Here is a 144,179-nt window from a genome sequence, read left to right on the forward strand (position 1 = left end):
TTCCTACCCTTTAATTCTTTATTGAATCATTCCTCAGCTTTTCCATTATTTTGTCTGGGACTGATGTCAGACTAAGTGGCCGATAGTTACCTGTACCTATGCATTGCATCAGAAGAACTGTGCTCGCTACATCCACATGTAAATGCTATTACAGCTAACTTAGCTCTAGCATAGTTATTATGAATAGTGTGGACAGAAATAAGAACAAGAGTAGCCCAGCTGTGCTAGAGACTAATCCTCCCTTGATAGCTGACGTACATTTTTACAAAATGGCCCAGATACTAGTATTATGGATCACAACTGGGAGGCTGCATGTCTGTATAATGTGAAGTCTCTGGATGGGTTGTCAACTGTAGGGCCTGAACCCAAAACCCTATGGATCAAAAAGTATAAATCTCTACTGCCTGAACAAAAAGACTGAGTTCTTAGCTTAAAGCCAGTAGCACAGTCCACCATTAGTCCGCCATTAGAAGAGACAAAGAGGCAGCATGGGTTACACTCACACTGAAACAGCCTTACAGCAGAATATTTAAGCACAGATACTGATTGACCCAAGAGCTGCATACAAGTTCTTATTTCATTCACTACCAAACAATGGTTTGAAATTGAAAGTTCATGTGGAAAATGTTCACATAAAAGAAACTGAACTCCACTATACGTTCAGTTCCCAAATCCCTGGATGGCAGTTTAGATATGCACCATCATTAAAATCCACAGTCTATTTTTAAGTACTCCCCTTTAATATAGATATTAAAAGTCAGAAGCCTCCAGAGTTTCTTATTCCACATCAAGAACTAGAGACCAATCCTGAAGTTTGCTTGTAGTTGAAGGAAAATCTAAGGATGAAGCAAAGTCAACATAGATGTATAAATTCTTACAGGTGTGTTTGTCTCACAAATTAGACCAAAATTTTAAGCCTTTTTTAAAATCACACACATTTTAGAAAGACTTAATAGTAATAGGTATTTCCTGATTTTCTTTTTTCAATTTTTTATGTGGATTGAAATATTCTACTGCAGCCTTGAATCAAAAGATTTCAGTATTGAGCCAGTCTGAGTGCCTGAAACTCTTTAGAAAATGACTGCAATCAAAGGGAAACTAATTTACAGGGAAAGGGAGTGAAAGCTGTAGGGTTTGTCCATTAAGCAAGGGTTTGATTGGGGTTTGCCATTCTTACAGATGGTTACATTCTGGGAATCTGTGTCCCAGAAATACCATTCCAGAGTATGGATTCTTTTCACTGGGAGGCGGACATCGCCTGCCCACCTACTCCTCTCCAGAAGGTCCATTTAGTCACAAGAGTCTCACCATCTCTGAAGAGACTGGGAAAATGAGGAAGCCCAGTCTCTGCTTCTAGTGACCAAAGGAGATGAACAAAGGAGATTTGGGGTATGTCTAAACTGCAAAAAAAAGACCTGCAGCATCAAGTCTCAGAGTCTGGGTCAACTGACTTGGCTCGCACTACAGAGCTAAAAATAGTAGTGTAGATATTTGGGTTCTGGCTGGAGCCCATGGTCTGAAACCTGGTGAGGGGGGTGGATCTCAGAGCCCAGGCTCCAGCCCAACGCTGAATGTCTACACTATGATTTTTAGCCCCATAGTATGAGCCCCTCAAGATGAAGTCTGATGACCTCAGCTCTGAAACTCACTGCCATTGGTCTTTTTTCACAGTGTAGACGTTCCATTTTGGTCTACTACCATAACAGGTAGAGATAAATGAGTGAGTCCACAAGAACCCACCTAGCCACTCCCACCTCCCAGGGAGTAGCCATAGATCTCTAAGGTAATGAAGGTCAGAGGCTAGGAGTAAAACCAAACCAAATTATTGTTCCAACGGATCGCATCTTTGGACTCTCACTTTCCGGAAAGCAAGAATCAATTCCCATAATCAACCCCCATCCCATTCATCCCCATGGCCTTTCAACATTTTGGGAGGAAGAATTAGCATCCCTAACAGTCAGAAACGGGTAGACAAACTTGATCCTAGATGAGGAAAAAACTGGATGAAGTCCCTTATGTTTTACTTTTCATAAGACCAGCCCTGCACACAGAAGTTTTAGAACACTTCCCTGCCCATTTTCTCTGGATGGCAAATATTGACTTTTAGTGTCTGGTCTCACTGTATTCTGAATGGAGATCAATTTTATATGGATTTTGGGACTCTTCTCCCCACCACCAACTCAGTCAATGTCTATATCTAAAATCTTTTTAAGACATCTCTTAAACACTCACTCCACAGACATCATCCATCATTTATTTATTTATATAGATAAACAGGTTTAACATATATATTTAATTTCCAGTATTACAAATGTTACAAATTACAGTATTACAAATTAAATGTTACATGTATATAAAGGAAAATATGGTCCTTTAATGCTGAATAGTAGCCACTGAAGGAACTATCAGGTAGATCCAACTTGGCTAAAGGGCCTTCCCCAAATGCTAGCTTCAGCTGTTGGGTGAAAGGCAGCATGTATCCGAAGAATTAGCAATCTCCCCTTTTGTGCAATTTTTACAACTAACCACTACATACTTTTTTTTTCTTTTCTTTACAATATTCAAAGAATATATCCTCTTAAGCAATGTAATCAGTAGGGATTCTCTCAAGACATCTTAGCAGAGGAAGTGATTGGCAATTCCAGTTTAAAGATGCAGTTTTATTAACTAAGAAACATTATTAGACACTGCACACATTTTATTCTCTCATTAAAGTAAAAGTATGTAATGTAGAAAGACACTACTTCTGACCATAGTTTCACTATTACAGAACTGTCTGTAATAAAGACAATAAATATTTAGCAGAATATAACAGTTTCAAGGAGCTGGATCAAAGTAATTCAAGCTAACAATAAAATGAAAAAACCCTGCTGATTTGCTAAATACCCTTTTATACATATTAGATTACATTTGTCTGAATAGTCTTAGTAAATACTCTCAGCTGAGTTCCTTTGTGTTGCTGCAATCTTATTATTATTCAATATTTCTATTAAGGTGGCTCCCAGGAGCCGTAGTCATAGACCAGTCTCTGCCCCAAAGAACTTACAATCTAAATATAAGACAAAAAACAACAGATGGGATACAGACAGATGGGCGAGTACAAGGAAACAATTCGATAACACTGGTCTGCATAATCAGCAATACTTTCAAAGCAGATCAGAGTGACACTATATCCTGAAGATATAGCAGCGTCAGCAATTTTATGTAAAGCAGCAATTAAGTCAAATGGATTTTACAGCCATCCTAAACAAAACGAAGGGAGTTTTGTAGATGCCTGCAGACTCCAAAGAATAAGTTATTGTCTTGCAATGATTTTCAACAAATTACTGAAGAACCAAAACTGGAAATCTAGTGAATTTGTAATTGTATTGTGAGTACAGTTGCATTTGTCTAGTGAGTTCCATAAACACAAACACCAGGTTTTTTTCAATGATTTTGTAAAGTTAGATCTCTAAATCCATATTAAAAATATACCCTCATTTAGCTATAGCAATTGGACTTGAAGCAGAAATTAACTCAGCGAAGTCCTATGACCTGTGTTATGCAGATGGTCAGACCAGAAGATTACAATGGTCCCTTCTGGCCTTAAAAAGCTATGAATATTAAGCATAAATTAAGATATTTAGGTTGCTATGGAGCACACAATAGTTGAACTACTACTAATGCCTGCTGTTTATCTAGTGCCTTTCATCTTGAATGACCCGAAGTGCTTTATGCTTTACTGTACAAGCAAATACACAAATTATTATAGTCTTGCTCCTGTTCCTATTGAAGTCAATTAGAGGAGAATCAGGCTCTATATACAAGGATCACTCCACACATTATTAAAATACCTACATTTAGGACAGGAAGCAAAGAATACTATATCCAATTGAAATCACAGAGGCCATTGAGATAAGCAGAATGTCATTACTCAAGTTGTAATTTGGCTAGGACACTGGGATTAACTCCACTATCCTTAAATCTAGCAACAGAGTAAGTTGATCTTTTGGAAGGAAGCCCACCAGTTGACAACCATTTTGCAGATTAATGTTGTTTTGCTGTTTCATAGCAAGGTTCTCAGATTGTCACACTGGTCGACAGAAAATATCCATAATGTAGAATCTTTTCATACATTGTTCCTCCTCTCCTCAACTTAGGTTTGAATGATTCATGTTAATGATAATGATGAACATTCTTTGAAGGATGGTTAGATACATTATGGTGTATTAGATTTTTCAATTACTTTTTGAAATTTTCAGTTTGTTTTTTAATTTACTTATGCCAACAATTCAAAATCATTTCGAACAAGTAAATCCTTCTTTACCATGCTACAAGGCTGCTACTTGCAGCTAAGGTGGTGGGTTTTTTTCTAGGTATAATATCACATTAATGTATAAAAGTTCTGTAATAATGTATATGTTCCAGTGGAACACTATATATTATCCCTAGAAGCTCCTTAGGCTAAAGAGGGGGTAGGAGAGGGAGGTTGCCTACACTGTTAAGTCACAGTATAATCTATATCCGCCACTGTACATTTCCTTTGAGCCTCCATCTTTTCATGCCAGACTTAACTACTCCCTTTCAGATATCTCTAACCTCCACTAATTGTTGTATTATATGTGAGCAACATTCTTAGGACTAGTTAGTCATTTTTTCTAAAAAGGCAGCCTTGTAGCGTGGGTTTACTGGGGTTTTGTTTCGTTTTTCACTTCAAGTTAAACAGCAGATGCCACAACACTGCAGAGACAAGGAGCGATAAGTGGCTTATGGAGATGGTGTTTCTTGAACCCAGGCTTTTGGCATTACAGTTGTTTGAATAACAACAGTGAACGCTCACTCCAGGTGCTTTGGATCCATCCCTTCTTGCCCGTTCACAGAATGATTTGAATGAACAGGACTTCATAACACCACCTACAACAGAGCCACATTTAATCCAAAACATATCAAGATGTTCAAGTTTGCCTACTTGTTTCACTGTCTTATTAACATGAATCTAAACATCCAATAATCAAAGGTAATGCAGAGACGAGCATCATAAGAAGCAATCATTCTGATGCTATGGCATTTTTATAAGTATGAGTTTATAAGCATAAATTAATTAATTCGAACACTTGTTATTTTATTTCATCTACAATAATGCACATCTACATGGTGCATTATTATAGAGAATTAATAAGAAGAATTTAATGGCTACCTATATTACTATTTGTCACATTTCTGCTAATCCATACATGATAAGAGTTAAGATTTATTAACAGAACTTTTAAAAAAAGAGCGTATGTTTAACTACCTATATTTTCTCATCATCTCACGACTAGCCTCTTGTACCAAATTGGTAATTTAACTCTCACAGGTATCTCTTGACAGAAATTAATACATTTGATACTTTTTGGTTACAATTTTGCAACTACTTACTTGCTTGTCCTCTTATGACTGCACATGCATCTGAGAGCCCTGGACATTGCTGAGTTCCTTGTCTGTTACATTCTTCATCACTAGAACCTACACAAGTATAACATTGCAGTGCTTCACCTGTCATTAAGAAAAATTACTTTACATAGGTATCGCTCCTGAACTTGTTAAGATATTTTAAAAGCAACTGTTCAATTTCTTGGTTTTATTTCTATCTGAAGCAAACACTGAAAACGGCTAATTTAGTTACACTGAACTTTTAACTTACAATGTGTCTAAGGATTTTTCAAAATCCAATCAAGTTTTATTTGTCAGATTTGGATCTCAAGATAGCTTTTAAAGACATACAATGCATACATTGCTTTGGTTTTGGTATTTTGCACATAATGAGATATCTAAGATTATTTAATGTACTGTAATTGGCATCACACTTTTTTGTGCAGTTAGGAAACAGATTCCACTAAAACAAACTGGAAGTATAACGTATTTTTTCATCACTGTCTTCTTCAGTTTACAGTACTGTGAATAGAATACACACCTGAGATCTATAAACACCTACCTGCCACGATGATACTAAATAATGATACTAACTAAGGGCTAATTTTCTCCTAAAGTATCTAATTCATTTGAAATATTATGATTCATTCCTCCCAGTACTAATCCAAAGATAAACTGTGCGGTAGTTTTAAAGGTAAGCATGAATTTGATAAGCACTTTAAACAACTGAATTAAAACTTGCAAACACAAGCAGGTGCTCTCGCTGTCCACTGGGAAACATGTATTAAAAATCTATTAGAAGAAAGATTGTATTTTACAATAATTATGTTAGATAAAATTCGGCTCTGTTATCCACATTAACAAACTAATTTGATAGCATACAAAACCAACGGAAAATCAAGACTGGCAAAGATTAATGACAAAGACGCTGAACTCGTTGCATGTGTCTAATATCAGAGACTATAAACAGAATTAGCTGAAATTACTTACTTTTAATTACAAAAAGCAAGCTGAGGAGAACCAGGCTGAAGATTGTCTTCATCATGGATATCCAAGAGATGCACCATTAGACAAAGAAAGCAGTTTGTCTGTCATTAAAATCCTAATGCTTGTCTTACATACCTAATCCTCTATAGAGGATGACTTAGAGGATGAAGAGGTGTGCAGAATGCTACTTATCTAGCTTATTCTGGTTATACTTCTGACCAGATGTACTTGTCCATTTCCATATGGCAAATTCTTAAAGTAATATCAGGAAGAAAATGTATTCACTACTTACCCTAAATATACTTAATAGAAGCCATCTCATAAAAATAGATCCTGCAACATGTTACTCATATGAGTAGTCCCATTACACACCTGCAAAGGTGCTTTGCTGAGTCAGGATCAGAGTGCTCAGCACCTTGTAGGATTAAGGCCATGTGTACACGTCTACAGGGCCCAACTCTGCAAATACTTATGTACCTGAGTAACTTTACTCTTGTGAGCAGTCCCATTAAATACAATGGCACTGCTCATGTGAGTTAAGTTACTCATATGTGTATTACTTGAGCAGAAATGGCATTTCCCCTTACCACGTTTCTGGCATTACATGTAGAGAAAGCACCAAGTAAATAAAATCATGCTTATTTCCAAGTTTCAACGAAAAAATTTATTTACAATAGAGAATTTTATTTACGAGACATGCATTTTTTTTCATTTTTAATTTTATTTTACAAATCAGCAAATGCAGATCAAGTTTACACTCCTTAAGGCAAGAGTCCCCATGCAAGTAATACATGTTTATATTAAATCCAAAAGATATCCAACATGGGAACTCATGTACGAAGGGAAGGCTAGGATCAGCAACTTGTAATTTACTAGAGAACTTGACCATCTCCCTGATACAGGAACTTTGAGATCAACTTGCTATGAAATATACTATGAAAATGCAAACGATAGCAAGAAATTCTGATAGTCATCTTAGTACTGCATACAATTAAATCAACTTTATTTAGAAAGAAAATACAGTAGTGCATACGAAAAAGTGAAAATACAACCTGTCCACATCAATATATGGACATCAGTGTGCCAATGGTCATATTGCACTCAATATTGAAGTCCAGAAATTTGGTTAAAAGTTAGCTTTTCCCCATTTTGGCAATCAGTTCATCACAAATCTTTGTTAATTCTTCTATCTCTTTATTCTAAAAAACAAACAAAACAAATTAATAGTGCAAAAATATCTTTTAAAATATAAACATTTAAACAAATATAAACATAAGGCATCTTTTGCATTTATTATTATGTGATTTTAGGAAAAACATCTTTTCCCCACTAATAAGAAAAGAAAGATAGAAATGGATAGTACTGCGATCAATGCAACAGTGTCAATTTAGCAGGTCTGGTGAAGACACGCTAAATTGATGGGAGAGTGCTCTCATACCGATTTGTATACACCACTTCCCTGAGAAGCGTAAGGGAAGTCCGCGGGAGAGTGTCTCCCATCGACACAGCACAGTGTAGGCACCATGGTAAGCTGATCTGACTACGTCGACTTCAGTTATGTTATTCCCATAACTGAAGAAGCGTAACTTAGATTGATTTACCATGGTAGTGTAGATCAGCCCTCGGCCTCTATTACCTCCCCCTCCCCATATGGTCTGGCAACACTGCCAAAGCATGGTTCTGCTCTGAAAAGTAGGTTGGGGTCCTAACTGACAGACGGCGAATAACTGTGACACTACTGGTTCTGTAAATCCCAATAAATATGCGTGACTTAAAAAAAGGATAAAAGCTGGTGCAAGTACATGATTTAAAAACAAAGTAATTGACAAACAAATAAAAAAATTAACGTTCCACAGAATTAACCACAATTTCTGTGCACTAAAAAACCTTTTAGTGAAAAGGAAACAGATATAGCTTAATCAAAGTCTAACAGGAAAATATACAATTTGTAACCCAGCATATAACACAATGCATTTTATAATGAAGTATGTATGATACACGAAAATTTTCTTCTTCGATTTAGCCTTCAAATTATCATCATAATCATCATCATCATAGGGGGTCATTCTGTGATTCTAAATTTGTTCAGACAGGTTAACTGCATTAGCTAGAGCAGGGGTTCTCAAACTGGGGGTTGGGACCCCTCAGGGGTTGCGAGGTTATTACGTGGGGGGTTGCGAGCTGTCAGCCTCCACCCCAAACCCTGCTTTGCCTCCAGCATTTATAATGGTGTTAAATATATAAAAACATTTTTTTAATTTATAAGGAGGTGTTGCACTCAGAGGCTTGCTGTGTGAAAGGGATCATCAGTACAAAAGTTTGAGAACCGCTGACCTAGAGCAACTGATGCTGGCAAACTGCATCACTGTAACTGAGTTTTAGTACAGAAATGCTTAAATTACCTTTTGTTCCAGTGTTCTTTCCAATGCATCCACTTTCAGCTGCTCTTTACGGAGACTGGCCTGATATGCTGCTTGTTCTTGTTGAGCCTTGCCTCGGACTTGTGCAATTTCAGCATTGGCTCTATAGAAATACAGGTTTCTCTGGTGAATGTTAATTCTTGCAAAGGGGAGGACTAAGGCTAACGACAGCTAAAATAGATGTGGCGGATGAATGTGGTTGGGCAGTTGCTGGGCACCACTTTGAATGTGCCCTTGAAACTTTACAGCCACCTTTCACTAAGATAATAAGATAGTTCTATCTCATTACTCCGGGCCTGCCTTGAATAGAGACTGTGAAACTCTTTTTATCAACAGTTTAATCCTGAGTTAACTGCCACAAAACTGATTTCACTTGAAGCACTTTATAAACCTCTGACCATGACCACCTCCGGTTTCCATGAACTAGATGGAAGCTGGGAGAGCCTTGGAGAAGTGACCCCAAATGTCACTTCATTTTCGACATAGATCAATTTTGGTGTTAACCTTTTGGAAATATCTCTTGTGTGTCTTAGTTCAGATAATTATCATAAGACTTAAACATGAGTGGGCACTAGAAACACTTACTTGATCTTACCAAACTAGCAAAGAAACCCTCTGAAGCTGTCTGTCTTAGGAGGAGGCCCTTCATGTAGTCCATTTCATAGAGCACCATTATCATTAACCAAATGGCTTTGCTTTGTTCTCTGTGATCAGTTAATATAGTGTTGGTATTAGTGCTCACTTGTCACCATGGATTTGCCCCCCGCCCCCACAGAAAAAAAAAGAAGAATAACTACTGGCGATTTATTAGTCCAGGCCCTCTCCATCACAGATGAACATGAACTCCGTCACGTAAAATACAGGCATACAGTGCTGCAAGTCATAAAATATTAGGCCTGTCTATTGAGGATGTTCCTGTAATCTAAACACCTGAAAAGATAAACACTCAAACAATTACCTGTCCAGTTTTTCTTCAGCATGAACTTTGAGGGCTTGGTACCTCTGCTCCTCTTTCTTTACTCGTGATAAATACTCCTGTGCACATTTCTTTAACACTTCCTCATTCTGAAATGAGCAGATTGAAGTGTCAATGGCATATCAACAAACAAGGTGACAGTTTTCAGTCTGTGCTGGTGAAATTACAGGATTTAAACTCCTGTAGCAAGATATGGCTACACGCACAAGTCATCTGAGGCAGTATTTTATGATCCAAAAAGTTACAATACTGCACTTCGTATGTTGTACTTGAGTGAAATTATTTGTTTTACAGGGTAGGGAGCCCCACTGCCCGAAGCCCTGTACAAACTTATAAGACATGGCCATCAATCAGAAGAGCTTACAGGCGGAATTCCAACAACGCTAGCTATGCATGAGCCATCTCTTAATAAACAGATAATTCAAATCACCATTAACACAATATATACTGCAGTTGCTGTGTAGCATGTCTGAAGTTGTTCTTTTATAATACTCTAATACTTCTGGAGCTATTCCCTCATAATCAAGCATAAACACATACATACATACATCTCCTCCTCTCCCCCCGCCCCCCCATTACAATCTAATGTCAATTTGTAACTTGGACAAATGACTCAAAACAATGACAGTAGCTAAAGGTAAGCAATGTTTGTATATACCTATAAGAGAGTTTCTTTAGTTTTTTGGAAGGAGGAGAGTTAAAACTTTGACTTACTTTCCGAAATCCCTCCAGAACCTCTTTCATTTTTTCATATCTCCTAAAAAGGTCTGCCAGAGATTTCTCCACAGAGTTCAGGTCTGCCAAAGCTTGTTCCTTCTCCACAATTAGCTGCTGGACAGTATGATGGGAGACAGATTTCTCTCTCTGTTCATCCTCTGCAAAAAAAGCAAGAGTATGGAATGGGTTAAGAACACTGAATGACTATCACCTGTAGTTTTTATGATACTCTGCTGTGTAGCTTGTATTAATAGTTAAGTGTTTGTATTCAATCCAGAAAAGGCATTATATAGAGGCATAATTCTATGCTCAGTGTAATTTCTCTAGTTATAGATTTTACTTTTGATGTGAGAAACAAATGTGATCAGATCTTGACACTGATGATTTATATAAACTTTGAACTCAGTTGCTCACATTAAAGAAAGAGAGGTTGGATTCTCCCTTTTTGCACCAAAGAGGAGCTAACCGTAAATAAGTTAAATTTCTGCACTATATTGATATGTGGCATGCACTATTTGTAATGCTCAATCTTCATGCCTCCTGGCATAGTGATTAATCTAATACAAACTCCTGGCTTCATTTAATTACTCTTGAGAAAATAGGCCTTCAGTTTATGTAGAACTGAAATATGATTTTGCTGTGTATTGTAGCCAATGCAAGTCAGGAAACTTGGCACCAGATTTATATTTTCTAAGTTATCTGTATGATAAACATAGGAGTCAAGTACAATGGCATCTTTTTTGATCTTCTCATCTCTGTAACTTCAAAACCAGGAATGAAGTCAAGGAAGAGCCTGATTCTATACAAAATATTCCACCACTCTTTTCTCCAAGTGAGGACTCAAGAGATAAACTGGCACCTCTTTGCAAATATAGAAAGGAAGCTCTGATATTCTGTTTCTTAAAATGCTTCATTTTTCATACCACAAGCTATGATTCCAATGTTCCATATTTCAGAGTGCATTCTGAATAGTTACACATTGTAAAGAAAACACAACTGTGAAAGATAATTGTATACTGTTTTCTTAAGTCTGTTCTGGAAGTTTAGATGAGGTAACAAGTTCTCTTGCAACTTTCCGAAGTGTTTTTTACACAAGCCATTTAGCCCTATTGTGTTTGCAAATATGGCAAAGAGTTCCATTTTTAATTTGAATTGAGGCTATAGTTTGAAATAAACTTTTTGAAGTGCAGTTCAACTCGGAAACGTGACAACATAGAAATGGCACTCTCATACTCGGATCATCCTTCCTCCTGGGTATTCAGAGGTTTCTACTGCTTATTTTGTTAGTCCTGCTGAGCCAATGCAGTTGAGAGAAAGTGAGCTGGTTTTCCACCTGGTCCATCAACTGAAAATGGTTTTCAAAGTTCCAATCAGTAAATTTGTGCAAACTCACTGATAGTACTGGCATTACACAAGTGCGGCTGAGGGCATAATTTGGCCTGCAGATTTGTTTTTGTTATGGTGATGTATGAGATGCAAAACCAGAGTGGTTCTCATGGTGAATGAGCTGGTGTGGGAATTAGAATAACATTCTTTCACTTGTAAACTGTACACATCTGATAAGGAGAAACCATTGAGAAACACTGAACCCCACAATACCATGTCACTTTGCAGAGTTTCCCTTTAATAATATTTTAGAAATCATTGTTAAGAAATTCTACGTACTTATTTCAACTGTGATCTGTAAAAGAAATGCTGTGAATATCTACAGACACAAGGGAATAAAGGGAGAACCATTTCCATTTTTCATCCCTCATTTCTTTTCCCAGTCTTCTCAGGGGTCTTCTGCTGAAGTCCCATCATAATATTAGTTTTTATTTCTGTTTTGTTTTTTTAAGGATCACATGCCACTTAAGGGCCTGATCCTGAAACAGATCTGCAGGTACAGGCCCATTCTCCTGCACAAAATCTCACCTCCTTGTGATTCCATGCAAGAATAAGGGTCCATATGTGTGGAACTGTTGCAGGATCAATCCTTTACCATACACTTAAGTGGCAACTCAAAAAACCAAAATTTTGCCTTTTTTCAATGTCAGCAATCACACTAATCCCTACGATATTTCAGTGACTTCCTTCTCCTTCTGTCTCTAGGGCAATCTGCACTGTAAAGAATTCACCACACACCTCTTCACATTCATAAAGGAAGTTCCTTTCCCTCCACCTCCTGGAATCTTGGCAGCTGCCCTATATCAAGAAGGGCTGGACCAGCTCCCACCAAAGCTGATCACCACCATCACTCTCTTCAGCTGGCCAGTGGAGATTAGAAGAGTGACATTTAGTGTTCACTTCATCTGCCTCATGTCTTGCATGCTGTCCCTGTCATGCCTTCATGCCAACATCTGGCCAGGTCCCAAACTTAGATCCCAAAGAAGGAGAGGAATTATTTAGGTGGTACAAGGATAAAATGATAAGGAAAATGTAGACTATCAGGACAAAGCTTCCTGACTGTGAGCTCTAGGAAACTTAAGAACAGTGTCCTAAGGGAAACGTTGAAAGCCCCATTGCCTGGGGCATTTTAAAAAGGGTTGGATGAAGTGTGAATATACACTATGGAAACTAATCCAACATTTCCTGGGGTGAGACTGGAAGACCTAATAGATATTTTCCATTACTTAACTTCAGTGACTTCCCTGAGCAGTAGTACTGTGCAGCTAATAAACTGCCAGCAACATCCTAGTTAGATAATTATAAATAAATATTTATATACAAGCTTATATAATTCCTTAATTAAAATGGCTTCTACATCACTTGAACATGCTGTCCACAATTCACAAATAAGAAAATCCTCCTTTATATTTAGAAGTGATATTTTTATTGAAAGAGCCAGAGAAAAACAGATACTAGCGAAAGAAAGGTATCACCCAATATCTTTCAAACCTATTTTCAATCTCAGTTAACATTTGCATTATTTAATGGGGATGAGGCAAATACAAAGAATAAAAGCAAAAAAAAAAAAAAAGAGCAATATGTCAAAGTTGGTGAAAAGCACTACTTACCAGGTTTGCCTGTTTATTTGTTTTGCAAGCAAATAGCAAGAAGCAAAAAAAAAAAAATGGAAGCAAAATAGAAAATCAGGGAATTTGTTAGGAAAGCAGAAATAAATTAATGCTTAACAACCTGTAATGCAGAAAGCAAACAATTCTTTTGTTTTTATAATGAGATTTTTAAAAACATCCTTTAATTTTGAAATATATGAATATATTTTTGGAGAGAAAATTACAAATACATTTCTATTGCAACAGTGAAAAGTAAACACAAAACAGACCTTTAGGGAAAAAATTATAGATGAATATGATGCTCACGAAAGCAAAGGACTATTGCTGAAATGCATCCTTCTACAAAGGGCCAGGACAAGTTAGCACTTGTTAATACTGCAGAGTAGTGAATTTTATAATGGAGAATTGACTTGAGCTCAACACAGTGAAAACAAGGGCAGTGCAAGCTTTCTTACACAGTTCATCTGCACTCCATCCTGATCTGCAACACTGTTACTAGTCCACTCTATGAGCCTCTCATGAACAGAGCATGCTGTGTGTGTGTGTGTACAAATGTGCAATAGGTGCTAAGGCAAACAAACTAATTTAATGAAAAAGAAAGCAAAGACATATATGCAAAAAGGCACTAGTTGGGTATGGAGCTATGTATTGACAGCTACAGTGCTCTCACCCATACAATACAGATCACTGAACGGAACTACTTGGATGAGTTAAATAGAGCAATATTTGTCCCTACATGTATAAACTAGCAAATTTAGGACCTGCTCCTGCTGAAGTCAATGGTAAAATCCCCATTAATGGATTATATAGAGAGACAAGACATTCTAGAAAAGCTCTACTAGGACCTATTGACCTAATTGAATATTCCTTCCAAGGGATTAGAGAACTAGGTTCAGTTGTAATTAAGTTGACTTCTAGTAGATGGCTTCATAAAGAGATCAGAAGGATTCAGTCATAAATAGAAACAATTCAGGTGAGTGTACTCATGTTGAAGTACACTATTTTCCTTATTTTGTTTTATCATTAAGGCAGCTTTGTTTGCAACAACAATGCACAGCTGGCTTTTCATGAGTACAGGTATAGTATATTGCCAATCAGCTTTTTTTCTACTTGCTAGATGACTCTATTCCTTATTCAATTAAGTGAGCTCATCTTTATCCAAAATTAATAACGTAATTTAGAGCCATGTTTCTAAATAGCTGCTACAGATCCTGTTTTGACACAACTAGACACAGTTCAACAAGCATCATGAATTTGTCTGAATTCAGAGTATAAGGATCTTACTGTTTGCTCTGTGATCAGAGACCAGAAATTTTAATTATTCTTCATTTGTTGGAAATAATGATAAAGAAAACAGCTGCAGGTCCTTAGAATTTACTCCATAGTGACACTATAGTAACTCCCCACTTAACGTCCTCTCGCTTAATGTTGTTTCGATCTTACATCCCTGCTCAATTACAGAACATGCTCCATTTAAAATTGTGCAACGCTTCGCTATAACATCATTTGGCTGCCTGCTTTGTCCACAGCTGGCAGCTCCCCTATCAGCTTCCCTACATCCCTTCACCTGCCCACCAGCAGACCCTGGGGATCAGCACCTTCCCCCTCTTCCCTCAGCCTCCTGCCCGTGGCAATCAGCTGGCTTGTGGTGTTTTGGAGGGGGGTGGGGAGGGGCAAGGACTTGGCGCACAGGCTCCCCCTCCCTCCCAAATGCCACAAACCAGCTGATTGCTGCACGCGGAGTCCTTGGGGAGGGAGGTGGAGCCTGCATACCGTGTCCTCACTCCTCCCCCCTCCCTCCTGAATGTGCAAGCCAGCTGATTGCTGTGGGCAGGAGGAAGGGAGGAAGAGCGAGGACACGGCATGTGGAGTAAAGGGGGAAGGGGGGGGGGAGAAGAGGCGGGTTAAGGGTGGGGGTTTGGGGGAAGGGGTGGAGTTGGCGGGCCGAGGGTTGAGTCCCCCGCCCCTGGTGCTTGCAGAGTAGGGGAAGCTGCCACTGCTGCTGCTCAACGTGCTTCTCCTAGCCTACAGCACCTTCAGCCTCCTTGCCTGCCTCACTGTCTCCAGTGCCAGTGGGCTGTGCCTGTGTGGGGTAAGGCGGGGGCACCTCCCAACTATAGGACTGTGCTGTATGTTTGTAAACACACAACATGTGCACACTAATCCCCCATCCCCAGCCATTCACTGTTGCTTTATGGCCCAATGGCCCTGCTCAGGAATAGGACTCTACACAAAGTGTTTGCGAGGCCACCAGCTGCCTGCAAAGAAGCTGCAGGTGGTGCACAGCAGAGGCCCTGCCTTGCTGTCTTGCTACAATGGTGATTGTAGTATTAAATTGCTTGTTTAAAATTGTTTAAAATGTATATAATGCCTTTTGTCTGGCAAAAAACAATTTCCCTGGAACCTAACCCCACCATTTACATTCATTCTTATGGGGAAATTGGATTCGCTTCACATCATTTCACTTAAAGTCGCATTTTTCAGGAACATAACTACAATGTTAAGTGAGGAGCTACTGTATTTCACAGACAGCAATTTCCATTCACCAAACATTACATAATATAAAATTGATACAGTGGATCAGTGAAAGGAGCTCAGGCATCCTAGTCATGGGTGCCTTAAGAGGCTACTTTTAAAATAAATAGATAGGAGCAGCTTTGACTGGGAGGTACAGCTATTAAATTATATTTTATTTATAAATTTCAAACACTGAATGTTCATCTTCAGGCAAAGGCTAAAGATTTTAACAACATAGTAAGCTGCAAACTGAAAAATTGTGTGTGCAGTTTAAAGTAAGCCATCTGTAATGGGCACCCATTTGCTATTACCTACAGTGTCCCTTTTCTATAAAATTCCTGTGCTGTACATTTTCTTGCATCAGTAATTAGGAGCCCTAGTCATGGACCAAGGTCCCTTTGTGAAGCTCCAAGCACTAACTGAACAAAAATTATGTCACACTGAAATCACTGTGTAAGTGGAAATAAGTAGTCCCATCCAACAGGTAGAAAATAAGGTGCTCTAAATAGCTTAAAAGTAGAACGTGAAATAGTAGTCACTGAAAAAGAGTATTTTGGTGGTTAACTATTCAAACTAGCTTGGGAGAAAAGGACAGCTGTAGTATCTGACCAAATGTACGGCCAGGTGAGACTGAAGAACTTTCTACGTTCCTGTTGTGGCAGTTCGTTCCTGTGTGGAGGCTGAATACAGACTTAAGTATTCGAACATAAAAAATGGAAATATATCCTCAGCAGGGCCAGCTCTAGGTTTTTTGCCGCCCCAAGCAGAAAGCTGCCAAAACAAACAAAAATAAAAGGGGTGTGTGTGTGGGGGGCACAGAATGCCACCCCTTGAAAGGTGCCGCCCCAAGCATGTGCTTGGTTTGATGGTGCCTAGAGCCGGCCCTGATCCTCAGCCTCCCTGGCCATGTGCTGCAAAACCCGAAAAAGAAGACCTATCTGGGATACTGGATGAAAATATTTGACATAGGGAAAAGCCAACTCAGTCCTGGGATAGATGAATCTTGGACATGAAACACAGGAAGCAATTTCAGATTGTATGAGAAATCAGCAAAGCCACATTTGGAAGACTCTAGTGCCTGATTCTCCACAGCACTGAGCCAGATTTATGCTGTTGCATCTCTACCAACTTCACTGGAGACACACCAGCAGAAATCTAGTCTAAAACAGTGGAGAATTCAGTCCAATGTGTTTTCTGCTATTATAAAATGTGCATTACAAATGGCAGGGCACCAGCCAAAGGCAATCCAAATTAAATGGGGATTTAAAGCTCTTAAATTCAAAAGGGTCAGAGAAGTTAGGTCAGCATTCACTGAAGAGGAGTTTAAGACCTTATTTTGAAGTCACTTATGCAATGCTTATTTACATTTTTCACCTGAATGGCAAGAGATGCACAATGCTGCAGTGAATGAAATCAGTGATCTGCAGGGGAGGGAATGTATCTCCCTAAGGTTCTACTATTTACGTCAAAAGAAGTTGAGATTTGTCGGTGCAAATTAGTCAAATTATTAATCATTATTATTATTGTTTGCTTTGGGCGAAAACAAGCAAGTCTGTTATATTCACCGGTTTAAATGAAATATGTTTAACTCATGTTCTGAGCTTCTTACTCCCTTACTCCTTCCACAACATCCAGCCCATAGATATATGCAGTACATGTGGGGAAGTGCCAACATTATGAAAATATTACTCTAAATTTAGCTATATTAATGGAGAAGAAATGATAAAAATAACCAAAATATTTGGTGTCATGCAGGATGATACATAAAAAATTGAAAGTGCCAGTTTCAACAGAGGGTAACACAACGACGTTTATAAATGTCAATGATAATACACTAGTAGATGTAATGAAAACTTTTCTCATTATCAGTCTATTTTTAAGACAGAGGCACATACACATTACATGCCACACATATAGAGCTTTACTTGGTACTCCCCATGACCATTCTCTGCTATAAATAATGCTATATTGTAAAGATCAGTAGAAATACACTGAGCACATTACAATACAACCACTTTCCCCTCTCTTTGATGAATTCATTAGTCTGAGCTGACCTCCCTTCTGAAGCTCACTTTCCAAAAGAAATAGATATAAGTTTATCTCTGATTGGCCTACCTTTCCTGGCCCTCGGAGACAAAGCTCCAAATGAAGCATCCTGCTGGACACAACACCAGCCACTCTCCCCCGCCTAGCAAGCTGAGAACCTTCTATAACAAGAAAGCCAGAATCTGAAGATAATATGGGTTAGGAAGTCCTTCAAAGAAAGCTTTTTAAAACAGTGCCTTTTGAGCTAGGCCTAAAATGCCAGCAGAGTTCCAGAATCTTGCAATTTCTGTTTTTGAGAAACTTTGTAAGTAATCTTTTATTTGCAAGATATTTTGTGAACAGATATTTTCCAGCTTTTCTAGGGGTAGATCCTCTCATAATTTATATTCCAAAAGCCACATTAGCTTCAGTAAGTCACTCAGGGTTTGGCCCCTAGTGATCTCTGATCTGGGAGTGGAGTTAATTCACGGTTTTGCTGGGATAAATGTACCTAAAAAAGATGGCCTCTGTTGGTGTGAAGAAGCAAGTTTTGGTACTGGTAGTTAAGAAAAAAAGTTGTGTGTGTCTGGTAAGAGTAATTTAAATGACACAAATGCCTTTCTGCAAGAAATATTCTTGAATCTCAGCCAAAATAGTTGTGTATTCTGGACGTGTTTTCTATGGAATAGCTTGCTTTGGTGTAGAAGAGAAACCTTGGACAATCTTGAATGCTTCAGATTATAGTATCTGCAGAATGGAGTATTTATTTTTCAGCTTAAACTAGTAGCACATAATTCTGCCCTCAGATGTATACACAATTCCCATGAATGTCAATAGGAGTTCAACGGGCGTATCCAAGGTCAGAATTAGGCCCCCAGCCATAAACATATTTCTGTGCTCTCTTCAGAGTCTACAACACCATATTCCATAGCAGTAACACCTACCTATCATCTGAGCAATCGTCTTCTCATATTCTGAAACTATTTTCCTACAAAAGAAATGAAAAGAAAAGCTGTGTTTGCAAATGTTATAGTTGCTAATGGCTTACTTGAATAACAAGGCTATTAAATAGCTGCACTTCTATATCATGGCAAAATGCAATACAGATCCACTTCACACACTTAGAAGCCATATACTCTCTTGTCCTTTTTTGTTTGAGGCTGTTGCATTATTATTGACTCTCTGAAACAAAAATAAGCGAATAAATTCAATACAACCAAGCAGTTCAAATGTTGATTCTAATTTTTTAATTTGCCATTTGAATATAAAAGGCAGAGAGGAGAAACTGATTTTATACAAGTTTCTTTTATTCACAATAATCCTAAAGTACTTCACCAATCATGAATTATATCAAGGGTCATATTTTCATTTAGGATCTGGAGCCATGGGCAGTTTGATTCATGTCGGGGTTGGGGGGTGAAGGGGGAAGAGGGAAGAGAGGGTAACACAATTTTCTTCCTTTTTCTCTCTCTCTCTCTTTTGATTAGCTTGTGTTTATTTTTACTTTAGGAAAAAGATGAGAGGCTTTCATTTTAAAGATAGCTACCAAATCTTACGCACGTCAAATACAAAGTAAGGGACATTCATTCAGTTCTTAAGACTGAAAAATCACCTGAAATAGTCAATCATGCAGCATGATTGCCCTAATTTTGTGCAATTTCTGTAAAACAATCAGCAAAATGATAATTTTATGCTTAGTCTATATTTTAAAAAATACAGTCACATCCTGTTTTGAATTTTCTTCTTGAAAAGAGGTTAACCAAAATAAGCAGATTAAAAGTGATTTGAAAAGCTGATCCATTCCTTCCCACATCCAAATCAAGCTAATGAAATGAGATTAGCCTTAGCTGTGCTTTGAATGATGAGCCATATATGACTATCAAATCAAAATAACCATGTGCTTAGTCCAAAGTGCGTATTCAAAATATCCCTTTTACATTTTTTTGTTTGTATTCTGTAAAGTCGATTTTAATTGCTGCATTTTGAAAAAGTGTATTGCAAATAGGTCGTGTTACTGGGGTGGGAGAAAGCTCAAGTGCAAAAGTTGATGATAAATGGGGAAGTGATGGGATAGCCGATACAAATGAGTTATTTATAACCTCTCCATCTAAACAAAAACAAAGTGAAACCCGAGTTAAAAGCGACTCCCGCAATTAATGTAAAGCCCACCCTTAATGAACACTGTACTTAGTGTCATTGGCCCAATGCTGCCCCTATTAGCCCCAGTCCTGTCAAGGGGTCAGAAAAGCATGACCCTTACTCAGCTGGGAAGTCATGTTGACCTCAGTGAGACTCCACACTCCAGTAATGATCCAGGTTTGTAGAGCTCTTTGCAGGACTGGAGCCAGGAAATGCAAGGGCATGTGCTGTGCTCTTTGTGGAAAAGTAGGGCAGAGCTTTGGCATGAACTGCACAGCTCTGTAGCATCCACCTGGGGATTTGTTCAGAGTTGCTGAGGGTGCTCTCAAAGCATTAATTTTGCTGTAAAAAAGGCAATTTAAATTAAAAAACTAAGTTAGCTTTAGGAATTTTCCCTAGAAAGGAAGGGCTCTATTAGCATCCACAGAAGAGTCCAATAGCTACATAATGTCTTTAACAGCTCTGTATATCCTAGGAAGTTACATGGTGTTAGAACAGGAACCTGAGGAGTTATGGCATCAAATTTGTTGTTAAACACCATGTGCTAATACAATGTGATTTCCCAGGCTAGACTAGCCCACACAAGTTAGAAACAGAAAGAAAGGAGACCATCCTGTCCATTTCTTTGCCACCGTAGTACTGTTTGCTACAGAAAATGTTCTAGTGTTTTGCCCTGTCTAGATTTAATAGTTCAAGGAGAACCTTGTGAGACTATTTCACAGCCTCAGAAGATCTAATGTCAAAAAAATGTTTTCCTAACATTCAGTCCACATTTTGCAGTACACAATTAGCTCCCCAGTTCTATTACGTTATTACCCTTGATCCATGCATACAATCCTCCTTGATAGCAGCAGGAGTTGTACAAATAGTTCAGCATTTGAAATGGCCGTTAAATTTTTGCTGTAAAATGCTCGTTTAAGCAATGTCTTTGAAAGAAAGGTTTTTAAGCACTCCCCCTTGTAAAGCCTCAGATATGGTTGTGGTAGTTTGCTCCTTAGAGGAGTGACTAAAAAAAAAAAAGGCCTGAAATAGTTCTCTAAGTTATAAGATTAAAATTAAAAAATACATCAAAAAAATTAAAAACCTTTAAGACCCTTTAAAACATCTGTTATCAGATTTCTTTTCCTATTAATCATATTCTCAGGCTCAGTTTAGTGAGACAAACCAGTTCATCCTGTGTCTCATTTGGTCTTGTACAACCTATTTATGCGATGACACCAATAATAAGGAAAAAACCTCATTTAGTACACATCTGGTACTAAGACCAAAATTTCAGCAAAAGGGAAAAGCAATAATGATCCTTTGAGCAATACCTCTCAATGTATCAAAATACAGTGTCTTTCAGAAAGAAGCTACAGTTCATCACCCCCCTTTGGAATGGTAGAAATAGACTCAAAAAACAAAATCTAGCTGATCTTTCTTCTATGCATAGCTTTAAGATGACCTCAAGAGTTGGGTGAATACTGCCAAAAACTTCTTTGCCAATAGTCACTTGGATGTGTAAATGAATCTGCTTTGCCTTTACTGTTCGTGCTCTTTTTATGTTCATCTTCTGCAAACATTCATGCAATTGAATTTTACTGGCACAAATGTTATTAAATTTACCAGTGTGAATATTCCTATAAAAAGTGCAGGTGCATACATTCAGCCAGGGAACAGAAACAATACCAGGTTATCTATCTGACTAATGACAACTAAACAACATAGCCTGAATAGAGGAAAGTTCACCCCTGTGCAGAGAACCAGCCTGAGATCAATGCATCACTCCTCTTAACTCTCACTATTTTGAGGATTTTATGCAGTTAAAGTGGTGATCTGGCCTTATGTCTATCTGAACAGTGGTAAATTTCACCAGTAGAGAATAGCAAAAACTAGCAGAAAATGATTTAGGATCAATCCAAAGTGTGTAGTTCAAAAAAATAATGAAAAATTTCAAATAACTAATACATTTATGCAAATCCCAGTTTGTTTGTGGATATTCATAAGCAGAAAGATTCAATTAATCTTATCAATGACTGCCTCACCTCATCTCCATTACTTCCCTTCGGCTTTCTTCATATTTGTCTTTCCACTCGGATACTTCTCTTTCTTTGGCCACAGTCTATACAGAGGAAGAGGAAACAGGCTGTAAGAAAATTAGGTAAATCCAAGGAATTCATTAAGACAGCTAGGTAGCTAGATACTAGAACTAAATTATATTTTAATGGGATACACAACTCCTTTTAAAATTTAATATTCAATGCTGATACTAGAGCAAGGCCTGAGCTGAAGATTTCATATCTAGATTTGGATCCAAATCTATTCACCCCCAAGGAATTTTTCCATTTCAAACCATAAGGTCTGCATTCAGACGTGTGTATGTGGAACCCAACTCAAACTTCCCCAAGCTCTTTTGAGAGATGGTAAATCCTGTGTTTAAATTTATGCTCCTCCCTAATTACACGTAGATATGTTTACAGAGCTATTCCATTCCTCTATAGATGGAGTACCCTTATATCTGATTTCACAAGGGACCAAATCTTTAAATTCGTAGTAGGTCTTGAGTAATGCCTTCAGGATCTATCCTGAAGAAAGGTTCTGTTCTCATGCATGTATGTCTGGACTGAGTAACCATGGAATCATAATATCCATAACCTACATTCCTCCTTGTCCTTCCCACTCCTGTTATATCCACACAGTTTGTGCTTTTCTAACATCAGATTGTATCATCTTTTCAGGCAGGGATCAGTCTTTCATATTTTCTGTGGAGCACCATGTAGGCACCATAAAAATAATAAAACGTAGAAGAAGCCTTATAACATTTGTTTTAAAAAGATAAACCAATATTCCTTTGCTCAAGTTGTATAGATTGCAGGTAACTGCATAGTGATATGTAAAATAAATAATACAAATTTCCGTATACCGGGTCTGCTTCTCATCTACACCAAGCAAATAAAACTTACTCCCATTTTAAGTCCCTTTTACACTGCCAGAGCAGTGTAAAGGGGCCTTACTGTATAAAAGAATCAGGCCCACAGTTTTCAGTACAAACTACATCTAGTTCAGGTGAATGGCTTTTGAGAAAACTAGAAAGAAGTAAACTACCAACTGAAGAAACTTCTTATTTCCAGACACTATAAAAAGTTACCTCCTGTCTGGCAATTCGTAGTGCAGAATCCAAATCTTCTTGTTGGTAGAGCAGATCGGTGGTATTTTCTGCCTCAGAAGTGCTGATTCGGGAGTACAGAGTACTTTTAGAGATGGAAACATCTCCTGGGATAGCAGGCTCTTTCTGTATTTTAAAAAAAACAAACAAAAAGAAATTAACCATTGATTATGGGTTTACTAATAGTTCAGCTGGCATTTAATGGGGAAAATGAAACAATGAGGAAATATGATCTTACAATGAATGGAAAACATAAGCGTGCCAATCTATTAATATTTACCACTTTGTTGTTATACAGAAAACAATAAAGAGAATGCTGGGAAATCTAAAATTAGGAAGCCATGAGTTAGACCTTCTCAAAACTACTCTACACCTGAGAAAAATGAAATATCCAACAATAAAAACATCTGAGTGAAGAAAACAAGAAAAAAACAGAAGCAGTCATCACTGAAGGGGAATCAGTTTCAGTAAAACAATATTTAAAATGACAGAAAAAGGTAAGCTAACAGATATTGTACCAGCCAATGTACTTTATCTACTGTAAATTATATTCTATAGATGGTATTATAGATGCTACTGCTCCACCTGTATATAATGCGTGAGTACTATACGAGAAATTAATAAATTAAATTCAGTTTTATTCTAAAGGGCCAGTCTTACACATCCTACTTGCATGATTCAGATCAAGTCAACAGGACTACATGAGTGAGTAAGGCAAACACACTTTGGCCCAAAGGTGCAAATAAAATAAGAAATGGGGAAAATATTTAAAAACCAACTATGCAAAACTTATATGCATTATCTTGCAAATAATATAATAAGCTAAACAATGCAAGATACAATGCATTCAGGGCTAGCCACAGAAAAAAATGAGAAAGATTATAAGAGAGAATTAGGAGGGTGCTAAAAATAAATCATCACAGTTTTAAGAAAAACATGTGGAGGGTGAAAATTGCACAAGAATTGTTTCATATGTGGAACAAGAGGACAGTGAAAGAGACAGTACAATATAGGTAATATATTGTTAGAAATAACAGCATTTTTAGCTGATGATGTACAGTTTCAAATTTTTTTGGACTCAGAGAAGATAACAGAAATGGGGTTCAATCGTCACAAGCACTCACATGGCCCACATTACTGTACTATCTCAGCATCACACAAACATTAATTAGTGTAACCTCACTATACCTTAGTAAGGGAGGGGAGTATGATCATCTTCACTTTACAGATGGGGAAATGAGGCACTAGAATTGTGATTGACTAGAGATTGGTGGCCAGGTTCTCCATTACTATGTACCTCAGCTACTCATTTACACTAGTGCAAAGTCAGTATAAACAACCATTCAGATAAGCACTATTAAAAAAAACCACACACACACACAAAAACCAAACCCAAGAACACCCTACCACACACACACACACACACACACTCCTTTAGCAAGTGGATGGGACTTTGCAGTAAAGGGGACTTCAGTAAGATATACAAAATCCTTAAGAAAAAAGAGAACTGATGCTTGTAAGAATTTTTTTGATCTGTCACATATAATACTAGGAATAATGGGACAAAATTCTGTTAAAGAAAGGTCAAGTGTCAAGGAAGTTTAGCTTAACTCTTTACACACAGAACAGCTAACGTATTAAGTAAAATACTAAAGGTGGTAATAGAAGCAACTTGCTTTATCTACTAAGTAGCCATGCAGACTAAACCAAGTTTAAGGATAGGACTGAAGATGCTGACATAACTTGTGTCATTCAATTAGTAGTATACGAACAAGTACCTACAAAAACACTGCATATGACAGCCTTTGGATTGTGTGCCTTGAATTTGGCTTCTTTCGGATTTGCCTTTACTGTTATGACTTTGTTTCAGATATTCATAGTGCTTTTGGGGTTTGTTAGTATTTCATTGTTTATATAAAAGTTGTATTTGATCCTCTATGTTCAAAGTAAAGTACAAGTATCGGGCCAGATCCTGCTTACTTTATTCAATAACATAAATGGCTCACTAAAGTTAGCAGTATTTGGCCTATTATTTAATCCGCAAAACATCCCTGTCAAATAGGTGAGTATTAGCCAGATTTTTACCAATTGGGAAACAGACAGAGGTGAAATGACTTGCCCAAAGACACCTAGTGAGTCCATGGTACAGTCAGTATTAGAACTCAGAACTTCCTGATTCCTAGCCCTGTGAAAATCCCACCATCCCATGCTGACTTGGCATCATGCTTTAGTTCAGTGGTTCTCAAACTTTTGTACTGGTGACCCCTTTCATACAGCAAACTTCTGAGTGCGACCCCCCCCACTTATAAATTAAAAACATTTTTTTATATTTAGCACTACTATAAATGCTGGAGGCGAAGCAGGGTTTGGGGTGGAGGCTGACAGCTTGCGACCACCCCCCCATAATAGGGTCACGACCCCCAACTTGAGAACCCCTGCTTTAGTTCATCCATAAATTTATGAAGCTGTTTCCTTTCCTTAAAAATTTATATTGAATAAATTCAAGTATAATTTGTTTCTAAGTATACCTCGCTCTGTATTATGGTTGTTTCATTTTTAATATTAGAGTATACAGGTTATCATTTTCTTTTATTTATATAATTTTTAGACATTTCTATGGTGCTTATTACAGTTGTTTTCTATTTATTAGGGTCAGGTGAAAAATTCATAGCAAATAGAGTTCAATAATTTTTTCTTATATTACTGTTCCAGAATGATCTCAAAGCAGAACGCAACCTTCTCTTATTATTTAAATTATTTGCTGTGTTGTGTGCACTAGTAATACCAGCTCTGTACCTCATTTGTTGCAAGTATTGAAACTCAAACTGCATTAGACTAGATTTGACGCAAGTGATATGGCATGTCTCTGTTCTGACTGGATGAGTGTAGTCTTGCTATCATGTTTCTGCTCTGAATATTCACTTTTTTGAGTTTAAAGTTTGTTTTCCATGATTATACAATATTTGTCCAGATTCATTCTCCCAGCAAACATTTCCAGCAGTTAACTTGTTTGCAAGAAGATTCAGGGGAAGCAAAATCAAAAAGGTACACAAACACTCAATCATTTAAGAATTTGAATTAACATCCAAACAATCTTTTACTCAGTTCTGCTATTCATAGTGGTATCATGTGTTATGTTCATCAGTGCTAACAGTAAGAGAATTCAGGTAGAGAGAATTTACAGTCAGTAAAGTTTATGAGCAACATATAGGAGCCAGGGAGGGGGGGAAAAAGTCACATTAACAAAACTAAAAGATACAATTAGAGAGGAACAAGGAGTCACAGCACCAACATTTCTAACAATCGAACACTGTTTTTCTTTGTTGAAAAGCAGTATTTCATATGGTAATGTCCACCTTTGCTTTATAAGTTCTTGATGCACTTGACAGCTTTGTCAAAGAGAGAAAACACTATTAAATTGCAGAAACTCAAACTTCAGATCAACAATTTCCCCAGATGCTCAGCTACAGTCTTGGATATCTGAAAAAGTCCATGAAGGGATTGTCTTGTTTCACAGGAACGCAATTTTATTCAATGGAATTTACCCTTCAGGGCAGGAAGTCCCCTGTAGAACAGGTGGAATATTAAAGAACCAGGACTGTACCTGAACTGCAACAAAATAACATATCCCAAAATAACATATCCCAAGCCACCATAGTGATATCACACTTAAATAGAATGCAATGATCAGGGATGTAACTCATTTCTCAAATAGCTCATTTGCTCTTAGAAACAAGCATACTGATGATAATTGAATGTTTTTTCAAGGTTCTCTTAAACCATAGCAATCCAGATAAAGAAGAAAAATTCCTTATGCCAAATTTGTACTAACTACTGTATTATCAATAAGCTTGTGCAGTACAAAAAGCTTGCAGCACTTCACTCAGCTCAAGGCGTTCCCCTCTATAGAGATTTTCAGCCTCATCCGACATGCACAGTATTTCGAATTCTGATACATCATCATTTGATATCAACTCAGCTCTATTGGTAAAACTTTTAAAACCAGTCCTTCCATGTAAACAAAAATGCCACAATGCACAAGAATTTGGGTAACAGAATATGTAGTCATTAATAACTATTCCTTTCTGATGAACCATCTATTATTCTCTTCTCTGATCCATATTACACATCTCCATTTCACATTATGTGCTACATTTGCATGCCTTTCCTACTGAACAATATTTCAGATGTCAGATCACTCCCATGACACACTCTCTCTCTCGCTCACGCTTCATATATAAGAATCAATTCTGGGTCCAGTACATAATCCCCAAGTTGCATTCTGGAGTATATATGTTTTACGTCTGAACTAACTCAGAATATTATAGATATAAATCTGTTTTCACAGTAAAGTATTCTTTCGTCCTTCTTCCAGATGAGCGCTTTAGTAAAATTATTTTACTTAAGTATAAATATATCTGTACACATTCTTTATATACAGGCAGGGTGTGCCTGCATGGTATTTTAAAGCTCAGCTTTGAGTTTAGGCTAATACTTTGCTACTGGATGATCACACTTTCCTTAGGACAGTAAAACTGGTTTTAGGACCAGATTCCATTGCTGGTGTGATGTAAAGCAGCCAAAGCACAGCGCTAGAATCTGGTCCATGATTTTTATTTTTTGGAAGCCTATTGTACACTCATTGCACTTTTAATAACATTGATGAGATATTCACATGCACACACAGATTCATATATGGTTTTTCTACTAAGGGATTTCCATTCTATTAAAAAGGGGGAAAATATTTTTCTAAATCTCTAGTTACTTTATGTGTACTGATGGAATTCTGACCCTATGTTTCACTTCTGTCCACACTGAAATATAGAATGAAGTAGTCTATGAAACACGCAGCATTAAAGTTCAGACATCATCTCTATATGTAATAATTTAGTCCCTTTGACATTAGTCTTGATTCAGTTACTGGAATAGTGTCAGTAGTTCTAGAGAGCTTTGAAATAGAAATCAGAACGTTGCATTATATCACTTGCAGCTGAAATGATAAGGGAAAGTATGTAATGTTCAAATTCTAGGGCCTGTTCCTCTCTCCACAATGTCCACAGCAATAGATCCTGTTAATATCAACACGACACAGTGAGGAAAGAAAATCTCTACAAGCTTTATGGTGTGAGTGAGATATGAGCCTGCTTTTGTACAGACATAGTAAAGGGGGATTTGTCAAATAATCATTCTACAAAATTATGATTAATGAAGAGGTATCTTTTCTTCCTTTGTTCTCAATTCCTCTTCTCGCATATCTCTGTCCTATAAGAACAGAAGGGTGCAAAATCCCAGGTAGTTCCTTTATAGGCCTTTCTGAGTTCTCATGCCACATTGTGTGCTGAACAAGCTATTTTAAAATATGTATATATGTGACAGTTTGTACAGTAAAACCATAGGGCCCAGTATAGTTGGATTCAGCATCTAAGAATCAACACAAAAAAGCCAGGCAAAGTGAGTTTAATTAGGAAACTAGCTAAGGGATTTACAAACGATCACATTTCACACACAAGGATCAGCCAGTAGGAGTATCGTATTGACTGGCATGGCTGCCCTCGCCCCTGTTTTTAAAGCTTAAGGGGTCACTGAACTCTTATTTTTGGTATTTGGGAACCAAACACATTCCTTTTCCTCTGGTCACCTTTCCTGCACTGGGACTGTAAGCATGCAAAATAACAGAAAATGAGAAGTGGCACATGACCAACTCCAATATAATTATCAAATGCTAAATCAAATCCAGTTGATTCACTGGTCTGAACAATAACATCAACATAGGTTCTAAGCACTATACTGTAGCCCATATTCTGAAATATACAATACCTCTCAATATAAAATAGTTATTTAAGTAAAGTACATTTCAGAAGACTATCTGAAAGTTTTGATTTTATATTATAAATATATATTTTACACACTTGCACACATGCAAAAAACAAAAATTCTTCAGTGGCCCCAGCCATTCAATAATTATGATAAAATCTACCATTTATAGGTAAGTTCAATATTATTGGGTGAAAAAAGATTTGTGTTTTATCTCTTCATCAAACACAAACACAAGAGAGAAATTAAAGGCAACTTTGGACTTGACTGCATACAGGGTAGTAGTTTGATCTCCAGTACACCCTATATGCGGAGCGCAAAGGACAGCGTTAATGATCCATGCTCTTTTCCATCTCTAACTCCTGTGTGCTCTTCATACTTCTTTAGTCTTAAAAAATTTACAAAGGCTACAAGAGGATTTCTGTGACTACGACAAGATACTTTTCCCTTTCCCTCTCAACACTGGGGATAAGTGCTCTCAAGTAACCCAGGAGTTCACTTGTTTCCATCCTCTCCAAAGCAAAAATACATGATGAGCAAAGGAGGAGGGTGAAAAGACTCTCTCTATGCCTCCTCCTCCCTCTCCCCTAGCAGAATGCTTTGTGGAAGTTGTGGCAGAGAGTGGTTGGACAATTCACTGGGACTTCAGCACAGCTGGAATTATGGGGCTAAGATCCAAGGAAAATGAGCCCAGGCAAAGAGATGGCAATTTGGGAGCAGCAGGGAGAAAACTGCTATCCCATTCATTTTTCAGCTCTCTGAGCCTCAGACATAGAATGACAGAGATGCATAACTCTTCAAATACAGTACACTATATTGAATACAGTACTCAACGATTCAACAGCTCAAGTACTTGTGCAATGGTGTGGAGTTCTTCTCCGAGTGGGTTTCATATGCCCCTCTGAACTGAAATACAGGAGATCGGATTAATTGATCATGGTAAATATAGGGGTCAGCCATGGCTGTGTTGTCTATAAAGGAACACAACTGTTGAAAACTACCATTCAAAAAGGAAGCCTAAACATTGGAATTGCATCAGTCAATGGATGAATTTTCTGTTAAGTGATAAAGAAAACAGACTGGGAAAGAGAGTATCAATCTTCAGATGCAGGGGACTTTGTCTCTCTCAGACCAAACCACTGGAGTGGGACAGGCCATTGGCACAGCATGTTTGTGAGGACACTGATAACCAGCCTAGACTAAAGCCCTCAGAACTTTATTGTTATGTTTTCCTGAAGTAACTGTTAGAAAACCTTCGCTGTGGTAGCAGGCACAAGCCCTACTTCTGATACAGATGGGATGGGGGACACAGAAACTGCCAAGATAAGGTAAAAGTCTGAGAAAGGGAGAAGAGGAGGAGACATTTAAAAATGCTTCATCTGTAACACCGCAAATGGTCATTGTTCTTTCTTGTACTCTGTTAGATACGTTGCTGATATATTTATTGAATTATGCTTTTGCCAAAATTTTCCTTTTTAACAGCTGAGAAAATGATAATTTGACCAATAAATCTACAGTATTCATATAAAATAATACTGTCAGAACTATGAATTCAGCACCTAACAACAGTACCATCACCACTAAAAAGATAAAAAGTTAATTAGGGCAATTACAAGCACAGGGATTTATAAATCACTGACCCTTACACAGAGGGATTAGACTCTGCAGGGGAATTAATGTTACATGTGGGTCACTGAAATCTTAGTGTAAGTAACTGGGAAGCATATACATTTCCTTTGTCAAGCATCGCTTCTAGAATTCAGATATTTAATTAGGAATGTGACCTGATACACCTTGATTTACCAGCTACACAAATCCCAGCTCACAAAAGAATTCCAGGTAAACAAAGATATGCATGGGCACTGAAATGAAATGGAAGAAATTACTATAATATTCACATAAAATTTATCCATTTAGCTGGGCAGAGGTCTGGCTTTCCTTTTGCAGCAATATTTTCGCACTCACAAATGTACGATGGGCAAAAAGTGGAATAATCACACCTTTTAACTACGTGATTTGTGCTTCCACTCAGGTTAAACTGTGGGCCCAAAAACGTGGGCCCAATTTTGCAAGCATGACTGTGCAGAAAAAGGAAAGTTTTTGTATGAAAACTTACACCCCTTAAACTTTTGCTACCTCTGTCCTCTCAAAACAATTATGAATATTGCTTCTCTTGCTGCCAACACCCTTTTTCCATTGGTTTCTCTAATTTACACAAGAGAAGTGCTGATTTCAACACCATAGCTTTACATGTTCCTACCTCAGCTATTCTTGAGCGGCTGACACAGACGCTTCCTGAGACCTGTCCTGCCTACACAAAAAATGGGAGCTGGACACACAAGGCTGTTCAACAGTCCTAGATTGTTCGGCCTAGCTGTGTTCAGCTATCTTAGCACTGGGAGGCTGAAGCCACATTTGCCAGTAACAGTTCTTTTCCTTTGACTGTTTTCATTCTTATTTTTCAGTTGTATCTGAGAAGAGACTGTCTGCATTGTTTCCATCTTTGGAGACTGAAGAAAAAGGGCCCTATCCTGCTGAAGTCACTAACAAAACTCACACTGATTTCAGGAGGTCAGAACCAGACCCAAGTCTCCTCTCACAAAAGCCAATCTTCATCTGAACAAAAAGGACTAATTCCTACTGCCCAGTAATATTATGATTCAAGCGTTATCATTTTTAGATTAGCACTTAATGCTTGAGTTTCTGATTTAGATGTAACTTAATCAATGTGAAAGGTAGTTTTGTTTTTATTAAAAAGATGTTGCAAGATTTTACATCGATATGCACCACAGTTATAAATATATTGATACCATATTAAGAAAATATTCAGTGCCTTTCAGAAAGTATTCCTGACAGCCAGTATCCTCTGTCTATCCTCAGTAGCCTCTGGATTTAAGTCACTGCAGTCATCTGGTGTATCCTATTATATTTAATCTACATTGAGTCCATCAGTCACTATAAGACACTCAGTGTTAGTCACAAGGGTTATCATCATGGGCTAATTTGATATTAGCAAGATCTACTTAAAGACTAAAGTTAACCAAGGACAAAAGTCCTTCTCAACCTACCATGACATCTGTATCATTCAGCTAAAGACATCACTATGCCTTAGTTATAGATGTATATAAAAAATACGCACATTTTTCAGGATTCAGAGCAGTAAAACTAATCACAGGTATTTTATTCCCACTGGGAAAATGCCATTTATCATTTCAACCCTTATTCCTTCTGTTTCTAATCAGAAAGTTGGGCCCAAACCTGCTACCATTCAAGTCAACAGTGAAGCTTCCCACCGGCTTCACTAAAAACAGAAGCCCACATACTCAGAAACATTCATATTTCCACAGGGAATTAATTACTTACTATCTTTTTATACCATTCATTACCCGAAATGAAATAGCCATTAGTCACTTAGACAATTGCATCACAGGCCACTATTTACCAACATAAGCTAAACTGCTCAAACTTGTTCTAACTGGCCATCAGTTAATCCATTAAAGTACAGTACAGTACCCTATCGAAAGAGACGTACTTTTATGAACCGACTATCTTATGATTGGTTAAAGCACAGATTAAGTCTAATCTCTCAGCCAGTCAAAATGCAGTTATGGTGCAGTGAACAGCTGCCACTTAAATATTAAAGGAATTAGTTGGGGCCTCCCAATGACTTATTTATTAATCATTTACTGTAAGAAAAGAAAGGTCACTGGAGAACAACAAGGCAGAATAACCTTCTCCTGATATGGAAATAAATGTCTCATGTTAGCAGTTTGCTGTTGTCCTGTCAGCATTCCATTCAGTTGATACCATTTTCGACGTATACCACCAAGATAAAACTCGTGGGGTTGCTGTGAGCTTTTTGTTAAAAGCATCATAAGGGTCTTCCTAGATGGGTGCAATGTTTTGTACTAAACATCAAAGATACTACATCAGAGATCACATTTCAGTCTCGTTTCAAACACAGGGGAGATCACATGCATCACTGGAGCAGTGTCACTCTGATGATGCATCACACTGACATGGCACTAGCCAGCATGCTGTAGAAGTATCAATACAGAAAATCTTTAGATCTTAATGAATAAAGTCAATTTATGCTGGGGAGGCTCTTTCCCTTGAGAGCCTTTGAGGTCATTCAAAATCATTTGAATCCCGTTCTTCAGAAACCTGAAGTGTGGGTAGATTGAACTTTTTAAGTTTTAGGGTCAAGTTATTAGATCTCATGCTTAAATGACCTGTAAAAGGCAAAATGCACCGCTAGCCAGAATTTGTAATACTCTATTCAAAAACTTTCTTATTTATTTTGCCAGCAAACACTTTAGACCAATCCTGATCTCAAATACAAACACATGATCATCTAAAAGGCAGAATTTGGCTGTCCCCTGTTTTATATGACGGCCTTTTGCCTCCAGATCTTCAGTCAACTTTGGAAGTAGAATTGTTCTGTGAGTGGAGCGGGTGACAGCATTTTTGTGTCGAGTGAGGCTATCAGCATGCTCTTTGGTGTCATATGTACTGAGGTGCACACAGCTTCAAACGTCACTCAGAGAGGCTTAGTTACCTTGTTGTTAAAGAAAAAGCAGCACTCTGGTTCTTTATCTGTGCACACACACACACATTGCAGGCATAAAACAGATACCTCGGTATCTAAGGAGCAGAAAGAAGACAAGGTAATCTGTCTGGCTAGCGTCAGTGCTTCTATCCTCATTGCAGCAAACTCTAACTCCTCCTGTCAGATGGTTTTAAGCAATCCACAGAAAAAAATGTATTAAGAACATGATGTAAATGTTTTACACACACAGAGAATGAATTTTAATGTATCATGATAATTTTTGGGTAACACACATTCAGTGTTCCTTTCATGATTAAAACATCAGCAGAACACAAAAGCAAGTTTTCAGGTAGTTTTGAGATATTTATATCCAGAAACTCTTTCACTAGAGACTAAGTGTTAACAACTTTTTGGGTGGGATAAATGTTTTTCGATTATGATGCCCAACTAGACAAAATTATTTCTTTGTCATGTTAATTGTTTTTCCCTTTCACTATTCACTGTATTTATGATTGCTGTCATTTTTTATTCAACATTACTTAGCAGTTTTGAAATGTAAATTTGCATTGGCTATTTGGAAAATCTGCCGTGATACACGTAAACCTACTCTCCAGAGAGATTTCCTTTTGTCAGAGGAAGCCAAGTCAAATGACAAGTTAAACACAATCACAAAAACAACACCTAACTCTCATTTTACCTGGTTTTAGCACCAATGTGACTCCGCTGATGTTAATGAGGTTACTCTGGATTTACCCTGGTGTACCTGAGAGCAGAATTAGGCCCTACATCTCTGAAACTGTCTCTCTGCTTACTGGCCCACCAAAGTAAAGTGTACTCAGTCAAGTTAATCCTCCACATTTAAGATTGAATGCAGGGCTCAAAATAAGAGTTTTATTTTATAATATGTTGTACTACAACACAGATTATCAAATTGAGACTGTTCAGCAGTGTTAGAACACAAGAGTTAGAGAAACTAACTTATTTGTTCAGAAAGTTAAGTCCAAATCTCACTAGCTCTTAAAAGTTTCTGAAAGGCAAAAGGTACTTTGAAGAGGGCCTGAATTTTTCTTTAATTAACTTTTTTTTTTTTTTTAAGATAGTGAATTGTGTTCTCTACTGGTGTTTAGAGAAACTTAAGAAAGGAACACTGGTATTTACATTTCTGCTACAAACCTGAAGTTTCTGAGCAAATACGGGGGGGTTCTTTTCTGCTAAGTCAGGTTCTAGATATTCAAGCTGATCACATATTGATGTTTGATGTGATATCCTACTGAGAAGAGCATCAGCAGAGACAAAGGAGTCCTCAGGAGTTGTCTGAAGGGTAAGGAGGATATAGAACAAATAACAGAGGCTGCCGAAGTGGCTCAGGCTGAAAACCATAGATTTGCTTCAAACGTTTGTTTACTGCCTTCAGTAACATTTTCTTTCTGGCACACATGCATAGCCAAGCAGAAATAAATATAATGAAAGTCAGTTATCAATTAAAAATTTGAGTATGAAGAATGAAATAAATGATGTTAAAGCCTCTAAAGCAATGGTTCTCAAACTGCGGTCCATGGACCACTTTTAGGTACTTCTATGACAATTGGCGGTCAATTTTCTGTCAGACAGTCACCACGTTGTGTTTGTCTTAAAGCAAAGAAACTTCCTGTAAGCTGAAAGAAGAAAAGGAGTACTTGTGGCACCTTACAGACTAACAAATGTATCTGCGCTCAGTCCAGGATTCTCACAGGAGTTTCAGAGTTTCTTTGACCAATTCAACTAAAACGATCCCCAAACAACTTTTTGCACTCACGACAATATGTCTTTTTGTTCCTTTGGTATTAACTCAATTATGATCAAATTTGCAGATGCCACCAAGATTAGAGAGGTCTCAAACACACCGGAGGTCAGAATCACAGTGTTCACCTGTTGAGATTAGAGCAATGGAAGCTCCACTCGAAGAGCAGAATCTTCAGGCTAATAAATGTGAAATCCCCTGCCCAAGGACAGGAACTCAAAACCACAAATACACAATCTACAGAGATGTAACTCAGTAGCCATGCCTGTTGCATTATAAAGTGAGTGTATTTTAACTTTGTCTCCTTAATACTGTCGTTCTTCCTTATATGTCCAAGTGCGGGGGAAAACTGAGGGTCCTTCAGAGAATCTATCCATAATATTCAAAAGTTTGAGAACCAGTGCTCTAAAGTCTAGAAGCAGCTACAGCCTTCGAAGTAAGACTCAAAGTCTTTACACTGAGTCCACTGGGAACTAGATTGAGTTCAAAAGCGCAGATTTCTAACAAAGTCTCTCACTTCCAGTACAGCATAATATCAAAACAATTGGCAATTTATCAGAAAATGAGAAATATCTGTTCATCATCTATTAATGCTTTAAAACATCACAACAGATATGCTACACTCACAAAGCAATTCCACATATTTTCATACAAGATCCCCCTGAGAAAACACGGGCACAGCCTATATATTTACATTTCTCAGGTTAAAACATAACAAAAATCCTTATAACAAATAAGCTATTGAGAATATCTGCCTGTAAGAACTGATCACAAACATACATTTGAGCTTAAGATAAGAACCAGGACAACTTTTCTCAATTCTAACAGTATTCTGTTTGGCCAAAATGGGGATCAATTCCCTCATTGGTGTCCCATCAAACCCTGTTATTGCCAATGGAAATTAAGCATGTCTATCAATAGAGACTAAAACCCACGGGAATGATTTTTGGCCATGTAGATTTGGGCACACATTGTGCACGGAAACCTTCCTGGTTAGTTACATGGTCTGGAAGAGCAAAGGCTGGTTTTGCTCGGGTGAAAGATTGCCCATGCAATTTTGCAAGCACAACGTTGGAGGCACTTCTTAAAAGTGACCTTTCATCCTTATGATTAATGTGAAAAGGCATAAAGCTAAAGATGCTAAATTTCTCAGCAAGTGATCTTGCTTTTTAGTTTGTTCTGGTTAAGTAGTTTCCATTTGGGGTTTTCATATTCTCACTCCGTAAGTTTTCGTCTAGCTCTATGCATGTTATAATTGCACAGTCTGTATGTTCTCCTCTCTTAAGACATGGGAAGATTGCTTTTTGGGAGAATGTTTCCATCACTCTTCTCATATATTACTTACTATTTCAATGGTGTCTGAAGCTGTTCCTAAACTCATGGGCTCCAGTTCTTTCTGTTTTGATTTGTCAGTTGACTGTAAGTGCATATCTTGGCTGGCGGTTAGAACCCGGGAACCTGGGTGTTGTATTTTCATTCCAGAGGATAGCTGGGCTTCAGTTTCCTCGAAACTTGATCTGGGATCAGATAGATAGTGTATATGTTTTCAGATTAGGCTAAAAGCCCAGTCTCTGCTAAAAACACAGCAAATCCTCTTCAGTTAAACTGTCATGTTCTCATCTTCACAAGAGCTTGATAAATTAGGATAATTGACATAAGGTTGAATTATAGCAATATATCTTGCAAGATTTTGAGAAATGTTTTCAGAGTAGTACCCAAAAGAAATCTGGATAAACCCTGTACTACTGGATTAGATCAATGAGTTCATGCACATCCCTCACATCACTTTGCACTTATTTCTCACTTCTACATAAATCTCTATCAAATAAAAATTGTTACGTAACAGCAGTTTAACCCCCGGGACAACGCCATTTCTAAAAATAAACAAAAACCCTTAAGATACATAATTTAAAAATGGATTAATTGTTCAGAAAAACAAGTTTAGGAATGCCAAATGAAGAATTACAATACGAGGAACATACTGAAATGAAACTATCCTTAATAATGAAGAAAAAATGTAAGTAGAGAACCATAATCTACACTGAAGGCACAGCATAGTCTTCACTGAAGACTTTAAAGTAATCATCATGACTATGCAACAGAAATATATATCCTGATTCTCCACTCCATTACTCCACTGACTGGTGTAACAAGGGACAGTTGGACCCAATGTTCCCTCTAATTTTTTATATCCATGTATGGAATGAATTTTGTTATGTGCACCAATATGGAAGTCATGTGTGGCACGGGTGGGGCTGAGAGGTTCAGAGTGCGGGAGTGGGCTCAGGGCTGGGGCAGAGGGTTAAGATGTGTGAGTGGTGAGGGCTCCCAGTAGGGGGTGCGGTCTCTGGGGTGGGGCCGGGGATGAGGAGTTTGGGGTACAGGCTGCCCCGGGACTAGAGTCAGAGGACTCCCCCTAGCTCTCTCCCTGCTGGCAGCAGCTCTGGGGGAGAGGAGCCTCTTCCTGACCGCAGCAGCTCCAGGGGAGAGGCGCTTCTTCCTGCTGGCAGCAGCTCCAGGGGAGAGGTGCCTCTTCCCACCAGCAGCAGCTCCGGGGCCGGAGGAGAGATGCCTCTTCCCGCTGGCAGCAGCTCCGGGGTCAGGGGAGAGGCCCGTGGCAGCCCTGCACACCCCAACTTGCTCCCCTCCCCAGCCACCCCCTACCTCTCTCCTTTCCAGGCCCCTGTGGCTGTGTGCCTGCATGGCCCTTTATAGTCTGCTGCATGGACGTGCAGCTTAGAAGGAACTTAGGTGGGACTCTATACGTTTAATAGATACAGATTGTGTTTTAAAGAAAACAGACAAAAACTAAAGCACACAACAGAAGCACGCCTGACTGCAAATAATTTTACTGTTATCCTTTTCCTAACAGTCCTTTTATTATTAAATGTTTTTGTTTGTTGTTTGCTGTGTGTGTGTGTGGGGGGGGGGGGGTTGGGTGTTGTTTTTTTTGCAGTGATGTACCCTGAACATGGAGTTGTAGAATCAGATAGTCTGACCGGAGGAGATTTGACTGGACTTTCCTGCTGTGCATCAAATACAAGGTACAAAGATTGTTTCTTCAGGGTGCTGCCATCCTGCTGTCAAAAGAAAAGGAAATAATTATCATCCAACTTTCCATTCTCCGTTAAGGTTAATTCATTGCCTCAAGTGACCCAGTGACTGACAAATTCCATTTCTCTTTTGAAAAAATTCATAGGTTTTGCAGAACCTATGTTCTGCAGCATAGCACTCCCTATGGTGCTACGACATAGTGGAAGTATTAAAAGAACAGCCTATTTTAGAAAAGCTGCTGACCACAGCACAGACTGTGTAGTTCACAATTTTTATTAGTTCCTCCACTATCATTTGGGATTAATTAGAATTCAGGTACTGTTCTGCACCTGTTCTTTTTGAATGGGTTATATAGCATTCACTGACAAAGTGTTATCAAAAATGTAATCAGAACCTTCTTTATCTCATCAGATTGAACACCCAAGAGTCTCCACACTAACAGACCGTTTCATTCTTATAAGCACTGTGGGAAATTCAGACATTTGAAGCTTATTAATACTATCTAATTAATCGAGTGAATACAAGTTAGGCAAAAAATGTTGATGTTATAAAGTACTTTATTCCCATATTTTACAGTAAGTCTTTGTTTTGAAGAGAGTCCTCATCATTTCTTTTCATAAAAGCTTGAGTCATGGTTTTGGAGAGTTAAAGATTTCCATACATTGTTTGGTAACCCAACATAGAGTGCTCTGCACTTGCTATGGCTTGAAGTATTGAATACCTTTACTTCTCCAAGAAGTGAAACTAAACCTTAACATTAAAAAGATTAAATAACTTCTATAAGGATAAGGACAATAAAGCACGTGCAATTTACTTGACTACGCTGACTAGAAAGAACCATGTTTACAATCTGCTGCAGATGTACAGTTAATTCACTGTGTAGCAGGGAACTATCCATACAGCATTATCACAGCAACAAATAATGACTACAGCGTGTAAATAAATGTAAACGAAAATTTGAGAGTGAAAACTTACCGGCAAGGAGGAGCCTATTTTCTCCATATATTCTATTTCATATGAGTTGCCATATTCCAGCTCTGTAACAGAAACAAAGAGAAATGTTCTCATGCATGGGGTGGGGGGATATAATTTTTGCATGTGTGAATGAAATCTTGGCAGCTTGTTGCTAAGTGTCACCCTGGCCTGCAGCTTTATTATTGATGCTTTTTCTAACAGGCCCTACAAACAAAATACACAGAGACACCTGTGCCTTGATTTTCAGCTGTCAATCAACATGGCATAGCCAAAGGCAGAATTTGGTGCAAGTCATTATGAATCAATTTTCCTATAAAACTCCAGATTAATCTGCTTCCTTTGTTCAGGATTCTATTACAGACCCCAGTGGCTTTACTAAAATTGCAGAGCCCTGTGAAACACTCCAGTATATGGTATCTGAAGTGCTGTGTCACATTACAAATCGTTGAAAATATTTTGATGTAGTCTTGATAGCTATTTCTTCTATTGAAAGAAAGAAGATTGCAAGATGACAAGTAATCAAATGATTCCACTCATAGTAAAGCCATGCAGTTTTTAATTGGGAATGATGATGATCTTATTACTTGATATTAAAAAATGGATAAACCATCCATATGCTTATTTGGTGACGGATAGGACGGTAGCATAGATACACTTATTTTCAAATTTTAGTTACAAGGGACAGTTCAAAGCCTGAGTATTTACAGAGAAGCCCTGCCCTAACCTCTAAAAAACCTTTTGTTGCTTACTATTTCAAATCCCTTAATTATACAATAAGAATTAACAAGCACTTCTTGCAAACCCTGGTCACTCGACAGTGTACTGATATAGACACACACAGAGACAAAGAAACTGCTGACAGAACAGAAGATAAATGCAACAAATACAGGGTGTAGGGTCTGATCATGCAAATACATAAAGGCAATAGGACAAAGCAGTAAAAAAAGATTCATAGGTACAACAAATGTATCTCAGATTTTGCATCTAAATCCAGTCACCACTGATGTTCGGAGAAACACTCTAACACAATGGTGAGTTTGTTTCCTGAAGATAAAAATTAAGGATTCTTGTTAAATAATATTCATGCCTCAAAATTGTTTATTTTTATTCAGCTTTGTAGTTTGTTATGTTCCACACAGTAAGTCAGTTCTCTTCCTATGGGCCCAATTCAGGAAATCACTGAATCACATGCTTAATTCTATTTCTGTATAGTAAAAAACAAGTGACTGGGATTTAAGCATGTGCTTAAATACACTTCCTGAACTGTGACGACATTCTAAATAAGGGCCTATGTCAGGTAGATATTTTTAAAATAAATTAGGCTGTTTTCCCCCAAGACTAGTGTAAATGTCTTAATTGTTTTGAAAAGTGAAAATCTCACTATGAAAACAATATTAGAGGGCATTTGTGCAGAAATTCAGATGCTAAAAAATGCCCACAAATATTGTTAACTTCTCTTCTAGTTAAAAGTCTCTCTGGGTATAAATAGCATGTTTTTGAAAATTCATGCATTTCACAGGCCATACATTTAAGAAAAATTGCAATAGGTGAAGTTTAGGATATTGTATCCATTAATCTTTTTGCTGAAGGGAATCCTGCTATAGCAGGTTCAGTAAATTGAGGTGTTTGGCATCCCATGGTCTATTTTTAATGGTAACAGACATTCAAACAAGGAGGAAAAGTCTACCATATGAAATACATGCTTCTTTCTAGCTAGAGCAAAAAAAAACCAAACAACCACACAAATAATGACATTAAGAGTAAAATGAAAGAAAAACAGAACCCGAGGAAGACGTTTTGGAGGAACTATTAACTATAAGACAAAACAACATCAAATGCTTAGAAATGCCTTTCTCCATTTGTTATCACTTCATATATTACAGTGAAGTTTTACAAACTGGTTCTTAAACACTGGGAAACAATCTGTAACAATATATACAAATGTTCTTTATAGCCAGGAGACATACTGTCAGTGTCCTCTGCTGGCCCTAATAATAACAACCCTGCATCTGCTTAATCCCCACTCTTGCAGCTGTAATCCAAAGGGTTTGATTTTTAGGTTGATTGATATTTAACCCTATTTGACACAAAAGACAGTTTGTGGATTAAGATACATCAACTAGAAACAAAACAAATAACATGGCTCATTAAAGATTATTCTTTTGTCTCACTGCTCTCAGTGGTTTCAAACATACTTGTCATAAATATAAAGGGAAGGGTAAACCCCTTTAAAATCCCTCCTGGCCAGAGGAAAACTCCTCTCACCTGTAAAGGGTTAACAAGCTAAAGGTAACCTCGCTGGCACCTGACCAAAATGACCAATGAGGAGACAAGATACTTTCAAAAGCTGGGAGGAGGGAGAAAAACAAAGGGTCTATGTGTCTGTCTATATGCTGCTTTTGTCGGGGATAGACCAGGAATGGAGTCTTAGAACTTTTAGTAAGTAATCTAGCTAGGTATGTGTTAGATTATGATTTCTTTAAATGGCTGAGAAAAGAATTGTGCTGAATAGAATAACTATTTCTGTCTGTGTATCTTTTTTGTAACTTAAGGTTTTGCCTAGAGGGATTCTCTATGTTTTGAATCTAATTACTCTGTAAGGTATCTACCATCCTGATTTTACAGAGGGGATTTCTTTATTTCTATTTACTCCCATTTCTATTAAAAGTCTTCTTGTAAGAAAACTGAATGCTTTTTCATTGTTCTCAGATCCAAGGGTTTGGGTCTGTGGTCACCTATGCAAATTGGTGAGGCTTTTTATCCAACATTTCCCAGGAAAGGGGGGGTGCAAGTGTTGGGAGGATTGTTCATTGTTCTTAAGATCCAAGGGTCTGGGTCTGTAGTCACCTAGGCAAATTGGTGAGGCTTTTTACCAAACCTTGTCCAGGAAGTGGGGTGCAAGGTTTTGGGAAGTATTTGGGGGGAAAGACGTTTCCAAACAGCTCTTCCCCAGTAACCAGTATTTGTTTGGTGGTGGTAGTGGCCAATCCAAGGACAAAGGGTGGAATATTTTGTACCTTGGGGAAGTTTTGACCTAAGCTGGTAAAGATAAGCTTAGGAGGTTTTCATGCAGGTCCCCAGATCTGTGTCCTAGCGTTCAGAGTGGGGGAGGAATCTTGACAATACTTATAGTGGATGGCAAGATGGAGGGCAACTCCAATGTATTAACAAAGTGCCGAAGTGATATGCATGAGTCTGAGCACTATGTATTGTTTGACTGCAAAGATCTATCTGTACAAAGGTAGCTCTTGGTTATAGGAGGACAGTCACAACAGTATCAAGAGTGGTATAAACTGCTGTATTAAGAAACATCTCTTGAATTACTTAGATTTCTCAAAGCAGCATGAACAGAACAGTCAGTGGAAATCATGATTATTTTAAATGACCTCAAAAGAGGAATCACTGTTGATTATAATTAACATGTAATCTGAAACTCTGAACACACCACCCAGCACGCTTCTGAAGCAGGATGATTAGCATTTAATTAGGAACTCTGTTCACTTTCTGTTACCAGTCTGAGAGCTGAAATGATGGTTTTAGTGCATCCATACATTATGTTGTTTGTTCAAAAAATCATTTTTGGCTCACTTTTTCTTTAAGGAGGAAACATTAACATCACACAATGAAGTCAAAATAGATACATTTAGTTATAATTTAACATCAACAAAAATGAATGGATTATTCAGATTGCACCATCTGAACAGGATATCCAACAGACCCCACAAAAGCCCCAGAGCCTGCATACTCTTACACATGTGCATTTGAATGTTCACATAAGCAGTACCATTAAAGTCAGCAGAGTTACTCAGATGCACAGGTTAAGCTCATGTGTAAACTGTTCGCAGGATTGGGCCTGAGAGCCAAGTCCTGCAGCCCATAATCATGCAAAACTCCCCAGATTTTTGCCTTAAATTATTCAATGATATTTTAACAGTACATTGGGCATGTGGGCAGAAAAGATCAGGCAAGAACCATGGAAATAGAGCCAACAAGATAAAAAAGGATCATAAAATTCTGAAGTATAAATAAGCCCCCCAACCATAAACTAAGTTGGAAATTGGTTAGTATTTATTTATACATTCATTTATCAGATGTACCCCTAAGGTAAAACCTGCAAAGACTTACTCCTTCATGTAGTCCGAAGAAAGGCAATATGACTACACATGCAAGTGAGAAATACTTAAGTGGGATAGGTTCTGATCCTTTCACAGTTCATAAATAATAATAATATAAAATAATCTAACAAACTTGCAATTATTTGCCTCATAAAAAAGACACACATCCTTCAGGACATGGAAATGGGGATGAATACTGTGCCTGTGAAAGATAACCGTCACACTGCTAGATATTGTGGGGTTTTATGTATTTCTTATGCTTGAAGAAAGCTGAAGCTTAGGAGTTTGGAGAGATGATATGTAGCCAAGAGACTGATGGCGAGATCTGAAGCTGGGACCTTCAGTACTGAAACACAAGTCTCTATCACCTGAGTTAAAGTACTAGAGGCCTAGCAAAACCAAAGGAAAGCCTTCTACTGATTTCAGTAGACTTTGGATTGGGTCCTAAACCTATTAGCTGGAAGGAATAGCAGGCCACCATCCCCTCTGATTTAGACACAGCAGGGAACGTGTAACATGCTCTGAACAGTGGATTATACTTATAATTAAGTGTACTGAAAAAGAAAAAATTAGTCATATGTTGCTCTGAAGTGCTGCTCTGCTGTCCTATCTGCAGCTGAAAATAAGAGTGTTTCCAGTCTCTTTCAGTTTCCTCTCTACTCTTTGTCTTTTCCTTGATAAAGAAAACATTGACTGGAGCTGAATGGTGATTTATAAGCTTACCCTCTGTAGGGGAGCTGAACTTGGTCTCATTTACAAATGTAGATAGATCGGATGGTTGTGGGTAATCCTGTTTATCTGTATCCAGATCCACAGTCATGCAAGTCCATTTCTGACTGGTTACGGAAGAAGCCAGTTTTTCCTCATCTGTCGCATGAACCACGGTGGATATAACTGGGGGTGTTTCTGGAGTAGGCAGTGGAGTGGAATCCTGCAGAGAACATATGTTAACTGAATCTATTATCTTTCATTACCGCATTGAGCCATCAGTTAGAAATATTTGTCTGAATTCTTTTATCTATCTCTCCCGCTCCCCCCTTTCCTGTTTTAATTCCATGCTACCTACTACAGCTCCATATAAAATGAGGAAAGAGACCCAGCTCATATCTGTAGCATTTGGAATTACACCAGGAATAACTTGTCTCAATAATTAGACTCTCTTTATCTGTACAATGAAACTCTTTTATAGTGAACACAGATATTGCAAAGCTGTGTTGATGAGGTAGAATGAAAATCCTGACTTAAGTGTACTGAAATGTGCCAACTGCAATTCAGTTGGGAGGGGGAGGGGAAATTGGGGGAAAGACTTCAGCATACAAGGGATCCACAGGAGATTTTCTTTGCCATCTTTACTGAACACTTTTTTCATACTATCTTTTCCATGGCATCATTTATGATGTATGTATAAGTTTCTAGATTCTGTTGATGCAGGTAAAAAAGATGGACGTTATTTGGAGTTGACGGTCATGCATGTGAGCTCAAAGATTTTCAGGATTTAAGATAGAAATATCTGCAGTGGGAGATCAGTACATGATCAGTACATAAGTGACACATAAAATGCATAGTCTCCTAGGAATTCAAGCGTGATGGCTAGGCCAATTGACTTTTGGGGCTTGTCTGCATGGTGAGTTAATGCACGGGAAGCCAGGGCAGTCTACAGTGCACTAGCTTGCTGTCTGGACCCAGCTTCCATAGTAAATGTTTTGTAATGTGCTTTGAAGTACTGCTGTTTGAAACACCACACTCACCATGTAGATTAGCCCTGACACTTCCCTTATGGTAATGATCTCACATAATATAAACACAGACCTCAAAGGTCACGAATCCTCCCCCTCTCTCTACAGTGTCAGCCAGCTGAAAGGGAAGGTTAGGATACATAACGTGGGAGGTGGACAATGGCATGAAAAGAAATGTCCCAGATTAAAGTAGTGAGCCAAAGGCTATTTATTATCTTATACACAGCACAGCCTTTGCTAACTCCTCCCCGCAAGAAAAGCCACCCACCAGTGCTTTAAGATGACAAATAAAAATACTATGTGTGTCCACGTACTCAGCAGACTAACACACTGGACATTATTTGTACTTTTCTTTCAGCATATCATTTTTATTTGTGCACTTTAAACTTTTCTGGTCTAATAGGTTAGATCGGGGTCGGCAACCTTTCAAAAGTGGTGTGCCGAGTCTTCATTTATTCACTCTAATTTAAGGTTTCGCGTGCCAGTAATACATTTTAACGTTTTAGAAGGTTTCTTTCTATAAGTCTATAATATATAACTCAACTATTGTTGTATGTAAAATAAATAAGGTTTTAAAAATGCTTAAGCAGCTTCATTTAAAATTAAATTAAAATGCAGAGCTCCCCAGACCGGTGGCCAGGACCCAGGCAGCGTGAGTGCCACTGAAAATCAAGTCGCATGCTGCCTTTGGCATGTGTGCCATTGGTTGCCTACCCCTGGGTTAGATGAATTCTTCTGAGTGCTAATATCCTAAAGGTATTTGTTCATTACTATATTTATAAGATTTTCCAAAGGATTTTATAAGGATTTCCCAAAGAGTATTTCTGAACAGTCCAACTGGAATTCCTAGGACAAATACCAGGTCTAACAGGCATTGTACAAATTGATCTTAAAACTGGAGGACAAAAATTAATGAACCTTAGCAATACTTACAACTATTCAAATATAACGTTACATCAAATTTACTTTCCTTCTATTTGCAAAACTAATGACATATGTCAAAACATAGCACTTTACCTGAGAGGGCGCATCCGAGAGGGGAGATCTTTTTGGTGACTTTTTCACCCTAAATGTATCACTAAAAACAAAGTTAAAACAGTAAATATGGCATACAAAAGAGAATCAGCAGCATATAACATTTAGCAATACAGAGCTAAAGAAAATACTACCTCTATAAGCCCTCCTGCTTTAAGACTCCTTCCATTACAAAGTAATACCACTGAAAAACATGCTTTAAGTATTGCTTTTTATCATGCACTTTGATACAGGACTTTGTTCCCTAAACCAGTAAGATAAACTAAGTAAGGGAGTTGAACAGCAGGATTGCCATGTGTCTAAATTCATTCAAAAAGACTATTCAAGTCAAATATTGATAGGGAATGAGGATTACCCAGTGGTAAGGGCACTAGGATAGGACTTGGGAGACCTTGGTTCAAAAAGACCCAGCCCCATCACAGACTTTCCTCTGTGACCTTGAGGAAGTTACCTAGCCTCTTTGTGTCTCAGTTCCCCAGCGGTAAAATGGGGATAATAGTACTTTATCCTCACAATAACCCTGTGAGATAGGAAATACATTGAAGATTGTGAGGCGTTCAGATACTATGGTAAAGGGGGCCATATATGCACATAAGATAGATAAGAGATTAATTTCCTCACCACTTGACAACAGGTTTTTGATGAACTGCATATGAAGGTTTGTGGCAGGATATGCACATTGTTCCTGAGATTTCAGGATCAGATAATCACATTAAGTTCACAGTGATGGTAAAGGAAACCCCACAAACTTGGGACTTTCATGGTATTTCAAGATGAATATATTTACTGACATGGCAATTCTGCTTCAGGCTCTTCTAAACCCCAGAACATAAACTGCCAATACAACAGTTTTAACTAGGGCTGTTGATTAATCGCAGTTAACTCACGCGATTAACTCAAAAAAATTAATCACAATCATTAATCGCAGTTTTAATCACACAGTTAAACAATAGAATACCAATTGAAATTTATTAAATATTTTGGATGTTTTTCTACATTTGCAAATATATTGATTTAAGTTACAACACAGAATATAAATGCCACCTCTCTGCTGGTGGCATTTGACTCAGATGATGAAAATGAACATGCATTGGTCTGCACTGTTTTGAATCATTATCAAACAGAACCCATACAGTGCTCACTTTATATTACTTCTGATTACAAATATCTTCATTGTAAAAATGATAAACAAAAGAAATAGTATTTTTCAATTCACCTCATACAAGTGCTGTAGTGCAATGTCTTTGTTGTGAAAGTGTAACTTACAAATGTAGATTTTTTTTGTTATATAACTGCACCCAATAACAAAACAATGTAAATCTTTAGAGCCTACAAGTCCATTCAGTCCTACTTCTTGTTCAGCCAATCGCTAAGACAAACAAGTTTGTTTACATTTACGGGAGATAATGCTGCCCGCTTCTTATTTACATTGTCACCTGAAAGTGAGAACAGGCGTTAGCATGGCATTTTTGTAGCCGGCATTGCAAGGTATTTATGTGCCAGATATGCTAAACATTAATATGCCTCATCATGCTTCGACCACCATTCCTGAGGACATGCTTCCATGCTGATGATGCTTATTAAAAAAAATGCATTAATTATATTTGTGACTGAACTCCTTGGAGGAGAACTGTATGTCTCCTGCTCCATGATTTTACCTGCATTGTGTCATATATTTGTGTTATACTAATCTAGGATGACAACCCAGCATATGTTGTTTGATTTAAGAACACTTTAACTGCAGATTTGACAAAACACAAAGAAGGTTTCAATATTAGATTTCTAAAGATAGCTACAGCACCCGACCCAAGGTTTAAGAATCTGAACTGCCTTCCAAAATCTGAGAGGGACAAGGCATGGAGCATGCTTTCAAAAGTCTTAAAAGAGCAAAACTCCGATGCAGAATCTACAGAACCTGAACCACCAAAAAAGAAAATAAATCTTCTGTGCTGCTGGCATCTGACTCAGATGATGAAAATGAACATGCATTGGTCTGCACAGTTTTGAATCATTATCAAACAGAACCCGTCATCAGCATGGACGCATATCCTCTGGAATTATGGTTAAAGCATGAAGGGATGTATGAATCTTTAGTGTATCTGGCACGTAAATATCTTGCCACACCAGCTACAACAGTGCCATGAGTACGCCTGTTCTCACTTTCAGGTGATATTGTAAACAAGAAGCAGGCAGCATTATCTCCTGGAAATGTAAACAAACTTGTTTGTCTGTGCGATTGGCTGAACAAAAAGTAGGAGTGAGTGGACCTTGGGCTCTAAAGTTTTACATTGTTTTATTTTTGAATGCAGTTATTTTTTGTACATAATTCTACATTTGTAAGATCAACTTTCATGATAAAGAGATTGCACTACAGTATTTGTATTAGGTGAATTGAAAACATACTATTTATTTTGTTTTTACAGTGCGAATATTTGTAATAAAAAATAAATATAAAGTGAGCACTGTACACTTTGTATTCTGTGTTGTAACTGAAATCAACATATTTGAAAATGTAGAAACCATCCAAAAATATTTAAATAAATGGCATTCTATTATTGTTTAACAGCGCAATTAATTGTGCGATTAATCGTGATTCATTTTTTAAAATCGCTTGACAACCCTAGTTTTAACCCTTTAAAGCATGGTGTTTTCCAGTCAAAGATGTAGAAAGGAGAACACCCACACATTATCATGTATAGATATGTAATGTACGCTGCCTATATGTGTGTTTGCCATTTCCAAAAGGTTAAAAATTCCCTAAAGAGAACATTCCAAGATAGATGCAAGATCTACCAGTGCTCCAGATGCAAGCTGCTAGACCTGACCTAATTGGCTTTTGGTATTAGGCGGAAGACGCAGGGAAACAGCCTGCACAATTTCACAACAAGTTACTCAATAAAGCCTTTGTGGTTGAGGTTCGATGCATTGGTGAAAATTATAGCTCTGCTCTGATCAATGACTTGCAAGGCAACAAAAGGAGATTATAATGAAGCATTTCAAATGATAGAGAATAAGTCAATACTTCACCTATCAGCATACATGACCAAAAAAACTGGCCAGCTGTTCGCTGGTATAAGTATTCTATTCAGCCTGTTAATTACTAAATATGAAAATATAAATAATGAAAATAATTGTTTCCTTTAAAAAGTACTTATAAACATTAGATAGTGTTTAAGAAAGAATGGCTGTACAGTGTTGTATAATGCAATATTCTATTAATCAAGCTAATAAGAATGTGTTAATGCTTTAGCTAAGGGCATCATATATATACAGTTTTAAAAAAACAATCCTTCTAGACAGGCAACCAGACACTGACAGAATAGCTTCCCTCAAGTGTATTCACAGCCAGGCAATTTCACTTAAAATAACTTTTACATAAGCCAGTAAAAATAACACCATAAAGCTCCATGCCCAATCATTCTTGATCATGCTGCAAAATAAACTAAAATAATTTTTTTAAAAAAGCCCATAAACCATTAACAAAGTATAAGGCACTTTCACCATAACAGGCCCGTGAGATTAAATTTACTTACAACAGAGAACATACAGACATCACATCTTCTACCATCCTAAGACAAATAAGACAAAGAAAAGAGAGACAGACAGAAGGAACTGACAAAAAGGATAAATCTGCAGACATTCTGTTAATGTGTTAGAGCAAAATCATCATACAATTTTGATATCCTTTGAAGTCTGCACAACCTTAAAACATGTTTTAATGGGAAGCGGGGGAGAAGAGAGGTGATAATTCCTAAATCAGTTTATGTTCTTAAATTCAATATAATTTTCTGACATGTTTTTACCTTATAAAAACCATTTTTTCATAGCAGAGGCCTACCAGTTTAATTGCTGTCAATGCTTTACCCATTCTTTGCCTTTCCTGAGGTAGCCATCTGTTTTCTTTTCAAGATAGAGCACTAGTTAATATACAGTATATAAAAAAATGTTCCCAAGGAAGTTAGTAGCAATTAAGTTTAAAGAAACAGGAGAACCCTAGGTTCTTTTATGACTATTGATCTATCAGTAAAAGGCAGCAGAAAAAGCTCCTGGTCTGTGTATTTCAAAATTACTTTCACACTCTGAGAAAGAAAGGGAAATTTCTTTAAGTTTTCGTATTTTTGGTTCTTAATGAAATCATAGTTTGAGTACTGACAGTTCAAAGCAAATGCTTAATAAACTGGGACAGTTCTATTTGAATAACCAGGGCTAGAAGAAGTCTTCATCCTCTTCCATGCTTGTCAGCTTTAATGCCATATTTTTAAGCAGGATGATCTTGAAAGCTGGCACCTTCCATATCTAAACACAGTCTTTTGAAATGGTCTGGATGCTTCCCAACCATCAATACAGTTGAGAGTTGAGGTTTAGATCTAAACGGGCCACCCATTCTTTATTCACAACCAGGAAGCACTGAGGGAGCAGCTGCTGCTCTTTGTTCAGTATCATCTCAGCAAAATGATCGGTCTCAGAACCACAGTTAAATATTTAGATACATGACTGGAATGCAATTTGAGTTGAGCTGAAATCCATTCCCACGTCTGTTCTTTTAATAGAGTGGTGAGTGAGTGTTTAGCATGTTTACACTTTTACTCCAGGATGATAACTCATTTGTATTGCCACTAATGTGCACTGCAGAATCAAGCACACTGTAGTGTTAGTGATGCTTAAGCTAGTGACTCACTCCTAGGCATCCTACAGGTCTGGCCTGGAAATCACCATGCTCCCCTGGGCTAGAAAACACAATAAGCAACACATTTTCAAAGCAGTCTGCAGGGATTTCTCCCTGCAACTCTCAATGTTAACAAAGACTCTTGGCTTTGAAAAACTAACCCTTAAACTAGTTTTTAAAAATAAATAAATATAATCTTCGGATATTACAGTATCAGTTTAAACTGAGTCAAGTAATTCCTGAAATGAAGATCAGCAAGATAAGTCACCATTTAAGGTCCTTCACTTTAATAGCTTCCTTTCTTCTTCTAGGAGCTCCCCTGAAGTATTTGTGACTGGGCTCCCCAAATGATGGTTCTCCTGCAGTGGACCCCATTAAGCAATCTCATGCCACGAACTCTTATGTGGGGAGGGGACAGACTGGGACACAGACACAGGGTTGCCCATTTCACCCCCCAACAAGCCCTGCAGTAAATCTCCTAAAAGAATATTATAGCTGTAGGCTGCATTCTCATTAACATGCAGCTCCTGCGCACTGGGGACAACCTTTTAGTGGGATCCCAGATACTGCTGTGGGCAGGTGATTCCATGGAAGCACAGCACAGCACAGGCAGCTGTGTTGCCTGGAGCCAGGGAAGAGTAACAGAGGGCAGATAAGCCTTGTGCCTCCTGCAGACATGAGGTCTTTTGGAGGGGGTAAATCCCTACCCCCAGTGAAAGACTACAGAGAAAATTCTGTGGAAGGAACTTCATGGAGTGCTCTCACTAGCTCCTGTAAGTTTTTCCAGGTGATGGGGCAATCTGGACCAGTGTGTCCCGTCACAAACCTCTGTTCTCAATGATTAAACAACACAAGGCCTGTCTTGCAATTTACAATACATGGGCTCGCACACGGACTTCAGTGGATCTCCATGTAGGCCCAGGGGATCTCTTCCTGGCAGTCAACTGCTGGACTGAGGCCTTGGATATTAAAATCCCCTCTAGAATGAAATTCAAATCTCACACACACAGATGCACTTTTTAGTCGTGTTATTTTTGTTTAAAGTTGAATATTCTATTCTTGGGGAATTCTTTAGGTTTTAGGAATATTGAGTAAAATACCCTGGCTCTGTAGACATTTTTTACATTTCTCTGGCACCTACTCTGAACTCCAGGCATTTCCCAAAATTTAAAACACATCATCAGAAAATCTGGCATCTCCCTCAAAAAAACTGAAGTCATTCTGCCCAGTGGTATCATATTCTATAACATTCACATAAGTAATTCAAAAATGGCTTCAACTTCAAAAAGCAAAACACCCCCAACCACATACAAACCTAAATTTGGCAAATGGCTAGAGTTAGAAGCCCAGCTGGTGCCAGGAAATAAAAAGTACAATTGGACATTCTCCATCCTTCATTTTACAGCATTAGGGACACTGTACAATGTTTTACATTTGTTTTACAATGTTTGTTTTACAATGTTTGCCTTATCTTTAGCTCTTCGGTCTTTTGTTAGTTTTAGTGAGAAACTTAAATCTTAAAATGTAGTATGTTATCTTTAATTAGCAGACACTATTAAGTTAGAAAGCAACTTTCAGAGCGATCTTATTCGATATGTTCTCTGTTTATCTGAAATCTAAAATCCTGTGAATAAAATCTGTGGTAACTAATTCAAAGAAAATTATGCCTAAAGGGATAAGATAGCAGAAGTGCGCATCAGCAAGTTAATTACTGAATCAGTACGGCTGGATACCAAGTTTTATTAACCAACCAACCAAATGTAGCAGCTAGAACCATTTCTCCCACAACTTGGCCTATGGACATAGAAATAGGAGATAAACCAAGGGGTTTTTGATCATCCTGTGAATCCTTAAACTACTTTTCTAGAAAAAAATATTTTCAAAGGTTATAGCCTCACATTAAAAAAAATATGAAAAAAACCCCAGGAATTCAAACTAGTAAAAATAAGACAGTTTTCCGCTTCTCATTCATACATATACATAAAAAAACACTGGATGAAAACATGGCCCTACTGAAGTCAATGCGAGTTTTGCCACTGATTTCATTCACTATGTCCCACAAACCCTAACTCACACGAGTACTCTTCATTTACGTGAGCAGTCCCATTAGCTTCAATAGGAGTTTGTGTGTATGACTACTCGCACAAGTAAGGGTTCACAGGATCGGCCTTGCATTAGCAACAGGCCGGGGAATTATTTTTTCCCATTGCTGAACTCACTGCACAACGAGTAGGCTAACACTGAAAATGTGGCACAAAAATTGCTAAAGGCCCAATCCTAGTCCCACTTAACATCAATGGGCATTCAGGCACTGATGTCAGTGGGAGTAGGACTGGGCCCTTAAACTTCCAACATCCAATTATTAATCCAGTGACCTGGTCTGGGTTCAATTCTCTGGGTTTTCACTACAAGTTATTTGCTGCTGGGAGCAAAATGGCATTGATAATGTACAGGAAAGCCTATGCCTACCATGAAGAAAAGGAGTACTTGTGGCACCTTAGAGACTAACCAATTTATTTGAGCATAAGCTTTCGTGAGCTACAGCTCACTTCATCGGATGCATACTGTGGAAAGTGTAGAAGATCTTATTATATACACACAAAGCATGCATCCGATGAAGTGAGCTGTAGCTCACGAAAGCTTATGCTCAAATAAATTGGTTAGTCTCTAAGGTGCCACAAGTACTCCTTTTCTTTTTGCGAATACAGACTAACACGGCTGTTACTCTGAAATATGCCTACCATGGTAAGCCATAAACATAAATCTGGTTGTCTAGTTAATACGTTCATCAGCACAATGTTTCTAATCTTACTAATGACAGGTTTCAGAGTAACAGCCGTGTTAGTCTGTATTCGCAAAAAGAAAAGGAGTACTTGTGGTACCTACAGCTCATGAAAGCTTATGCTCAAATAAATTGGTTAGTCTCTAAGGTGCCACAAGTACTCCTTTTCTTTCTTCTAACCTTATTGAAACCCATGAATTATAAAACTATAGTAATTATAGAGGGTTGCAAGGAGGAGCACTTCACAATCCAGAAATGTCTTTACCCTTTAACTTACGTTTTTAGTGGTGTCTTCTTCTTTTTTGCAGGTTTATTTAGGTTGTCTCCTTCAGTTCCATTTGTTTCACTGCCATTGGCTGGTATCTCAAAGGAGGCTGGAGATTTAGAAGGTGAGCTGGTGATCTTCGAAGACAGCCTGAAAGCATCAATTGAGTCCTCGCAGGTGTCTGGATCAAAACTGTATGTTTGTTGAGGCAATTTGGGAGATTCTTGCATTTTTGTAGTGGAAGAGAATGGGTTAAAGTTGGGATCATCCCACTTGTCAATATCAAAAGTATAAGAGCCTTTTGAAATCGGAATATCACTTGGATCAGTGAGTGACTTGGTTGGTGTGGTGGGAGAATTGTCAAGCTTTTCCACTGTCTTTTTAGTCTTTGGCCTCCTTAGTGGCATTTTGGCACCAGATTTTTTACCTGCTCTTTTGGGTGGGGGAGTGCTTTCTTGCTGGTCCTCTCTGCTGCCCTTTTCCTCAGAATAATCAAACTCTAGTCTCACAGCTAGACCTTTGACTGGAGGATCCTCTTGTCCTCCAGTGTCAGATGGAGTCACCTCCACGGCCTCTGGTGCCGTTGTAAGAAGTTGGGTTTTTTTACTGGCAGGGTGAGAGGTTTGCACTTTGCTTCCTCCAGTACTAAATGTACTAATTTCTTCAAAGTTCTCTCGATCAAAGGGATAGGAAGCGTCAGGCACAGCAGGGGCCTCCTGTTTCTCCGTAGAGATTTGGGAAGGTTCAGTACATTCAGGTTTAATTGATTCAATCTTTACCTCAGACACCAGTTTTTCTTCACTTGGGACAGAAGCTTGTTGGCTAATGTCAGATGGTTCTTGTTGCGTTTCTTTCACGGGTGGAGAGTCTGCAGATTTTTTTGCGGATTGCTTCTTCTTTAACGAAGGTGGCCTAGGTTTCTTTGTTCGCTTAAGGGTACTAGAAGCACTACTTGAACCAGTACTGAACACGTCTGCCGTTGGAATTACTGTCTCATTATTGCCAAGATAGGAAACTCCATCAAAATCACTAGCTTGCAAACTAAGAGACCGAGACAAAGTAGACCTGGAAACTGGGACAGAATCTGTGGATTTTCTTCGAACATTCACTTTAGGGTCACAATTCTTAGCTTCTGGAGTGCCAGGTTCTAAAGTATGGAAAGAATCTACCAACTCACTGTTATCAAAGTCTAAGTTGTAAGTCCCGCTGCTGGCTATAGGCTTATCCTCATCAAAGACAGTAGAAAATGAATGGGAGGGAGGACGGAAAGGGCTTTCTTCAATTGATTCACTATGTGATGCATCAATTATGGACACAGTATCAGAACAGAATCCTATGGGAACAAACAGAAAAGTCAGTGAATGAAACACATCAGTCATTAAGCCCCAAATGCTTTTCTGTTTAAGTGTTTTATTATATTTTATCTAACAAATATACCAAAAATGGAACAAAACCAAAAAATACAAGTGAGACAAATGGACTAAATCCTAAATGAAAGAATATATGTACACCAGGGGCATATTTAACTCATGGTATAAATGCAGAAGAACATTTGAACAGTTCTTTTTTTTTTCTCTCTCTCTTGTAGTTTGGTGACAATACATTATATACACTTGTAAAGGTTTACATGGAGTATTTTTAGTTGCTATTTCAGAGCGAGGTAAGGAGAAAGAGATGGAAATCGAGTTAGTAGAATATGCTAAAATACTCTAAATACTGGGTGATCTGACCATCAAATACTGGTTTACCCACACTTCCCTCTAGGATAATGGTTTAATACCTTCATTTACAGAATTGTATCAAAAATATTCTTTTTACACGTTTCAGAGTGGTAGCCATGTTAGTCTGTATCAGCAAAAACAACGAGGAGTACTTGTGGCACCTTATAGACTAACAACTTTTTACAGTAGCTGGTACCACAGTCCTCTAATTTGACTGAAGCTTCAGTGACTTGCATATTTTTTTCCCAGTTTAATGTCCCCACATTCCATCTTGACCATCCTTCCAGTGCAAGAGAAGACTGGGTATGGCTTTCTTTCCAAAGTTTATCTATACTACTCTTGTTTTGGCCGGGGGAGAGGGAAAGAGGGAGGAGAAGGAGAGTCAAAATTCAGAGTTGAGTTGATAACTCCATTTTTTATATGTCTTTACATATGAGGTATTGAGAATTTCAATTAAAAAAAACCCAAGAAATAAAATAGGGAAAGCAGGCAAAGAGAAAGCTGACTGTACAAACGTTTCTGAAATTGCACTTTTCCATTAGAAACAACATTGGAAATGGCCTCACTTTACTATATTTTTAATCATTAGTGGAAAAAACCCCTATTTGTTGAAGTTCTACAACCAGAATTCTCTTTCTTATGGTTAAAGTATATAGATCTGTTCATGACAATGTCTTCTAAAGAGGTTAACAGAAGCCCCATGACTTGGGACATTTAAAACTAAGCTGTTAAAGCAGAAGCAAATATATTTTAGGACACAGGCAGAGAAGTAAATGGATTAACTGACCTTGTGACAGAGATGGCAGTTTCCTGCCATATCCTGGAAAATCTTATTGAATGAAGTTAAAGTATCTTAGCCTCTCATTGTATTAAAATGGAAATGTGTAATTGTGGGATTGTATGTAGCTTGTTTAGGAGACCTGACTAATATAAATCTTGGGAAGTGTTATGTGCTTAGGCGCACTCTTTTAAACAATAGGCTAAGACAAGAATGAATTGTTAATTGAGTAGACTTCCTAGGAAATAATTGGGAAGAGAGGAATACAAATGACCCACCTTCAGATCCATCCTTTTGAAGCTATGCCTTGAGCAGAACCCATTGTCTGGCTGATTACCTATTCACAGTCTCTTCAAAGACCCAAACTGGACAAAGAAGTGACTCTCAGATGCATGGGTGGGGTTTAAAAGACTGACTGTTCACCAGCCAGAGTCATTGTTGGAGTCAGGGGTGATCTCTGGTAAGCTTATTAGCATATATGTAGATACTTTTGTTGTTTTTGATATGGTTTCTCAGTAATGCTTTCACCTTAAGAACAAATGTTCTTGCTTAGAAAGAGCTGTGCAGTAGCTTCATTATGGAAATTACACTGTTTGCCATTTCTGAAGAGAAAAGCAAAGCAGGCTTGTTTAGGCAGCATGACTTTGCTGGGGAATTCAGAGCATAGGCTGGGAGTGGTACAGAATGGAAATATCCCAGTCAGAAAGGAGAGAAATGTGTGTGTCTGCCCAAGAGAGGCAACAGCAGGGGAGCCAGAAGTCTAAAAGTGTGTGCCCTGGCTGTACCAGAGAGGGAGATTACAGATGCAGTTGCCCTGAACTGTGGCAAACCCATTAGATCTTTTTCCATCTCCAATCTTAGTTATGTGGATTACAAAAAAATTCTGCAAATCCTGATCATCCCTAAGAGACCATCCATGAGTTGAGAATAGGTGGAGCCCTTAAGCTGAGGTGGGAGTGGTTGGCACAGGATCCAGCTTTGATTTTCCCCGTCCCCCAGCTGGAGGAATTCTCAGATGGCCAGATTTCAGCCCTTCTGTTTCACCTGAGAAGTACAAAAGAACTGGATAGCAAAAAAAGACCATGGGGTCATGTCTGAACACCAGCTTAGCAACGCCTTCATTGCATGGATGAAGCTCAGGTGGCTGGAGAACTCTGGTATTCTGGGGATGCAGCTAATCATTATCTCTCTGTATTATAGGGACAGGCCCCCGGAGCAGCGGCTCTTACTGGATGTCCCCTGGCAGACAACTCACCCCTGCCATTGCACTCCAAAACCAGAATCCCTAGCCATAGGTTCACAGGGATTTGCATTATACCATAAAAATGTAATATACACACACCACCGTACTGTAGCACGATGTTTGCATCCATCAAATTCTAACCTGCCATTTTGGGTGAAGTCGAAGTGGATTTCAGCAGGTTGATATTTAAAAATTTGCACACGCCTATTTTAGCAAGCAGATGCCCATTTGCCAACTTGTAGAAATGCCTCTTATAAGAAATTTAATTTTTGCCTAGTTACAATTTTTTCTGCATCTATTCTGGTCTCAATAAAACAAAACAAAGTTAGAAAATTAAGACACCAGAATTTGTGAAGATGATCAGAAATAGTGATGGTCTTATTTTCTCTTGGTTTATAAGTTGGCTATGGATTTGAAAATGGATATTTTGCCAGGGCTGTGTCATTAGTGGGATTCATGAGTCTTTCTTCATCTAATACTGACTTAACTTTTCCCCAAATACCTTAACAATACTCAATAATGATTCTTTGGGATGGAATGTAACAAATACATTCCCATTTTCTCTTGAAACAGAAAATGAAGTCCTTTAAATTCAGATTTCAGGTGCAAGTACTTTGCAGACCAAACTCATGGTTACCACACTTCTGATGACTGCATTGGTCTGGCCATATTACCTTCCAATTATTCTGCTCTGCTTGTGTTCTAGCTAGTAAAGTTCTAGCTACAGGCAGAGACCACAGGGCATTCACAGTTGATTTAAATACTATACCAGTGGTTCTCAGACTTCTTCCACCGCTTGTGCAGGGAAAGCCCCTGGCAGCCCGGGCCGGTTTGTTTACCTGCCATGTCCGCAGGTTCCGCCGATCACGGCTCCCAGTGGCCACGGTTCGCTGCTCCAGGCCACTGAGAGCTGCTGGAAGTGGCGGCTAGTACGTCCCTCAGCCCGCGCCGCTTCCAGCAGCTCCCATTGGCTTGGAGCCGCGATCGGCTGAACCTGCGGACGCGGCTGGTAAACAAACCGGCCCGGCCCGCCAGGTGCTTTCCCTGCACAAGTGGTGGAACAAGTTTGGGAACCACTGTACTAGAGCAAGGCATGTGGTCATCTGATTACAACTACTGGTTTAGGAAAAAGACATTAAAAAGACATTTTACGGCTTATTTACCAAGGTGTTTTAAATTATGCTGAAACAAAGACTAGTAGTAAACTGGAAGGCTACAAAATAAGAACTCACACTAACTGAATAGATATTTGCTGGTTGCCATCCTTTCACTTGTATCAGAATCAAATACATTTATCTATGAATAGTAACTAATCAAATCAGATTGCATTGGGATTTGCTTCAAAGACAGCACTGCAGTCTTTCAGGTTAAAAGCACTAAGGAGTCATAGAATAGTCCAGAATCTGGTAACATTCATATTTCCTTTCAGTTTGTCTAGGTACTCATACGTCCTCCATCACCATAACAAATTTAAGCAGTGTGCCCATACGACATATATCTCATCAGATATTACTGTGTTTGACTATCTGTTCATTTTTTTCAGTCATTAATGACAGAATGCTAAACAACAATTTGTTACCTTTTTTCTTGTCTGGACCTGACATTCATTAATTATTTCCTTATACTAGACAAGTAATTTCAAAAGTATGGCTAGCATATATGTTAGAGTTGTCACTGTCACTGGGATAAAGACTCACTAGTAGAGCTAACTGGAAAATTTTAGAACAGTTTTCTAAATGGAAAATGCTGTTCCATTAGAATCGGAACAGAACCAAATTTTTGAAATCTTGAAATTCTCCATGAAATTACATTTCTTTTTCCTGCACAATTCTGCCCATTAATACTTTGTGTTAAGGTAGCATGGATGAAAGAGAAATACAAAGAATCTATACTTATAACTATTATTTAAGTCCTTACTACTATATTTTACTACTAGATCCTGTGGATAGAAAGCATTTCCTCTTTGCTTCAGAGGCAGTTATGTATCTGTGTGAAGGTTTTGCCAGGAATATTATTTATGAACATAAAGTGCCAGCCACTTTGAAGATAGCAGACACTTCCTAAATCAGCACCTTCAGATCAACCCCTACATTTTTAGATTTCTTTCATTGGAATTCTAGCTACACAATTCCATGTTTCTCTTTGAAAATTTAGTGAGTTACGTGAATTAAAAAACGGATGCACTGTGATATTCTTTAAAATAAATGCTAATCAGGTGGCACTACTTTAAGAGTGCGTATTTTTTCTTCTTACTCCAAAAGGGTTGTGTTTGGGTTCAGTCTTGCCGAATGTTTTTTTAATTAGAGTTGCCGCTGGCAGCTGAGCTGGCTTTTCACACAATGCGATCATTTTTTGACACTGATCAGTCTACTGCTAAGGAGACACCAGAAGTGTCACAAGACTCCGGTATTAGTCTAATCTGTACACTTTACATGGGAATGGAGTGGAAGATAGCTAAATGCAATTAATATAAACGACTGAATAGCTCTGCCAGCATAGTCCAAAATATAGGTCAGTGTGAAATGAAAAGGGATTCCAAAAAGGAGTCTTCAAAAATTGTGTTAATAATAATAAACAACATAGTATTAATAACAAAGGCTTTCGTTATGTTAGGCATCAAAAGGACTGAGGCCCCATTGTGCTGGGTATTGTACAAACATATATAAAAAGATGATTTCTGCCCTGGAGGGCTTACAGTCTAAAAGACAGAAACAAATAATGGATTGGGGATATATCATAAAGCAAATTAATATGGTGAGGAAAGAGCCTGAGTAGTTACATTATTTGCTTTTGTTGGTAGTTAATTTCTTTAAGGATTTAAGTTCTCCTGCAGCCAGCTATAAGTAATAAAGACCAAACTGTCTAAGAAAGCTGCTGTGCTTTCCAACAGTGTAAAATAAAACAACGTTGAAATTCTGCTGGCAGCTCCACATATAGTGCAGAAGCTGATTCCTGCTTATTATGTTGCTTTTCCCACCACATACACAACACACTCCTGATCCAGTCCTTTACTTATTCCTGGAGTCTAGTGCTCTCCAGCGTACATTTCAAATTAGCACTGTCAATTTTTGTTATTTTGTGAATACATCCAAAATGTGGGCTTTTGGTAGAAATTATTTGTTATGTTGCTGTAAGACTCCTGCTACATTACATCATCAATATCTTCTAATGATAGAACTGCAGCGGATGGAGACTTGAATTGTACTTACTGTTGTGAGACAATGCAGCTCTATTACTACAAAGAGCTTTTTAGACCATGCTCTTTTGACATTAGAAGTGCATCAACAGTGCAGTGAATTTTGCCCTTTCACATCAAAGTGATCTAAACAAAAGGGTTGTGTTCCTACTCACAACATTTTATCACAAAGGCTGTAGTTTGTTCATTAAAGAACGCATTATGTAATACACATATTATGCAGTCATAAGAAGGTGAAATACGCTCCTGCGCAGGAGGGCCAGCTCAAAGTCTAATGTACCACTTAAATCTCACTTTTGGCCCTATTTTGAGGACTTACATGGTTAATAGGCCCGCTGTACAGGGGTGAAATTCACCTGCAAGTTGTTATAAATTATGCATAACATCCATCCATTGTTAGATACTAAGCCAGATATGGGCAAACTACGGTGCGCGGGCCTCATCTAGCCTCCTGCCCGGCCCCTGAGCTCCTGGCTTGGGAAGCTAGCCCCCGGCTCCTCCCATGCTGTCTCCTCTCCCCCGCAGTCTCAGCTCACTGCACCATCGGTGCAATGCTCTGGCGGCAGAGCTGTGAGCTCTTGCCGGGCAGCACAGCTACAGAGCTGTGGCCTGACCCGGTGCACTGTGCTACATGGTGTCGTGGCTGGCTGGCTGGCTCCAGCCGGGTGCCGCGGCTGCCTGTCCTGGTGCTCTGGGCGGCGTGGCTGTAGGACCGCCAGCCACCTGTGCTCCAGGCAGCGCGGTGAGGGGGCAGGGAGGGTTAGATAGAAAGCAGGGGAGTTCTGGGTGGTGGTCAGGGGGCAGGGAACAGGGGGGGCTGAATGGGGGCAGGGGTTCCGGGGGGGCAGTCAGGAAGGAGAGAAGGGGTTGGACGGGGCGGCGGGGGGCAGTCAGGGGCAGGGGTTCTGGAGGTGGTCAGGGAGAAGGGGTGGTTGGATGGGACAGGGGTCCTAGTGGGGCAATCAGGAATGAGAGGAGGGGTTGGATAGGGTGGCGGGCGGCAGTCAGGGGCAGAGGGTCCGGGGGTGGTCAGGGGGGGTTAGATGGGGCGGGGGGCTGTCAGGGGACAGGGGGGTTGGGTGGGGCAGGAGTCCTGGAGGGGCCGTTAGGGGTTAAGAAGCAGGGGGGGATGAATAGGAGCAGGGGCCAGGCCACGCCTGGCTATTTGGGGAGGCACAGCCTCCCCTAACCAGCCCTCCCTACAATTTCAGAAACCCAGTGTGGCCCTCAGGCCAAAAAGTTTGCCTGTCCCTATACTAAGCTGTACGCAGTGGATAACTGATTACATAAAGCACAAAAGTGCAACTCAGGTGGCTTACGAATAGAGGTAGAGCCCAGGAAGGCAATTCCAGCCTTTTATTCACTATGATACAGGGCCCAATCCTCCATTCCTTACTCAAGCAAAAGTCTCTGACCTGAATGGGAGTTTTGCCTGGGTAAGGCACGAAGAATCAGAGCCACTATGTCTAAGTCACATCTAAGGACATACAAAAAGTACGAAGAATTGATGTTGATATAAACTAAAAAAGAACAGCAAGTAATGGATTAGAGCAGCAGTTCTCAATCAGGGGTTCATGGGTCTCTGGGGGCATCTGTGAGCCGGTTTCAGGGGGTCCACGAAGTAGGGCTGGTGTTAGATTGGCTAGGGCCCAGGACAAAAAGATCAGAGGCGGGAGTTGTGGGGCTAGAGCCCAGAGCCCCAGCGACCTGTGGGCAGAAGCCCCAAGCCGCCCCCGCCCCGCAGCTGAAGCCTAAAGCCCCCAGTTCCGCAGGGCTAAAGCCCAAGCCCATCACCCTTGGAGCAGAAGCCCCTAGACCCACCACTCCATGGGGCAGAAGCCCCAAGGCTCCCTGGGCCATCAGCTGAAGCATGGAGCCCGGAAGCCCCCCGCCTCCTGTGACTGAAGCCTGGAGTGCCCTCCACTATAGAAGGGGGGGGGAACAGACTCAGAAAGAAAAAGATTAAGAACCCCTATTTTAGAAACCACTATTCATTCTGGCTCTTGGAGATCACACAATGGCCCACTACATAGGGTACTGAACCGGGGACTCATAAACCCTGGGTTCTGGTCCCTACTCTCCCACAGGCTTGCTGTGTGCCCTGTGGCAAGTTGCTTCACCTCTCTGTGCCTCAGTTTCCCCTCCCACATTTTGTCTGCTTAAACTACAAACTGTTTGTGGCATGGACTATCTCTCCTGCATATCTGCGGAGTGCTTAGTACAATGGGAGCTGATCTCAGCTGGAGACTCTAGGCATTAGTATAATATGATAAATAAATAATGAGTGGATGATAGTAAATGTGTATGCTGATTTTACACTTCTACGGATGCTCTTACGTGAGAGCATGATGACATTGTGTAATGTTTGGCATTTTAATCTATAGCTTATTATCTGACAAATGGATGAGGATAGAAGGGTGTTACAAAGAAATGAAATGTTTGCACGAATGGTAGAGGAATGTTATTTTCCTCCATTGATATCAGGAAGAATGAATTACGACTTAATGTTCTGTGGTTAATTAGAGAGAGAACTCAACCATCATTTATGCAGCATTTTATAAATCTATTAGGTGTTGACGACATTTTAAACCATGAAAGTAAAGCTCCAATAGTCTGCAATAACAAGGGAAGCTATCCTAATGTACTTATATTTGTAAATAAATAATAATAATAATACATAAAAAAAGACCTGAACTGTAACTGGCATGAAAATGGCATGAATTTTCCGTGCCACAAAGGAGTGGGGGTTTTATTAGCATGAATACCACTGTTATAATATATTAGAGATGGATGGAAGAGGCAGTGTTCAAGTCCAGACTGAAGTTTGGAACTGGGGTTCAAAAGACATTCTGGGTAGAAGTTGACATTTGACACAGCTTCCTTCCTCTCCACTTCTTGCACCCTTCCTTGTGGCCTTGGGGAAAAACTGCAGACAGGAACCAGTCAGGGATGCCAGCCAGTAGAACAGCTGCAGAAGCAGCCAAAGTCGGGACCTTTCAATGTTCAGACAACTTTCTGAACTTTTGACTGGACTTGTGCTGATTGGCTGTTTGCTCCAACCCTCCCTCAGAGACTCCTCCTCCTTCACTCCACACCTGCCCCTATTATCCTGTTCTCTCCTTGTCCTGTCCCCCTTATCCTTTTTCCCTTCCATGTCCCTGCTTCCTTCCCTTTTATTTCCATTTATCTGGTCCTCTCCAAACTAAACCCAGGCCCTCGAAAAAACCATAAAACTAACATGACATTTGCTACCATCACTTTGCTGCTTGTGTGTGATCCCTTTTGCCCACCTTTCTGGGGCAGGGTCTGTGCTACTACTGTGTTTGTACAGTGCCTAGCACAATGAGGCCCTGTTCTTGGTTGCTCCTTAAGCACTACCATAATAAACAAGAATAATAATAGTAAATCCCCTGTTGTTCCAAAATGCTGTAAATCTGATAAAACCAGGTAGTCTCATGAAGTTATTTGCCACTGTGGGCAGAAGTCTCACGAGAACAGCTAATCTTGCATCCAGACCAGGTCTCCGAGCAGTTAGGCAACATGGTGGTAGAAACACTGGTTAATGCTAGTGCCTTCTACATTGGTACCAAGGAGGGAGCTGCCTCAGGGCTAGTACAATGGGAGTGGGAAATGGTGGGAAATTTCCCCAAAAGTTTAGTTAAAACAAGGCCTCTGCGTCCACCCACTACTGCCACAACCACAGCAACTAATGCAGCGGATCTCTTCTCTTGTGCACCTCCCACCAGTGCAAGCACATGTGAACAGGGCGTACTCCATATAGCCCACCCTGCTAGCTGCTCAAGAGGAGGATAAGCAGAGTAGGAGACAAAGCCAAGCTGCTGCTACTCTGAGTAGGTGTCCTGCAGCCTGCCCATGCTCAGCCCAGCATCTGAAGAGCTGGTAGTGGGAAGGATCCTGGAACCTTGTTTCCTCACCCACAAGTCAGAGGAGACCCAAATCTCCCACCCAGCTCACATGGAGATAGCGGACACCACCAGCAGTCAGAGGAGAACCGTGTACCTAAAGAACTGGTATCTAGCCTTAAGTATTAACTACAATTTTACTTTCATAACCTTTATTAAACTTACACTGGAGTTAAATAAATTAAAAACTCTCACCACGTCTCCTCAGCAGCAGGGTCCAGCTGTTGTGCTAATCATATCATGAGGCATAATTACAGTCATCTGCATACGTTATTATTGTCAGGCCTACCTGGAATCATATGTTCCAAACTGACCATTCTCCCTCTTTCCCCACCCCCCCAAACCCAGAAGACAAAGCTGCCTGGTCTCTAAATTGGAACACAGATTTTATGTTATTTTCTCAGTTTGCCAGGCCTTGCAGGTGCCCTTATTCCTCTTTTACTGAGCTGGCACCAATGTGACCTTTGTTTCCTAGATTTATGCTACCAATTAGGAGCTGTGCTTCAGCTCCATGGAAGCCCTGTATAAGGGACTGACTCTCTGTGTGTGTGTGTGTGTGTGAGTATAACCTATGAGGCAAGTTAACACTAAGATAACGGATTTTTAAAAGTGGCTTTCGAAGTAGCAAACATTTCACTGTTCACATTGAAATAAGCGTTCAATTAACCAAGTAACAGGGATGTTAAGTGATGTCTCCTAATAGATTTTAAAAACAAACATATGCTTTTGTATTTCCCTCCTACACTTGAATTGTTCTTGCAGCAACCCACTATGCTGCATAACTGTATTTTACTAAATTTTGGAATGCTGTGTACTGCTTTGTTAGTTTGTTGTAAGTTGTCTGTTGCAGGCAAATTTTACCTAAACATGAAATACTGATATCAAATAGAACAGCTAGGATAAATAGCCTTTAACACAGTGCAGTTCACAATTGTTACAAATGGATACATTCAATCTCCCATCTTCTCTTAGTAATATCCTAAATGAGGGAACAGGGAGGAAGGGAAGAAGAGAAACACATGGGCAGGAAAGTATGTGTGATCAAGGATTCTGAGTAAATGGGAATCTATTGTAGTAATTAAAGACCACACACTCCAAGCCTGCTTAGCATATCTGCTCCTTTACTCTCTCTGCATTTAAATTCCTTTTGGAATTAGGGAAATTACATTTGTAAAAATTGATAAAGAATAAGGAAAACTGGGAAAAGGGAGATCTGAGGATGAAAATGAAAAGGTACTTGGAGATACAGGATATCTTCTTATCATGTCTTTTTAGTTTTTTGGCATCTGTACACTGGACATTGCTTCTGCTAATTATAATTACAATCAAAACTCCCATAGTTTGCGTATTTTAAGTCCAGAAATTCTGAAGGAAGACTAACTAGCTGGAGACATGTCTGGAACTCGTCCAAAGACACCCCACCTCCCCCCAAGAGATTGACAGACTTTACAGACTACTCACAACTTACTGATATCACTTTATCCATCTTCTGTGGTGAAAGCTGGCAGTTTTAGAACAGCACACAGCAAACCTATGCATCCATTCAGATGGAGAGAACCTTGTTCTAATGAAATACATGGGAATTTTGGATAGACAAAGTGAAAGTGTTTCACTGGAATTTAACCAAGATATTGAGCTAACTGCTCATCTCTTGCAAAAAGTGCGATGAGCCATTTAATGACCATAAGTAGTCAGATTGCCTGTTTTGCAGCTCAGCTGACAGTCACATTGAGCTCCTTGCTAATAGAAACTGCTTCTACTTTCACATCTTTCAATTACTTAACTCAGCAAACAAAGGAAATTAGGGCTTTTTAGACAGAATTTCTTCACATAAAATACAATATTCATGTTTTATGGAAAATATCTGTTTCATTGCCGTGTTATGTACTAATTCTATACATACTGTGTGTTATATTGCTCCACTGCTTCACAGAATTAGTCTTAACGTTCCTATTAACACATCCTGAACTTCTCAGAATATATCATCATGTGGTCACTTGCCATTTCAGGGGAAATCAGATCCGAAAATACCCTCCTATTAACTGAGATTATTAATGACACCTAATTATATAGCTCTATATGTTTAGTCATCTGATTAGTTTCATACAGTTCTGAAAACATCAGGAATAAAGAAACTGATTTAATATGGAAGAAATGCACCCAAGAGAGTTTTTCCTTGTTTCACAAATCATACTGTGGGCCTGATTCATCACCACTTACTCCATAACAGAGTGGAGAATCAGGCTGTATTTTTTAAACAAAGATGATGGTGCCAAAACATTACTAAAGTTGTATCGGGAGATGAATGTGTTGATTGATAATACCGAAAAGGACTATGCTGATGATAGTATTTAATATGTAATTGTCATTATCAAACTATGATATATGTTATTTTTTTCAGTGTGAAGAGGACACAGCATATACTAACTAATCTTCCAGCCATCCTTTTATTAGCACCCTTTCTTTACTGGGATTAACACTGATGTCCCCTTTTACAGTCATCTTCCTGAGTGATTCAGCCCACTCATTATATATATTCATTACCTGTGTCTTCCAAGGGCAGCTGTGGCCTTATTTCCTGTTCAGCTGGGTCTACTGGTGCTGCTGCTTCTACCACCGCTACTTCCAGTGGTGGCTGCGGGGGTGCAGGTGGAGTCTTTACAGGAGTGGTGGATTCTGGTGTCTCAAATGCTTCTTCAGAGTCCGAACTCCTGAGGAAAATACAAAACAAGAGCTTCTTTAACAACCTGGACTAGTGAGCAAAGTGAGCTTTCGTGTGTGGAAGGGGCAAGTCAGACTTTGAAATGCAGGGTTTTCTGAGTGGAAGAAGCAAACCTAAGCCATCAGGCTACCTCTGCTATTCTCAAAGGCGGACTATGATGGATTAATGTCACACATGATTTCTAGAGCACGAATATCATGGTTACAGGTTTTCTCTGAAGAAATCTTTATGCTGCTTAAGATTTCTCTGTCACCAAGTGAACATGCGCTCAGAAAGTAAATGCTTCCTGAGAAGCCTGCTGTGCAGCGTAACGGAGACTCCAGTATGAAAGGCAAAAACAATGGAACCTTTTTCTGAATTTCTGAAACTTTTCTTGTCACGAGCATAGACAAACCAACACAGAAAGACAAAAAAGGAGCTTCTCAGGAGAGTTTCATAGCTGTTTATTAAAGGCTACGGCTCTAAAATAATCAAGCCTTATATTGCTGTGTGTGTTCTGACAAGCTAGAGAGCACACACGAGCATAACTGATGGGTAAGTCTCAAAGCAAGCCTCTGGCCAGCCCAGCCTCTCAGAAATATTACATTTCATCATGGCTGTATTTTTACATAGCATTTTAGGCAATGGTAAGTGACACTTGCTGGAAAATGCATTGACTCCTGTGTGCTATCAGTAATATACTTCCACCACTGCATTATCACATAGACATAAAAAAAAATAGACGGATCGGAATGCGCGCAAGCGTGTAAAGGAGGTGCACAGTGGACACAACCAAACGAAATGCAAGCTTGAAAGGAAACAACTATACAAAAGGATGCACTAAGTTAGCCTAAAAATCAAATGAAGATCTACATTGCACAAGGACATAACATGTTGCTCTACGGGGAGAACCACTTTAGGAAACTGTCCTTCTAGAACTGAAAGCTATACACTTGATGTACTTTTAAACAAACAAAACAAACTATATTTTAACATTTTTAAAACAATTTTTGTGAGCCAAGAATGCAATAACAATATTGTCTTGTTAATTACTTAGCAAGCATTTCTGCAGTTCAGATGCAGTTTTTCCCCCACTGGGTCTGTAATACAATGAATTGAATGGTGTGACAGTTTCCTGAAAGACAGGACTGACTTGCCTATTTCCAGTGATTCTCTGCATGGCTAGGAGACTGTAGTCTCCACTGCTTCTCACAGCTGTCCACATCCAGCGCGCCCACTGCATTGGGGACAAAATTTGCCATGAAGTGAAAGCCATTTCATCCGTGGAAGTACTCTACAAGCTGTCCTGATACAGTATGTAGAATCAAGGACTTCTCTGACTTCGTTAAAGTTAAAAGAAAACTCTGTACTGCCAAGCAATAAATTCTGTTTGGGTTCTCAAGGCTTTTAGATTATCTGAAGCAGCTCCATGTCACATAAAGTGCAAGTGGTGGATTTGCATTCTATTACATTCGCTTAAATCTCTCAGCATGAAGCCTGTGTGGGCTATAGCAGAAAAGACCCTGTCTTTGTTGCTGACAGCTCAAGTGGTTAGATGGACCGGATTCTCTTCAAATTAGCTCTGTAGAATTCCAATGAGAACTCAGTCTTACTAGTTATGTTGTCACAGCACACGCATCTACTTGGACCCTACCATTAGCTCTGGAGCTAACTGATTACCACTACACTGCTGCAAAGCAGAAGGATTTCTGCTAAGTATTATTCTGTTTGGGTTTTTTTTTGGCTAGGTCTATTGTGCATAAAGTTACCTCCTGCCTGGGGAACTTCACAAAGGGTAAAGTGTCTGTCTGTCAGTTATTACTACTGCATCAACTTCCGCAAATGCATTCTTTGCTTCAGAGCTCAAACCATATTTGGTTCAGCAACCTACACAGCTGAGTGAGCTTATTGGAAGAGGTGAATTGTAGTTTTTTAAATTATATTCCTTCAAAGATGCAGCATCTCTCAAGTTCACAATATTTTAAGATCAAGAATCACTGCAAACAGAGAACTTCTGTAAACAAAAAGAAAGCCTTACTTACAATGAGCATCTAGCTGAACAAACACCGTCCTTTCCCGTTTCCTGACAATTGCAGGAACCTTTAACCTCACTTTGTCTTTGAAACTATCTGGGGGAAAGCAATTTGATTACTGTTTGATGTTTTTCTAACAGAGAAAAATAAATTTATTTTAACTAAAAAATAAAATGAGAACATTACCAAGTTTATGAAAAGGGCTGAAAAATAACACATCAAACAGCTTTTTATATAATTTGATCATGTTTTATGCATAAAAGAAAGAATACATGTCCTTTTCTCCTTTTAAATATGTGAATATAGTGAATTGTGATACAGCATGGCCAGAGGGCAGCAGAAGAGTGTGTGTGGTTTTTTTTTTTTTAGGCTTAAAGAGTTTTTATTAAAATTTATAATAGTAAGTAAATGGTAAAATACCCAGAGTTACAAAGTTACAATTGCATTACTGCTATTCAAAAGATACATATGATAATATAGTATTATATGCTACAAAGCTTTGGTCAATACACTCACACCCTTCCTTGATTACCTGGGGGTAAGAGACACAGGACCAGCCTTGCAGTTCAGGTTTCTCAATTCTTGAAGCAGAGCTTAGAAAAACTAATGCTAAGAGCTAACTTAGGGTTTACTTGACTAACTTAAACTTAAACCCTAATAAAACAAAACAAAGAATAAAAGCTTAGGGAAACCAAGCTTAGCCTAGTTCCCTTGAAACTTAAAGTTTAAGAAGAACAAGTATAGCCTACCAATAGTAGTAGCCATTGTAGGTAGAATAGATAGAGTGAGTGTAAGACAGAGTAAGTGAAAATGATAGAGTGGAGTGGAGTGAAGTGAAGTGCTCTAGCGAGGTGCGTAACCTCTTTTACAGGGCACAAGTGCCGGAAATTCTCCCTCCTATGCCCAAATTTTATTCCTCACCCACAAATGTTAGGGTACACTTACCCCATAGGCTAGTAGGTTTGTGCGTATTGATGACACGTATATACACACGTTAAGTTTCCTTGTGATGTACCTGTTAAGTCTGTGGGTACCACATTAAAAAAAACCCTATGCCATTCTTCATTATCTGTTGGTCTAGATTGAAGGTTATAGACATATGTGTGAATACTTATTTATTTGGGTAACAAGATATAGGTTAACTTTACTTTTCTGGGTAAATGGTCTTAATATAGACGTGTTAACTGTCCTTAGCTTAACATACAGGATATGGCCTTTAGGTATCTTTCATTACAGCCAAGCTTACTTTAATATAAATCTCTAAACCTATTACAATAAACCAAATACTTAAACGTATACGAAAAAAATATATCTATGCAAGCAAGCAGGTTAGCTCTATAAGCTACACGACTCAGAATCAGGACAAGAGATTCTCCCATTGCATTCTCCTCTGAGCCATTCAAACCTCCTTCACTCATTAGTTTCGAGTCATATTATTTACAAAAGTTCTAGTGTTGTCGTAATGGAAAAAAACAAAAAACAAACAAACCAGCCAGCCTCCCCATCTGCGAACAATCCCTTCTCAGTAGGAAAAGTCCTACAACAGGCTTTGCCAACAGTTGGAAACTGGGATTTAAACTCCAAATGATCTCACTGTGTTTCAGATCCATTCAAATTCCCCATCTAGATCTGAATGCATCCGATGAAGTGAGCTGTAGCTCACGAAGCAGGAGAGTGTTAGCAGGGAGCCTTATTCCCTATAGAGGGAAGAAAGTTTGCTATAGATTAATTAAAGCACATGAAGCCAATTAGAGCACCTGAAGCCAGTCACATGATAAAAAACCCCAGCTTCAATCAGACAAGAGGAGAAGTTGAAGCAGAGTAGATTGGTGTTGGAGCAGAGAGCAGTTTGGAGGAGTTGAAACAGAGTGAATTGGTGTTGGAGCAGAGAGCAGTTTGGAGGGAAGCAGAGGAGAGTTTGGAGAAGTGCTGCGGTGGGCTAAGAAGACTAAGACTCTAGGTAAAGGGACACCTGGTTTGTGCAGAGGGAGGGCAGGAAGCCCCACAAGCTGAAGGGCAGGAGAGGGAAGTAGCTCAGGGGAAGGAACTGCTAGTTCAAGCGGTTTACCGCTATCCCTAGGGCGCCTGGGCTGGGACCCGGAGTAGTGGGTGGGCCCGGGTCCCTCCCTCTCCACCCCCTCCTCTAGGACACTAGTGGGGCAGTTAATACCCCAGTTCAGGGGCAAGAAACGGTGCCCTGAACCCCCCCCCCAAGAAAAGAAAGAGTGAGACCCATCATAGTAGTGCCAGCAATTTGCCACAGAATATAGTGTGATATTATATTGGTGTGAGTACACTGTAGTCCTAAAACAGTAATAGCTGCATTTATATCTAGAAAACAAGTATTATGAATATATATAATATGTAGCATGTGTATTAATTATGTACATATAAAATACTGTATTACATATAGTGCGAGGAAAATGTTTATTTTCACACCCTCTTCAAACTGTAATTCATGTATAAAAACTGGCTTAATGACACACTCCAATTTCTATCATTATGTATGTGCTACTGCAAGGCTGCCATTGTTCATTTCTTTTTACAGCTGAACTTACTACTTTCTTGGGTGAAAGGCACACAACCCATGGCCACCTGCTGGAAGTATCCACAGGAATCTCCCTGAGTTCAAACCAAGTCTCGTGGATAAGAAAGAACAGGGCCCTATGTTTCTACCCTTTATGTCTACAAAGATATCCTTACAAATGTGAACTCATGTTCTGCTGTCATCCTGAGTCTGCAGACAGGCAGCTCTAGTTCCTTTCCATAACTTTCCTAAGCAGCAGCAGACTGAAAATGAGAAGACAGATTCTGGGCTCTTCCACTGCTGCTAATAGTCTTAAGCCAGTGAGCAACAATGAAACCAATAAGAATCACATCAACTTCATTCTGAAGCAGAGCTGGGAAATGGAGCTCAGAGGAGGATCCAAGAAACACAGAGGTCTAGAGAAGGATCTAATACCACAGAATACCCTGCCACAGCTGTGGACACACACACACACACACACACACACACACCCCTACCTATCTTATAGCAACTAGGAGGTGTGAGAAGTGGTAATGGGGAGAGGGAGAAATCTCTACTTCCTTCCAATAGCCAAAAAGATATCAAACTCTGATATAAATGATGGAGCCCAAGATAAGGTCCCCAAATGACCCCTTGATAGGAATCCTCGCCCCTTTCCCCGAACTGGATTTTGAAGAAAGGATGGTTATTTCATCAGGGAGTTGCCCCTAGAACTCACAGGTTAGGTCCCCCTCATTCTTCCTAGTGACTCTAGCTAATAAGTTTAGTTATCTGGCCACTAGTAGCCTGGTAAATTTTTCAACTAGTATTTCATCTTCAACACTTTTTTTCTTTTGATTAAGTAATATCAGTGAATATTCATAAATGTCTTCGCTATCCTAAATAGAGGAAAAACATAGTAAAGAACTAGATAATGCTGCTGCAGTATTTGAGATATAAAAGATAACACTTAAGGATGATCAGTGTCACACAGCAATGTCAATGGTTCCTAGTCCCCTGCTCTAACCATACTTCCTTTGGAAGTATTAATCCGGAAATGCTAATTGATACAGCAAATTAGTTCAAAACAGCCAACATTTGAGATATATGCTACAAAGGAAGTTTCCTCTTGAAACAAAAGTAAACATCATCACTTTTCCAATATTATCTGTTCTAAATGGAATTAGGATGCTGGGAATATAATGATATCACAATGGAACCCAGGATGAGTTATGAAACTTAAGTCTTTCACACATGAACAATCACCTGCACGTTAAACTTTTGTTGTTTAGGCTAGAAGCAGACTCTTACACAACCAAGTTCCTCTATTTAAAAAATATGAGCATATGTATAGTAGAGGTTACATTATCACCTTCCTCCCTTTGTGACAAGTTGTTTTATAAAGAGTATAAGGAAAGACTAGTAAAGTTTTTGTAAGCAGGATTACAGTGAATATCTATGCTTCAACGGTTTCCTCTAGAATTTGTTTGCAAAACATACTATTAGCATCTTCAGAGAAAAGAAGAAAGTGCATCTCCCCCCCCCCATTCCCTTGAAGCTGACATTATGAAATATAAGGTAGGATTATAAAGAATAGTGCATTTAAACTGATTATTTTGATTGATTTATTGAATGTTTTCTAGCTGTGGCAAGTAAAGTAACAAATATTTACAAAAGATTCCTGGAAGTCTGCTAGAGTAGAACCTCAGAGTTAGGAACACTGTGGGAATGGAGGCTGGTCGTAACTCTGAAATGTTAGTAAATTCTGAACAAAACATTATGGTTGTTCTTTCAACAGTTTACAACTGAACATTGACTTAATACAGCTTTGAAACTTTACTATGCAGAAGAAAAAAATGCTGCTTTTAACAATTTTAATTTAAATGAAACAAGCACTTGCCTTGTCAAATCTTTTCTTAAACTCTCTTTTTTTTTAGTAGTTTACATTTAACACAGTACTGTACTGTATTTCCTTCCCTTTTTTTTTTTTGTCTCTGCTACTGCTGCTGGATTATGTACTTCCAGTTCCAAATGAGGTGTGTGGTTGACCAGTCAGTTCATAACTCTGGTGTTCATAACTCTGAGGTTCTACTGTACTTTGTTTACAGTGATCACTGGTTGAAGGGATTTTAAAAAAACATGGCAAGCGATCAACACTTAACAGACTTGTAAACTAGTCAGTAGGTAAATCTGTTTGATTAATGTGCTTAACATCAAAGGGAAAAAAGTACCTTTGACAAGTAATCAAATGAAGAAAATGGTTAAGAGATATAAAAGTAGGTCTTTTCCATCTCTAACTTCTATGATTGTGTATTCTGCACATACCTTGACAATGAACAGAAGACGAAAATCAGTTGAGTTAGGAAGATAATAAAGAAAATACAGATGGCAGAAGCTTGAACTGGACTACAGAATGATTAGGAGTGTATACAAGATTCCAGAGTTCAGAGAGGGTCTCATTGGTAGCAGGGTACAATGAATGCGACTAGAAAGAGGGAGATGAAAGAATCTTTCTCCAAAGTTACTGTATAAACAGCAAATGCAGTAGACATACAGCATTTTTGGACTACAGGGAGAGGCAGGAAATGCAATAATAATACTGGATCAACACAATTCTGGCACGTACGAGAACACTTGTGAGAATTCAATGTTCCCACTCCAACTGGGAAACCTTGGGATTTTGCCCAGTTGTTACACAAATCTCAGGAGGAAATAATAAAGGAAATGATTTGGGATGACTTCTCTTCCTCAGCGTTGTCCTCACAGAAACCCCATCCTCATTAGATACTTTTTACTCCACTAATGCACTGATGGGTACACATTACAACAAATCCTCACTTACTGTAATTCAGTCTGAAGTGACACTATTTTCACTGACACTACAGCTGGACAGAATTCAGTAAGTGCGAATGGGATCTCTCCATTCTGATCTCTTCCCACCCACACCACTTCACCCTATTAAAGTGCTGCAATCACTAAAGTGAAGGGATCCCAGTCATCACCTTGAGACTAGGCTCAATATAAAACCTGTTACAAAGCTGACAGGATTTCCTCAGCTTTATCAAGAATCCAGGATTTATTTCATGCTCTTGTTATAATTATTACTCAGCAATAAGAAAACAGTGCAACTGTGCATGCGGTCTTCATCTAGCAAGAAAAAGAAAAATTGATATGTTTTACTGAACCTACACTAGACAAAAGACCAAGGGGGTTAGCACAAGCTCTGTAAAATGTGGTTTAAATAAAGTACATCGTCCCAATGTTGAGCAGATTTGGAACCAATGTAGATTAATGCAGCTTTATTAACCTCTGTGGAGGTTTCCTCCAATTTAATCAACTTTATATTTGTTTCTGTTCTAAGCACACAAAAGAAAATTCCTACCCAGCTACCCAAAAGCCATGGAGCATTCTGATGTGCTAGCTACTATGGCACTTAATCTGGGGGTGCATGCTTGCATGACATTTTTGAGGCAGAGGGTTTTGAAACAGTACCAGCAGCCAGGGCTCACTGGAGTGAAGAAGTGCCATCGCCATGCCCCCTCCTCTGGGAATGCTCCCTGCACTGGGGCCTGGGAATGGAGCTAAAGGGAATCCGCAAGCAGCCAGTCAAGCCTTCTTTTAGGTTGCTTTTGCTTCCAGAGCTAGAGAGAGCAGCTAGAACAAGAACTAGCATCTGTCCCTCTATATTTACATTTGAATATTTTCTCCATAACTTCACAGTTCACTATTAAGGCAAGAGTAGGCAGATTTGCTAAAAAATGAAAGCTGGTATAGAATAAATGAAATCTCTGTCTTGTAAGGGATATGTAGAATTTGTGAGTCTAACCTGCAGTATTACTATGTAAAGCCAACATCCTCCAGAAAACACAAAACTCATCCTTATTGTTAGAATTCAAGCTAACTATATCTGCCATTTCTTTTTTCTTTATGTAGCAGTCTTGTTTTAGTGATACTAGGACACAGAAACTACAATATTTGGCAGATTCATATCCTACAGGAAAATAATCTGTACACACCAGGAGTTGACTACATGTATTGAGTTTAGCACTGTTAAAATATGCACATTGTCATTCTCCAACAAAAAAATATGGACTCTATGTTCCATCCCTGTGCAAAAGCATATGAAGGGTAACAACATTAATGCAAACAACATTAACAAGAACTGTGCAACTCTATTGGATATACGTACTGTAAACATTCTCCGAAGTCTACACAGCAGTGGATCAGCCCCGCAGCCCGAGGCCTGGGAGCCTGAGTCAGCTGGCACAGGCCAGCCACGGGTTTTTCTTTGCTTTGTAGACTTACCCTCAGTGTTGCTCCTCCATGTCACCTCTGGCTCTATACACTTTTTTTAGGAGGCCGTGTTTTGCAAGTGGCTACATAGGTTCATTCCACAGAACTGCTTTCTCCTCCAGGCCCTATAACTCCATCATGGCTCTTTCTGAAGATTTGTTCCCCTGGGCATCATATAGTTTGTTGAAAGGTGATGGGGGAGGGAAGGATTTGGTCCAATATTACCAGAAAAACATCTTCATGGGGGCCGTACCACATCATTACTTTCTTTGCACCAAAGTTTCTATGAAATAATGCTCTAAGTCATAAGTATAAGGGGATCAGAAAGTCTTGAATCTGATGGGACCAGTGTAAGTGAACAGCCTAATGCTGATTCATGACTGTAATATGTGTGGTATTGTCTGAAGGCAATGAGCATCTCCCACTATAAACATCCCACTAAAATGTCTGTAGCTGTTGTATACTAAAATTAAGCTATAAATTTCAGTATTTATAGCACTATTTGTCAGCCACCCAGAGAGGAATCTAAATCAGCAAGAAAAAAGGGATGTTTACCATGTTAGAGTTTAGTATTGAAAATATCCTTAGTTTTTAATCCCTGTAACCTGGAAGTACGAATTTTATGGTCTTACCTCCATCCATTGCTTTCAGAAATATTTCATCATAAAAATCACTGTGCACAATTCAGAATCAGTGATGTTGCTGCAATCAGAACCAGAACTCAGCTAGTTGGGATAGTGGGACTGCTTCTGCTCTGATGTCAACGGGAGTTTTGCCAGTTACTTCAATGGGAAACAGGTACTATAGAGATGAGGACCATATAAGCAGATAGACTTATTGGGCATCGATCCTGCTATCACTTTACCCTAAGCTTTGGAGAACCTAAAACTTCCAAAGCAATATCAAAGGTCTACAAAAGTAGACAGAAGATCTGTATTATTTCTGCCAAGCCACATGATCCTTTACCTTGCCTGTCCATAGGAAAACTGATTCCCCTATATAATTTCTCAAGAACAATATTAAGCAGCAGTATGTTTTAGTGATAGGGCACTGGACTGAGATGCAGAAAATCTGGGTTACACTCTCAGTTCTGCCTTTGAACTACTGTATGACCTTTGGCAAGTCACTTCACCTATCTCCGTAACTCTGTGTCCTGCCTTGTCTAATTAAATTCTCAACTCTCTGGGGCAGAAAACTGACTGTTACTATGTGTCTGTACAGACTCTAGAACAACACAGAATCTTCACTGGGACTTAAAGGCACTTCTTTCTTCATCCTCCTGTACCCTCAAGTGCATAGGGCATCTACCAGTTTCCTCCATTGCTGGATCATATTAAAGAAGTTCTGTATTAAAATCACAAATGAGTTTGATTCCCCATAGTTTAAATTCCAGGGTATTACTAATTAAGAGGTCTCTTGGTTTTTGGTACTGTTTCTCTCCATGTGTGAAACTTGCAAGCTGCTCATTGCCTTAGTACATTCTAAGACAGAATCTGTTCTCAAAGCAATTCACACAGAGAGAGACTCAAAGCAATACTCTGTAACAACAGAAACAGCACCCAGAGACTCCCCGCCCTTTTGTTGTATTAACAATTGTGATTAAAATAGAGATAGAGGCTGTATGTGGACGGATGCTTGGTGTGGATAATAACTGAATGATCAGGGAGCTGCCAGCCTAAGAATCCAGTGTCCATCGGCTGAAGAAGGCGTCAAGTGGAAATAATCAGAGGACCCCCCAGAGGGCAGATTGGAATCCACCCAACAGCCTCAAGAATGGGAGAACCATAGAACAAGATAACATCTGGCAGCACGGAGCCGTCAGGAATGAGCCATCTGCTTATTGATTCAGCAACAGCATGATGAAGCAATTCCCATAGACTGGCATAGGAAGAAATTCCTATAAAAATAGACTCTAGAAAGTGAGAACTTTGGGGTCTGATTCTGCAAACCAACTTCCAGGAGCATCAGATGAGCATCTGACAAGGCCCTGCTCCCTCCTCACGTCCAGGCCACCTGGCCAGTGGCTTGGCATGAGCAACTCTAAGGCTGGTAACTATGATAACAACCTTGCAGAACCTGTGTGTGTGTGTGTGTGTGAATGAATATGAGATTGAATGGAATGTTATAGCTATAACTGCTTACTATGATTCTTTCTGTATTCACAATAAATGTGGTATTTTGCCTTTTCCTCTTTAATAAGATCCTGCTGGTTTTTATTTTATTGGTATAACACCATTTCACCTTTGTGCTCATCTGTTCAGGCTTCTAAGTGTCATATTGATGGATTAGGCTTCTTTCTTTATTGTCCTGTGCAATATTTCTCTAGCTTGCCCTTTCTTCCCCCTTCTACCCAGGTGCTATCCATGTTATCACTCGACTTGGAAGTTGTATTGGTGGCATCCTTAAAGCAGGTCCTAAATATGTCTGTCATCATCTTCTTATCATGTTTGATGCTTTAGGTTGGTTTGCTCTACTTAGAATTTCTGAAGTTGCAAGAAACTCTTTCCAATGGACTCTGCAGATCTTCTGCAGGCATTTACTTTGGAATTAATTGCACTTAAAGATAAATACAAAGTATTTCACTTAGGAAGGAAAAATGAAAGGCACAACTACAAAATGGGGAATAACGGGATAGGTGATAGATCCTGAAAAGGATCTGAGGTTATAGTTGATCACAAAATGAATTTGAGTGAACAATGTGATGCTGTTGCAAAAATGGCTAATATTCTGGGATGTATTAACAGGAGTGGCATATGTAAGATGCAGGAGGTAAGTGTCCCACTCTATTTGGCGCTGATGAAGCCTCATCTGGAGTATTGTGTTCAATTCTGGCTGCCACACATTAGGAAAGATGGGACAAATTGGAGAGAACAACAAAAATGATAAAAGATTTAGGAAACCTGACTGATGAGGAAAGGTTAAAAAAACTGGGCATGTTTACTCTTGAGAAAAGCTGACTGAAGGGGGATCTGATAACAGTCCTCAAGTATGTTAAGGGCTGTAATAAAGAGAACAGTGATCAATTGTTCTCCATGTCCACTTAAGAAAATATGGGCTTAATCTGCAGCTAGGGAGATTTAAAAAGTTTTCCTAATATCCAACCTAACTATAAAGTTAGTTAAACTCTGGCATAGCTTGCAAGGGAGACTGTGGAATCCCCATCATTGGAGGTTTTTAAGAACAGGTTGGACAAACACGTGTCAGGGATGGATTAGGTTTACTGGGTCCTGCCTCAGAGCAGAAGTGGACTTGATGACCTCCCTTCCCAACATTTCTATGCCCTGGTCTACACTAGGACTTTAGGTCGAATTTAGCAGAGTTAAATTAATGTAAACCTGCACCCGTCCACACAATGAAGCCCTTTATTTTGACTTAAAGGGCTTTTAAAATCGATTTCCTTACTCCACCCCTGACAAGTGGATTAGCACTTAAATTGGCCTTGCCGGGTCGAATTTGGGGAACTGCGGACACAATTTGACGGTATTGGCCTCCGGGAGCTATCCCAGAGTGCTCCATTGTGACTGCTCTGGACAGCACTCTCAACTCAGATGCACGATTGTTTGCCGTTACTCTGATGCAGGGAGAGGCGACTGACGACACGGCTTACAGGGTTGGCTTACAGGGAGTTAAAATCAACAAAGGGGGTGGCTTTACATCAAGGAATATTTCAGGCAGGACTTCACGGAGGGTTCCAATAAAAAATGTGCACCAATGGCTAGATTTACCTCGCTGCACCTTCACTGTGAATGACTGCAGTGTGACCTAGAGGAATGAGTCCCCTAGACGGGGTTTGCAAATGAGTACAAAACAAATCTGGTCTATTTCTTGTTTTGATCCACTCCATCTATTTTTTACATCTTTGGCTGGCAGCAGACGGTGCAGAAGGACTGCATGCCATCCACATCTCATGGCTGCTCGGCAGAAGATGATGCAATAGGACTGCTAGCAATCTGTATCACCTGCCTACTCATCATAAGATGGTTCAATAGGACTGACTGCAGGACTAAAGAGAATGACCTGGTCAAGTCACTCCAAATTTAGTCCCTGCACCCATGTCTGCCCAGGTGCTCCTCATCGACCTCACAGAGGCGACCAGGAGCACCTCGGACATGACGATGACGGCTACCAGTCCTATTGCACCGTCTGCTGCCACAAGGCAATGGATTGCTGCTGCTGTGTAGCAATGCAGTACCGCGTCTGCCAGCACCCAGGAGACATACGGTGACAGTGAGCTGAGCGGGCTCCATGCTTGCCGTGGTATGGCGTCTGCACAGGTAACTCAGGAAAAAGGGCGCGAAACGATTGTCTGCCCTTGCTTTCACGGAGGGAGGGAGGGAATGGGGGCCTGACGATATGTACCCAGAATCACCCGCGACAATGTTTTAGCCCCATCAGGCATTGGGATCTCAACCCAGAATTCCAATGGGCAGCGGAGACTGCGGGAACTGTGGGATAGCTACCCACAGTGCAACACTCCGGAAGTCGACTCTAACCTCGGTACTGTGGAAGCACTCCGCCGAGTTAATGCACTTAATGCACTTAGAGCATTTTCTGTGGGAACACACACACTCGAATATATAAAACCGATTTCTAAAAAACCGACTTCTATAAATTCGACCTAATTTCGTAGTGTAGACATACCCTATGATTCTACAATTCTTATCTGTAGTAGATTTCCATGACTCTGTTCCACAAAGACACAACAGAAATACAAATAATAAGCTACTAATATCTGTGGTGAAAAAATGCAAATAGTGGCCACAAGTTTTGTTTCCGGTTATAAACAGATAATCTGTTATTTTACATTTAGTATAAATTATATTGCAGTTCCAGAACTGTAACCTGCATCAGTGCAGTGTATTTATTTATGATCTGACCACATGAACTCAGTCCTCAGTTTCATGGTTCAGAATTAGCAAAGATCACCTAAACTCTAAATATTGTTTGGAAAGTTAAATTAACTATTTAGGATAGCTGGTATTTACTGACCACAGAATATGTTCCATAAAAGGACTGAGGGGAAAAAATATTTCACAATTATGGCTGAAGATGATTTATTATTTCTAGTACCAGACCTGGGAAACATTTTACAATACAAAATAATTGTTAAATCAGATTTAATTATTTTATTGTATAATATTTGCCTACTCAGTGAGTTCCAATAAAACAAGTTAATATGGGACTCTAAGTTAAATTAGCCCCTTTAATACTGTGATTGTTAGCTGTATCCATGTATTCTTATATAATCGTTTTTAATATCCATCAGTGGTCATGCTCAAAAATGTTGTTATATATTTGTATAGGGACCCGTAGGAAACAGTGCAAATGCTGAGGTTAAGTAATCTAATTATCTAAGGCAACTGATACCATTAGATGTTATAGTGATGAGTGGTATAGAAAAAACTAAAGAGAAATATGCACAAGTTAAGTAGGACTATTGTAGGATTCATTATCTGCAATCGTTTCCCCTGCCCCTCCCTCAATGTACATTCTGTAGGCAATCAAAATGGCGAAATCCTCAGACACAGTGCAGCAGTACAGCCAACACAGTGAACCTTTTTCCATTCATGGTGAAGGACAGGAACAGTGACCTTAGTCTGACCTATAGAAGCTGGGTCAGCAACTTATCAGGTGCCATTTAAAGCCATCTGCCCTGCTCACTCCATTTCTTCCCAGGAGGGAGCATTTTCAGTACAGGACTTTGCCTTTATCTCGGTCAGAAGATGGGGGAGGTGCATACATGTCACTTATGTGTCACTGGAATCCATTTACAAGATCGTTCCTTAGGGGCACATTTTTGACTATTAACTATTAATGGACTGCTATCACACAGTTGTAAGGATTTTCAGTGACAAGATCATCTATCCTATGATTTAATAAATCCATGTTCAGTCCATACTGGGAGGAGGCAAACTGCAAAGCCCGTCACAATGTCTGGACAATGGTGCTAACCAATGAAGAGGGACTAGCTGAGCTGAAGGCAAAATTACAGATCTGATTCCAATCTCACTGACACTGGTGTAACTTCACTGTCTTAAGTAGACCATTATTAATGGTTTGTACAGGTATAAAATCAGAATCAGGACTTAGTTTATGGCTGTTTTTATACAAAAAGTCACCATTTCTAATACTAGCTGGACTGCCGCAGGATTATGTGTGTGTATGCAGGAGGGTGGGGGTGGATTTAGCAATATATTATTCTGTGAAGGATTCTGGGGAGTCTGTGAGATGCGGAATGCCCTCAGTTTCCACAGAAGCCAATGGGAAAATGACAGTGCTCAGGGTCTTGCAGGATTGGGCCCTTTGTAAATAACTATGATTTCCACAGAAAATAATGTAGTCTGTTTAGGGATACCAACCAGGAGAGAAGTATTTAAAAGCCAATGTGTGCCTGACATGCCTCTGAACAATGGGATATTTGAAGGTTTCTTTCTTACCCAGTTTAATGCCAAAAAGCAGCAGAGGATTATCTTGTCACAGAACAATTTCATTATAGATTACCTGGTTAGTGGGTTTCCTTGCATCCTCCCTGTGTAACACTCATTTAATAGCCCCTGTAGAGCATCTCATGCTGGAACCACCTTAGAACTGGACCACATTATGCCAAAACACATCAAAGCTACATCTGCAATGGCCCAGGCATCCAGCTTCCTGAACCAATGCAAATAAAAGCATCTTCACAAAAGATATATATCCGTCTAGGAGGAAGGAACTTGTGTGAATATATTCACTTATTGGTAACAGGCTACAGAATAAAGCTATCTGGATAACTTCCTGCTCCAGTAAATTCTGCTGAACATAGTTTTAGCAAGTTAAAACATGGCTAAACAACTAAAGAGTTTTTTCCTTTTTTGTCCAAAAGAATTTTCACCCAAGATAGGGAGTTGTTAAGTGTCATGTGACTATTTTATGGCTTGAACTAGAAAGCAAGAGAAGCATACTTGGCAGTTTTCAGTTTTATTTTTTAAAGGGAACTCATAAAATAAATTCTGTTCATCTGAAAGGTAGCCTATATTAGTGCAATGCAATTACACAAGTAGTAGTACTGGCATTAATGTGTGCAGCAAGCAGGGTGGGAATTGGTGTCTAGAGAAGGATTTCAAGATTATTTCAGCATAAATATACTTATAGAACCTCAAGGAAAATATGGCTTCCCAGAAAATAATCAATATTACATTGGAGCTGATGCTTCCCAGTCCATAAATGATGGTTCATGACAAGCACAAGGTTTAACTCAAGGACATAAAGAAGAAAGATAAATCTGCATAATGTGCACTAGAAGCAGGGACTGTTTTCCTGTTTTGGACAACCCTCCACTCTCCCCCTCTTCCGCTTCTACACCAAAAAAGTACCCTCTGGGCCTATTCTTCCCTCAGCTATACCAGTATAAATCAGGAATAGTTCCATTGCAATATTAATGGGAATTACAGCACTATAAATTCAGTGTGATGAATAAATCTGTCCAGTGACGTACTTGGACTAATGTAACACAAATTAGGTGTCAGAGTAACAGCCGTGTTAGTCTGTCTTTGCAAAAAGAAAAGGAGTACTTGTGGCACCTTAGAGACTAACCAATTTATTTGAGCATGAGCTTTCGTGAGCTACAGCTCACTTCATCGGATGCATACCGTGGTTTACATGCTATCAGAAGAGCAGTGAATTTTCAGTTTGTGATCTCTGGACAGTTTAGCCGTGAGAACAAGGTGGTGGATTTTCTTTAAGTGACAACAGATACTTAGATGCTGTGGACTATATTTTCAAAGTATTGTTTGGACTTTTAGCTGTGGCAAATCCTTAATGGGAGTTGTGTCTAAAATACTGGAAATCACTTTGAAAATGTCTTTTTAAAACAGATTACAAAGGGAAAACTGTAAATCAAAAACCACCACCCACTCTATGTGAAAGTCTGATTTCTCATGGGCTGACTATTCTGGGAGTCAGGTTACTAATTTGATAATGCAACTAAGAAGAATTAAAGGGAAACAAATTTTAAAAAAACAAAGACTTCTGATTTCCCCCCTCTTTTACCTTCTATTGTTAAAATAACTAAATAAGATTGGATAAAAATGAAATTATTTTTCTACTTGACTTTGTGAATTTGACTGACAGTAGTGTTTAGGTCAGATTCACTCTTTCCCTAATAAAGGTCAGTCCCCACCTTTCACACAGCAACAGAGAAGGGAAAAATGTAATAAAATATAGAAACCCACAACTGAAAAAAAAATCTCAAAAACTGACAAGGAGACACAGGCACAAGCCGTGCAGAAGTACCCAAAACTACTTTTAACTCAATTTCGAAACTGACTAGAGTCCAAGTTCCTCGTATTGCTTTAAGTCAAGAGAGCCCAAACCGAATATTAAAAATCTCCTTTTAAACGTTTATAATTTTTCCTGAGAGCTAACAGCTCTAACAGGGTTTGCTTTTCAGCACTAGCAATATTAATGAATGATGAAGTTAATCCCATCTCTCTCTCTCTCTTTCTAAGCCCGTTTGTCCTCTTTCTTTACCCCAGGTTTATTCTAAATGATCACATATATGGTATTGTGACAGGACTCAAAGAACAGACCCAATATGTACAATTTTCTATTCTCAAACCTCTTCTTAGCCCATGTTTCTTTTTCAATAGAAATCATTTCATCAACAGACAATTATCTTGATAGCATCACAACCAGATTGTCTTCTGTGTACCTCTAACTAACCAGGTCACTGTTCTATATGCACTAAAAATGCAGAAGTCTCTTAAGAGATGGGAGGAAACAAAGACATATTTAGGATATCCCAATATTCAGAGCTAGAAAACACTTACCAGGAAAACAGTTAAAATTATCTAACAGTTGGACTCCAAATTACTGGTGTACCTTATTCATGGTACTGAGGTTACAGACTGATGGCATTCAAATTAACATCAGCTGTTAAAGGCAGAAGTATTTCCTACTCAGGACAGGCATCTTTCATTTGCCACTTAGTGCCAAGTACTAAAATCTTAATGCAGGAAACAAAAGCCTGTTAAATATACCTTTGGTATGCAAGCCAGGTGGCTCCATTCTTAATGCTTTACAATAGCATGCAAAGACTGCAAAGGAAAATCACCAACACCACATTTGAAACAAGAGCTATATGTTTTGGTTACAGAGTAACAGCCGTGTTAGTCTGTATTTGCAAAAAGAAAAGGAGTACTTGTGGCACCTTAGAGACTAACCAATTTATTTGAGCATAAGCTTTCGTGAGCTACAGCTCACTTCATCGGATGCATACTGTGGAAAGTGTAGAAGATCTTTTTATATACACACAAAGCATGAAAAAAAGGTTTGTGTGTATATAAAAAAATCTTCTACACTTTCCACAGTATGCATCCGATGAAGTGAGCTGTAGCTCACGACAGCTTATGCTCAAATAAATTGGTTAGTCTCTAAGGTGCCACAAGTACTCCTTTTCTTTTTTGTTTTGGTTACTTCATTCATCAGAACTTTCCCTTAAATCCTGCTAGGGACAGGCTCTCTGTAGCCCACAGATTAGCTCAACTACAGAGTTCAGAAGACAGCAGCAAAAAACCCATCTCTGCAAGTTGTGGAAATGGATCTATGACTTATTTAACCCTCTGGGAGAACCCCTGGCTATGGTAATACTGAAGATTCATGAAACAGCATTAGTCTGTAATGCAGAGAGAAACTGTTCCCTTGTCATTCTGGTGAAAACCTTATACTGGTTTGACTGTGGCTCCTTCCAGGGAGGGGGCGAAGGATTAAATTTGTCATTTGACAAATGCAGTACAGGAAAGAGGAGAAGTTCCTAATATCTCTTCACCAAGACAAATTCTTCCTTGCTTATCCTTGTGCAACCCCTCTGAACTCACTGAATGCATGGGAATTAGAGCAGGGCAGAGTTTGGCCCTCCAGGAACAGATTTTCACTAAACTTTATTCCTCCATGGCCAACATGAAGAAAACTGAATGAAAGACAACGCTGCCAGCCCGTACAAGGGAGCAAAGGAGTGACACAGCCTCATCAACTAAAAAGACAACCATTGTACATGCTAATTATGTCAGAGAACAATTGCTCCCTTAGTTATTTTCCTTTTTGAAACAGATGCTAGACTGCACACTTCAGGTGAAATGCTGGCTGATGGAAGCCAGTGGAAGATTTGACTTCAATGGAGCCATGACTTCACTCTTCATGTTACAGACCATATGCTGCTCCAGTTCTCTCAATACAATGAAATAGCATCTCAATAAGCACTGAGAGAAAGTCCTGCCACATTAGGAGCCTTCTCAGCACAATGGTGTGCTGGTAAAAGTGGTAGGTGATTTAGGATGACACCTCATTGACTCGCATCATACTTCTATCTCCCAAGAACATGGAGAGATAAGATACACATTTTTGTTTCTTCCCTAGTCCCATCTGTATTCTGAAGTGATGGCCCTGCACTTTGGAAGTTAAAATATGAGGCTCTCAGATTCTTTCCCTGAAAGATTAAAAAAAAATCCATTCCCAGCAAACCTCTGAAGTCTCTTAAATTAAAGCAAGAAACAGATAGCAGGCTCAATAAATGTAACTTTATATACTGAAGCAGATGAAAATTCAAGCAGAGATTTCCTTTGAGCCTAATTATTTCTGCATTTCAAATAAAAGCTGATATATGTTTAACATGAGGAATGACGTCACAGTGTGCAGAAAAAAAATGCCCACAATCGGAGAAGTCTGCAAACCTGAATATTTATTTTAATTTCAGAACCTTCCCTCTTTTGAAGAAACTTGAAATGAAAAAGGCCTGGATTTTTTTCAAACTTGATTTTTCACTCCAAGGAAACTAAGGCCTTGATTCTGTAGCTTGCAAAGCTGGGAGGTGCTGAACAGCCTCAACTCCTCTGTTGGCTGGATAGATGGCAGCTGTATGGAATACTTAAGATGGATAAAGTTCTACTGCTAACATTGACTATAAAAATGGTGATGCTAAGTTCAACATTTAGTGACTCTAGATGATTTTCCAAATAAAAAGTGTTTAGTTTACAAATTAAAACTTCTGTCTGCCAGGGCCAAACTCTACCTGGGCTTCAAAAGCTTCCATCTTGCACATTATCCCCATCTATATAGCTCAGAGGTGGCCAACCCATGGCTCCAGAGAGCCATGTGGCTCTTCAGAAGTTAATATGTGGCTCCTTGTATAGGCACCAACTCCGGGGCTGCAGCTACATGTGCCAACTTTCCAATGTGCCGGGGTGTGTGTGTGTGTGTGTGTGTGCTCACTGCTCAACCCCTGGCTCTGCCACAGGCCCTGCCCCACTCCACCCCTTCCCACCTCCTCCCCTGACCCTGCCATACCCTTGCTCCTCCCCCTCCTCCCTAGAGCCTCCTGCACGCCACAAAACAGTTGATCGGGAGGTGTGAGGAGGGACGGGAAGGTGCTGATCAGTGGGGCTGCCAGTGAGTGGGAGGTGCTGGGAGCGGGTGGGGGGAGCATATGGGGGCTGCTGACGTATTACTGTGGCTCTTTGGCAATGTACGTTGGTAAATTCTGGCTCCTTCTCAGGCTTAGGTTGGCCACCCCTGATATAGGTTATGCAGGCCATACTAGGCCCTCTGTGGCCTCTGTGCAACCTCATACAATTCAAATATCTTTGCACGGGTTTGACCAATTGGAATGTAGTAAACAATTCTTTTGATGACACAAGAAATACAGAATCCAGCTAGTTTTCTCTTTGCTTTGTTGGCTCTGCAGAGCTACAAGGAGTATAAAGCAGTATTACTTATTTTGCCAATAAAAGCAGCCACTCTAAATACACATATATCTATTAAGTAGGACATACTACTTTTCCTCCCTCCCCTCATTTTTCACAAAAGCACTTAATGTTTCTTCAGGTAGGCAGAAGACCTCAAGGATTCCCTAGGCAAAATATAAAAACGCCTCACAGAGGCATCTAACATTGGGTGTAACAGCTTGCATAAGATTTAGTGACATCATTTCCATATTTTTATTAAACCAAATTGAGGCCTCAATTAAGCCCTGTGCAGTCCCAGTTGAAGAATTTGCCCCATTTACTTTGAGGGGAGGGACATTATATAGCTAATTCCTTGGCACTTTTTTGTAACAAAATAAATAAGTTAGGGAATGCTATAAAGCCAATTAGTAAATGCAAAAACTCTGTATTGAGATAAGATCTCAGAAAGGAAAGTTATGTATTTATGGATAGAGCTATTTTGAATGTACCATACAAGTATTACAAAAAATGAAAATATCCACAGGCATTAATATTTCAGAACACACTGTTTGAAAACATGACTGATATAAATTTAACAAGCAAAAACTTCACCTGCAAATTACCAGTCGTTTTCATAAATTTAAAAAAAAAATTAATGGGTGAACTATTTAATTTTAAATAATGACTACAATGTATGTATAGAAATGCCTTTTTATACAGATTTCTAATAGCAATACCAGTATACATTTTACAAATTGCCTATATGAATAGTTACAGAACAGGTATAACGATTCCAAATGAGCCATTATGGTCCATATCACAAGCACAATGTAGGCAATTGTAAAAATACATTTTATGTGACACAGAACTGTATTACGTGCCTTGGAAACATAGGATAAGTGCTCAAATTTTGTTCATGTCCCTGTATACCCCCTAAAAACTTTTGGCTAACTTTTCTGGTTTTGAGTCTCTGCACACTTGACCAGACTGCTGTTAGTGATACATATGGGCTTGATACAAAGCCCTCTGAAGTCAATAAAAACACTTCCATTGGACTTCACTGGATCAGGCCATTATGAGTTCAGACCAGGGTTGCTAGGATAGAAGATGGGAAGTTTGATGGCAGAAATCACATGGCATTTCTCCTCTTTCCTTGACTAGATGAACCATTCTCATTAATTCATGCAGGTAACCCCCGAGTAGAGAGACCTCTTGGACTGAGTGTATTCCCCTGCAGGATAGACAGAGTGGTCAACAAAGGCTGGATCAGAAATTAAACTTATGCTGCACTAGCACTTACTACAACCATGCAGGATGGACAACCTATCAGTCTGGATCACTACCAATTTTGGTTAAATAGAAAACAAAAACCTTTAACACTATTAGTATAAACAAGTTTTATATAAAACAGCTGCACTTTTGCCAGAATCAGGTCATAAAAAATCCTTCCTCATACTATTAAAATTATTTTTCCCGAACAACTAAATTAGCTAGAGTAATTAATTTCCTTTAAACCTGTGAGAAGGCAAAGCTACAATTAAATTTAAATACATTTAAAGTATTTTTAAAGAAAAAAAATAAGAAAATAAAATGGTCAACGATGCCTGTGTTTATGTACACACAAACATAAAACACCCAGTTAGCTAACTACAGCTCTTAACACAAATCCGACAGCCACTCATGTTTGAGCCTTTCTAGGCAACCAAGATACCAAAAAAAGACTACACACAATGGAAAGGAATACTGAACAACAACCTGCAGGGGCACCAAAGCTTTGGCCTAATACCAATGATCTGTAGCGTTGAGTTCCTTTTCTTGGGTTCTGATCCAGCTCCCACTGATGTCAACGGGAGTTTCACCACTGATTCAGTCAGAGTTGGCTCAACTCTCAGTCATTTTCTCCTTGGATTGGCAGGGGGTGAAAATTTCACAGAGACAGCTCTCGATGGGAGGAAGTAACATCATCAACCCTTTGGCTAATCAAGGAATTGGCTGATGGGCTCTGAATGAATCTTAACCAATCCTCTCTGGCTACAAGGATGGTGTCTATAATGAGCCTCTCAAAGCAAGATGTGTTTAGTGCAGGGGAAAATCTTGGAATTTGATAAGGAGCCAAGGATCAATGAGATAAAACATGGATAAATATTCACTACCGGTTCTACTTTGCTAATATTATGAAGAGTTAGAAATATTATTAAACACTAGAATATAAATAATGTAACAGTTGGCAGCTGAATATGATTTTTATCCTCAAAGATTCTCTTAGTGAGTCAGTCAAAGGTTAAGCAGGAAAAAAAATCTCACTGCCACACATTTTGTATGTGTGTATATAACACAAGTATTCACACACCCAAATACAGCATACAAATATTAACCTACACTCATTTCAATCAAGTCCATACCCATTATTGTGACTGAAACAAGCACTTGATTTTGCTATCCATCTGACCACCAGGGTGCATACTGCAGTTTGTACAGCACATGGCAGAGCTTACAGTATCAATAACCAGGTCTGAATTACACAGCTTTTATTATCATGCACTTCCCTTGGACTCTTTCCTTTTATCCCATTCAGAACTATGACCTTCCTTATTAAAAGTCAACTGTTTACTGCCAATGACGGAATTACCAATAACCCCTGGCGAAAGCAAAGAAAACTGATCAAAATGAAGGGTAGACATTCTATTATTTTTCAATTTGATTAAAGATTAATTTGATTAAACCTTCAGGAGCCAAATTAATAGAGGTTCACACAAGCCAGTGAGTACAATATGTGGGAAGACAAATTTTTAAAAAGCCTAGCATCCCCTCTGACAAGTGCAAATTGTGCTTTCAACGGATTGTATGTGCATGTAGTAAATACAAACCTGCCCAAAATCTATGCTTGTTAAGCAACCTGTCTTTAAGAGATTTTTCCCAAGTATACCAGAATCTAGTTCTCCTCTTATGCTGATTTTTTTTTAAATCAGCGTAACTCCATTGACTTCAGTAGTGACTCCTGATTTACAGAGTTGTAATCTAGAGGAGAATAGAGCACAGAAAGTACAATTCTTATGGCCAACTCCATTAAGAACCAATCCTTGTTGGATCACAGAAGGGTTGCTTAAGATCCAGTGAAACTTACCAGATAGCTTACCACCTGATTTACCTGTGTAAGTCAGATATTTAGCTACCCAAACTGCCAGTATTGGCATCCACAATTTGTTTGCAGGTGCAAAGTTATATGGGTGCAATTTTGCAGAAGCAAACTGCACCCACAAAAAGAGAGGCAGATAGGAAGCCGAGCAGCAAATGCAATTTATATATAGATATGCTCAACTTCATACCATAGCAGGTCTCCACAAGGCATAGCAGTTAGACGCACATTTTGTCAATATAGGCCCACACATATTCATGGAGAAAGAGAGGGGTCCCCATGCTTTAATAGCTTATTTTTCATAGCAGGCAGTTTGGATTTTTTAGGAAATACTATATTTTCTTAATTCAATATTATTTATTATTCATGTGCTACAAGACCATCAACATCTTTCACTAACTATTCCCAAATACATCACCAGTTTTCTACTGACTTATGAACAGAAGGTTACGTCAGTGGTTCATACTAGGTACAAAGAGGTTAAATTGAAACTCTATAGCAATTCTTTTAAAGATAAAGGATCTAGAATATTATTTCTGTACACAAACATTGCTGAAAGATGTGACAGTTAGTGCATTTGATTTTCTCTGTCCATAAGACAAGAACTAGTACTGTTTCATCAATGTGTTTTCAAGGCTGTGATGTAACGAATTCTTAAAAGGCTGTGAAAATTATAAATGAAACAATGCACTATGCATATTGCCTGACAACGTGAGTCAATGTTAAAAAAATAGATACAGTTCTGTGTGTAGATGAAAACATAAATTTAAACAGGTTTTAAAGATAAAGAAGCATCACTTCATTCCAATTAAAACAGATGTTTAATGTGAGAATATTAGCATTACATAAAACAGGACTATATGGAAAATATCTGCACCGGTATATCGGAGCTAAGAACAAAGGCTGCCGAAACCCATTTAGGCCAGTATCTTATGAATGTAATAACATCATATCAAGCAAAGCTCTCTGCAGGGTACACTGGAATCTTACAATAGGAGCTGTATGGCCTTATGATCAGGCCAGTTAAAAGCCGGTTACTGTGCTATTACTCTCCATTGACTCTGAAGACACTCTTATAAGAAACACACACAAAATGTTTAAGCACTCTGAGAATGTAAGATTTATATTAGGAAAAAGATGTTGCATTGAAAAAAGTAAATAAAAATGAGCTAAATTAGGTCAGTTTTAGACACCTGTCTTTGTAATGACATACATACATTGTGGTGAGCTTAATGTATCTTACTGAGGCTAAACTAAATTTTGAACACGTTAATTAAATATGGTCTGTATGACTGAAACAATAAAAGACATGGCAGATCTAATAAAAATCCATTGGAGGATAAAGGCCACTTCCTTATACATTAGCTCGGTGGTTTACAGGAAAAAACAAAAAACACACACAGATTGCTGGCTAGTGAACTGATAAATCCACAAACAATAAATGATCAATTCCAGTTTACAAATGGTAAATGACTTTGTTGTTAGTGTATCTGATATACTCTTCTGAAAACAAAATTGTACAGTGTTCTAAATGAGCAGTAATTGTTTGCAAAAGGAAAAAGCGAACAAGTCTATCGTTCATGATTGCCCTTCAATGAGAAGGGATCTAAGGACACCTTGTTATTATGATTCATCACAGGAAATAACGTTAAGACGACATAGGTTGATGTTGATAAGGGTGATGTGAGTTGAAAAAATACAAAAAAACCCCATCTGTATGGAAAGGAAAGAAGCCCTGGAAAACTGTGAAATGCAGCTAAACACTGTACATTTTAAACAGAAACATGGAGGTGATTTTAGCTGGAAATTGTCATTGTGTTTGATTGATTATGCATCCACACCATATAAAAGACAAACATAAGGTATACAGCTATGACCTGTCATAAATGAATCGAGACAGTGAGTCAACCCAGAATGCCTATGGGCTATGAAAGTATTAAAGAAATAGCAATGGTCAAAACATAGCAAAACTTTAATTGTATCTTCAATTAATATTAACAAAGGCCTCTCAGTATATCATGCATGTAAAGTGCAGAAAGGTGGAAGGCCTGGCAATACAAAAAAGAAGGGAGCAAAGGTATTCTACACTTACATTGCCTCTGAAGGTTCCCGATTCAGGCTACTTATCTGTGCCTGCTGCAGAGACTGCGAACCTCCCATCCTCAGCGTGCCTTGAGCTGAAGCTAGCTGCAAGCAAGGCCAGCTTCCTTGTTAATTCCCGCAGCAAAAAGCCCTGAGAGGTCTGACTGGAGTGGCGGCAATACTGCAGTGCAGATGGAAACAGCTGCTTGCATCAGTGGCAGCAAGAGCAGAGGCACTTCAGCAGCAGCTTCTCTTCTCTGAACTGTTGCCAGGGATTTATTTTATTTTTTTTTCCTGTCCAGATGAATATTATTTAAAAAATATAATAAAATCCCAGCCAGTGTGTCAGGCACTGAGGTTACCAACCCTTAGTCATCAATGGTCCTCTCAGCTACAATGAAGCACCTCTATTAACAGAGCCACTGGCTATTGAGAAGGACTTTAAAAAAATGAAGACCCTCCTCTTAAGCACACATTGTCAGCTACTGTGGCTCCCCAAGGACCTACAGGCAGGACCATTATATTGTGTTGACTCAGCTGATTTGAAATGCAAATGGATTTTGTACTAATCCTGCGCCTGCATTTCCTTCTAATAGTAAGCACATTGTATCGTCCACAGTGATTACAACAGAGAGAATTACTGTATATTTGTATTATTATTATTAAAACAAAAGAGCTCATCCCTCTGGCAAAAATGGAATCTTCCATCAGGGAAATAGGGAGAATGCCACGAAGAGCCAAGGTAAACAAGGCAATGTGTGAGCAAACCGGGGAGCAGTTCGATCCAAAGATATTGTTACAGTTAACCGTTTTGCTTCTCTGTGTGTGTGTGAATCTTCTTGTCAAATGATAAGCTAGGGAACCTTGGGAGTGATGCTGTTCATAGGCTGTGAGAGCTAGGGATACTTTAGATAAAAAACAGCATTTCAAAATCAATGGAGAAGTTTGTCTTTCTGTTACTGCAAAGGTTCCAGTGTTTCAGGAATATCTTCTGTAAATTGCAGCTGCTGGAAGGCCTAGGCACTACCCACTCTCTTCGCATTTCCATATTTGGCAAACACATGGAGGCTCCATAAAAAAATTACACTTCATATTTCCCAGAGATCAAAATGTCAGCAGCAGTACTATCTACATTCAGGATCACTCTGCTAACTCCAGTGACTCTCATGCTTTGAAGCTACATAGTTAACTTCAGTTAACTGGAAGAAAGTCAAGAGATTAGACATTAAAATAGAAATATTAAATCATTCTAACTGTAGAGTGTGTAGCCGTGTATTTCTTACAGATGTGAATAAAGACGCCCCCACCTCTCCATGTACACACAGCTGAATAGCTTGTGTGTTGTATTTTCTGCTTTCAAAAAGTAGAGTCCTTTAAGGCTTGTCTACCCTACAAAATAACCCAGGGCTGACAAGTGCTGAATGTAGTTTAGCCACAAGCATAGACAAGGACAAAGCATATTCCACACCATTTCATTAACTGTGGTTAAACTGATCCTGACTAGGGACTTTGGACACTACCACCATGAGAATAATTAATAACAGTTGGCAATTATTTATTATAACACTTTTCATCTTCATAAAGATTGCTTAATTCATCTTCACAACACTGCCAGCAAAACATATCTGAGATTCACTTCATTTTACAGATGGAAAAAGCCTGGGACACCAAAGTTTGTTTCCAAATTGCCAAAACGGCCTCTAATTTTTCGGGCAAGTTAGACACCAGAAATTAAGAAGCCACTTTTCAAAATTTGACCCTAATTTACTGGCCCAAAGAGACAGAGGTCATATCAATATCAAAGCCAGGATGTTTTTTAGGAATTCTTGGCTTCCAGTCCAGTGCCCAGACCACTGAACCATTTAGGATACCATAAACCAGGAGTGGCCAAACGTACTGAGCCTCCGAGCCACATACAATAATCTTCAGAAGTTTGAGAGCCGCAAGACACGCACAACTTGCCCTGCAGGGCGGCACATGCCGGGGTGCAGGGCTTCTGTCACAATGCCCTCCCCCTCCCCCCCCGCCCCGACTAAAGCCTTTAGACCACCCTTTCTGCAGGGCAGAAGCCCCTAGTCCCACCACCCTGATGCCGCAGGGCAGAAGCCCTGAGCTCCCCTTTGCCCAATCTTGTAGGCAGAGACTGGGAGGGGAAGTGTGGAGGGGGTGCTCCAGGATCCACACTTTAACTGTAAAAGAGCCGCAGGTGGATCCTGAACCACAGTTTGGCCACACCTGCCATAAACAGTTACAACTCTGTAAAACAGATAATAAAACCAGTAAAGTGTTACTATTTTGTTAATTGTTTTACATTTTTGCATGCTCAGCATGTTAGGCACAAAAACTGAGTTCCATTCATGCCTGGTATAACTGCACTAAATTCAATGGAAGTATACCAGGCTAAGCGTAGACTACTGTGTTTATATAAGCTGAAAGATTGTATGAAAATCCTCGTGAAAGTCAATGCAGCCTAATAAAAACATGACTCAGTTGTACTAATATTTAACAGCAATGTCGCATATACAGCTATCAAATCAGGAGCGTTACTAACAATATAAAATGTGGAGTTTCAAGAGGGCATTGAAAATAATTTACTTTAGCAATAAATGTGAAAATATTAACATGACTCTAGTGTCTATCTAACACAGGAAGCAGTAACAGCCAGGAAGCTAGAATTGTGCTGCTGTTTTGGGGAAATTCCATTATGTTGAGGCTGTCACTCAATGTCAGTATTATGTGCTATTTTAATACTGAGTTACTGGTTAACGCTTATTTCAGTGTCAGACAAACTTCCCACTGTGTTTATTTTTTATAGATGAGAGGAAGGCAGACAAGAGTTTATCGTACTTACTTTTAGAAAAATCCAACTGGGAAAAAAAGCAACAGGGTTATCAGTTATGCTCTGTGAAGCAAAAGGGATAAGAGAAGTATGTGTTCTATTAAGAGTAACACTAACAGTACTTGCTAATGAACAACGGAAAACTAGTGAAATGGGCATTTGAGACATGTTTTCTGGTTATATCAAGTTTCAGGTGCATCATCATCATCATATAGTATCTTGCTATGTTTAAGTTTTTCAAATGTTACAAAAGCACAACAGAATTAAAAAAATGTGTGGGGTCAAATACTGCACTATGCAACCCAGGGCAGGAAGTGATTGCAGGGTCAAGAGAACAGAATATTTATCCCACCCCAAACACGCCTACATAACAGCAGGACAAAATTCCCCATTAGCACCCATGAGAGCTGGCTAACACACTCATCACAGAGGCTCAGGAGCTGCAAACTTTGATGAATGCCATACTCTGGCCTATCTGCACATATGCTATGCTTGGCACAAAACTTTAGTGGGGTTGCACTCTGCTTCTTTCAGGAGCAGCAGTAAGGTGCATTGCAGAACACAACCTGCCCCAAGCCACTCTGTCTGCACCAACACCATTGCTATGAGACCCACCATGAAGACAGTTCCCCTTCCCCAACACTGTTCCTACTTATAGGCAGTATGGGATTTTTCCCTTAGCTCCAAGAAATAATTTTTTTCTAACCAATTTGGATACAGCCGTAAAAACAGGAATATAGAGTAAAAGTAGGGAGATGAGTGCACCACTGGAATGCTGTGGCCAGTTCTGAAGTCCATACTGTAAAAAGGAAGCTGAAAAACTGGAGAGCGTTTAGAGAATAGCTAGAAGAACAGATGTCAAGTCCAGAACACAAGCTTTGCAATGTGAGTTAAGAAGCACAAGCTGTATGTTATCAAAGAGAAGGTTAAAAGGTGATTTCATCGTGGTCTTTTAGGTACTTGTGCAAGGAGAATTTATCTGACCTTTCATCTAATGAAATCATGAAATCATGACAAGATCCAGTGGTGGTAACTAAAATCAGAAAAAAATATATAAGCTTTTTTCCTTCTTTGGAAGGTGAACACTATACTTGTGAAAGATTGATACACCTGGAAATGGAAGTCTGTGTCCACAAAATAGGTACACTACAAGCAGCAGCAATGCAAGGTTTGTCCATATAGCCTCCCCAATGATCTACCAGGAACACGTCCATGGGAGAATGAGGAACTCAGCCTTCCTGCCTATTTACTCACTGGCCTCAGCCCATCTGCAGGTACTGCCAACAGAAAAGACAATTAGTGCTGGGTGTGATGGGGTGCCACTGGGGTGCCACCTGGAATTGGGGTTCCACTGAGCCCTCTAACCCACCAGCCTGGGCTCCCTCTCACGCTGTGTTGCTGTGACAAGCTGCAAAGCCCTCCAAGCTTGCACTTTCACCAGCATTCACACAGGTAGGGGACACAGTACCCAGTTGCAGTTACATGTCAAGAATTATAACATTCATAAACCAGTCGGAGAACACTTCAATCTCTCTGGTCACGCAATCACAGACATGAAGGTCGCTATCTTAAAACAAAGAAACTTCAAATCCAGACTCCAGCGAGAAACTGCTGAATTGGAATTCATTTGCAAATTGGATACTATTAATTTAGGCTTCAATAGAGACTGGGAGTGGCTAAGTCATTATGCAAGGTAGCCTATTTCCTCTTGTTTTTTCCTACCCCCCCCCCAGATGTTCTGGTTTAACTTGGTTTTAAACTTGGAGAGTGGTCAGTTTGGATGAGCTATTACCAGCAGGAGAGTGAGTCTGTGTGTGTATGGGGGTGGTTTTTGGAGGGGGGTGAGGGAGTGAGAGAACCTGGATTTGTGCAGGAAATGGCCTAACTTCATTATCATGCACATTGTGTAAAGAGTTGTCACTTTGGATGGGTTATCACCAGCAGGAGAGTGAATTTGTGTGGAGGGGTGGAGGGTGAGAAAACCTGGATTTGTGCTGGAAATGGCCTAACCTGATGCTCACTTTAGATAAGCTATTACCAGCAGGACAGTGGGGTGGGAGGAGGTATTGTTTCATATTCTCTGTGTATATATAAAGTCTGCCGCAGTTTCCACGGTATGCATCTGATGAAGTGAGCTGTAGCTCACGAAAGCTCATGCTCAAATAAATTGGTTAGTCTCTAAGGTGCCACAAGGACTCCTTTTCTAGTTACATGGAGGCTCTCTAACTACCAGCCTCCCAGGCTAGGACCCCAGAGCAGTACCGTCCTGCCCTGGTCAAATCTGGCCAGTATGTGGGTTTAATACCCAGTCCGCCTCTCCCTCAATGTGAAGAGGACCATGCACACTTGTGGTAGCTGAGATTTTCCCCAGGCATCTTAGTCAAATGCACACTGGTTTGGATTAAAACACAAAATAAGTTTATTAACTGCAAAAGGATAGATGTTAAGTGATTATAAGGGATAGCAAACAGATCACATTACCTGGTAAATACACAAAACCGCAAACTGAGCTTAACAACATACTAGATAAGTAGGATATGAATTAGCAAATTCTCACCCTCAGTGATAAACAGGCTGGCAGATTCTTAAGGCACACGCTGCCTTTGCTTTGCAGCTTGGGTTTCCCAAGATTTCATACACAGGCTAGAAATCCCTTCAGCCTGGGACCATCACTTCCCCCAGTTCAGTCTGTGTTCCTCAGGAGTTTCCAAGTCTTTTAGGGAGAATAAGGTACCATCGTGATGTCATTTCCCCCTTTTATATCTTTTTCCAATTTGCTGGAAAGCTCTTTTGCTGTGACCTGGGTCAAACAGTTCCCATTGTGTAGTGCTATCTCTGACAGGTTTCTATTGTACACAGTTCCTGGGGTAATCCTTGTGCTTGGGTGCATTTCCTCAATGAGCCATTAACATTGTTAAGTCTTTTTACTGTTGTACCTGAAAGGCTGCTTGTGGGTGTTTTCTACCTCACAACATGTTTCAGTAACACAAACATAGCCAAACTTCACATACGATGACAGCACATACAATCCAATGCAATATTAATGTCTAGCAGATCAAGACTTTTAGAGTGATACCTCACAAGGCATACTTTGTGCAAAACATATCCTAATTATAGGACAGTGGTGAATAAGGGGATGCCAGGGCGTCACACTGGGTTTTAATGATACAGGGACTAGACTGAGACCACAACTGATTTTGCAAGAACTTGACTGTAACCTCAGATACACAGACATGCCTCATGATGTCCTTTATAAAACATGGTCACACAGAAGTGATGGTTTCCAGGCACATAGTGGCACCGTAGTTCAAAGTCATTCAAAGACTCTAAAGTTACAAGGGAACATCATGACCATCTAGTCTGACCTCCTGCACATTGCAGGCCACAGAACCTTGGCCATCAACTCCTGCAACAGACCCCTAGCCTCTGGCTGAGTTACTGAGGTCCTCAAATCATGATTTAAAGACTTTGGTTACGAAGAATCCGCCATATACACTAGTTTAAACCTGCAAGTAACTGTGCCCCATGCTGCAGAGGAAGGCAAAAAAACCCCAGGGTCTCTGCCAATCTGACTCTGGAAAATTCCTTCCCAATCCCAAATATGGCAATCAGTTGGATCCTGAGCATGTGGGCAAGATGCACCGGACAGGCATCTGGGAAAGAATTCTTTGCAGTAGCTCTCCCCATCTGGTGTCCCATCACTAGCCGTAGCAGTCACAAGTCAGCTATATGTCATTGTAGGCAGTCCCATCATACAATTGCCTCTATAAACTAAGCAAGCTCAGTCTTGAAGCCAGTTAGGTTTTTTGCCCCCCACTGCTCCCTTGGAAGGCTGTTCCAGAACTTCACTCCTCTGATGGTTAGAAACCTTCGTCTAATTTCAAGCCTAAACTTGTTGATGGCCATTTATATCCATTTGTTATTGTGTCCACATTGGCACTTAACTTATATTACTCCCCTCCCTTCCTGGTATTTATCGCTCTGATGTATTTATAAAGAGCAATCATATCGCCCCTCAGCCTTCTTTTGGCTAGGCTAAACAAGCCAAGGTCTTTGAGTCTCCTCTCATAAGGTAAGTTTTGCATTATTCTGATAATCCTAGTAGCCCTTCTCTGCACCTGTTCCAGTTTTAATTCATCTTTCTTATTCATGAGAGACCAGACTTGCACACAATATTCCAGATGAGGTCTTGCCAATGCCTTGTGTAACCGTACTAACACTTCCCTATCTTTACTGGAAATAACTTGCCTGATGCATCCTAGGACTGTATTAGCCTTTTTACAACCACATCACATTGGCAGCTCATAGTCATCCTGTGATCAAGCAATACACCCAGGTCTTTCTCTGTCACTTCCAACTGATAAGTTCCAAGCTAATAGCAAAAATTCTTGTTGTTAGTCCCTAAGTACATGACCCTGCACTTCACACTATTAAATTTCATCCTATTTCTAGTACTCCAGTTTTCAAGGTCCTCCTGATCTTCTTGTATGATATTCTGGTCCTTATCCGCATTGGCAATTCCTTCCAACTTTGTGTCATCCACAAATTTTATTAGCACACTCCCACTTTTTGTGCTAACATCATTAATAAAAATGTTAAATAAGTGTGGCCCCAGGAATGATCCCTGAGGAACTCCACTAGTAACCTCCCTCCAGCCTGACCTGTTGCAGTCTCCCCTTTAGCCAATTTCTTATCCACCTTTCAGTTCTCTCACTAATCCACATCTTCTCCAATTTAATTAATAATTTCCCATGTGGAACTGTACCAAATGCCTTACTGAAATCCACATAAATTAGATCTACTGCATTTTCTTTGTGTAAAAAATCAATTATCTTCTCCAAGAAGGGGATCAGGTTGTTCTGGCATGGTCCACCTTTTGCAAAACCATGTTGTATTTTATCCCAATTACTGTTAACCTCTATGTCCTTAACTACTTTCTTTTTTAAAGTTTGCTCTAAGACCTTCCATACAATTGAAGATACAACTAACAGGCTCGTAGTTTCCTGGAACACATTTTTTCCTTTTCTTAAAAATAGGAACTATATTAGCAATTCTCCTGTCATAGGGTACAGCGCCGGAGTATACAGATTCATTAAAATCCTTGCTATTGGGCTTGCAATTTCATGTGCCAGTTCCTTTAATATTCTTGGATGGAGATGATCCAGGTCCCGCAGTTTAGTCCCATTAAGCTGTTTGAGTTTGACTTTCACCTCAGATGTGGTCATTTCTACTTCCATATCCTCATTCCCATTAGCGACCCTGCCACTACCCCATTAGCTTTTCATTACCTTTATTACAAAATGAGGCAAAGTATTTGTTTAGGTGTTGGGCCATGCCTAGATTATCTTTAATCTCCACCCCAACCTCATTGTATAGCGGGGCCACTTCTTTCCTTGTTTTCTTTTTATTTATATAGCTATTGAACCTTTTACTATTGGTTTTAATATCCTTTGAGGGATATCCTTTTCAGCCATCTCTGTTTGGCTTTTGCCAGTTCCCACTTTATCCATACACTTTCTAACTTCCAAAAGGTAGCTTTCCTTGCTCTTCCACCCCATCTTCCATTCCCGGGAACTCAACTGTGTTGTCACAAAGGAAAAATGTTGGGATACCAACACTGGGGAAGAACATTTACGGTATCAACCTGCCAATGACGGCGTTACCAATAACCCCTGGCGAAAGCAAAGAAAACTGATCAAAATGAAGGGTAGACATTCTATTATTTTTCAATTTGATTAAAGATTAATTTGATTAAACCTTCAGGAGCCAAATTAATAGAGGTTCACACAAGCCAGTGAGTACAATATGTGGGAAGACAAATTTTTAAAAAGCCTAGCATCCCCTCTGACAAGTGCAAGTTGTGCTTTCAACGGATTGTTTGTGCATGTAGTACAACAAAATCTGTCCAAAAATCTACGCTGGTTAAGCAACCTGTCTTTAAGCAGATACATTTTGGCCCTAAATTAGTGACAAAAATCAAAATTTTCAAACCTGTGTGTCTGTTGTTAATCACTTAAATCCATATTTAGGCACCTACATGTGTGACCTGATTCAGCAGTGGTTGGACCCACAAACCTGATCGAAGTGACGGGGTGCCCAGCACTTGGGACACTGATTAAGGTGCCTATGCACATTGATTTAGGTGCCTAGCTTCAGGCACCCAATTTGAATATTTTGTCTTCAAGAAGCAACTCTGGACAAGGCTGAGAATGGCGAACATTCCAATGACAAACATTTATTCCTAATGTTGAGGCTTTGGAATGCTGCTGTTTGTCTTAAGAAAATGTGCCAATAAACAGAGGACAAACTGTTTTTATACTGAATCCAAGTATGCGAAGTGCATTTGTATGGTATCAGTGCTGAATTCTAACAATTGGATGGCATACTGGGAAAGGAACTGTGTCAACACCACTAGTGAGGGTCTAACAGGACTACAGTAGATAAAATCCCAATTATGCACCGGTTAAACAGAGTTACAGGGCAAACCAGTGACAGGGAAGGCTAGCCATACCCCTGAGAAATGGTCAGCACTTAGTATTTACATCTCAGGAAATATAGCATTTTAGGAGCTATGTCAACAATCCGTGACAGCTAGGGCCCCAAAGAAGTGGTCAAAATACTGTTACCCTTCCCTCTGCTCCCCTCATCGGCTTCCTTGACCCCTTGCCTGTGCAGAAAGCCTCTCTACAAACTCACCTTCCCTCTGCTCTTACAGACTCTCCCCATCCAGCTTCCTTCAGCCATCTACAAAGAACCACCTCCACAGCTTGCTCCGTGTAGGGGCCCCAAACATAGACCCATGTGCCCCCTGGCCTGTTTCCTCCTTCTGTGCTAAACAAAGGGTTGAGCAGCAGTGATGGGTAGCGGAGCCAAGCTTGAACCCTCCCAATTACTTTCGTGCATTCCTGCAGATAACGCCAGAAAGATCCCATGCTCAGCTTTTGTAGGGAGAAAAACTGGCCCGTCATAGTCCCTTCCATGCTTGCTTGCTGTTACCATGTGAAGGAAGGCTTCAGTAGAACTATGTTAACCTGGGCCAGATGCCACCCACTAACAGTGCTCCTCTCCAGTCCTGCTAGAACAGCATCAGCCCCAGTTTGATCCTACTTTACCCAGAGGTCCAAAACTCTGTTGTTACATCAGTGTAAATTGAAACTAATTCCTTGAGTAGGAAGGATTTACATCAGTGCAGAATATTTGGGCCAGTTTTTTTTTAAATAGGGATGTTATTAGTAGGATTTAGCTCTACTAATTCCTAATTACCAGCCATGCCTATAAAGGAGATATCGCAAACAAATAGGAATTTTCATATGTGCATTCGACATTCATTTAAGAAAATTAAATAGAGAGGCAAAGATTTGTTTCATGTCCCATGAATAGATGGGGAGCACAAAGAGAAAGTTTAGAGAAAGTGTTTCTAATATAATGCTGAGTCCTAGACAGCTGTGGCAAACCACCACAGAAAGGAGACAGCCTGGAAATTAGTCAAGCAAAAAGGTTAACAAAAAGCAAGCAAAGTCCATCTGTTCTCACTTTAGAGTCTGCACTGTGGATTAAAGCAATACTGTGACACTGGCAGACCTGGTTCCAATTCATGCCAAGGCCCCTGTGCCTCAACTGAACACTGACAAATGCATAGCAGGAAACCAGTCTGGCTCACCTGTGCATTAGTGTTGTTAAAACAGGTATTCGGTTTATGAAAATGTGTTTAGTGTTTATACTTTATGAAATGCATGTATGTTGCTACATGCATTAATCTCAATGTAGCTCATGTTATAAGACAATAATTAAGTGTTTGCTCTGAAACCAGTCAGAAGAGAAGCATTACCAAGTGTGAAATACTAGTTTACCCCAGGAGGTGTTATCTCCTGCCCAAAAAAGGAAGGCCCATAGACACCAGGCAAACCATGTGGAACGTCAGAGGACAAAAGATTTTGTTGACTGCTCCCTCCACACCTGTGGAGAGGAGACGTACATGGGGACGCATCATCAGCTTTGGTGGAAGGGAATAAACATTGGTGGAAGGGAATAAAAATCCAGGACCAGAAGAAGTTGTATCACTATGCTGCTTGGACTTTCTAAGCAAAAGCAAGAAATCCCCAGCTGCTTAGCTTGGGTTAACTCTAGAGAACATATAAAGCTTGCCATTATAGCAGCTTCTATTACCTTTTGGAACCTAAGACTAAGTCATTGGTGTGTATAGGTTTGCCTGCTTTAAGCTTGTAAATAACTCTCACTTCCTTCTTTTAATTAATAAATAATACCTTTATTATTGGACTGGTTAGAAGCATTATCTTTGGTGTAAGATCTAAAGTGCAACTGACTGGTGGTGACTGGTCCTTTGGAACTGGTAGTAACCTGAATGTTGTTGTGATTTTTGGTATAAGGGATCATCTATCTCAAAGGAAAGTGTGCCTAGGTGGCAAGATAGAATGGAGTACCCAAGGGCAATGTCTGTGACTCCATGTTAAGGCTGTTGCAGTGCTTGGAGGGTTCATACTTGATACTTGGTTGGTGAAATTTAAGTGTAATATTCACAACCAGCTTGGGGTTTGTGTCCTGCTTCTTAACAGTCTGCCTGGAGGTTGGTACTCACCCTCCTGAGCCACTCCAGACAGCTTGGCACAGGAAAATTCACTTTTCTAACATCCCAGATATAGAAAAGCTTACCTTAAAAATTCTAACAGTTAGTTTTTGTTCCATCTGGTTTTCTAGCACTGGTAAGACATTAATCAGATGTCATCAAAATTGTGGCACCTATGTTCAAAAGACTTGGTGTCATATAAGAAGTGTCTAATGAAAGCCATCAAGCATGTCTTTGATCTGTGATCTATAGGTCAAACACAGACCAGGTTAAAGTTAATGGGTGTATTAACCACCTTTCATTCAGGCTAAATAAAAAGAACTGAATGTCCCTTTGTGTAGTGACAGCTGAAACAAGAGTGAGCCTCTGCCCAAGGCAATGAGCCACATTGCAAGGCTGATCAAAAATTAAACCATGTGGCCAAAGGGACTGATTCTCTGGGATGACTGCAAATACAGGAACTAAGGGATTGATTAATTGATTGATTGCAGCTGTGTTTGTGTCTGTGTGTGAGAAAGCCAGAAAGTCATCAGAAAGCAAGAGAAGAGTGGAGGATGTGGTCCTGAGAGAAAGCTGAAAGACAACTTTTTGGGGGCACAGTACTCACTAGAAAGGTGAACTTGGATTTCTGAATAAGGAAATTGCCTCCTGTTTGTTCCTACTGTGTTCAGGGAAACAGGACTTTGTAAATAAACAGGACTGCAACAAAGAAATACCTGACTTGTATCATCTTTCATCTTATAACAGAAACAACCCCGCAAGGCTCCAAATATTAGCTAACCACTCGGGGAAAAAAGGGAAAATAGTACTGTTTTAGATTATGCTCCCCACAGTGGGTGGTGTGGACCAGCCAGTAGGATTGAACAGTTTAAACCAAAATGAAAGAACTCCCACATCTTTGCAGAAACATTGTACAAAAGATCAAATAGGCTGCAGATTATAGTTAATGAGGATAACAAATGTTACTAGATGAAACAGGAAGTTACAAATTCAGATCTTTGATTGGTATCACAGAAGCACAAGTAACTTGAGGCTTGAAATGACATCAGAATACTAACACTGATATACAGCTGACATCTATCGGTATTAGTACTCTGGGAATAATGATGTAAACATTATAAACTCTGCCACATTTTGTAAAGCAGAATATTTTGTTTGAATTCCTTGTTGTGTGAAAATTATGGGACCCTGTACAAGCAGGAGCAACCCCAAATGAAGTCAGTGGAGCATCACATGTTATGCCAGTGGTGAATTTTATCTGATTATGCTGCAATGAAAAGAGAGTAAAGTGTCTCTGGAACAATGGGTCAGTTGATTTGGTTATTAACCAAAGGTTGGTTGCTCTAAAGCAGTTGGGGATATAACCATTTCCAATTTAAATCCAAACTACAGAATGGGAAAGGGTCCACCAGCATGGTAAAATTGCAGGGTTGGAATCTTAGGCCTGGGCTCCACTGGGGCGGGGGTTCAAACTAAGATACGTAACTTCAGCTACGCCATTTGCATAGCTGAAGTCGAAGTATCTTAGTTCGACTTACCTGGCCGTCCTCACGGCAGCGAGTCGACCGTGGAGGCTCCCCCGTTGACTCCGTTTACTCCTCCTTTCGAGGTGGAGTACAGGCATCGATTCAGGGATCGATTTATCACGTCTAGATGAGACGCGATAAATCAATCCCCGATAGATCGATCACTACCCTCTGATCCGGCGGTAGTGAAGACGTACCCTTAGATTGTGAACTCTTCATGTGTGGTTGTACAGCACAATGGGGCCCTAATCCTATTTGGGGTGTCTACGCATGACTAATACAAACACCCAATGACATAGGATGGTCATATGAATTGTCAAAATTATCAGTTAACTTAAAGATATGTGACAAAGTATTTATAATTATGCTGCGTACCATTCCTCTAGATTAATGCAATATGCATAGTCCAATCATTTGTATTGGTACTCATTTAATTCATTAAAAATAGAGTATATCAGGATTTTTAATTTAATAGGATTAACATGTTCAACATATTTTCCCCTGGTCAATTCAAAGAAAAAATATTTAAGTACATAAAAAGGATACAATGAGAATGGCTATTGCAACTCACAAGAAAAGGAAGTCTGACCGATTAAAATACATTTCTAAAAATGCACCAATTGATCACTGTTTGCCAAGTTCAGTTGGTAAGGGCTCTGCTGAATCTAAATTGAATGTGAGATCAGTAGCATTAAAAATTATGAAAGAATTAGCATACCAATATAGTCTTTGAAACATCCTGTGTCTGGAACCCACTGTAAAGCTAATAAAAAGGCATGCAAATGACGACTTCTGGGACTCCAGCTCTAACGAGTGTCTTTTAGATGAGCTAGCAATTAATTATGACTGATCAAATGATAGCTGCACATGTTAAAGGATTTAATGCAAAGGGATATTTTAGGGAGGAATTAAGTAAATCACCAGGGTGGTAAAACACCATGGGCCTGATCATCCCCTCCTACAGGGAACACCTCAGGATGGGAACTTACCAATTCACTGTGCAGAATCCTAGAATGTAGTTTTACCAAAGGAACAAGGGATATGACTTCTCAATCATGTGGGCATATGGGGGAATCCTGAAGATGTATGCGGTCATTGGCTCTCCACCTGCTCCTTTGCCTTCCTCTCCAACTGGGATAGAGAGTGCTAAGTACAAGTTAGTGTTGCAATGAGCATGCAATTCAGCTGAAATTTCTTTTAAATCATGCTACTGTATGTCACCAACTGTGAGCAGAGGTGCTGGAACAATTTGTGTAGTGGGGGTGCTGAGAGCCATTGAACCAAACTGTAAACCCTTAGTTTATATGATGGTGACCACTTCAAGCCAGGGAGTGTGGCAGCACCCCCAGTGCTCCTAGTTCCCAGCCTCTACGACAGTGAGTCTTTAAAGTGAACCACATCTGAGTTCAGGTTTCTTTCCAAGCATCTTGCACATCTCTAGGTCAAAGGTTCCACCAGATAGAGCCAAGAGCACTGTGGAGAGTAGCAGTGGTTTTCTCCTCAGGGAGCCTTCCCCAACTGGGTCCTTTCAGGAGTGTAAAGGAGTGGGATTCTGAAGAAGCCCTACTCTAAACGAAGAAGTAAACTATGAAGCAGGATGAGGGGAGCAGACCAATATGGTGTTTTGATTGGTCTGACTCACTGTCATGACTGGGGAAAGGGGAAGAACTATGAAGGACGGAAACAACTTTTTTTTTCCCCCTCTACAAAAAACTGGCTTCTGACAAAAACAAAACTTGTGGGGGAAGTGTTTGCTTCCTTAAAAAAAATAAAATAAAAATTATTTTTCATGGGAAACTAAAACTGAAATATGTCTGATAACTGAAACATCTTGGGATTTGGCAGTTTGGGGCTGAACATTTTTCCGTTTTCAGCTTTTGGGTGAAAACTCCAAATCTTCAACGGAAAGTGATGATGAAATCATTACATTTTGTTCTTATGGTTCATTTTTGTCAACATTTTTGGCAAGAAAATACAATTTCTGAGCAGCTCATTTCAATCCTTTCTAAAAGTGCTGTAAAAATCCATTCCTTACATTTAAATCTGAGTGAAATAGTTAAATTCTTATACAAGTCAGGGGATTAGGTCCACAGGCAAACATCTAGAGAAGCTCCTTTGAAATCACACAAGTTTCTCTGGATTTACACCAGCATAGCCAAGATCAAAATGTGTCTCTGGGAATATAACAACAATACTAAAACTAATCTTCTAAAGAAGAGATAACTAAGACCTCTTTCTGGGTTCAGCAATACAATCTGTTCCAGCTAAGGTACACTTTAAAGATGGATAACACCAGAAGCAATTTTTTGCTGTTGATTTATTCACACAGTATTGTAAGTCCCATGGGCAGATAGTAATTAGACATGCCCCCCTTATGGAGAAATTTATTTGTCAAGAATAATATATTTAAATAAGGGCAATGCTTCCGTGTTATCAGTCTCTGCAAACTTTAGCCCTATCACATTACTATTAATAAGTTTCAGTCCCCATCATCAGTAGATTTACTAGGCCAGAATTCTAGAATATAGCATGAAAAAATATGTATTCACTGGTTTGCCTGATTTGCGCATGCAGTGTTTGCAATGTGCATGCAGTTGTGCCAGTTTCAGAAAAACCACACGTAACTGCTCACATACAATAGTGTGCAACAAATGTGAAAATTATATATTCATTTGCTGTAACATTACAACATGATGTAATTTAGATTTTTAAAAATTTTTACTATATTATTTTATTTACTTTAACATTAATTATAAATGCAATTATTAACATGCATGGGTCTATTAGCATTGTACCGGCTTCATAATGTGAATTGATATAATTCACTTTAAAGGAGGAATAGTGAAACTGACTGTATACAAATTACTGACAAATGCCCCAAAACAAATAAATTGGTAAAATGGAATAAAGATTATTTTCTTGTAATCTTAGTTGTAGTAACCACAGTACATAAAAAAAAAATCAGACTGTGCTTTTAATTAGACGATGCATCTAATACAGAATGAAAAATATACATTTTTATTTTGTTTCTCTCTATATATTCAAGTGTCTTTAAGGACCTGAAAAAAGGCTCACAAAAATCAAGCACATTTGGCACAAATGACAAGTTTTTCTTACAGAGGCTGAGATTCCAAAATTGCATTGACACTGGCAAAATTGATCCCCTTAATTTTTCATTGTCGGAATCTGAAATGCAGAAAAGACTCAGATGTTTGTCAGCTAAGCCTGCACTACGCTAGGCTAAATGAAATGGTGGCAAAATGCTTGAGTCTTGCCTTCACTAGATCTTCCACTGTTGCAACTACTGGTGTAGCTGCACTGGGAGTGAATTACTCAGTGCAAGCAAGGACTCACAGTCTGTTCTATTTGTAAGGCTATTGATTTCAGTGGCAGATAAGAGCATGCTGATAGGGCAGGATGACAGGGTAGACTCCACCATGCAGATCTAGGGGAACAATTTTGCACCAAGGTTCAAACATCACCCACAATTCTATTGCTCTTGAGTAACCAATCTGTGGCCACCTAGCACTTCATGGGCCAAATCCATATTTGATCAAAAAACACGCCACAAACAACAAATCTCCGGTGGAAGTTTACCTACATAAAGGCTAAGTAAACACTCAGGATTTGGGTCAGTGGACATTTTACTTGGGCAAAATCTATGCAGGAACTTGGGAATTTGGCCTCCCAGATTCTTGCTATATTACACAGCATGGCCACTTACAAGGTCACAGCACCAGTGAGGATATAACTTAAACCCTCCTGCTCCAAAGCACAAGCCCCCTACCTAGCTAAAGGAGAATATGGATCAGTTATTTCTGATTCCGTCTGATAGAGAACAGTGGTATACCTACTACCCAACATATTACAGAACCCAGGTATTTTCTGGATCTCCAAATAGTAGGTGACCCTACACAGATCCCAATTCTACACTGAGTTTTGGATTGGCAGACTTCTGCATCCCACTCCACAGAGGCCAACTGGAATTCACTCACACTTCTCATTAAAGGATTGTTCATGTACACATCACATAAAGTAAGTGCAGCAACACTTAAGAACAGAGTAAGCCAGATGCAGAGTGTCCACCTTATTTCTTTATTGCCATGTTTTTTGTGAGTTAAGGCTGATAATTAATATTGTTTGACCATTCTTTGTGGATGGATTAATTAGTGTAATGCCAGATTCATTTTCACACTGCTGAATGTATGTTAAAAGCAAAGACATATCATATACTGCCTGAGGGGATCTGTAAAATACACAGTAATAACTAGGAAACAGAGGGCTACCGCTCACCCTTTTGTCCATGGCTGTATACTGATAAATGGGTTTAACACTGAGATCGGAGTTACACAAACACTCACTAGATACAGCTTCTTTCCAACTATAAAAATACTTCTAATATATACCCCAAATAGCCCACCTCTGAAGAAAATGGTGGGGAAATGCTGCTGAATTTCAAGTTGCAAAGAAGAACCATCTAAAATTCCACATATTACATTTTATGAACAACTGCCACAAAAATCCTGCTCTCTGGAATCAATTTTTATTTTACAGTAGGGGTTGTTTCACATCCTCCAACACAGGGCTCAAGACATCCTCCGACAAGGATCAATCCTATAGGTCCATCTCACATACACACATGTACACCTGCCTGACTTCAATGAGAGTTCCATGCATAGAATGCCTGCAAAATCTGTCCCCTAACCCTAAGGACCTCACTATTTTCCAGTCCTCACACAAAACGCCAGTTTAGATACTGCAATTTGGCTACAATCTTTCTGGTGAAATACTAGACAGGGCACACCGTCAGATTTGTCAGTGTTACTCCATAATCTGCAGGAGTGGTATCTATTTAGCAACACCAACCATCCTGCAACCTGGGGCTGAGTACGTTCTGCACACATCACCCATTGTTCTTGTTAGCCCAGTAAGCAAGTGACCAGAAACACGACCCAAAAGCTCAGGGATTTTTCACACCCCTGAGCCAGCAAGTTAGAGCACTATACAATGTAAGTGTAGCCAAGCTGTCAGTAACACCAAGGTCTTGCTGTTTTACATTTGTATATCCACTTTGTAATTTCCATCTCATTTGCTCAGTATACTTGTTAAACTGAACAGAATGATCCATACCTTCTAAAAGGGTCAAACTCACACATGGGGTGTGTGTGTATCTTTTTTGAGTGCTTTAGACATTGTAATCAAAGCCAGAGAGGAATGAAAAGTAATCTTTGATTCTAGAATTATTTTTGTTGGTGATTCTAAATGAGGGAGGCATGCAATGTGAAGAGGATACAGCTTGATTCTGTTGAAGCAAGTCATCCTCTAAGGCCTGAGAAAAGCAGAAAACTAGCTTTCACTACAGCACCAAGTGAACCTAACCTGCTTCTGTAACATCCACGTCAAGTCCTGTGTGTAACTCCAATGAAGTATTCTTACCACTTCCCAGGGAAGCTTTATGAAAACAGCCTTTCAAAGCCAATAATGGGGGAGCAGGGACATACTGTAAAAGTAACAAAGTTCTTCCAAGGATCTGTTGGTTTCAGATAGATGATGTGCTACAACAATTCAAATTAATTCTATGAAAATCGGTCGGACCTGATCACAACTTGATATAATTGTGACCTCTACAATATGTGTTTAACTACTGATAACACTGGTACAGATACCAGGGATGAGGCAAGATGGAGGTACCCTAATCACCCAGCTCCTCAACATAATCTGATTCTCTAGGTTTATGAAAAGGAAAATTGGAATTATGGGGTTTGGAAAGAGAGACCATTCCAATTATATACTTGATACACTGCTCACCATGTAGTCAAATCCTGAGCTTACTAAAATCAGTGACTTCAGCCCTTATACTTGATCTCACTTAAAACCACTCTCTTTTTGGATAAATAAACTTGTTTTTTTTTTTAAATCACAAATCAGACACAGCACTGGGTTGATTTAAAGTGATTTAAAGTAACTCCGGGTAAAGCAACAAGTTGCCGTTTTTTTCACTCTTTAAAGGAGCAATGGATCTTATTACTCCTCTGACTGTTCCAGGAGAGGGCTCAACAATTCAGGGTAGATAGTTTTGGGGAAAATCAGCACTGGGGTGGGGGTCACTTGGCTAGTAGTAACCAAGGCTGGTGTAGACCGGAGTGTGACTGTGGTGTAACAAGCAGGCTGAGTTGGAGTCTGAGTTTCTGAACCAAGGTTGCTCAACACAAAGTCACTCAGTGCATGCTTATATCCTGGCTGGGAGCATCCAGACAGGGAGGACCAGCAGCAGAGCATTTTAAGGCATTCAGGGCTACAGGACAAGTGGTGACATAACCTCTCACTGAACTGAATTGCACCCCAGACTCTGACAGGTATATCTTACTAGTTCATGCCAGATGATGCCGAGCACAGCCACTATCCTTTCCTGGACTGAACATACACAGTTCATCAGAAAAGCAATTCTTGAATCCAACTTCAAAATGCAAAATCTGGCTTAGTAACTCAATTCACTAACACTAGATCTAAAAGGATGTGCAACATCAGAACAACCACCACTGACGCAATCCAAGCTCCCTCTCCTGGCCTTTGTGAATAGTGCATATCGGAGCAAAACAAGATAGTTGTGTACCTCTTTCCAAAAGCTACCAGCCAGACACACATATCTGGACAAACATTTCAAAATTATTGCATATATTCTGAAGCAGGGAACACCCAAGACAGAAGTTGGATAAAACGCATCATTACACAATACCTCTTTATTTCCTTTGTCAATCCCTCACTGTCTTGAACAAGCAATTCTACATCATTAGCTGGTGTAGGAGCCAAGGATGCATCCTCAGGAACATATGTAACAGGGTTCTCAACTTCTTTGCAGCTACCAGGCTGGGAAGTGCTGCAAAACAATTTAATTATTATAAATAACAACCTCTGCAAAATGTAATCAATGCCAAGAAGTTTTCAACAACATTTGCAAATTACCCTTGAGACGCTAGCTTACTGTCAGACTGATTTGTTACGAGTCTGCCATGTTTTCTTTTCCCACATATAGAGCCCAGAATAAATAAATAGCTAATAGCTACTATCTATCTACTTGGCAGTTCACTGTGTAGTGTCTTTATGCAATGATCTCAAATCACTTTGCAAACCATAATTAAGCCCCACAACACCCCCAAGAGGTTGAGAGCTTAGCAGTTTGTCATTTCCAATCCTAAAAAACAATAGTAAAGTTTTCTTTCTTGAAACATTCAATATGCTGAAGAACTAAATGAATTCTCACTATAAAAACATTAGGGTTAGAGATCTGCGGTATTGTTTTAATACCGAGCAACTGCCACCATATTGCTAAGTCTCACAGCGCTGAGTTTAGAATACATATGAGATTTCAGTTCATGAATTTCAGAATAGGTAAAATACATTTTTTAAAAAGCCAACAGGGGTGTTTCAAGGATGAGGGTGATGGCACGAAAGTCATTTTGGTAACGGAGTGGCCCTCTCCTGACTATATCAAGAAAAATACTGGTGATAAGTTACAGTTGCAGTTTTGTCAGGGTGTCTTTTGTTTTAAATGATGAGCCACAGGACAGTGAAAAGGACAAAGGACCTTTAAGAACAGCAGAAACAGGCATGACGCCAGACACAAAACATCACTGGTTGTCTTTATTCCATTTTCGAGCAATCAGAACAGGAATGTGGTGGTACAACAGTGAACACCTTTGAATATAAGTGTTGCGATAATGGAGACAAACTTTGTCCAGCCGTCCAAATTTTTCAAAATGGTCTCTTTTTTTTAAATCTACGGTGGGGAGGAAGGTAGCCTGGCATTTAAACCATGAAAGAATGAAGTTTTCAATTAGGATATCTTCAAATACTTGGTCCAATACGTAATGCCTCCAGAAAGCGGGGGAAGAATAGCTCAGTGGTTTGAGCATTGGCCTGCTAAACCCAGGGTTGTGAGTTCAATCCTTGAGGGGGCCATTTAGGGATCTGGGGCAAAAATTGGGGATTGGTCCTGCTTTGAGCTGGGGGTTGGACTAGATGACCTCCTGAGGTCCCTTCCAACCCTGATATTCTATGATTCTATGAAATAGGCTTTCACCCACTGCATAGTCAACACATGCATTTGCACCCACAAAGAATGGATGCAAAGGTGACTGGAATGCTGATAGGTAGCCCTCTGTGGATACAAAATTTGTATCCGCATCTGATGCTCAAACAAGGTCCGCGGCTATCTGCGTCCCTGGATATAAAATGTGTATCTGCAGATTTGCAGGGCTCTTGATATACAATTTGGATCCACATCCATCTGTGATCCACAAACATGATCCGCAGAGATCTGCATCTATGGATGCAGACACCCACAGATATAAAGCAGATATCCAGAGATTTGCAGGGCTCTACTGATATGTGGGAGACAGCCTTCCTCCTCAACTAGAACAACTTCCACGAAATGCTACCTGGCAACAGATGTCCCAACTTTGCAACTTACAAAACTCAGGAAGGGACGAGCAGTGCATGTGCAAAACCCGCACAGCAGGTTCTGTTAACAAGAGAGAAGACCACGATTTGGCAGACAAATGCGTCTGCAGTGTCATAAAAACAAAACCATTAACCAAATGCAAAAATTAAAAAGAATGCGTCAGGCTTTATAAAATGAACAGCAATACAACCAGCCAGAACATGCTGTTGTAACATAAATAAAAATCCCCTGCCCTCTTTGCTCATAGACTTCCTTTCTGCTCCATGCTGTGCTGTCCACTGAATGCATCCGATGAAGTGAGCTGTAGCTCACAAAAGCTTATGCTCAAATAAATTTGTTCGTCTCTAAGGTGCCACAAGTCCTCCTTTTCTTTTTGCGAATAAAGGCTAACACGGCTGCTACTGTGAAACCTAACCCATCCTGTGTCTCCAGAACAGGCTCCCTGCCATCTGTTAATAATTTTAACCATTTAGTAACTACACTCTTTCTGCCTTTGTCTGCAAATGATTATTCTAATGCAGAAACACTAAACTCCAAAAGATTTTTTTAAGTAATTATGGTTCTTGTAAGAAAACACCCAGTGTAAGAACAAATATTGGTACAGATCAAACCAAACCAGGATATTAAGTGACAGAAACCAGGTAAAAAGCCATGGGCAACAACACAGATCATTTCACACTATTCTCTTTAGGTAAGCAGAGCATGCTTTTGTGGCTTACAGGACTCTCCAGTCTCCTGTCATGCGTGCATGTGTGTATACGTATTAAAGTGGCAAGATCTGCGGTCACTTTGATCTCTTCTGGGAGTAAGTTTCACATTTTGAAAGAAACAAGCTATTTCCTTTTTCATTTACTATTTTCCCCTTAGCTAAAAATTGCCTTTGTCCTTATATAGTAATAATGTCAAATATATACAGCAGTCGGTATGACTATATAGGGTCGCACCAAAACTAGAGGAAAATACTAAAAGCAAAAAATAAACTGCCAAAAATAAGTGACCATCGAACATCTGTTAGGAGTGTAAACAGAGCATCACAAAAGGAAACAAATGCACAAGGAGGCTAGTCAAGACAGGAACACACCAAATATAGATACAATTTATGAGGTGTTTTTTATTACATGTATACCCTCCAAAATACTGCAAGAATATTCTGAAATAAAGGCACACCAGTGAACTGCTTACAACACTACTCTTTCTCTCTCTTTCACACACACACACACACACTTACTTTTTGATTCTCTCCCACCAACATTCCTTTAAATCTGCACATAAAAGAGAAACTTTTACCATGGAAACATATTTTGTCTACTGTCATTTCTAATGTGTTTCAAAATTAAACTAGCCGCCAAAACTGATTTTATAATAGGGATGGTTTACTTTGTATGGGCTATGACATAAGCCATGATTATAAAAACAATTTTCAAACACTTCACATTTAGAGAGCACTTTGCATTTTTCAAAATATTATATAAAACATGGCTAAATTCCCACAATGACCATCTGGGGCTGGTAACTATATTGGGCTCAGTTCATTGGTTGTGTAAATGATGCCAGAGTGATTTCGATACAGACAAAATAATCACTTGGGGCGTGGACGTGGGATGAAGTGCTGCTAACATGGGTGTGCAATTCACTGCTTGTGTGACTGGTTGAACCACCCATAGTTGGGTTCGGGCCAGAGGAAATGTGGTGTGTGCAGAGTGAGACCTGTCTGCCATTACTAGCTGTTCAACTCATGCAGCAATGATGTCAGGGTGACTGAACTCAGGGTATGGCTACATTGCGGCTGTGGCGAGCCTCCCAGCCTGGGTATACAGACTTGTGCTACCTCCACTCAAATTACCAAGCTAAATACAACACTGTGGACATTGTGGCACGGGCAGTGGCTCGGGTGAGCCATGGGAGCTTGGACCCCAGGAGTCGGGCAGTCCTGGACTCTGGTGGCTAGCCTGAGGGGCCACTCGTGCTGCAACATTCGCCCTGCTGTATTTAGCAAGCTAACTTGAGTGAAGCTGGAGCTAGTGAGAGTCTGCCTACCCGAGGGGGCTGGATGGCTCACTCCCAGCTGCAGTACAGACATACCTTCAGCATCTAAAGTAAAGCAGGTTCCCTCAACCTTCCAGATTGACCATGGTGCAACTCTGACTTTCAGGCAGTATCTGCACCAGTTCACATCCCCAAATTTGCAGTGCCTACGTTAGAACTCAACAGTCATTACTGAAACAGGATTCAGTATAAAACTGTTTTATTCTCAAAGCAAATTGGCAGCATACCCACTATGCCTAGCTAAGACATCACCAGAGACACCAGCTGGCCACTGTAGCACCCAGAGCTTTTTAAACTCCTGCCTCCACAATCATTAACCTACTGAGCCGAGCACGTCAGAAACATTTTTCAAACTCAGGGTTTTTTGTAAAAAAAAAAATTAATTTTGAACAAAACTTCCTGACTGTCTCTATTGCTAGATTCCCCTGTTCCTGCAGAGCTTGCAGTGAGGAACAATCCCCAAGAGGCCTTTGCTGTGCGGGCATATTATGCAGTTAGGCCACACCCACTTCCCTATATAACAGTGCTGCCCTTAGTATATTTTAATACCACCACCACAGATGAACGTTACTCACATTTCATGCCCTCGCGGATGCCTGATTCCCATGCAGAGTGAGTTTCCACACTAGGAACTCAATTTGACACAACATCCCTGACTAACATCCCTATTTCGCAGATGAGAAGACTGAGGTAGAGAGATTAATTGATCTTTTCTGAGGCCTCACAGCGAGTCATAGGCTGGCTTAGAGCAACCGATTTCCTAGCTCCCATAGCTGAGCTCCATAATTTCACTTGCCTTTTAATATTTTTAAATACTTACTGTGGATTTTGTATCCATTCTTCTCCCCTTGCTCATCTTGAGCAACTGAGCTGGGTGCTGGGAAACACCATGGGAGAAGGAACTTTCCTTCTCAAGCTGTGAAGCAACAGTGATGCAGGTCTGCAGTTGCCACACCAATTTAATGGCTAGGGCAGAAGCTCTCTTTAGTAGGTAGAAAAGCCTAGAGGATCTTCATAGAATCAAATCCCTTGGTCTGTCTCTCTGGGCTCTGTACCATACAGGGGATATCCCTGGCCTCCCCAGCCCTCTCCAAATTCTTTCCTTCCCTATGCACAGTGGCACTGTTGCTACAAAGACCTTTTGCACTTTCACAGTGCGGGGAAGGTTTGCCCTTGAATTAGTAAATACAGCCAAACTATTTTCTCATGCAGCATGTTTACTCATGTTTTCTCATGCAGTATGTGGACTGGGCGGGGGAAGGAGGGCTGTTTTATGTCTGAAATGGAAATGGCTTGGCAGAACAGTTGGTGAACTCATTACCTATTTAGTGTTAAGACACTACTCTATGGATCTGGTAAATAAAACCCACTTACATGGACCAGACCATGTGGTGCTCTCTCTGATCAATGTTATCACTGGAGGAGGGTGGGGGCGAAAGCTGCCCTCAAGGGCAAAAACAAAGATATAATTTCTTGACTGGACAGATGGAGAGACAGTATCTGATCTCATATTACACACTGCCATCTGGAAGACATTAAGCACAAACTGACCCCTCCTTTATATGCTTCATTATTTTTCCTGTCAAAGTGCAGTCTATCTGAATTCTAAGACATCCCTTATGGGTACACATACACATGGAAGCAAAAGCAACTATATATAAGTAACCCCAAAAGGTGCTTTGCATTTGCTTTTATTGCCGCTGAAGTGGAATAGCATTGAGCCATCTGTGTTGCAATGCACTACGTTTTGATCAGAATAATGAGGGATAGGAGGCAGACACTGTGCGTATGTGCACTGAAAAAACTTTTCAAAGTAATATCAAAAAGCAGCTGTGGAATAATTCTATACAAAATGCTGTAAAAGCAACAGCAGTAAGTGGCTATGCTAGGCTAAATAAACAAGCATATATTATGCATAACAGAGGGTGTGGGAAGGTGAGACACCACTAAATGATAAATGTAACAAACATTTTGCTCCATTGTTTTAAACGTCCTCCTTGGTCAAGAGGCACCTGATTCTGATCTTATTTATACCAGTTTTAAATCCAGAGTAATCCTGTTAACTTTAATGATATTGTTTGTTTATACCGGTGTAAGATTTTTACTCTAGTTAGGAGATCTGCCTTGCTTTTGTTTGTTTGGAATGGGAGCTTAAAAAGTGAGCTCTAGCCACACTGAGCTTGAATACTCTTCTTCCAGGTGTACAGGTGACATTCAGAGAAGTTATAGCAGATCTATCGCCATGACACTGCAAAGTGCCCAGGCAAGACAAATTCATTGTTAGCAAATAGCAAGGAATGAAAGTTGCCAAGAATAACAGGCAAACAGGTACGAAGAAGATAATTTGGCTTTGATTTCTAAATTCATCTTTGTTCTTATTTTCTCTTCTTATTAATCAATCTCAACAAGAACCAACCTGTGCAGTGATTTTTTAAGAACACTGAGTTTATTAAAGTTCTCTGGTTACAGGTTCACTGTAATTGCTCAGTGTATTACTCACCTGCCTTTTAATGCACTTTGACAAATGGACTGAAGGGATTTCTAGTTTCATTCTAAATACTTCTATCTCCAATTGCTATTTTGTTACCTCCTGCAACCATGTGTGGTGAATCACTGCTGATATCCTTGCACCTTCCACAGTGACATTATATGGAGATCAAGTCTAGCCCAATTTAAACTGATCCCTACACACTGTACTCCTCGGCAGAAAATTTGCACAGCTACCCAGCATAGATTGGGGCAATCACAAATAATTATAGTATTAAGCAGTAATACTCTTATTAAATAATGTTAACCATGAAAAAGTCTGTGGCAGTAACTTCTGGGAAAAACTGAGAAAAATCAATCTAACATCAAAAAATGGTTTCCCACCCCACCCCTCCACATCAAAATCTTATTAAACTATTTGACACAGTTAACCTTAAACTTGTTTCAGAGTAGCAGCCGTGTTAGTCTGTATTCGCAAAAAAAAAAGGAGTACTAGTGGCACCTTAGAGACTAACCAATTTATTTGAGCATAAGCTTTCGTGAGCTGCAAACTTAGCATTCATCCACTGCTAAAGGGTCCCCCCCAGCCTAAGTGGGGGATCCACAGGACCTGGAAGCCAAGTGATTTCACGGGATAACTAATAAAATAACAGGAACAGGAGTGCGGACAAAGTGTCAAACAAAGGGAACCTGACGGGGACACTGAGCAGAGAACTCCGGACAGCGCCCACTGCTCCTCGAAGGCATCAAGGGAGTCAGAGGACGCCACCCAGAGGAACTCTTCCCGGATGCGTGAATGGACAGAGGATCGGAAATAGGCCCCACAGTCACAGGAGTCTCCATTGGCCAACCTCCTCTCCCTGGTTTTATAGATGGCCCGTTTCGCCAGGGCCAGGAGGAAGTTGACCAGGAGGTCCCGTGGCTTTGTGGGGCCATGGATAGGGAGCGTGTAGATAAGTAGGTGAGGAGAAAAGTGTAGCCAGAAACTTAACTAAATATTTGTGAGGCGCCAGAATAGGGGCTGCAACTTGGTGCACTCCAAGTAAACGTGCGCCAGGGTCTCTCTTGTGCCGCAGAAGGGGCAGGTATCCGAGACAGGGGTACACCAAATACACGCCCGTACTCACGGCCCTGTGAAGGAGCTGCCAACTGATATCCCCAGCGGGCCTCAGGAGCAGGGTGGAGTATAGGCTGGCCCACGGGGTTCCTCACCCTGTAAAGATGGCAGGAGGTCCCGCCACTTTGTGTCGGGGCAGAACGCGAGGTTGAGGACGTGAAGGGTGTGGAGCACGAGCATGTATAGATGTTTCCTTGGCACAGTCTGGAAACGAACCGGCTGCAAGTTGTGCAGCCGGCTCACAGTGAAGGGGCGGGGGCACCGGTTGGGTCCACGGGGCAGGGGCCCAATGAAAAGGTCCGGAGGGCCTGGGGTGGAGGGTGGGTGGGGCGTGCCCTCTCGCAGGACCCGGTCGAGGTAGGCCCGAGCAGCAGGCGGTAAAGCAGCCCTCACCTCCTGAAGTATGAGCCAGGGAGTACGAGGTCTGGAGAGCCCCATGTGCCGAGCAAGCGTCAGGAGATCCAGCCAGTCTCCCCGGTTGTAGTCCAGGAGGTCTCCGACTCTGGTGACTTCTGCCAGGACCAACTTCTGGCGCACCGAGCGGGACTCCGCCACCTGCACACGGAGCTGGGGGTTGTGTAGCAGGGGCTCTGCGAGGAGATCTGCCCCCTCGGTGGCCACCACTGACCTGGTCCCCGAGAACAGTTTCCAGGTCCGGAGAAGGTTCTGGTAGAAGTCCGGCAGCCCGGAGAGGAAGACAGACATACCTCTGACTCGTGGGAGCTCATGAGGTTTGAAAGAAGCTAATAATGAACATACCACAGTAGATTGCTCTTCCTGAATGCTTTCTAAAATAACAGCTAGTTGGCACTGTAGATCTGTCTGATTGTCTCTGTAGGAGCATAAACTAAACATCCACCCAAAGGCAGCACAATTTAGATTGTGTTCAAAAGACCATTTGTAGATGCTGCTGAAACTGCTGGTGTAACCCTTTCTTATTCCTCTGCTGTCAGAAAGAAGTGCATAGCTTCAACTCATTAACAGTTCATTCTCTTTCTAACAGGTTCATCATTACAGCAGAAATTCAGAATCATAATGATGAGGACGCCTCCATTGGTGTAAACAGTAACCAATTACATTTAGAAAAGAGCTATCAATGAAATCTGCATATTAATTAAAACCTTGCAGTGACAGCAGGAAGAAATCACTAACTTCTCATCCTTATCTCCCCAAAAACATATGCTAATTACCCTCAAGTTGTTAGGAAGCGTTTTGTTTAACCTGAACAACAAGTCTACTGGCACCTTAAAGACTACAGACTAACACGGCTACCCCTCTAATACTTTGTTTAACCTGCCTCTTTTCAACCTCAGTTCTCCCTATTGTGAATTGAAGTAATATAATATTTGAAATAGCAGCGGGGGGCAAATAGGTTAAATTTTCAAAAGTGCCTAAGTGATTTAGGAGCCTAGCCCCTGGTCTACACTAAAGGCAAGGCAGCTTATGTTGACCTAACTATGTAAGTGTTTACAGTAAAATTTCACTCCTGCCGACGTAACACCCACTACATTGACTTAACTCCACCTCCACAAGGTGTAGAGCCAAGATCGATGTAGTTACGTCAATGCAGCGTCAGTGCAGACACTGCATGGCTTACATTGACTGTTGCTGCCTTTCAGAAGCTGTCCCACAATGCCCCACACTGAAAGGTCAATCAGTGCAAGAACTCCTGGTGAGGAGGCGCACTGCCAACACAAGGAGCAAAGCAAGAACACGCACAAGCGATGAAATTACTGCAGCGGTTGTATGCTGACGTAAGTCAGGTCGACTTAATTTTGTAGTGTAGGCATGCTCTTCGTCCCATTTTCAAAATTATTACGCAGTTAGAAGACTAAAACTCATTGGCTGTAGATTCCTTAAGGCCTAAGTCACTTTTGAAAATGACTTAGATGTTTAAGAAAATTTAACCCTAAAACTACATCTACTGTTGCAAGTTTAAAACATGAACTGCTATGCCTCAGACCTTCCTTCCTTGAAAACAATATTGGTAAGAGCAACAGTAATCTGCTCACATCACTAAAAAAGCAGCGTATAATAAAAACGGGAATTTCCAATCCACTCCAAATAACTAACTTTGTTAATATCAGCATCATTCCAGCAAAGAATCTGGCAAATTTAAATATTAGGAGAAAAGGTCTAAACATGAAGGGCCAACTCACCTTGTGCTGAGAAAAAGGTGTAAGTTAATAAAGGTATAGATTGCATTTGCCTGTGCCACCAGCCTCTGCTGTGCCCCAGGGGGATTTACTCCCCCGGGGATGGGATATGCCACCTTTCCTTGCAGATTCTGTCTGAGGGGGCAGCTTGAAATTCTGGCATAGATTCTACAGGAGCTTCAGTGACAGGCTGCCAAGAAGAGGCACTGAAACAGCATATCATTTGGCCACCCTAGACACACCCCATCCCAAAACCAGTGCCACTTATTTCTTAGCTAGTGCCCTCCATGACACAAGGAAGTTTACAGTTGCTTTCCATCCCCATGACTGTAATGAGTCCCTTACTGTACCTTGCTGCAGTCAGCTCAGCAGCACCCAGAGGAGCAGCATTTTCACAAGGCAGAGAATCAGCTAACAGTTGTTTGGAAGAATCAGTGGAAGAAGCCAATTTTATGGCATCACCTGGCACAAGAGAACTGTATAAAAAAGAAGAGAGATGGAAAAATGACACAGTTAGAGGTCTTTGTAGAATTACAATTGCTTTTAATCCCTACATCTGGAGACATTGTTTAGCATAGGTAGTCTATAGCAACCTTACGTATATGTTTCCATGTGCATTACCTAATGCAGGGAAAGAGCTTTTTTTAAAAATCACCTATGTGCATGGCTCAACCGTCTAGTCTTTGGGTGTGCACATGCCTGTTTGAAGTCAACAGAACTTTGGCCTACATAAAGACTGCCTCACTGTATAATAGTGAGGCAATGCCAGTTTTGCTTACAATGTTAAGAATGCATGGGAAAATAAACTGGTGTTTGACACTAGAAATGGCAAGATTTCCTTATGTTGAGATTCATAAGAATTTTTTTCAAACTAGTAAGGCAGAGCTGCACAAGCAAGGGTGAGGAGGGGTTGGGGTGTAGTGAGTGGCAGCACTAGGAGAAACTGAATCAGCCAGAATTCCTCCTGGAGCTCCCAGGGAGTGAACACTGTAGCAGCAGCTCCAGCCATCCTTGCAATGGGTACAAAGCCCACTCTCTCCCCACACTGCTATCAATTCCATTAGCTGCTGGAGCAGGGGTGGGTGAACTACGGCACATGGGCTGGATCCAGCCAGTCAGGGCTTTGGATTCGGCCTGCAGGATTGCCACCGCCGTGGCACCGTGGGCCCTGCACCGCTCCCAGAAGTGACCAACACCACATCCCTGCGGCCCCTAGGGGTGAGGGGGGCAGAGGGCTCCGGGTGCTGCCCTCGCCTGCAGGCACAGCACCCGCAGCTCCCATTGGCTGGGAATGGGGAACCGCAGCCAATGGGAGCTTCAGGGGAGGTACCTGCAGGTGAGAGCAGTGCACGGAGCCCTCTGCTCCCACTCTCCTCCAGGGGTCGCAGGGACGTGGTGCCGGCCGCTCCCAGGAGCGGTGCGGTGTGGGGCCAGGGAGCCTGTCTTAGCCCCGTTGCCACCCCGGAGCCACTCCAGGTAAGTGGCGCCGGGCCGGAATCCGCACCCTGAACTCCTCCTGCACTCAAACCCCCTGCCCTGAGCCTGCACCCTTCCTGCACCCAAATCCCCTGCCACACCCCTCCTGCACCCCAAACCCGTCCCGAGCCCCAACACACCCTGCCCTGAGCCCCCTCCTGCACTCTGCACCCCCTCCTGCATCCCAATCCCCTGCCCTGAGCCCCATCGTACACCCCACACCCCCTCCCACACCCCATACTCCCTCCTACACCCCAACCCCCTGCTCTGCATTCATTGCCCTGCATGCAATTCTCCACCCAGATGTGGCCCTCGGACCAAAAAGATTTCCCACCCCTGTGCTGGAGGGAGATCAACTCTGGTCACTTCACACTTTGTTTTCTGGTCACCTCAGGACTGTGCCTGGCTGCCAAAAAGCGGCACAGAACATGGAGGGCTCCTTCTGCCATTGTCCCACATCCTCTTGCTATCACAGAATCATACAAATGTAAGGCTGGAAGGTACCTCTAGAGGTCATCTAGTCGCACTGAGGCAGAACCAAGTATACCTACATATACTGAGTATATCCATGCACAGCAGGACACAATCTGGATCTAAAATCTTGTTGACACTTTCTGGTGTGTAAGTGCTGAGCAGATGGATCAAAGTAATATTATATACCAAACATATTATCAAATCCATAAGGAAAGAGTCTTCTCTGAGGAAGCTATTTCTGGAAAGTCACCAGAGTCACTGTACCGCCACAAACCACAAGAGAGCAACGCCCCTGGAATTTATTGTGGAGTCCTTTTGCCCAGATCCTCTAAAGGTATTTAGGCACTAACTTCCACTGATATCAATGGGAGTTAGGATAAATATAATTGAGGATCTGGGCCATCAAGACCAAAACCTTGGAGATGCCAAGTAACTCCAACACCCATTGAAGCCAATGGGAATTTCAGATGTTCAGTCATACTCACAATTTGGCCCTAAACTGAGGCCTCCAGTTACACACTTGGGCACTGAGAATTGGTTCCTGAACAAGAGTACCTAAGGTCTACACTACAGACCTTACAGTGGCACAGCTGTACCGCAGCAGCTGCACCACTGTAAGGTGTCCATGTAGCTGCTCTGTGCCAACAGGAGAGAGCTCTCCTGTGGGCATAATTAAACCACCTCCAACGAGCAGCGATAATTATGTCAGCGTGAGAGCATTTCCTGCCAACACAGTGCTGTCCCCACTGGCGCTTTTGCCAGTGAAACTTACGTTGGCCATGGGGGTGTTTCTTTCACGCTCCCCACCCTCCGACTGACAGAAGTTTTTCCGACAAAAGTGCAAGTGCAGACATAGCCTAAGTTTTAAGTTGGGCTCCCTATTTCTGACCCAGTTCTGCTCTCTGAAACATGTCCATATTACTCCCATTGATATCAAATGAATAGAAGCTGCGTGCATGCTGATTCGGCCAGAATCTGATGCTAGGAAAAGGGTATGAACCTACATGTAATAGCTGGAAGATGACCATGTGGATCGATATAATTCCAAATGCTCATATTTCACACCAAAAAACAAACTTGACAAATGTTTTACCACTAGACTGTTCCTTCCTTAGATAAGCTGAGATCTAGCTTCTAAACGAGATACTGTACAGTAGTACAGTTTAGTTTAAAAGGACACAACAAGGAGTTAAACTGCACTGTAATGATGCAATATTATATTGGCAATATCCAAAAGTTACTATCTGAATATATCATTATTTTCATATATTTTAACCAAAATGTAAAGTAACATAGTCATATGAGAAAAATAATTCATAAAACTTTTTTTTTTTTAAAGTCCTTACAATTGCGTCCCTTACTGAGCTAGTGTTTTCTTCTACTTTTCATTTCCTATAGTACTTATGGTCACATTCTGAAACCATTCATGTTGTGTAAACAGAGAACCCACAATAACTTCAGTGGAGTGTTCCTCAATTTACACTGATGCCAAGGAGAACAGAACTGACCCACTGTGCTGAACTAAATTTCAAAATGACAACCTACCACATTTGCCTGTTTTTGAAAGGTGTAATATTACTTTTATGCAACTATTGGTAGAAAGCTAGATGAACAAAGGTCCTCATTATCCCAGGTTAATATCACCTCAGGGATCAGCTCTTGGAAGGAAATGTTTTGCCAAGATGTTGTAGATTACAAAGTTTTCTAGTTCGGTTGATAGAGTGTCTTTGCCTTTATTGCCTTTATTGAAAAAGGGGGTATATCTTTTTATTAATAAAATGGAGCTTGACCTTGAGTGTCATCTCTGCAGCTGGTCATAGGCCATTTCTTAAATCTGTGTTTTACAATTTTTTAAAAACTGAGCCCCATCCAGAAAAGTGAAACCAGCTGCACCTCTGCTACAAGCCTGCTAAGTGCTGGGCTATTAAAGCACTAAACATCTTAATTTACATCTTTATGTCCCTCAGTTAGTTCTAGAGGTCCCATCCTTAAACATGCTTTGGAAAATGCGGGTGCAGAGCTTCTTAATATGATGATACTTCCTCTCCTTTCTTACATACTTTGATGTACAATAGTATAGTTAACATTGTTGACATTTAAACTATCATCATTGGTATCCATGTTAGCACCTATTGAAGTGAATGTTTCAGAGTAACAGCCCGTGTTAGTCTGTATTCGCAAAAAGAAAAGGAGTACTTGTGGCACCTTAGAGACTAACCAATTTATCTGAGCATAAGTTTTCGTGAGCTACAGCTCACTTCATCGGATGCATACTGTGGAAAGTGTAGAAGATCTTATTATATACACACAAAAAGCATGAAAAAATACCTCCTCCCACCCCACTCTCCTGCTGGTAATAGCTTATCTAAAGTGATCGCTCTCCTTACAATGTGTATGATAATCAAGTTGGGCCATTTCCAGCACAAATCCAGGTTTTCTCACCCCCCCGTCCCCCCAACACAAACTCACTCACTTGAAGTGAACGTCATCAGACCTCAGAACCAGTATTTTAGGCTCTTTGGAAACTCAGGCCTATGTGTCTTCATTCGTTATACTTGCCTTACATTTTAAAGGTTTGCTTTGGCAATGGTAACAGGGCTTTGTTTATTTTTTAAATGAAAGCTGAACCTCTGGAGAACAACTGGGAGGTCTGTGTGTGGTCCCCCATCCAACCTCACCACCTCATCTTTTGCACAATCCCAAGGTGGAGCATCATCCCTTTTGGGAAACACTCCCTTCAAAGGGACTTTAAGTATTCACGAAGTGTGCAAGTTTAACTAATTAGCTCACCATTGTACACTGCTTTGTGGTATAAAAAGCTATGTAAGTGTTGAGTATTATTATAATTATTGACAACACAGTCACGAACAGTCTTCTGTAGATACACAGAAAAGTACAGCACAGGTCATGGCTCTGAAAACTTCCCAACCTTGCCATGCTGATGTACCTTCATCTGCCATAACCTGGAAGGACCAACTGTAGAGGTAAGAAGCAGATTACATTTCCATTCTCATTCAGTCATTTGCATCTCTTTGATTCTGACAACAACAGACACCTTTCCCCCTCGCAACAGGAGACCAAGAGTTTGTCTACAGTGGCCCTTTACAGCGCTGCAACTTTCTCCCTCAGGGGATGTGAAAAAAATACCCCCGAGTGCTGCAAGTTTCAAGCTGGAAGCTGCGCTGGCAGCTATTCCCCTCGTGGAGGTGGGGTTTTTTAGAGAGAGCTCTCTCCCAGCGCTGTGCCGCAACTACACAACCCACATTAAAGGGCTGTCATGGCAGCGCTTTAACATTGCCGGTGAAGACGTGCCCCAAATCTTTTCACACAGGTCACAAACTGTACAACTTGAAACCCATTTTGAAACAGAAAAGATGGTAGTGAAGCAGTTTATTACTAAAGCCACTCTACTAGACACCGGCCTAATAATAGAGGGAACCCAAAAAAGTGTTCCATCTAGTTCCACAACAGAAATTATTTTAAATCAGAGCTATATTAGCCTAATACACGCCTTTCAGATTACCACCACCACTAGTCCCCCACAGTACTAAGAAGTCTTTCAGGACAACTTTATCTCAGCATAAACTCTGCATAGGGTGATCAGTAAGGCCTCTTTTCATTCTACTGACTGAGTTCTGGGTCGAGTGGAATCTATTAAAGAGATCTACTAAAAATTACTTCCAAATTCTCCTTATGGCTAGCATGACTGAAATATTTTTCAAAGGAAAAATACTTCACAGTTTAACAACCAGCTGCTTAATAACAGCTGCAAATAGCACACTATAAATTCAGTCAAAAGACCAAAGGACTCAGTTTGCAATCAGTATGTCACCCGGCTAAGCCTTCTATCAACAAGTGTCCTTGGTCTCTCGTGTTTCACAGTTTTAATCTTAAGGTATCTGCTTGGCCTTGAGGAGATGCATTTCAAATCATTGCTAGGGAGGCACATACATAAAGTCACTAATGAGTCTCTCAGATGAAGTTTGCCCCAATTTCCTGATGTGCATTAAATATAAATGAATAATGAATAACGGCATGCATATGTGATATTTCTTCTATTTGAGAGACTAAAGTCCTGCTTTAATTAAAAAAAAAAGCAGCTGATTTTGACACAGGTAAAATTTTGTTTTTTAAATAGGTAAAAGCAAGGCTTAAGTGGTTTGCTGACACGTGACAATGAGTGCTAGCAGGGATGAGCTGACTCATCAGGGATGATTATAGCTTTGCTTACAAAATTAGGGCTAAATATTCTCTTGGATCCATGTACAGGTCTCCCATTGTTATCCACAGTATCTGTATCCTGAACCAGGGGTGCCCAACCTATGGCCCATGGGCTGCACGTGGCCCACCAGAGCATTTCATAAGGTCTGCTTCAAGAAAATACACTAATGGATGATTCATAAGCATTTTGTCATCATGTTTACATCATTTTAGTTTATATAAGTGTGTAAATAGACAATACTGTACCTAGAAACAACCTATCTAAATACATATGAAACAAGCTGAACTTAAAATATGTCAACACAGGTGACTTTAAATCCTATTAAAATATGTAGAATCTGTTTGGCCCACACTAGGCTGTGCTTTGTTTTATGTGGCCCTCCTGTGTAATAAGGTTGGGCATCAATGCCCTAAACGACAATTTTACACTAAGGTTTTTGAAAATCTTGAAGTCAGGAGGTTATGGGGCGGCGGGGAGAGAATCCTCCAGGCTGATCAATACGTTCCCCTTTATTCCTTCCACTTCATGTTCTTTCAGTTCAGGAGGGTTGGCTACGGCGCCCTTTGCAGCCTGTCAATAACAGGCTCAGGTTTTCTCTGATAAAACCAGTAAGTGTCCAAGTCCAGCTATCCTCCAGTTATCTGCATAACCCATTGCTGCCCTTAATATCATGCAGCCCTGTGTGACTGCCTGTTTTTCACATATGGTAGATCCAGCCCTGCTTGAAGTGATTAGGGAAAATACTGGAGAGTAACACAAAATACTTATAAAGGGAGGACTGAGCAGTGTTTTTGTTGTTGCCCCAGCATATTTTTAGAGAAGAGGCATAGGAAGAGAATGTTGTCTAGTGGTTAGAACAGGGGCTGGGATACAAGATTCCCTGAGTTAATAGTAATACCATATATTTAAACCAGGACTGATATTAGGCCAATCAGTGTCTCTGAGCCCCAGCTTACCTGTGTACAAAATATGTGCAACAGTACTCACCAATGTACGAGGCTGTTGTGAGGGTTAATTATATAATTTATGTAAGTGTCTTGTTAGTATACCACATATTAGCAACATTTTATAATGGGAAGAGGTCCAGTAGCCCATCTAAGTTAGTCCGACTACTTGCCTAGATTGCTTAATGTTCCTTCTGTTTCAATAAGTGCTTGGCTCACTCCTTCTAGGATAGGTGCAGAGTTTTAGCTTCTCTTGCTTTCTTTGGACGTTTACTCCATAAATTAGTTTCCCTTGATGATATCAAATTGAACTGAGGGCAGAACAGTGAGATAAGCTGCTGTAATTACTCTGCACACTCCCAAATACTTTTATTCTTTAAAAAAAAGGAAAATTACACTTTATGATCTCTGAGATTCCTATAAAGATTATTCAACAGGCTTAGGAGGGAACAGGCCATTCTGTGCCGGTGTCAGAAGGAGACAGTCAGGACCGGCTCTAGGCACCAGCAAAGCAAGCACATGCTTGGGGTGGCACATTTCCTGGGGCGGCATTCCAGCCATCCTTTTTTTTCAGGGCAGTTGCGCTCTTGGAGCCGCACCACTTAGATGGGGCGAGGGCGCTGCGCCCCTGACCACAGCGAGAAGGGGAAGCCCCAGCCCCGGGATGCTGAGCTGCGAGGGCCCAGCTGCCACCTGGGGACGAGAGGGCGAGTCCTGCCAGGGAGCCAGGGCTGCGCTGCCTTGTGCCACCCAGTATATTGGGGCTTCTCTGCGTGGCCGGGCGGGGGAGGTGGTAAAGCCCCTGCAGGCGCTGGGAGAAGGTGACATCACTCCCTCCGCTTCCAGCGCCACCTGCGAGCCCCAGCCCCACCTGAGCGTGGGGCAGCAAATTTTTTGCTTGGGGCAGCAAAAAACGTAGAGCCAGCCCTGGAGACAGTATCTCACTCTGATAAACAAATCAAAAGTGCTGACTCAACAGCTGTGAAGGACAAATAACATTCTCCTTCCTCTATAATACCTCCTTCAAGGATACTTAGGAGAAGTCTCTTAAGTGTTACAGCAGAAGGACAACTGCTACTCAGGGTAGTTCTCCTTAGTATACTGAGTCAGGTTTTTGTAACCTAATGCGGAAGTGTAGAGCACAGCTTATATTTCCTAATTAACTAAAATGAAGCCAGTATAACTTTTAATTATCCAAAGTTTTAACAAATACGCTGTCGTTTAGAATAGCTAACAAATATTTACTCGTGCTTCAAATGTAACAGAAAAATCTCCCATCAGCTCCTGCATGCATCTCCCTTCACACAGGACTGGTAGTGCCTAAAAGCCTCAACCAGTTTGAGTCCCATTATGCTAGGTGCTGTAAAAACAGACAAGACATAACAGATGAATGGGACTAATAAGAGGTCAGGGTGAGGCAGGGCAGATGGAAGTGTTGGAATTATTAATGATGTTTGAAAATATTAATATTAATATGGGAAAGTACCTAACGCCAATTTAGCCATTTTTAAAGTTACATTCAAAGGCCAAAAGGTACTTTATGCAGTTGCGCTAAACATGCCCCCAAAACCTAAATAATAAGCAATTTACTACATTCAAACAGTAACAAAACATTTATAAGCATTTGATTAAGACGGTTACAAACAGGCTAAACCCAGGGATGCTTAGACCCATGTTGGCTGGCTCCAACATGGTCAGGCAGGTATTAGCAATGAACCCTTTAAGTGTTTACTTTTTTATGCGCTTTAATAAACAAGTGATGTTATTGCCAATTACTGACTTTAGCTAAAAACCAATTTGCTTATTCACCCTTATTTCCGGTCTTAATTCAGATAAAATTTACAACCTCCTTTCTTCCAAGGCCTTTCCTCCCCCTTCTTACTGTCCAACAGTTTTCCCATTTCACTTGGGTTCACACAGGCTTTAACACTGGTGTGTGGATTGGGGAAGAGCTGTGCTGGCTTTTTTTAAGACAAATTTTCTCTCTTTGATTTAACCATCTGCAGTCATCTCTCTCGGTCAGAGGCCCTCTTTTTAGAAACTTCCCCTTATCTCATTAGTTATTCTTTAAACCAAACATTCACCACACTTTTTTCCTTTGGCTTTATCAAACTCATTATTTTTTAAGATCTTCCTTCTACAGTACTTGCTAGTCCAGGCTTTTCTTTACAATACAAATAAATTTCCTTAACTAAACTTAAGTTAACTAATTCTTTAATTTTATTCTTATCCTATACGGGTAACCAAATATAATATGTTGCTCCGACAAATATAACAATATCCTGGACAAATCTTACTGAGTTCAATACCTTGGGGTCCATTGTATTAAATATCCAATTGTTTATGAGTTATTGTGAGATTGTATGTATCTTCTTTAGGAGAAGGGGGTATGCTAATATGATTCCTCCAGTTATCAGTCCTTTGAAGCCACCCCCTGAAGAGTTTCAGTTATACTAGTTCAAACTGAATTCTCTAGGGACTAACAAAGAAAGGGTTTTTGGATAAATAGCCTGGTTTTAAACAGGCTCAGGGGTTTTATTCCTATCCAGAAAATGCACTCCTTAGGGAAGGGTTGGAAGGACAGACACTGACCAGAGCCCATGTGGAGATGGGTGTGGGAGAGAAATTTCTGGTATACTTAGTAGAACACATATATTAAAAACCATGAAAGAACCTATATTTTTTTCTGTCGCATTTTTATCTTAAGGATAAAATATGCTTGCTTGGAAGAACTGTGTGATAACAGCGCTGTAGCAATTACGCCATGTCAGGTCTCAGAGGAGAGGAGAGAAGCGAAGCAGGCCTGCTTAGGCAGACTGTCTTTTGCTGGGAATAATACAGTGGAGAATTCTGGGAACTGTGCAGCCTGGAAATATCCCAGGTCAGAAGGGACAGAGATGTGGGTCTCCACCCAAGAAACGCAACAGCTGGGGAGCCGGAAGTCTAGGAATAGGTGCCCTTGCTGAACCGCTAAGGAAAAGTACAGGTGCAGTTGCCCTAAACTGTGCCAGCTGTCCATAACATTCCTTCTCTAACTATTCTTTTCTCTACCATTCACCAGAAGCCATAATTCTTGCCAGGATACGAATACTGGCTTTTGTGGAAATAATTCTGATGTCACAAATTTATGAGGCCTTCATATGAGGAATAAGCAGCCAGAGCAGAGGAATTCTTCAGAAACAAAGATCCTCAACCAGAATGTGCATGGACCCTGTGTGAGTGTGCAGAAGAGAGTGGATATGCAGCAAGAACCCTCTACCCAGCGCCTACAGCTCTGCACAGTGACTGGGCACAATTGCCATATGTGCAAGAACACAATTAGTGTCACCTGTAACATTAGCTATCCCAAAGGAAGTCAGGGGATAGGAGAGACAAGCAGCAAAGTTGGCCTGGCTCAAAGGGCAGCACAAACTATAACTTCCAAATGGTTGGCATAGTAGCTGGACTCCTCAGAAGCTCTTTAAAAAAAGCCTGCCTGAAACTCTAGGCTTCCTGAAATCCCTCCTGGGATACAGCTCCATGCTGCTTCCACCCAACATAGTGGCTTCAAGGCACAAGGAAATTGCCTCTGTGTGCAAAATATCCTTGGTGACAAAGAATGGAAGGAAGATAAATGCAACAGTTGTATTGAATAGAAGCTGAATTGTTTCTAAATATAATCTTCTCAAATGATTTTTCCTCAAGGGAGATCTCCATCTTCTAGAGAAAACCCCAACTCAACTTATGTTGCATTTTGCAGTCCCTGCCAGTAATCACAAAATACCACATACTAACTGGAAGACAATGGCATCACAGACTCAGCCAATCAGAGCACCCAATAGCAAAGAGTAATTTTCTGAAGCGTTACTTTTCTGGCAGTATTTATGGAAATGCTGACATGATAAAGAATTTCCCTCAGCAGGTAGTGATGTTAAGTCATAAATTACTTTAGGGCCTGGAATCCCTCTCAAATATTTATACTTAATTTACCCTATTAATGTGAAAAAACACAATCAATCATTAAGATAGAAGAGAAAGTCTAATTGTATGGAATGTTATATTAATATGATCAAATTAAAAACTACAATTTAAGGTGGCATATCATGGTCAGTATCTACATATAGTTTAAAAAAGCCTGTAAAGTAAATGTACTGAAAGAGCATTATAGATTAAAATAATTTTTGCTATGCCCTCTGTAAACAGCAGTAAGAAGTTGCATGAAATATTACAAATATAAATGATTGCACAAGATGAATAAGCATAATGCATTTGCTACATTACTGCCACAATAACTCTCATTGTATTTCAGCTTTTTAGAAGGACAGAGTATTCTTAGTCACGCTGTGATGTAATTTTTATAGAATTTAAAAGTCTCCAATTTATGAATAGTAAACGTGAGTCAGAAGTTTCATTTTGCAATATAACTAACCCTTAAGTCTCCATTGAACTGCTAAACACACGCTGATACGAGAGTCTAAAAGGAATCCACATTCTATGGCAATATCCACAAAATCCAAGTCTTTTCAGCTACTTTGCGATAATGATAGTTAATCCCCATCTTATTCAAGACTCTTAAAAAGCTCAGTACAGAGCTATATGAAAGACAACATTCCACTCAATATGAATATTGAAGACACGGTACTCTTCAAAAGTGAATGGAGAACAGTGTGGAAGCAGCAAAAAAAGTGTGACAGCTTTTATAAAGAGAAATAAAGAGTTTGCATGGCAGGACAGAAACAAACTACTTTTCATTTTTGATCCCCAAATGCTTTTTTTTAAAGTTATTTTAAAAACCAACCCATATATAAGTTTAGTTGCATAACCATTTTTCTCAAACAATTCACACTTACCAGTGTCAAGAAATAATAGCCAGCTCTGCCATTCCAAATCATCCTCAGCTCAAAAATACAAAACAAAAACACGCCCACCAATTTAGCACAGATTCCTTTACCAGAACAATTTCTAAACTTCCATCCTTTCAGTCCAGACTTCAAAGTCAGACTTTAACAGGACGATTGACTTAACTATATCCACTGCTGAATCCACTGAAAGTAAAAACTTATCCCAGTCAGCCAAAGAAATATTCCAGAAATCTGTGTTTGGTGCTGCATTTCCAAAGTGCTTCTCTTCTGAATGGAAGGCTGTTTGAAAGTTGAAACACACAAAAGGCCAATGACTATAAAACTGGAGCCGTCTGACAAAGGCTCCTCCCATGAGGCTCCCCAAGGAAAGGCCAGTACTGTGTCTAACAAACATACAATTGCTCCAAAGGCATCTGATCCTGCTTTGGGTCAAAGGAATGCAGGGCTGCGTTACTGTGGCACGCCTCTGCATTTCTGGACATTTACACCATGCTTGAGAGGAAAGGACCTAATCGATCATTAAGCAAACTGCTCCTGAATTTGTAGGAATTTTGACCTTGCTCTTTCTTACACACACACACACACACACACACACAGTAAGCCAGTGAGACTGACACGTGGTTTTCATTCTTTTCTCTTCAGTCTGTTACAAAGTTTCTTCCAAAACTTTTTGAGTCATGACAAGCTGATAGCTGTTTTAAGTTTTCACATTTTCCACTCTGTATGACACTAAAGACTTATACAAATTAAATGATTACAAAATAAACAACAATCCATGCAGCCAAGCCACACAACTGGATATTTAATTTTTAAAGACACTTCGCGGAACTCCGATTGTTGATGTTGGCAGAGTGTTTGGCCCAACTTTAAAGACGATCTTTCCAAAGTTCCAAGATGCAGGCAAGGTTCTGCCTAGTTTTACTAGCTATTATTGAAGCCTTACTTATTTAGAGTTGTAAACTTAAATCCAGACCCTTTAAGTGTGTTGTTAAATTCCAACTCCTAAAAACATATGCTATTGCCCTGTAGCACAATGAAACGGAAAGGGTTAGCTGTATCCCTAATTAATCCCTTCAATTCTCTATGGATGTAGGTCACCACAACATAAATATGTCCCTGTGAATATGGAATTATATCCTTATTTTCCATTGCTGTTTACTGCTCTGTGGCCTGGGTGTATATTCAAATTGCCAGCAACCAAGGAGTTAATCACCAGGCTATTTTGTATGTAAGTCTAGTTCATATAATAGAAGATTTAACAGAATCACTGCTTACCAAATGTTGTGTCCAGGTATTTGATATAAATGCTTAACTATAGAGGTTCAATTCAGCAAAGTTAAGAGTCTGCCTGGCTATGGCTGTAGAAGCCTGCAGACTCCCACAGCTCAATTGTGGTGCAGACTAATCCTTATTCAGGTGACAAAACTGGCTTATTTCCTCAGCTTCAGAACTTGATCTCTCAGAACTTTGTCCAGCTCTTGGTCTTGCACAGAGCTTAACAGTACCGTACGCCTCCTATTTATGCTCATATGTCTCAAGATGGCTAACAGTAATGATGTCAGCTGGACCTCTCGGAGCATATAGAAAAGTCACTAATATTTTCATTAATTCTGACTTGCTTTTTTGCCCAACCATGTTCAAACCCCTCCTTGTTCAATTTTCCCATAAAGCATTTGCCAAACAAGTGGCAGTAAATTCAGAAAAAGCAAAATCATTAATAAAAAGGGTTAAGCTTGACAAATAAATTGGTTTGCTACAGATAGCCCACTCAGCTCCAGAACTGAGAATCAGCATCAGTACTGACAGCAAGAACTGAGATCCGGAGAGAGGTAATATTACAAGCAGCTGCTAGAGAGGATGATTCTCTCTCACCTCCCTTCTCCCCCTCCCCAAACCTGAGCTGCAGGAAACCAGGAATGGAAAAAGAAGAGTTAATGGGATTTTCCTGGTGCAGGTAGAGGCTCCCAGCTATCCTCTGGTGCATGGAGAGTCAAGGGGGGAGGAAAAATACCAATTCCACTTTCATCTGGAATCCATTTTAAAAATAGCTTTTGCAGGTACACTAGCTCTAGAGGACAGAAGAAAAAAAGTGAAGAGACTGAGTTGCATTAAAGGGTCCTCTCTCCCAACAACCCTTAATCCTGGCAAACATCCATAGCCAAAGCTTATCCCAGATCTTGCTGATAGGGCCAGTTTTAGCATTTTTTACCAGGACTGAAACACATGTTGCCACCAACTCCCTGCCACCAAAAATATTACTGACTCAAGTCCTAGCTTTCCAACCACTGAAAAAAATAAACAGTTGACTGACTTGAACACCATGCTCACACCCAACTCTGAATTAATATGAATGAACAACACAGTCTCAGACTACATAAATAAACTGGGTAACCATGGGGAGAGGATCATGAGATGACTTTTTAGCTTAATTAATCCGTCCCCTCCCTGTTTATTCACTCATCTCTTATTGTATCTCTAATCACAACCCCTTCATTCATCCAGTGCCATTAAACTCGACACCCCCAACCCCCTTCCATTGGCTGCTTCTCCAGCAATTTATTCAATTTCTTCCCCAATGCTCCTCCTGGTGGACATGGAGTTGTTACATAATAATCCAAGAACACTGATCATTTCATGGATACTGTATGAATCATTTTATGGATACCCTGATTAGTAAAATGAAGTTACTGTACAGTGTGTTATTAGACATCCCTGTATGACCATACTGATCTAGCTTAACAGGGGACTGATGGAAAATGACCAGGGAAGGAATAAGCAACCTCCCAATAAACTGTTTGGGGCAACTACAAGACATCAGCCTGCATCCAGGTTCCAACCAGAAGTTACACAGCTGTTTTCGTAGGAGTCTAGAGATCAGAGGGATATTAAACAGTTAAAAGGACTCTCCAGAGAGAGCGTGTTGAGTGTGCTCTTCCTGATGAGAGGGACTGACCTGGACAACAGAAACACAGGTCCTGCCAGGGTAGCTGAAAGAAGTTGGTGTCTTTCCCCAGCTTCCGGGGAATGGTAAGACTTAGGGAAGGACCGGCAAGCATATAGGGTGTTTATTGTGTTAAGATCAGTTTTTCTCTTAAACGCTTTGGTTCTAAATAATGTAATACTTGGTTTTAATAGTCTTACACTATGAACCACTGGGCAAAGCTGCTGGAGAGAAGAGAACTGCAGTGCTGAATTTAAGTCAGGCCTGCTGAGGTGATTACAGTTAGTACCTGAGGTCTGCAGCCTAAGGCCCCGTCTGAGAATGGGAGAATCATGTGATTCCACACCCAACAAAAGCGATGGCTCAAGACCCAGGACCTGAGCGAGAGCACTCTCCACGAAGCCTGGAGGAGTCAGAGATGGAGTCAGCCCTTATGCATGAGGTATCCTCCCTCAAGTGAGCCTCAAGGCCAGTACACCTCTTCACCTTCACATCACGTCTCACCAAAAAACCCCCAAATATTTGCTGGGACACCTACAAGAAATTAGACAAACGGGGGATCATTGATATTTATAGGGGAAAAGCGCAAGAAGGGTTTGTATGTTTTTATCCCTTTTCTGCAGCCTTCATTTATTAAATGGCTTAGATTTAGCTCTCTTCTGACTAGAGACTGTGTTTTATGTTTGGACAGTGCATAGCATTTTGTGTGTACTATAACACGCCCAACAGAAGTGATGGCTCAAGGCCCAGATCATTATTATCGTAACAACAGTTTACATGGGGGGGGGGGTGTTTGTAGGAGGGTAGAGGGGTCTTTAAATCCTGACCCCTTATCCCCCAGCTGCAAAAGCAGATCCCACTGCTGGAGAATTGGGAGGCAGCTTGTTCTGTGTGCATTCTGATGAGTTTTAGAACTTCGGTCCCAATCCCGCAATCAACAGTATTCATTTGGGCTCCATGGAGGCACAGCACATGTGGTACATTACAGGATTGGGGCCAAACACAACCTGTTGCAAATATTCTCCTTTGAGAGATAGGAAAGTTTATCATTAGCCCCTACCAAGGGGTGAGACTCCTTGTAGCCTGGGTGGTGCACTGCACTCAGAACTCCCCCTACCCCCGAGGTTTTCAATAAATTACCAGACTTAGGTTGGTTCAAAAACCCACACGCCCATCATGGGGTATGACTTATTCAGTTTTCTAGGAAGGGTGACTTACTTTGTTAGTTGCCCCGAAACACCCATCTTTGGGTCCCTGTAAAAGTCGTGCTCAGCTCTGCATCCCAGTTCAGGAGACACGCCTCCCAACCCCCTTCCTGGGGCTGGAATAATGCTTCCAATTCTCTCTCTCTCAAAACAGGAGTCCCCCAGCTCTCCTCCTTGGAGCCACGTCATGAGTTAACCAGTCTCCCTGTCTCTCGTTGAACCAGAGTCAGTTTCCCCACCCCCCTCAGCTCTTCTCCTGGAACAGGGTATATATACATCAATGAAACAGTCATTCTGTCTCTTCTTCTGTCAGGAGCCCCAGCCCTCTTGCTGAAGCCAGGTAATTCGGGCAGTTATTACCTCTCCATAGACATATCAGCTCTCCTCCGTGGGGCTGGGTGATAATGGAGGGCCTGAGCCAGGTTCTCCCTCAGCTGGCCCATTTTCCCTTTATTAATCCTCAGGCTAGGAGGATCCACCAGGCAGGATTCTGCTACTGGTGCCTGCACTGCTATGAGGGAGGAGACCATTGGGTCCCCTACTCCCAGCTCACTCCCAATTGGTTGGGTGGGAGGGGAGCCTTGCCTCCACCCTCTCTCCAAGGCTCCTGGCCCCAGGGCAATTAAAGATACAGTGATGGGATTTTCTCTCAAGCAATAATTATTCCTGGGACCACTTCCTCCCTCTCTCTCAAAATATTGTCCCTTTCAAACCTTAAAGGGTCAAGCCATGTGACAGGTGGGCTGACTACTAGCAACCACTACCCTTAAGAGGGCAGACTACCTATTTTAGTCCTATCACAGTCCTATTTTACAAATATGGAAACTGAGGCACAGAGAGCTTAAAGGCCAACACTTTCAACCTGGGTGTCTGAAGTTAAGCACCACGACTTTAATTCTGGATTCAAATGCCTAACTTTGGGTGTCCACATTTGAACACTCTGCACTATGTGACATGACAAAAGCCACAGAGGGAGTCACTATCAGAGCAGGGATTTGTCCCATTTAATCCGTGAGGCCATGCTACTAAAGCTGCCCCTCCCTGTGGTTAGAAGAGCTGCCTCAGTGCAGGCAGCTAGTGGTGGCCCTCGCTAGCTAGCGGTAGCCGGGCCAGCACTGGCCTCTTCAGCTGTGAACTTAATCTGAGGTTTTTCAACACACTATGGCAGTATTGCCAGTCTCATGTTTTCAAAAAACTCATGAGTGAGACCTCAAAATGTTCCCTTCCCCCCAAATAAAAATGTGGTCTATGCCCCTCTTTACTGGGTACATAATACAAACACCCACAGACCTTTTCTGTGGAATGGAACCTTATATTTACACTGTTTCCTGCACATGAATACAACCTCATGAGAACTATTTGTGGTGGCTGAATGTTAGAGCTGTGCAAATCTCAGCAGTTTTGTTTCTTAAGACTTTGAGAGAACCTCTCTTTCAAGTTAAGTTTTGCATAGGGGTTTGAACCTCCAGAATATCACTGTGTTTCAGGTTTGAGCAAACCATATTCAAATTTGGAACCATCAAATTTTTCCTGGTCTGGGGTCAGAATGATGGGAAACCAAAGACTTTTGCACAGTTTCCAGTTGAAAACAAAAATTGGCCCAAGCTGTCTTGAAAATCAGCCCAAGTTTGCTGAAAGTTTTGTAAAACTCAGTGATCAATCCCTTTGGCAAACCCCGCTGTTATTTGTGAAAACAAGCAAACAAGGAAGCAAACAAACAACTAGAGGGACTTTGTGGAGAGGAACCCTACTGCAGAAGTTTCACACATCACTGTAGCATTTTCAAAAAATTTAATCAAATAATTACATAAATTATTGTAGAGGGCCACAGTAATCAGTTTCGCAAAAAGAAAAGGAGTACTTGTGGCACCTTAGAGACTAACCAATTTATTTGAGCATAAGCTTTCATGAGCTACAGCTATGCTCAAATAAATTGGTTAGTCTCTCAGGTGCCACAAGTACTCCTTTTCTTTTTGCGAATACAGACTAACATGGCTGTTACTCTGAAACCAGGAATCAGTTTAATATTTTGCGTGAATGAGAGGAGGAATGAAGCTATCAAAGTGAGTTAATACCAATCTGTTTTGAAACAGACAAATCATAAAACTACCCTAATTGTTAGAAAATGACCAATTGTATGCACACTTGGGAAGACAGGACTAGAAGTGATTGAGTCCAGTCCCCTGCTATGGCAGGCAAGCCTGTGTATAATCAATTTTTCCTTCCCTTTGAAAAACAAATCCAGTTTTCAGTGAGTGCTGAGTTATTCTTAGCTTTGATGCTTCTATCAGCAAGAAGTGAATAACAATGTTATCATAATAACAAATTCCAAAGGCTTCACGTAAGTTCATAAAATCAGAAGGGTTTTACAGATTACATTGTTTTATCTTTCATTAGCCAAGTTAGCTGTGAAAAACAATGGAGTTCAAAGAAGTAAAAGCTGGTTGGTGACCTTCAGGTGCCTTCGAACAGGAGCATAAAAGCAAGCATGTTGGGCTCAGTAAGTGTATAGAGCACATCATCTACAGAACAGGAACCTATACTTTCTAGGAACACTGGTCACAGATTGAATCTCTCCACAACATCAGAATAAATGAGTGCATGTCTGGATGAAAAAATGGCTAGTTATGGGCCAGATTGGCAACCAGTTTAGGTCCTGTCCAATTTACAGATATCCTACCTCCTTCGTTTGCTACTGTGGCAGTTGAGAGAATCTGAAGGGCTCGAGCAAAGAGCTTCCCAGTTTAAACACGAATGGAATGTTAGGCAGGGTGTACCCGGTAAAGAACACTTGATTCTGCAATGCATTCCCCAGTGGGTCATTAAGGTGTGTCTACACTTCAGTAAAAAACTCACTGCCCCAATTCTCAGAGCCCTGGTCATCTGACTCCAGCTTGTGGAGCTAAAAATTGCAGTGTGGACATCTAGACTCAGGCTGGAGCCTGGGCTTTGATACCCACTCCCCTCACAAGGTTTCAGAGCTTGAACTCCAGCCCAACCCCGGATAGCTACACTGCAGTATTCAGCCCTGGAGCCCGAGCCCCGCAAGCCTGTGTCAGCTGACACAGGCCAGCTATGGCCGTGTCACAGGTCTTTTATTGCAGCATAGATATGCCTTTAGAGGCCAAGTGCCATGTTTTCTGTTGGTATCATTGCACTGGAGCAGAGAATCTGGCCTAATGTGTGTTGACTTTCAGGCTATGCTGTGAAGACCTACCTATTTTTCCAGGCCCTCTCCACTGGGATTTATCAGGTGGTGGCGAAGGGAAATGAAAGAATTTAAAGTAGAACCATTCTAGAGACCAGAGTCTTACTGAACTCTATGATTCTTTACTGAAAGAAGATCAGGACTGAAGGGGGTCTGATGGAGAGAGTCTAATGGATGGCCTTCAAAGAAAGGGAGGAGGTGAGATCAAGCTTATAAAAGAGGAGACCCCCCCGATATGTTTGAAACACCTTCAGGGATTAGCCCTTCACTAAATTAGGTCCTGATCTTGGAGGGCACTCAGCATCTTCCGGGAGTGTATCCTTAGAGAGTTAACAGCAAAGACGCCTTCGACTGTAGTGGCTAAAGTCTCCACTATACACTCGGTGCAGGGGTTTTTCAAAGTTGAACTACAAGAATAATCCAGTATGTTACTGGTCACAGCAACTGTAAATATACTGACTAAAACCAAATCTATACAAGGAAGGATGGTCCAGTGGTTAGAGCATTAACCAGGACTGAGTTAGATTCCCGCTCTGTCACAAATATCCTGTGTGACCTTTGAAGTCACTTAGGGTATCTCTGCACTGCAGTTGGTTGTTCTACTCCATGGGAGAGGTTTACTACAGCTTTTCCAGGAAGTAAAAAGCAGTAGTGGGCGATTACCCCTGAGACTGTATCAACTCCTAAAAGTTCCACCCCATAGGGAGGTTTGCATATGCTGGGTCAGGCTGGGTTTTCTTGGTATAAAAGGATGAGCTTGAATTGATTTATGTGCTTCTTTCAGATCCAGCAAACTGACAGGATCTTCTGTCCAAGGCGAGGGGAGGGGGCATCCCTTGTGGCGGGGATGGAAAGACTTCAGCCTACTCGGGCCTCATGAGACTGATGGGTGACTCCTGGTATGTTTGGTGCGTGTTTAAAGCTGTTTATTAGGTTTTCTCTGGCATGCTTTTACCTTAAGAATAAATGTTCTTGCTTAGAAAGAGCTGTGTGGTAACTTGTAACTGCTGGCAATACACTGTTCATAGTCCTTGCACAGAAAGCAATACACTGGTAGACTGACTTCCTGGGGATATCACAGTGTAAGACAGAGCTGTACAGCCTCAAAACCCCTGGTCAGGAGGGAACAGAACAAAGGCCTCTGCCCAGAGACAGGTGATGGCTAGAGACCTAAGACCTGACTGGGCACTCCTGGAGTGGACCCTGGAGGGGCAAAACGGGTTCAATTACCTTGAAACTGTGACAATAAGTACGTAACACAGACAGACTGATCCAGAACTTTTCATGCAGGTATACAGCACCAGCAGCAAGCACTACCTGAATGCTAAATCTTAGCTAATTTTGCATAACTCCCAGATGCTATGAACTCGGCACACTTTGGCTTCCAAGCTCCTAGGACAATACATATTTTGTAAACCGAAAGCCTATCATTATATCAACATGCAGGTTACAAGTCATGCTAATTGAAAATTATCTGATGTCACATTCAAATTGCCATGATTATAGTGCTTAGTCCAAAGTGCCAGGTGAGAATGATTACATACTGCCTACACAGGATTTGCTTCTCCAAGTACCACACAGCCTGTTGAGTGTATCTGCATGCATGATAAGGTAGGCTGACGCACAGAGGCAAACACAAATTTGAGTCAACTCTAAGCATTCACTTACCCTTGAAATTACAAGTGTACTGCCAATTGTGGTCGCTGATATTTAGATATGGGCATTGAGCCATTTGCCTGGCCAAATCTATACACCCAACTCATTTGACTCTCTTTCTGAACATAACAATACATATGCTTGACCTTTTCCATACAAAACAGTGTCCCACCCATAGGAATTGCCAGGAAGGATAGAGAATATGACCTTGGTTCAGAGTCAGGAACAGAGAAAGGAAAGAGAAGGAGGGAGTAGTTGCAGAGCATAATCAGAGTGAAAATGGAAAGCAAAGGGAGGGGGAAACATTGGGAAAAATGGATCTTAGAACATCTCTGAAGAGGAGTCTTTATTGGGGGGCATCAACAAGATGTAAGTGTGCCAAGATGCAGAAAAAACTGGAACGAATCCACAACCCAAAGTCACAGAGAAAACGACTGTGTCTATAACTGCTTTTCTTTGAATTGCCCACCACAGGGCTCAGGGCTGGGACTAATCCCACTTTACATATTCCATTAGTAACAGGGAAAATAGACCTAATTGCAAGGTGTCCAAATTTGCAAAGAGAGTACAAAGAGAGCAGCGATAGCTGACATATGGAGAATTG

At 40.2% G+C, this 144,179-nt stretch overlaps 1 protein-coding gene across 1 annotated transcript; it reads right to left on the reverse strand.

Annotated features, from left to right (window-relative positions):
• Positions 1–7,161: 7,161 nt before the first annotated feature.
• On the reverse strand, positions 7,162–93,512 carry TACC2 (transforming acidic coiled-coil containing protein 2). Its single transcript, XM_077821575.1, has 15 exons — positions 93,403–93,512; positions 67,490–67,656; positions 54,097–55,417; positions 46,354–46,414; positions 44,324–44,531; positions 39,486–39,547; positions 38,421–38,536; positions 36,802–36,973; positions 23,296–23,439; positions 22,193–22,269; positions 18,974–19,017; positions 10,489–10,649; positions 9,757–9,863; positions 8,781–8,901; positions 7,162–7,577 (listed from the first exon to the last, which is right to left on the reverse strand). Exons 1-15 carry the CDS (start codon positions 93,468–93,470, stop codon positions 7,512–7,514), a joined length of 2,895 nt encoding a protein of 964 aa, XP_077677701.1. The 5' UTR covers positions 93,471–93,512; the 3' UTR covers positions 7,162–7,511.
• Between the last annotated feature and the right edge of the window lie 50,667 nt (positions 93,513–144,179).

This window comes from Eretmochelys imbricata, chromosome 7 (genome assembly GCF_965152235.1).
Source record: "Eretmochelys imbricata isolate rEreImb1 chromosome 7, rEreImb1.hap1, whole genome shotgun sequence".
In the NCBI taxonomy this organism is placed as follows: domain Eukaryota; kingdom Metazoa; phylum Chordata; order Testudines; family Cheloniidae; genus Eretmochelys; species Eretmochelys imbricata.

Excerpts from the sequence above, each read along its gene's own strand:
- TACC2 (XM_077821575.1), bottom strand. The coding sequence starts at position 93,470 with ATGGGAGGTTCGCAGTCTCTGCAGCAGGCACAGATAAGTAGCCTGAAT. Across the intron at positions 67,657-93,402 it reads CGGGAACCTTCAGAGGCAAT|GAGTTCGGACTCTGAAGAAG; the intron begins GTAAGTGTAGAA and ends TATTTTCCTCAG. Across the intron at positions 22,270-23,295 it reads TACGAATTGCCAGACAGGAG|ACTGTGGCCAAAGAAAGAGA; the intron begins GTAACTTTTTAT and ends TCCTCTGTATAG.